Here is a 129,320-nt window from a genome sequence, read left to right as displayed (position 1 = left end):
TTATGTGGTTAGACCAGTAAGCGTGTTTGTGCATTTAGAGGTTTGCATTGTTGCGAAAGTTGTTAAGGATATTTATGTGTTTTTGGGTTTTCAGGCTTTTTAATTGATTTATTTTAATTTCTGGCAGCTTTGCCATAGATGAATTCCTATTTATAGGAATAGGCTGTTTTCGTTTGGGTCGATTCGAGGTCTAACTAGGTTGGCTGGTTATTTGCCCTAATCGATTATTCACTTGAAAAGTGAATAAATATCCAAAGAGGAATTTAATTCCTCACTTCTCACTTTTGAATTAGAAAGTTGGAGAGTAAAACCCAAAATCCTCTTTATGAGGATTTACTGTTTTGTTTGTTGTGGGAGCTACGGGTGTGGGATCGTCGCGAGGTTGAGCTCGTTGGATCCAGCTCGAAGAAACTTTGGATTTTCGCAATTTTTGGCCACTTTTGACGACGTTTTATTTTATGGTTCAGATTCCCATTTTTCCCTTTTGGCTGTGAGGTAGGGCTTTCTTGTTTTATTGTTTCTGCTCCGTTTCTGCTTCTATTTTTGGTAGCTGTTTGTTTGGAGGCTGAGAACTAGTGTTCCCCTCCGTTTCTGTATGTTAGTTCTACCCGGTTGGGCGGGTATGAACATTTCCCTATTTTTCAGGATGAGGGTTAGGGGTTTTGCACCGTTATGCTAGCCGTTTTTGCATACGGTGTCCAATTCCATTTATTTTTGGATTTTTGGAGTTTTTGTGCCCAAAGGTCAAATGGGTTTGAATTTTTAAGTTTTCTTAAATTTTGAGATTTTTATCTCATTTTGCGTGCCACCCTGTTTTCTCAAGTTTTCTTGGCACAATGTGGGTTGTGGACCTTGATGATCTGTTTGGATATCAGTCAAACCACTATTGTGCTTTTATGTTGCATTGGTATGCATGTTGCATTTGTACTCTCGATGTTGTGTTTGGTTGAGTGATTTTATACCTGTTGTTATTGTTTCTTTTAGAGCTTTGCTTTTGTTTCATGAATGCTAGGATTCGTGTAGAATCCATAATCTCGAATTGAGGCCGGTTAAGTGAGTTCATGATGTTTGGTCTTGTTACATCATTAGGATTTGTGTAGAATCCATACTCTCAAATTGAGGCCAGTTGAGTGATTACATGATGTATGATTTTATTGGCTTTGGGATTCATGTAGAATCCGTCCTTCCCATGTTGCTTTTAGTTGGGTTTTTTTCCCCTTGCATTATGTTCTCATCCTGTCCTTATGTTTTGATCTTCGTGATGGTGGTGCACCACACACGAGTACGTGCGTGTACATTTGTCGGGTGACTTGCGAGGCCCGATCTTCCATGGTACTTCTGGAAGTTATGATCATTGGGGTTGGGATGGGAGTATGCATGCCCACGGGCACTTGTTGTAGGATGAGCATGGGTAGGGTAGGGTAGCATATGGAGGGGGCTTTTATCTCGCAGCCTAGTGATCTTCCATGGTACTTCTGGAAGTTATGATCATTGGGGTTGGGATGGGAGTATGCATGCCCACGGGCACTTGTTGTAGAATGAGCATGGGTAGGGTAGGGTAGCATATGGAGGGGGCTTCTATCTCGCAGCCTGGTGACCTTAGTCCCATAGGGTTGGCGGAGGATAGGAAGTTTTAAATAAGTGCTAATCAAAGAAAATGTGTGACTGGTAATAAAACTTAAGATAATAAAATGTGTGTGCGGGGCCCTCTGTTGAGGAGTTGAAACGCACGATCCGAGCTTGGGCTTGTCAATGCCAAGTGACTCTCCATGATGTCAACCCCTACTTAGTAGCCTATTGAGTGTTTGACCAGGACCTGTACTCCTTGCATTGTCTTAGGTTCTTGGTTACATCCATCATAATGTCTAGCGTGAGTGTTAGCCTTGGATGTTGTGCTTTATGTGTGTTTGTGGTTGGATCTTTATCTCCATCAGCACGGCAGGTGTGGACCTACGAGTTCCACGTGGTTGGGAGGCGTAGCTACCTTCACCACTGCTAGGGATCGGTGTACAGAGACAGTCTTTTGTCCTAGTGCAACCGTTGCTGGATGTTTTCACTTGGTACTTCGGTTCTGGAGTATGCTTTCTTGTGATTTATGCTTTCATTTGAATGCTTGGATATCATGTTTAGATTATGTTAGTTTATTTGACACATTCCCATATTATGATGTTTAGCATATGATTAGATGATGTGAATTGTTGTAGTAGCATATTTGTTGCTTATTGTTGTTTAGGATGTGATAGGCGATGTTATCTATTGTAGGATTATCTTATGCTTTTCCTCTAACATGTTAGATTTCTTTATGCTTATATTGTTGCATGTTGTAGTAGTGATGTCCCTATTACAGCAGTACAGATGATCTGGTCAGTGGCTTGGGATGTTACGCGCGGGGGATGACTAGGACCCACGATGGTCTTATGATGCTATTGACGGTTGAGAGGAACCACGTACTTAGTTTGTTTGTTCAGTTCATTGTGATGTTGCTTATGTTCACTGTGATGTTGCTTTTAGTATGTTCTTTTTTGTTGTAGTTTTAGATGGATAGATGTATCTCCTTCTTGTTCTTGGCATCTTGTTGTTTATGCACTCAAGTGTTCACTCCTCGATCTATGTGGATCCGATATCCTTGGTGTGGAGGTTCTAGCTCTGTTTGGCTTAACGTTCTTCCTTTGTAGTCTTCTTGTCTTTTCTTGGGCGACCATGTGTCAGCATGGTGCGATACAATAAAGTGTTGCACGTCCATTTGAACTCTATCATGCACACCCTGAATGTGTCGCACGCCTCTTGGAGTTTTGTCGTGCAATACTGTGAAGTATTGCACTCCCTTAGAAGAAATGTCATACGATACACTTCCAGTATTGCACACCCTTTGGAGAAGTATCGCCCAACCCCTGATTGTGTTGCCCTCCTTCTGGAGAAATGTCGTACGACACTGGTGAAGTATCGCATAGTGCTGATAAAGTGTCGCACGATTTTTATGAAACTTGCGTGGGTGGGCAGCGGGCACTTTTCGGTCGGAGTTGAACTTTTCAGGGATGGTTCGGGGTACCCTCTTAGGTGTTCTTCAATCCCTTAGTGTTGCTTTTTGTTTTCTGTTGTGTGTGTTTCTGTAGTCAGTCTCTTGGGGTTTAAAATATATCGTTTAAGTATAAGTTCTTATACTTAAGATATATTTTTATATATGCGATGAATCTTTTGAGATAGGTTTCAGACCTCTCAGAGACAAGTTAAGGATTCTAAGAAATTTCAGGGGTTTAGAAATCCAGACTTAGCCAATTTTCAAGGCTTCAAGATTTCAGGCTTAGCCAAATTTTAGGTTTCTACATTCTACCCCAACTTGGTGTTTTGTTGATGAGTGGTCGTTCCTTGAGCTTTCATCTGGTTTGTGGTGGTTGTTGGCTTTTGTTCATGTGTGTCAGTTTGGTAGTGGCGTCGGAGATCTGTTGGTTGCCAGGATTGTGGTGAAGTCTTCCGTTGCGATCTTTGTGATCCTTGTATGATGTTGTCATGTGCATTCATACTTATAATTTTTTTTTTCTTGGCTTGTATTGAATCCTTGTTCCAAGGATCTCCAAGTGGGGCATTACATAACAAGGATTTTTGGATGCTAAATTTTTGGATTTACACAAAATTTCAAAAAATTGGGGCTGACAAGTATCAAGGAAACACTCCTGAACAGAATTTAGAATCTAAAGAAAACGATCCAATGTTGGGGATTGAGTCTGAAGAAGAGATAAGAGGCACTGTTATTGCTATTTTGGGGCACCTAAGTACTTTTCTTTGAGAGTATGGGGAGTATCGTAGGGTCACAAGATGATATTGTTGATTGATTGTGGGGTCACTCATGATTTTAAAGACCTTGACAGAGATTTCAATATAGGCCTTCCATAGTAGAGTTGAGGTCACATAATGTAAGGGCTGAAAATAAGTTAGAACAATCACAATTCATTCGCAATATTACCTAATTAAGTACCATGGTGGTTGCAATATTGTTTCCCTTTAGTTGAAATCCTTTTTCAACTTCTTCCATAAAAGATATTCCTTTAAATTGTGCCAGCTTGCAACTATTCATGATTGGTAACAATTGTTCTACTGTCGTATCCCTTGAATAACTACACCCTTTAAATGTTATTGTATTTTAATCAATTAGAGTGTTATTAAACACTTATGTTATACTTATACAATAATAATTACAATTATTTTAATAGTATATTAAAATAAAAAAATTGCTTCCAGGATCGACTTAGTCTATAATAAATAACAATGATAAAACTAAATAATTTTGGGGTCAACGTAGACTACCAATTTCCCAGCAACAAGTATAAACTTTGTTTTGAGCACCATTATGATTTATGCTTTTGTATGTCAAATTTTTTCTGTTGCAAATCAACATTTGCTCAAAGATGGGGACCCCCTTATGGAAAGAGATTGTGTGGTAAGGATGAAACCCTTCACCCACCATTCTAATTTACACTCAATTTCAAACATTTGGGTTGCTTTACTTTTCAATTGTCTTTCAAAGTTCAAACACTGGCCCGATTTTATCGGTAGATTGGGCTACATCTAGGAACAAACATCTAGTGGTGAAACTATTTGAACAAACCCCTTTCTTGGGTGATCTTTGCGTTCTCTACCATTCCTATCATTGCATAGAAGAAGATCAAAGGAGGCTTCAATTGTGAGGTGACATCAACAATCAATAAAGAACGAATTTTCTTCTAGAGTTAGATCTGTAGGGATGGAAGGTTGACCACAACAGTTGGTAGATAGTCATTTACATGGATCAAAAAAAGAGTTTTAATTTTGATTATTGAGTGTCATATTTTTTTCCTAGGCTGATGTTACACTGCCAGCAAGGACTCCTAGAGTAATATGGTCCATCTACATATACATATTCACTATCATTAAGAACACCATTACCAATAAGGAACAAATGAGGACTCAAGAGATTTGTTAACGAACCAAAAAATACTTGTTAGAAACATACGCAATAGTAATTAATGGAATAAAATAGAAAAATCTTTTTAAAAAAATTACAAATATATCAAAATCAAACAAGGGCTCTGTTGGAGCTAGAGTCCCTACCTCTTGATTTGTTAATGAAATGGTAAGTTATTGATTTCAAGTTATTCTTTTTAGTTTAATTCATGCGTCTTGATTTGATATATTTACAATCTAATTTAATATATTTATACTATATAATTTTTTTTTAATAAATATAGTCACATTTTAATTTTTTGAGAAAACTAAAATAAATAAATTATTATAATTAGTTGTATGATTGAACCATTTAAGTATATATTTTATTATTATAAAATTTAAATTAGATTTATTATTTAAAGAGAGATGTGACTTTAAAATTTAGGATAGTTTTTTTTACCTATCTCATTTTTTTAGTCTCAATTTATATTACATATTATCATTTTTACTACTTCAATTACACCTAAACTTTTTTTTGACACTTTGTTTATTTCATTCAAAATCAAAAATATTTTATTGTAATTTCGATTTAAATCAACTTCATGCAAAGAATCAGAGTTTTATTAGTCTAATTTCGCTATCCCACTCCGCCCATCTCTTGGTAAGTGCAATCTACTACACTGTACACTGCAAACATACATATCACATGAAGTAATGCAGATCAAGATCCCAGTGCCGTAGCAAACTAGGGAAATCGCAACAAACAACTATTTAATTAATTCAATCAATTTATTCTAAACACAAATGTTAATTTGAAAATATTTGAAATTTATTGGAGTTTGCCAGGGACTTATTAATTATTACAAATCTACAATAGACATCAATCCATTAAGATTCAGTTTAAGTACTTCCTCTGTTCGATCCTTTGTCAAACTGGTCATTAATTTCATATTTATAGTCTATGCCTGTCCCTTCAAATTAATCTGTCTTAGCATACTTGAGACAGTCTCAAATTAGAGCTTTCTTTTTCTTTTCTCCCTGCAACTTCTAGCATCTATTTGTATCACTGTGAAATTATTTTGTGGAGACTGAGAAAATTGAATGTTCTTTCCACTCTATAGAAGTCCTCTGTTTTTCTTTTCTATTTTCTGTTGGCAGATTCTTCTTCAGTAGGTGTAGATTTTTTTCCTTTTTTAATGGTGGTCTTTTCACCTTGCACATACCCACGCCTTCTTCTCACGCTTTCTTCTTATACTTTCTTCTTTTATTATAGACTTTATCTTGCAAGAACTCAAAGTAATGAACAAAACTTATTTTATCTGAGTGTACCACTTGTGAATAGATAATTGTGTCAACTAAAATAAGCCTATATTATAAACTTCATCACATAATTGTTGAAAAGATATAGTTATATTTATCTATATATCATTATCTTTTTAAAGCAATCGAGAACCCCATCAAGAGTATATTTCAAAGATATATTGATATTTAACAATATATTATTATCCTTTTAAATCAATTGAAAAATGATCCTCAAAATCATAATTTCACCATTATAGTAATAATTAGTAAAAAAGATTTCAAAAATTGTAAACGTCCCCCAACTACTTATTTGTTAACTTTATATTTATTAATATTTAGACTTAATCTTAATTAAAATATATATTTTATTGTACACTTAATCACATAAACACTTTAAAAGTATAGATTCTTAACAATATCTTATTATCTTCTTAACCCTACAGAAATTGTTATGAGTATACGAAATTCACCATATCAACAATATAAGTAGATGGAAATTCAACTGTCGTTTCTTCCATGCGCTGTAAACTCTGTGCTCAATGCACAGGCATCATTCTGAATTCTTATTAATAATATTTAAGATAATATAAATATCTAATAAATTTGTTCATGTAAATATATTATCTTTAAATTGTTTAGTGACTATATTATATATTGGCTTCTAATTAAAACTCAACAGGTACATGCTTTTGATGGCCAATTTTGTTATTTGGCTAGATGGGTTTTAATTACTCTCCTGGTAGTGTAGCTGATTGTTTACAACATATTTTTTATTAGAGACGGTGGAAATGCCATTTTTAAATTTATGCTCTTATTTTTTCTAGTAAACATTAATTGCTCCTTAAAATACACCTGCAATGTTTCCTGCTAGGCACACCTGTTATTACAGAATTTTTGCTTGGTTGGATTGAATATTTAGATAAGCCCACATTATAAATAATCAACATCATTCTTATCACGTATAGATCATGCCAGCTTGTGTGAAGAACTGTGGAATTAAACTAACGGTGCTAGAGACTAGTTCTATTTAATAATAGCAGGAGAATGCAAAAATCTGAAATAGAGAAGTTTTGTGGAAGATAATTTGGTATTAGCATTGTATGCTATTATTGATGCAGCATTGAGGGCTTAAAAGATAAAGAGTTACTATGGAGGTAGAATATTTGAACCTGTGATGACAGCTAAACAGTCCATGTTAAAGTTATTGAAATGGCGAAATCTTTTTTCCTTTGCCGCTTAAGTAAGTAGAATATATCTTGATAAACGTCTTCTTTAAGAAAAAGTAATAGCAAAACTCAGAGAACAAATTTGTAGATTGAAAAAATGAGCAATTGCAAATGATATAATACTTTGAAAATTAATATAAATAATAAATTCAAAAACGAAATAGCTAAATTCAGAATTTAAAAAAACTTGGGAGATAAATATACAGAGACAATTCTCAGAATTGCTTGGCCATGTTAGAGCCTCAACAAATTCCTGATTAGGCTAATTAGTTTCAGGGCAGGTGGAAGATTGATCTATGTAAAATATTGAAACATAATTGTCAATATCTTTGTTCAGATGTAAATTGCAGCCAGTATAAGAAACCATCTTTCACAGGCAGTTTTGATGTGAATTGTAAGATTAAGGGCAAGAAATGTTGCTGACATCAACCCTACATAGCTAATTATTACCCATCTGAATATCTCCAATGGAATGACTGACAAGCACTGCAATCAGTATCACAATATTTATATTAGTACTTCAGAGTTAAATTTGATGGTAAAAAGACATCAAATCAAGCTAGTAAAAACTATTGAAATCAAGGTAGTAAAAACTAGACATCTTTGACTTTACTAGAAGGAACATGGAATACTGACTGAAGCAGGGATAAATACAAAGAGAGAATAGCCATAGAAGCACCAGAGTTGTAGAATGTCTGATAAGGGTTTGAAGCCAGGTGAATGTGCTTATAATACATTGATTGGAGCGCTCTATTTGGAAAATAAGATTGATGAGGCTCTCCGTGTTAGAAGTACAATGCTTGAAAATGGCTTGTCTAGAGATGCCATTACTTATAGCACTTTGATTCATGCTTACTGCAATCAGGGAAATGTACAGAAGCCCTTGGAATTTTATTTGGGACTCTTAGCATAGGGTTTGAAGCCTACTGTTTCTACGTATGCTCCACTGATTAATGGGCTCTGCAAAGAAGGCAAAATGAAGACTGCAATGCGAATGTTTAATAAAATGAAGAAGATGGGTTTGGCTCCTTTTTGTTGCACTCATGATGATATTATTATCGGGCATTGTGGACAAGGTGATATCGTTGAAGCAATGAGTGCATTTAATAGAATGTTGGAAGATGGGTTGAAACCAAGTGAAATGACATCAGATTGAAACCTTAGGACCATAACATTAACAAGTTAACAGAAGGCCTCAGATTATACCAAACTAAAGCAAATGACAATAAGTAGGCTTAAATCCAAGCTTCTAAGTCATTCCAACATCCTTACAGCCGTTGCCATTTAAAGGAGGCATTTTAGGGTATATTCATCTATTTTTTGCAAGCCGAAGCTGAATGCAACCATCTGATAAATGACTCGACAAAACGACTCACACTTTTACTTTCCATGAAATGAAATAATGAAACAAGAATATAACCATCCACTACAAACCACATTTCATGTTGGCAAGGGGAAGATTTATTTTGAAATAGAGTCAGCATCATAATTCAAGCAATTGGACTCTGTAATGTGGTAGGGTTTGAGTGAAAGCAAAAAAAAAAAAAGACTCAATAAAGGGCATGGAGCAGCACATTTACAACAATGGAGGGCTTAAAATAACTAAAAGTCACCAGTGCTTACATAAAGCTGAAAAGCAACTGTTATAGTGACTAATAAGGTATCTATCATAGCATGAATCTTTCGAAGAACCATTATTCTTCTGCTCTTGTGCATTATTTGCTGCTGTTTCCTCGTTTTCTTCGTCATTGCTGTGGCTAGCCTATATATCATCCTCTGCCTTAGATCCTTCCAGATTGCCTTGCAAAAACCTCGAAAACTTTACTCCCCTCTAGAAATAATGCCCGCTGAGCTTTCACACTGATGCGTACAGAGAAAAAATCCAGTAGAAGTGTCTCCGTATGTAACTTAAACTAATAAATAAACATATGAGAAATTGAAAAGATGATGCTAGCAAACCTAAGACAACCTGCAAACCATATCCATGATAGCAACCATCCCCCACCAAAACATGGAAAAGGATTAGGGGAAAAATCATTAAAAAAAAGACCCAAAAACGACCAGGTAGCAGAGAAGTATCACACGCAACAACTTTTAACTCATCACACATGGAAAACGGATTTGACAAACAAAGCATAGCAGCCATGTATAGTTACCTGCAAAACTGCAAAACCAGTAATCGATGGCAGAATACAAAATAAAATGTTACGTACCAACAATCGGTCAAATATACTTGCTTTGCCTAACAAATTGCAACATATTAATCGTTAATGCCAAATTTTCGAGAATTACTTCCACAACAAGATGCATTTAACATTACAGTTTAATTAGGAGATGGTTGTAATATTCCTCCAATCCACGTCAATGTAGAAATATGATGGTACACCTCAACAAAAAAGCATTTAAAATTACATTTTAATTCAATGAACGTGGCCACTTTCATTTAAATCACATTAATTTTAATAGATCCTCAACATTAATATTAATCAATTATTAATGCTATATTTTAGGAAATGGCCAATTTCATAGTTATAAAAATTAAATCATGTCACTTTCAATAAATGGGTAAACAAAAAAATATTAATCAATTTTTCATTTTAAATTCTTTAAAACCACTAGCAAATTTTTTTATAATTAATTTAAAAATAGCATTAAAATATATAAATTCTTATTTTGAGACTAAACATTTCACATTCATTATGTTTTAAGATGTTTCCAAAAAAAATACTAAGATGAAGTAGGCGAAAACTACAGTCTCCTCGGACTAATAATAAATAAATTTGTTATAGTGTTAAACATTCATTCTACGAAGACGAGGTTGATGAGCACGTTGTCAGTTTTCAAGTACTCCATCATAAATTGTAGGGCACTAAGCGATAAGCGAGCCTAGAATATGGCACGTAATGCCCCACATAATGCCTCGAAACAAATGAATTCACATGTACATTTTTAAGCTTTTTCAAAGATTGCTTTCTTACGCATGCAGAAATTTTGGCGTTCTCTTCATAAATACTCGGCAAGCCAAACATTGAGAAGTAATTATTATTCCGGGTTCTGAGCAACTACTTCAATCTATGATGATCTAATGAACGAATAGACATTTCTTCGATTAATCAGATCGCCGTCCCATGTTCAGGAAATTCATATAAATATGTGATTTGGGAAGCCTTTAAAGAAATCGATTGAAACCCACATGATGGATCTGCTTCAAAATATCAAGAAAGAAAAAGAAATACCTGAGACGGATTCCCAGTGGTATGAAGAAAAACCTAAAAACATAAGCGTGTTTAAAGCCTGCCAGAGGTGCACTGCAGGATGCAGATTAAAGTCAGCCAAAGGTTTAAAACACTCACATGTGCCTTCTTTTTGCACCTTCATTAACTCAATCAACAGAAAAGTTCTGGTATGTTTACTCTCTTTTATTATCTACATGCATTTATACAGTTGTGTTAAAAAAACAATCAATCTGTGGCTTTGAAATCTACATTTGTCTGCAAGCTTTCCTGTCTTTGTCTTTTTTGAGGTGATTGATTTTTATTTTGTTAAGCCAAAGTCATGGACAAGCTGTGTCTGAACTCTGAATGGAGCAGTTGCATGCGTATTATTGTGATACAATTTTTTCAGACGAATTTTTAGTATGCATTTTTTTAATTTTAAAAATAAGTACAGCGGTAAGAATTTATGAAATCTTAAGTGGTTGCAAGATATAAGTAGTATAGGTCATTACTGGCTCTAAGAGTTCCTAATTGCAGTCAAATACAAAAGACAAAAAAAGGTTCAATTATAACCCAATTTCTTTGACTGAAATGAAAAATCGAAATTAAACAAAAATATTGCTAACCCAGTTGCTAAAATGGGAGAAATAATTGTTTCATGTTGGAACAAATGCAGTTGATTTATTGACCGTTCCTTGGAAATGGTTCCTCGTTTGAATTAAAAATTTCTGCAATTTGAAGAGAGGAGCTGTTCAATGATGGCCCAACTGTCTCAACTGAAATGGACCAAAAATAAAAAGAATTCAAGAATGACCCAATTAGCTGCGTTTGGAAAAGGAAACTGTTCCATGTTAACGAAAGTTCAGCTGGTTGAGAAGTCTTTAAAGATCATACAGCTATACAAGGGAATAAACAGACGAAAGTATACACTAGTTTATGGTTACAGGTTTTAGCCCAGCTGCCATAAATTGGCATGCACTTTAATTTTTATTCTTTCTCTCCAGATAGATATAGTGCTAAGCCAAGAATTGTCTTATTGGGTATACTGTGAACTCTTATCTTTGTGAGACAGCTTGTTTTAATTTGTTAGACAAACACCATGAATAATCACCGAGTGTTCTTTTATAAAATTCGGATGTGTGGCATGTGATTGGACTGTTATAGATGACTTGAGATACAGGATTGATTCTTACGAAAGGGAACATCTCGATGGATCAGCTGTATTTTAATTTCATTTTAGGAATCTTCTTGTCGGAATGCCTTTTAACTACGGTCACTTCTTCGTTGTGTTTCTTTGCTTTCACATAACCCCATCTGACGGTACGGTGCCTTTCCATGCCATTGTAAATCCTCCTTAGCGTGCTCACTTCCCTATATTTCTTTGTTTACAAATGACTCATTTGGGGTTTTATGGAAATATGACGATTCCCAGTCTCCTGAATTTGGCAATGCTCTGTCTCAGAAGTCGCCTATGAACTCAAATTACCAGATCACAGTGGGCCACTTGTGCAATCTAATGAAGTTATATTAATGTCTAGAAATGACAAAAGTAGGTGACTTGAAAGGTCAATTGTATGTTTATCCAGGATATACATATTCACATCTTGGAATTCAAGTGGATTAACCCAAGTATTTGTCAAACAAGCTAACACCCAAGTATCAGTAAGTATTATTGTCTTGAGTTTTAACAAATTTTGACCTGTTTCACATTGAGCAAGTTGAATGATTTATCATTCAGAGCACTAATTTGCTGAATGAAATAAATATATGTACCTAAGAGACAACAGGACCACTATATCTTGTGCTCTGATCTTAGTAAGAACAGGACCAAAATCTAAAATTTGTATTTTTTTAATTTCTATTTCCCGATCTACTTAATCATAATGTGAAGAAAAGGCTTCTGTTGCATTTACATTTCATGAAATTCAATAAATTTGGATTTATTAAGAAAACCATGAAAGTTATTTCAGGCTTTTGAAGCCTTAAAGTCTTAAATTAATGAAAAATAATAAGAATTCAGGACTCGTGAAAATGGTCAATGATTGGGGTTCTTCAAATCAATTAGTGAGCCTCCCCTACAAAAATGATTTGATTCTAGTGGTTTTACTTTGGTGCTTGGGTGACATCATCATAAGAAAATGCTGCAACTGCCAATTGTTAAGGAATCTATTTTAATCAGGGATACATGGTGATCCTTTTCCACACCTCTGCTCCCCTTCCCCACTGTTATCTTGTGAATAGGAGAGTTTCATAGGCCATCTTCTGGGCATCCCCCATCATCTAGAGAAACTGGAGATGGGCCCCCTCATTTTTCACTTAAAAACAGACAAAAAAATGCATGAGTTGCCTACAAATTGTCCTACTTCCCTTATAAAACCCTTGCCGTTTTATATTGCTACTCACAACTGCAACAATCATTTTTGTAATTGCAAAGAAATTGAAGACGAAGGAAAAAAAAGGAAAGGAGTATGCATAGTTTATAACCAGCTACCCTTGAATATTTACATTGCTTACTAAAATGAAAATGATGCATTGAAAACATGTATTTGGAGCACACCTTGCTTGATGCTAAATATGAATCGTGATAATTTTTTTTTAAATTTCAAGAACGGCACCAAAGGCACCTCAATAAAGTAGGATACAATAGTTTGCTTGATATATAAATTCTTTCCAAGCACTATGCAATTGGGATCATATGCTGATGAAATTTTATTCCCATCGTGATCTCAACTTGGAAATGTGTTAATTTTATGCTCATGAAAAGAGAATCTCAGATTCTCAGCTAGTATTCTTAAGCTTTTTAGTTCTGTGGAATAAAATGTTCAATTTTTCTATTTCTTCTGCTAAAACTAGCGGTCATTGTAATTAATAAGCATACATGATCTTGTGTCCTGAAATATTCTTATTAAACCTACAGAGGCACCTCAAGAAAGTTGGATACAATAGTTTGCTTGATATTTTGATTCTTTCCAAACAAAATACAATAGGGATCATATGCTGATGAACTTTATTCCCATTGTGATCTCAACATTGAAACGTGGGAATCTTATGCTCATGAAAAGTGAATCTCAGATTGTTAGCTAGTGCCCTTAAGCTTTTTTAGACTTTAGTTCTGCATACTAATAAATTGGGGATGCCCTATGTTCAATGGTTTCTATTTCTTCTGCTAAAGCCAGGTGTCATTGTAATTAATACGTATACATGATTCTGTGTCCTGAATTTTTTTTATCAAACCTACCATGTACCTAATTAAAGACATGATACTTCCACGGTCCATATGAATGATTGAAAGAAATTCTGGTTATAGCTATATAAATGTTTTTGAATAAATTCTGGCCTGATATTCTAGATCTTTATGAAATGTAATATTTTAGAAGCATTTAAGCTTTACACTTGAATTTCATCTTCCACACACACACACACACACACTCTCTCTCTCTCTCTCTCTGTTGTCTCCTACTGCATGTCATACCATCCCCAAAACATGTCATACCATCCCCAAAACCCTATGGAAAATAGATTTAAATCCATACCAATGATTTCTATTAAATCAAGGAATCTCATGTAGTGTGATGTCCTATTTATGTATTTCACAAATATCGTGATTTTTTTAATGAATTTTATTCAGTGTAACACGCGGATGTCTCCCCCCCCCACCAAAAAAAAAAATAGCTGTCTCGAAGACGGGTACTCAGCGGGGTGGGGGGATGTCGTTCTGGTATCTCCAATGATGCCACCAGTTTGTTGCAGTTGTGGCAGAGATTGGGGGATGTCTCGGTGTTCCCGGAGGGGATAGGGGGACAGGAATGTATCCTTCGACCCCTCTAGGAGACAGTCGGGCGTCCCCTGTGCAAACAAAAAAATAAAGTTTGTTTAAAAAAACATTTTTTCAATATCCTATTGGTCGTTTATGATGAGATACTCATACTTTTGATATCTATGACTATTAATATTTAATATTTATATAATAGAAGTTAGAACTCTTCCATCTGCTGATTCGAGTATTTTTATATTTTTATATTTATTGTTCAATGTTTAATGTTCCCTTCATGTTCAATGGTCAATGCAATGTTCAAGTATTTAAGTTTTAGTAAATTAGTATTTTACATCATTATGTCTTATATTGTTATACATCTTTTCATAACTAGCATTTTATGTACCACATGTATAGTATATAGTATATACACCCCTCTCCCATCCCCCCCTCCCCTTCCATCCTCAAATTGAGGCTCCTTTGTGTCCCCTGCCTGGAAACCTGTCCCCATGTACTGATGTCCCCCCGCTCCTAGGGTGGTAACTATGATTTTATTATTTTTAGGTAATCATGTGATAAACAATATTCTACCACTTCTAAGAAATCACCTCAAAGCTCAATGGAATCATGCAAGGATGTGCAACTTCAAAACACACACACACACACACACTAGATCGAAGTTAAAATAAGCCTTATAACATTAACTTTAACTACCGTAGTAGATCTGGTCACAAACTTGACTGGAAATGAATGATATGGACTCAAGTACATTAGTAGATCCAGATCACAAATGAATATAGCAATCTTGAACATTGTTCATCTAAAAGTCTGATCATTAATTCTCAACAAATCTGATTATGAAATTTTGGAAATATCAAAGTAACAATAAATGAAGCTAGAAAAGGGACAGTGAAATATTGTGATATGGTGACCCAGCAGGGATTGATGGCTTGAAAATGAATGAGAAACATCTGTAATTAACTCTCCAACAGTCCTCGTGGATCTGATTTGAACACTGAATGATTCCACTTCCCAAAATGATCAAGAAGTCCTCCATGGGACAACATTGGACAGCTGACCTTGCAAGAGGTGCAACAGCTAGAAAGGAGACAAAACATCCTCCAAAAGAAATAATCCAAGTCTTCAAAAATTCCAATACAATCTTGAGTCTGACTATAAAATGTAGCCTCCAAAAATAATGTTGGGTGACCTAAAATATTCTTATTTTTTGATAAAACACTGTAGCAGCAACATTAAATCCTCAAAATTCTCAAATCTTTATCAAATCACTGTAGTGACACTGCAGCAAAAACACATACTCCTTTAAAATGATGAAAACATTCAACAAACCGTGGTAGTGATACTGCGATGAACTAGAAAGTGTCTTCAACTCCTCAATGTATCAGCACAAGTGTGATCCTGATTGGAATCACTCAAAATGGGAAACAAGAGTTATAATCTTTGATCCTAACTCTGGAATCCAAGAGGGTTTTTGTACTTTCAAATCTTGCACAAAATGGAGAGTTTTCATTCTTGGCTGCCCTAGATTGAACAAATTGCTCAAGTTTGAAAACTGGATGCAAAATGATAACATGAATAATTCCTCAATACATATAGGCACCTCCTTGATAAACCTTTAAATGGAATAATATATTAAGTTGCCCTAAAACTTGTCAATTATTATGGTCAACTTAAATAATATTATTAATTATTTTAATAAGAAAAAGGAGTCATAATAGTCCATCCTCCTCAAAATTGCTCGCCTATAAGCAATTGCTAACCTAAACGATGAATCTTGTTGTAATACTCCTAATGTTTAGATCCTTAAACTATCAAATGAAATAATTTCTGCCAAAAATACCAAGAAAGCTCGGATACTCAAATACCAGTGCCAATATTATGAATCAAGCTATAGAATCTAGGATTCTAGATGTTTCTATCATGTGGGACAATTTAGACCACCCAATACAACATCTCGCCCTTTCCATCCCCCTTAGTGATTGCAGGCAATCTTTACAACCTAGGAAACAATCACCACATTTGTGTTGCCCTCTCATTTCTTCTCTTGTGATGGGGAATTTTGGACACTTATTTGAGCTTCATGATCCAACCTGTAAGCTCCTCCAACATCTTCAAAGGGATTTCAATGTAGACCTTCCAAAATAGATTTCAAGTCACATTACGTAAGGGCTGAAAATAAGTTAGGAGTTAGAACAGTTACAATTCACTTTTAATTTTACCCAATTAAGTACTATGGTGGCTTCAATGATGATTCCCATTGGTTTAAACTTAAATCCCCTTAAATGTTCCCTTAAATTGTGACAGCTTGAAGCTGCTCGTGATTGGAAACAATTGTTCCAGTGTTATGACCCTTGTGCCACTACACTGTTATTAAGTGTTATTTTATTTTATTTCATAAGAGTGTTTCAAACGCTACTATAATAATTTAATTATAACAATAGTATAAATTTTTTTTAAAATAATAAAATAAAAGAAAGAAACAAATTAGTTTTAGGGATGACCTAGTTTTAGTTTTAAGTATTAATATTAAATAATGAAGATATCTTTATTTGGGGCTGACTCAGACTCCCAACATCCAATTAACCAGTATGGAAATCTTTGTTTTAAGCACCATATTGATGTATACTTTTGTATGTCAAAATTTTTAGTTGCAAATCAACATCTGCTCAAAGACAGACGAAACCTCTGTGAAGAGAGAGATTGTGTGATGAGGATGAAATCCTTCACCCACCATTACTATTTACATTCAGTTCCAGACTCTAGGACCAATCTAATTTTCAATTGCTGTTCAAATACAGGCCTAATTTTACCTGTATATCAGGCTGTATCTGAGTATAGGCCTGGACACCGACAAACTCCTTTTATAGGCATTATCTGCAATCTCTTCCATTCCTATTATCATCTGGAAGAAGATCAAAGGGAGGCTTCCTCTGCTGGGTGATATCTACAACAGTCATTAAAGAACACGTTTACTTCTAGATTCAGATTTGCAGGGCTGGAAGGAATCACTGCAGATGCCAGATCTTGTCATTTAAAGAGATCAAATATAAGTCTTTCACTTTGATTGTTGAGTGTCATATTTTTACTCTGGGCTGATATCACATTACTAGAAAGAATTAGTAGTGTAATCTGACCCACAAAAATGGGATTATATCGGTGAGTTGTAGGACTTGACAATCCAATTATGAATCTTTAACAGAAACACTTATAAATTGTATTGTTTCCGACAAGGCATTTTAATGGCTGAATGTTATTCTATGTTTGCAAATTGTTAGTCCGTTGAAGCTTATTTAAGTAGCGCTATTATTAATTTATTAATGATATCCTAATAAATCAAAGCAGTCTGCAATGATTTAGACAACCATTAAAGTTGTAAATATTTGTATTGCTCGTGCATTTTGGATCAGTCAATAAATTCTAGGTACATAAGATTGGTATCAGGTGAGTTGTCCTGCCATCATGAGGGTGCTTCGGGTTGATTGAATTGAGTTAAAGGTACCAGCTTTCCATAGAGAGAGAAGAAAATTAAGTTGCTGAATTGGGAGTGGGAGTGGGTATGAAACCCCAGTACAGAAGGATTTCTTTTTGGGAGTTGGGTACATTCATACAAATACATGCACACATACATACATTCATACATGCATGTATGTATGCATGCATGCATGCAGCTAAAAATAAAATTAAGTTTAGAATGTCATATACCAATACATATGCTAAGCAAAACCATTACAAATATCAAATTTTAGAATATACCATTCTAATTTAAATTCAGGTTTCTGTATCAACAAGATCAAGCCAGAATCTCATGATAGATAAATTTAGAGTTCACTAATCAGAAGTATAGGTCTTAAAAATACCTAAAAGATCAAAATAGAATCACCACACATTTCATCATTTAAAAAAACAAATCCCAGATGTGTACCCACAGGAGATTTGTTCCAGAATCCAAATGCAGTACATTTCAGAAAAGTCCTCTGATTCAGCAACATAGGAAGAAATGATACAGGCAGCCTCACAATAGATTGGAGTGAGAATTAGATGAAAATGTAGGAAAAATGGCAGATCGGGATGGGGAATGGAGAGCCTCTTGCAGATACAACAACAAATAGCACAAACGTAGGAACCAATGGCCGAATAACAGGAGAAAACCACACAACTACGACTTCAAATGTTGGAAAACATAAATAATTCCAACAATTTCATCAGATTTGCCCACAATAATGGAGTAGACAGCAGGAACTCAAATTAGGATTGATTTGAAAATCATAAACAGCAGGGTTCCTACACCCACACCCCTCATTCTTGCCCAGGTTTGAGGTGACACAAGAAGGGGAAGAGGTCAATCCAGGAGAAAATGATTTTAATGCTTGTCTGCAAAGAACTTCTAGGTTTCTTGTCAAATATGTTCTCTATTATATCAAAGAAAAGTGACTTTTTAAATTGGGAACAAGTCATGTATCCAACAACTAAGGGAAGACTCTAGCAAAAGGAGAAAATTCATCTGATAAATTTTCTCTTGAATTGAATGTTTCCCTTCTCCGAGTCATTTCATTGACTTGATCAAGCTTCCAGCATTATGAGAATTGGTGAAGTAGTATAAAGTAAATGTTGCAGAATTGCTATTCACCGGCGAGGCCTCAAGCATTGAAACTTCCTTCAAAATAAGTTTACCATCCTGTCTCACATAATTATCGGATTCCACTAACAACAGACCGGTAATCTCAATCTTGGTTCCTCTACTTTTAAACCTCACTTACCTCAATTTTACTAATAGGTTTTTAATCACACCATCTCATCAGCCTAAGTGGATCCACACGTTGAAGAGTAGCAAATTCACTGAATTAATTGAACCATTACCATCTGCACCATCTTGAGAGCCTTTGAGTTGCCCCGTGTGAAAGAAGTACCAATTTTCTCAAAATACATTGATAACATTTATGACATTGGCATTTTTGAAGAGTTCTCAATTTTAGGATCAATAACGAAGAAATCCAGACAAGGCCCCCCCCCATGACAGATTTTGAAAATGATAAAGGTAAAGGTGATGGTGAAATTCAAGATCCACAAAAGAAGAATGCATATCCACTCTTGGCAACCATGTGTTTTTGATCTTCCTACTATATTAAAATCCATTGAGGAATTAACATTAGCTTCTTCTACTTAGTTAAATTGTTGAGTCATCACCATCTCCATCAATCTGTCAAGATGTTTTTGCAAAAGCAATATGTTGATTTCACGTCCTTGCCAAATCATTTTGAGTTCATTCTGAAATCATTTAATTTCATTCCTTGTATAACATCTCTCTGAGCAGTTTATTTCCAACTGTAGCATCTAACAAAAATATTCTTTTTACAATACTTTTGGGACTGTCCTCATACAGTTTAAAAGAATCCCAATTTAGCACAGGCAATGGCAAATGGTAGTGCAGGTTGTGGAATGGCTTTACACAGACTGATTTTGCATTTGTTTTAAATTTTCTAAAGCCTTTTCAACAGATCATTTTCTGTATGTTTCACAACCATTGAATTTCATGATGCAACGTTCAACTGGGATATTCTTTCAAATGGTTCAAGTACCTTGTTTGTGCTTTCATATTTTGCAGCCTTGCCCTTGAAATCTGCATTCCCAATTATAATTTCTGGAGAAAACCTGGTATGTTTATGATTTTATGAATGTCCATAACTTTGTGTGTATCCTTCAATTATTGCAATCCATGTAGCCACATTTAAGGCAGCATGTCTAACAATTCATGCCCTTATTCATGCTTCACATTTTGTATGCATGTTACTGGAGCACTCCAACTATAATAATCGACAAAAGTCTCTCCACCAAAAAGCTTTTAGAAATGTCGATAATCCGTTCTGAAGTTTTCATAATTTGTATAATTGCCTACATGAGCAGAAATGGATTATGAACAATTGCTGCAAAACATGGTTTCACCCTTGCTATTTGCATTTGTTTTAATTTTTGAAAGCCTTTCCAAAAACTCCATTTTCTGAATTTCTTTGTCTTCTGCAATCATTTCATTTTGTTTCTTGTGGTGACATCCCTTGAGGCACTCTTTCAAACAATTTGGGCGATTTATTTATGATTTCACACTCTACATAATTGTTACTTTGAATGCTCCCAAAACAATGAGGACGTTGAGAAAGGTTGCAGAATTCGACATTTTTCCTATCATTTGTACTTGGTTGAAACTTGCTAAGGCCTTTTTAACAAACGTATCCGATGCATATCTCAAATTCACCACTTCCCATGAGATGACATTTCTTTGAGGTATTTTGTTAAACAGTTCGGATGCCAAGTCCGGGCTTCTCTATTCACAAGGTCGCATTTCTCCAAGGCATAGCATCAAAAAGTTCTTGTGCCAAGTCTGCACTCCCATGATTTGAAAGCATGTTAAAAATTTGTGTATTTTGAATAGTTTATAACTTATAAGCCAGTTGTCAGATGGAAAATGTTTGCATTGAGCAAGTTTCTTGTCAAAACCCCAGAAAATCTGAACAATACCGAGCATTGTTGTAGTCACTGGATCAGAAAACTCTCCACCAGGAGAACAGCTCCAACTATTGTTACACTACCTGTGTGGTCTAGACTTCCCAAGCATTTAGCTATAACAGCCCTTTCTTAGAAAGAAGCTGTGATGTCTCCCCTCAGAAATAGAATTTAATAATATATAATTAAATAATAATAATAAGAATTTTATAAATAAAATATTAATATTAAAATAATAATTATAAATATGTAAAAGATAGTGTGATAAGTGACTAATAAAATTTAATCATTGTTATGAGGAGGATCAGTTAGCAAGAGTTGTGTCCCATCTTTTATGAAGGGTTGCAATCCTTTCTTATAGCAATATATAAGAAGATGTTATCCATCATTCAAGTCATCACAGAATAGGAAAGGAAAATAATTATTTATATCTGATATTTAGAATACATATTAACAGTGGCTGCTAAAAGAGGATTCATTAATTAAATGGCTGGCAAGTATCATATGACAGCATAGTGATGTGCTGTAATTTATCTATAAATCAATGATGAATTGCAGAGTATTCTATCTACATCCTATTAGGATCAGAGATCCTTATATATATTCAAGATATATAAATTAAAATTGTGTAGAAAAGTTATATTTCAATCCTATTACTATTTGATTAATAGAAGGGAAGTTTGTGATGTTGCCAAGAGGAGGGGCTTGTATAAATCCAAGCAAATGGATCTTATCCCAGGAGAGGGTAGGGATCAGCTCTCTATAAGCCTTCGTGATACGGACTTGGACCTATAAACTTTGGGGGAATCCATTGTTGGTTTCTAGGCGACTTGGATAACACCTACACCTTACATCCTTGATTTGAAATAGTAATAAGGTTGGATATGAGTGTTAAAGATTGCTTAAATCTAATAAGATAAATAAATAATCCTATCAAGGAATACCCCAATTCAAACCCTAATTGAGAAATTTAGGATAAATTAAGTATAAGTCCCAACTAGGGACATTATAAAAGTGAATTGTGCTCTCGGATATGTTGGATATCAACTATCTGTTCGCATTTCAGCCAAATGTCCTGGCGTTTCATGAAGAGCTTCCACATACCTAGTAGTGGAGTTTGCCATATACTGACATTGTATCCCTTGCTACAAAAGCATTCAGCCAAAGTGATACTTGTATAAATTAAAGCCTCATGAGAAGCCACCAGCATGTTTGAGGTATTTGCAACAAGTGTAGTCCTTTTCATCATAGATTCCTCACGTCCATTAGGTAAGGTCATTGTCAGTTGAGAAAAATCCATTAGGACCTCAACCATCTCATCTCCTCTCTCACCACAACTGCTGATATGCAAACAAAAATAAAAGAACCTGATATTGTAAACAAAAATCATAAATCTATCTAGTATCTAGTATGATGATGATACTGTCATCTACTCCACAAGGTCGTGATCATCCATCTCAAGGTCTTTGACTATCATGCTCTCCAAAAAATCATTAGTCTCCATGTTGGATTTCATGTTATTATCTAAACAAAATTTTAAATATTTCTAATTATTACTGGTCGGGTTGGATTGTGGAATTAAAAAAATAAATTAAAAGTGTTTCTAATGTTTTTTAATTTATTAAAATATTAAAATGATTAAATCATTTAAATTGTCATGGGTTTTAATTTTTGCATTAAAAATTATTAAAATGTGGGCCAAAAATGCATAAAATAATTTAAGATTATATTTTACATTTATTTTTTTATCAGGAGACTTTGGGGAGACTTCACTTTTTGGATTCACAAACTCTAGGAGACTTCATTATGAACTCTCCAACCTTTTTTGAGGTCTTGGGAGACATGTCTCCTAGGGGGAAGACAAGTTTCCCCGTAACACAAATTACTATAGATCCATCAATTCAAGTCTCTTTCTTTAAACCTCTTTGAAAAACAGTAATGTGTGGTTTTAAAGAGAGACTAAGAATGCTCATATTTTCAGCATTCATAACCTTATGGGTTTCATATGCTCAAAAACACTTTGTGAGCAGTCACAACTTAATTAGCTATGAGTGCTCAAATTTTGAGCATCTTAAACTTGGTTTGGTTGTGAATGCTCTTTTTTTTAGCATTTCTAACTTTTTAAGTAAGAAATTTTAGTATTTTGAGTGCTTTATGAGAGAGAGCACAACTTGAGGAGTTTTTAGTTGTTTTTCTTGGAAGAGGGCTCGTTTTGAAGGTAAATTAAGGAATATTAAAATAATTAAAATTATATTTAAAAAATAACTTTAATTATTTATCATAGGTTTAAAATTTGATCCAATACAAACTTGTGAAAAAACCAAAATAAAAACAAAGCGCTCTTAAAAGAGATTGAAAATCATTGGGTCATGATGAATGTACAACTAACAAGGATTTTTGGATGCTGAATTTCTGGATTTACACAAAATTTCAAAAAATTGGGCTGACAAGAATCAGGGCAACACTCCTGAAGAGGATTCAGAATCTGAAGAAAATGATCCTATGGTGGGGATTGAGTCTGAAGAAGAGATAAGAGGCACTGTTACTGCTGTTTTGGGGCACCTAGGTACTTTTCTTTGAGAGTTTGGGGAGTATCGTAGGGTCACAAGATGATATTGTTGATTGATTGAGGGGTCACTCATGGGTCACTCATGATTTTAAAGACCTTGAAAGAGACTTCAATATAGGCCTTCCATAGTAGAGTTCAAGTCACATAATGTAAGGGCTGAAAATAAGTTAGAACAATCACAATTCATTTGCAATATTACCTAATTAAGTACCATGGTGGCTGCAATGTTGTTTCCCTTTAGTTGAAATCCTTTAACTTCTTCCATAAAAGATATTCTGTTAAATTGTGCCAGCTTGCAACTATTCATGATCGGTAACAATTGTTCTACTGTCATATCCCCTGAATAACTACACCCTTTAAATGCTATTGTATTTTAATCAATTAGAGTGTTATTAAACATTTATGTTATAATTATACAATAATAATACCAATTATTTCAATAGTATATTAAAATAGAAAAAATTGCTTCCAGGACCGACTTAGTCTATAATAAATAACAATGATAAAACTAAATAATTTTGGGGTCAACACAGACTACCAATTTCCCAGCAGCAAGTATAAACTTTGTTTTGAGCGCCATTATGATTTATGCTTTTGTATGTCAAAATTTTTTCTGTTGCAAATCAACATTTGCTCAAAGATGGGGACCCCCCTATGGAGAGAGATTGTGTGGTAAGGATGAAACCCTTCACCCACCATTCTTATTTACGCTCAATTTCAAACATTAGGGTTGCTTTAATTTTCAATTGTCTTTCAAAGTTCAAACACTGGCCTGATTTTACCAATAGATCGGGCTACATCTAGGAACAGACATCTAGTGGTGAAACTATTTGAACAAACCCCTTTCTTGGGTGATCTCTGCGTTCTCTACCATTCCTATCATTGCACAGAAGAAGATCAAAGGAGGCTTCAATTGTGGGGTGACATCAACAATCAATAAAGAACAAATTTTTATCTAGAGTCGGATCTGTAGGGATGGAAGGTTGACCACAGCAGCTGGCAGATATTCATTTACATGGATCAAATAAAGAGCTTTCATTTTGATCATTGAGTGTCATATTTTTTTCCTAGGCCGATCTTACACTGCTAGCAAGGACTCCTAGAGTAATATGACCCATCTAAATGGAACTATAGCAGTAAGAAGTAAGAACCAAACAATCCAAACATGAATCTTTACCAACAGCACTTATAAATTCCATTGTTTCCAACAAGGCATTTTATTCTGTAAATTATATTCTATGTTTCCAAATTGTTAATCCATTGAAGTTTATTTGAGTGTTGCTCTTATTAATGATAGTCTAACAGATTTAGTAATTTTCAATGGTCGGGACAAACATCAAAGTCCTAGATATTTGTATTGTTCATGCATTTTGGACTATCATAAACCCCAGGTACATCACATCCAGAAACATGCCAATGATAGAATAGCAGGAAGCTCTATTTTTCCTTACAAAAATGAAAGGTACAAACAGTACAAGGACTAAAAAAACTCTATTAGCAAATATAAATGGTAACACCTTCCTTCTTGTGATTAGAAATCCCTACAATACTAATTATATTGAAGTGGTGCAAAAGTTGAAGATCAAATCTATCAGATTTCCATAATCTATAAGAATGCTAATGTAGTTTCTGGATTTGATTTTGTAAGAATTTTTAACATCAACATTTCGCATCACATTCCGTGATCCATCATTAGGATGCAAGAGAGTAATAGGAGAACAAAGATGATGGATCACAGAGTGTGATCCAAATTGTTGATGTTCAAAATTCTCACACAGCCGAATTGAGAAACCACGGGAGCAAGGTTAAAGATGATTATGACAGCAGCACATGGCTACCCCAAGTGTATTCCCTCCTTCCTTGGGTGGTAGGAGATCATCAATATTGGCCCTCCCCAATCCTTGTGGGTAATTATTTGCAAAATGCCCCGATTTTGATGATACCTCACCATACTTACTGTTGACATTTCATTCTCCTGTTGCAGCCCGTCAGTGAATAGTTTTTGCATGCCGTGGAGTCAATGTTTGTGAAATTTGCTCATTCACTAGAGATTTTTGATGCATTATTCCCTGTGTCTAACCTCTCAGGCAGTCTATTCAAGCACCTAGCAACTTTGCAATTAATCATTCTAGTAACTCTACTGACATGCACCCATTTTCTCTAGATAGAGCAGATCTGATTGCCTGTTTAAAACTTTGTTTAAAATAACTAGCTTCCTTTATGCTTCAATATGTCAGGATAGTATAAGTAGCATGTCCTCCTTTAGCGAGAATGCAAATATCATATCACCTTACCATAAATAACAGGCTAGAGGTGCTACGTGTTTTACTTCATGCAGCCATGGTACAACATATTGTCTACACTCCTAGTGCTTACCTCCCATCCACTCCTACTCATCCTTGTTGTCTACCTAGCCATGCTTATCATCAACTCCAGTAGGCCTACCCTATTTCCAACAAGCATGCTTATTCTCCCACTTTGCTACAGAACAGGGATGACTTAGAAAGCATTAGCATCAAATATATATGATTATATATCCAACAATAGTTTAAGGCTATTGGCAATGGACAGAGGTATGATTTGCCATATGAGGAGGTTTCAATCAAGCCTATCTTCATTAGCAAGAAATGGAGGCACAAAGGCATTGTCATGGAGAGTGCCTTGCAAGATAGATTCTTGCTAAAGAGGAACAAATTAGACTGTTAGAAGCTAGGCAGAAGCAACTCATGCATGACGCTGGATCAGCTCCCCAATTTCCTCATTTGAGAGTACAAAGTTTCAAGGGCCTTTGGCCCTTGCAAGAATCTGTACTTGTGTAGACTTAGTTTGTCATTCCACAAGAACGAATCTCTTACAGATCAATTCCTCAAGAAACAAACTCTCTAGTTTCCTCTACAGAAAAGAGCACTTGATCACCTCTCTTATCCTAACACAATTCCATTCTTCAATTCCAAAGGCGGATCTGTTGTCTGGAGAGCTGATTGTTCTAACGAGTAGAGGAAGGAGGTGCAACCTACTGTGTATGAAATCACATGGGCTCTAAAGAACAAGATGAGACCTACTACTAGAACATATTGAAGAATATTAACTACAATAGTAGAACATTAAGAAAGATGATGGAAAGAAATTGAACCTCTCATTGGATGAGCTCCCTTTTGTTGACCTCAAGGAAGAGGGCATACTCATGCCTATATCAATAGAAGTCTTGGAGCAGTAAGGGGATGTTGAGGAGCTTGGTGATTCTCCTAACCATCTAGAGGACTTCCCTAGTGAAGAAAATAGAATCCCTGCTGAAGAAAGAAGCAAAGAGGAGATTGATGAAGACTTATTCTAGAAGGAGCTAGAATAATTTTGTCAAAACTTGGCATCAAGTGTAACATACGAATTTTTCATAACTAATTTAAAACTCCTAATGAGCTGATTTATAAGTAGCTGATTCCATTGCACATGACAAGGACTTCTACTAACCGAATATAACTAAGATAAAATAACTGTTTCTAATCTAACTGTATTTCATGTTCAGCTGATTTAACGAGAACGAGAAATAAATATATACATTGCTAACAATTTAACCATTTCTAATTGATAACATATTCAGCTGAAAAATAAGTAATGACTAACTTTCTTAACTGAATTTACATCAACTGAAATAAACACTTATTCAATGTAAATGACAATTATTTACTCTTTCTGAAATATAAAACTGCCTAATTATTCCTACTAAAGGATTAAAAAGAAAAAGTGTAAAAGAAACATACAGTAATAACGGAAGGTTCTTTATCTAGTTGTTCAAACTTGGGCATTGATGAGAGGAGAAGTATTCACATAGGCTTAACCTTCCAAGCTTGGACCATACTTATTCTCACACATCCTAACTTATTATAATGGCCCTCCCTACCTCAAGATCAGGCTTGGGATGTTCTTCAGTCGAGCCATCCGAGCTACCAGGTAGTTTGAGTGCCCAATCAGTTATACCTATATAACTGACGTTTGCGGACAAACAAGTGATCTCAAGATTGGCACATATGCTTATAAACTACCTTGGCCAAGGGTTTCAGTCGGGTTCATGGACCTGATCACCACCACTCGACTTGACAACAGATTCCATTACCGGGACACGCATGAGCTATTAATTATTCATTATTTAGATATTCATATTTGATTTCATTATTGACTCTTGTAGGTTAATTCCACCTCTTCACCATTCTATGGCTTTTATGCTGGGTGAATTCTAGGTGCTTGAAAGATTATGATCATCCTGTTATTAGTTACACCTCTTCACCATTCCATGGCTTCTTTGCTGGTGAATTCCTTGGTGTTCGTAAGATTATGAGCATTTTGATATTACTTACACCTCTTCACCAATTATATGGCATCTTGCCGGTGAATTCCTTGGTGTTATAAGTATTCTGATTATGTTTGGAAAATTATGATAGCATGGGCATTGATGTTGATTCACACAATTAGTCTGGTTTTCTACAGCTACCTTTTGAATTCATATATGATGTAAATCACAAGGATACTCGATGAAGATCTTCAATGATCTCTATGCAATGCAAGGAATCAACAACAAGTATTATAATTTGATCTCAGTCTGCAATGCATAGCCAGCTATGGATGGATACTCAAATCAGAATAGGCGTTATGAACTTGAAACATATTTATTTTATTCTCACTCCTATCATTAAATATCGACTGAAATCAGACATTATACTCAGTGAAATCAAATTATGAAATTTAAATACTTCTATGGTATTTCATTCAACTTTGGAATGAGTAGCCGACTATAGTCGGGCTTATACTTGGAAAAAAAAGATGATAAAAATAAGACATGTAACCTGTGATTAAGATGTGGCTCTTTTCCTGGCCAGAACTCCTAACGACTACTAGGTCACTCGCTAAATTGATACTGGTTCTCAGACTTCAGTCGACGGTAGTATCTAGGAAAATAAGGAAATCGAGGTTGAGAAAAATTGGAAAAGATGTTCGGCTGAGAACGTCTAAGCTCGGCTTAATATAAAATGTAAAAGAAAGGAGTGGAAGGAAGTAAGGAGGGAGTGACTGATCCGCCTAAATCGATTCATGGCTTCTTTAAAGGTTAGTCGAGACTCCTTGGCTTCCATCGGTTTCAAGATGACCATTCGAATTCAAACATTAATTCGATTTGAAAGGAAGAGAAATATAGAGGGAAAAGAAATAAGGAGGAGTTGAAGGGTTATAATTTTTATTTTATTATTATAGTATGTTCTTATATACATTCACATAAGTATGTTGATGAGGTGACATCATTAGATTATATTATTATAATTTATTGGTGCCATTTCATTTTTATATTTCTGTGTTCGAATAGTAGTGTTTATTATAATGATAAGATAAAAATTAATAAACAATCTCTAAAGGTACGTATTATATTTTAATTTTGATTATTTTATGTTTTTATTATATTGTATCCTTAATAGCTCATGTGGTCCCATAATGTAACCTGTGGACAAGTCTTTGTATCCTTTCCAAGGAAGTCATAGGTCATACCTGTCGATCCTGATGACTGAACCAAACGAACATCCCATTCCAATGATCCCGTTTAGCAATACTTCCCCTCCCTTCAGTGTTCTCCTGCAATCATCCATGTAAAACATTCTCGCCAAAACATTAATTCCATAGTAATTCAAAACAAAATATATTAATCGTTAATTCCAATCAAAAAATTCCTAATCATCTAATAACAGTTATAGGTTACTGGTCATTTCATCAACGGTTATAAATAACTCATTTCACATGATCATGAAAAGTAATAATTCGTTAAACCAACAGTTATGATCAAATAAAAAATTAGGAGAAAATTTGGGATGTAACATCAAGCCATCATATCATACCCTAGAAGGCCATAATTTGTCACTGCAACAACAGGAGAAGGTTTTCATTTGTTGTGTTGTAAACACACGTCCCTTTGTAAATGGGCCCTCCTCTTTTTTCTTTTCAGTTGTGCCAGTTTTTAGGGTCTTAGTAGTCGACTATCAATTTTGAGCTCCAAAGTTCAAGTTTTGCCTTGATGTGTGGTCTAGCTTTCATGTCGCCAAATTGCAAGCGTAAATAAGTCTCAAGGTTTGAAGTCAAAATGCAAAATTTGTTGAATTCCTAAGTGTTAGGGTGCTTTGATGAGAATTTTTTTTCCTCATGAGCATTAAATTTCTACCTTGCCTTCAATTTTGAGCAAAACAATGAAATTTTGCAAGTTAGTGTGAAAAGTCCTTATGGAGGTTGATTTTCCACACCTAGAAAGAAAGAAAAACAAGAGAGTAAAATATAATCAAAGCTTTTATGGAAATTGAATTTCCATGAACAATCAAGTTACAATTAAAAAGTCTTGACGAAGGTCAATTTGTCACCATTTCAAATGACTAAACAGTAAACACTTAAAGAAAAATTTGGGATATTAGTTGGGGGATTGATTTTCCACTCGAAGGCAAAACCGAAGTCCCGATGGATGTGTATTTTCCACTTTGTCCTAATGGAGGCTGAGTTTGCGCTTCGTGCTAAAAATGCTGAGGATTGAATTTTCCCATATGAGGACCAATTTTCCACCCTCTCTACAATGTGCAAAATTGTATGAGGACCAAATTGTCCTTATCTCTATCAAATCTTTCACCAAGTAAAAGATATGCGAGGGTCGATCAAAAATCATGGAATTCATTTGCTCATATAGGCATCATTGTTACACTTGTAAGGCTAAATGAATTTAAGGACAAATATAAGGAAAAACATGAGGACTCACTTTGTCCCAATGAGCATCAATTTTCCACCATGGCATTGGATGAAGAATCAAAGGGAAGTGAATTTAATGGAGTCCTCATGCTGTTCAATTTTCCCCTCATGTAGTATCAAGTTGCAAAATGAGGGAAGACTGAAATAAATCGCAAGGGGACACAAAATAAAGTTACCTGAAGATGAAACATCATGAAACAAAATACATAGGGTCAGCTTGCTTGGAGATCAGAATTTAAATGTTAATGACATACAAGGTTGGCCATGTAGGCTTAATAGAGGTGTCTCCCTATGAGATGTCAATATATGACATTGGAGGCTATCATTTCAACCACAGCGGAAAATAATTTAATAAGTGCAGAGCAGATCAAGAAAACACCCTTGAATTTGATCCATGAGAGGTGTTTATGAGGAGTAATAAACAGATTGAGGGACGAATAAAGAGACAAATCAGAATTAAGGCATAAAACTCTGCCCTAGAAGGAGTGTGAATTGTAGCAGACTTGGGTGATTTCTTAAAAAAATTTCGAAAATCCAACACCTAACAAGGGTGAAATCTCCACTCGACTCCAAAGAGAAAGTTCCCAAGAAATACCAAATTTCTGGCCAGCATAGGTGAGGTTCTTATAAGGCTTCCCCTGATTACCATCCAGATCTTAAGGGAAATTCCTAACAGCTAGTGCATTTATGGCCTCCTATTGAGAAAATTTCTATTAATCATTGTAAATCGAACTTATCTTGGGAATATAATCCTTACAACTATCTGATTTCCACCCAGATTAAGACCAGAGTAGAGAAGATGAAGTTGTGTTGGAATCGCATTTTGAATGGAGAATATAAACTTGCATATATATTTTCCCAAGCAACATAACCTTTCAAGATATACTGGCTGACCTAGAACAAGATTAGATCCAAGTCTAATTCCAAAAGGGAATTCCAAGTGCAGCTTAAATCCTGAGTTGAAATCATGCTATTAGGAAAGGATTTTTTATCATAATAGTATCCTTATTTTGTTCATATTCATTATCATAAGCTTAACATAGGTATTTTCTCTTGGTTTGCAAGGATCAACGCATGAAGGTGAGTTGGAGTTGACCATGGAAGGTATGCTCAAGCAAGTGCAATTTCAAGGTTAGAATTACAAGTGAAGGAGGTTGTCCAATGTGGAGCTTCTCCATGTGTAAGGGTGAGGTTCAAGGGTGAGGTTCAAAGTCGGGCATTTCATGACTATAATATCAAGGTCAACGTGGAAGCATCATCAAAGCAACTGCAAGTAATTTATCAAGAAAGTAAAAGGGCTGGGATTGAAATGAAAGATGAAGTGCAAGTGCAAAGTCAACAATCCCAAGGCTTGAAGGAGAAATCATTATAACACTAGAGAAACATGACAAGAAGGATATCACAACTTCAATGATGAAAGGGAAGGATTATAAGATGCCTTGTTCAACGCTGTATAGCCAAATTTGTTGGAAACCTTAACCAAGGGTGACGATAGAATTGAAAATATGCACATCTCATGCAATAAGGAAAGTATGGATGCAAGTCAGTACAAGGAAAGATGAAGATTGACAAGTTAAAGTGACGAGGGAGGATTGAGGCCAAGATATTAGGACTAGTACAATTTCTAGAACATTTCAGTGAGAAATTTCTAGTGAAGAGGATAAAAGATGTAGTGAAATGAATTTTACAAGATTAAGTATGCTGAGGTGGTGTTGCAGGAGCAAGTGCTGGGCACAGGAATAAATTTTTGGATTGCATTTGTGACGGTGTTTAAATATTTTGTTATTATTAAATTTTAGGGTTTGCATTGCATTTGGGGTGGTGTTTAATTTTAGGGCTTAATTTAATATTGTGTTATAACTTTAGTAAAGGTTTAAACAAAACCTTTACGGGTCTGGTGGTTGCCAAAACCAGTTCTTAACTGTTTGGCTTTGTTTATAAATTCTCTCCAAAATCTTTTGTGAGGGTATGGATTTATATTTCTTTTCCTAAGAAGAAGGCTAAGAACATTGAGTGGATTGTGAAATTATTTTTGTTGTGCCCTAAATAGATGAAATAAAATATTGTGGTGGTTTCCTGTTATTTAGCTTTATGCTCTATTATTTCCGGCAAGCCTCAATATTTTAATATTGCAAATTGATGCACATCATCTCTATTAGTTTCTTCTAAATAAAATAGTAGTGGTATTTATTCTGTGCGTAGAGGTCATTGTTGCAGGAAACAGACTCACAAAAGGTTTTGAAAGTCAATCTGAATAGATATGCCTCTTGCTTACGTGAACACCATGTAATGTGGCTTGAACGTGGTGGAAAGTGGGTAGGAAGAATGTACAATATTTATTTCATGGCCATTTGCAGGAACAGGCTGAGAGTTGAGGGATCATGCATGTGGTGAGGCAGCATCTCTATGTGCTTGCCATGAATGAATGGATACAAACTGTAAGGTGTTGTTCATATTGAAGTCTTTGCCATTTTTCGTATGACTTTGCTGTAGAATTCTCTAGCTTCTTCCTTCCATCTCATAAGTACGGCTGTTATTATTTTTATTCTTGTTTCCTCATCATCATATTGGTATCAGAGCGAGACAAGATCTTGATGGGAAGTGTATGTCTGCAGAAGAATCACAGGCTAAAGCTGAGGCTCACACCATACCTCCGAAAAGTATGACTCCAGATGACATCAAAAAGATGATGGAGGAACTTCTAGAAGAGAAGTTGAAGGAGTTCAAGGAGTCCAGTAACAAGGATAAGGAGAATGAGGTGGAAGAAGGTACCAGTGGAGATGAAGAAGAAGAACAACACCAGGATCCACCAACAAAATTGGGTGCAGATCAAAAGGCATTCGTTGATGCCTTAAAGTCAATAAAAGGAGATATTACTGATAAGCTACCTACATATGGAGGTAGTCTCAATAGTGAGGAAGTGATTGAATGGATTGAAGCAATTACGAATTACTTCGAGTTGAATGAAGTTCCAAAGAATGATAGGGCAAGGATTGCAAAAGGAAAGTTGAAAGGATCTACTCTCTCATGGTGGAATTATATTCAAGGAGAAAGGATACAAAATAACAAAAATATGATCTCTTCATGGGAAGTGATGAAGGGAAAAATCAAGGCACAACTTTTGCCTGCAGATTATGAGGTGCAATTGTTTAAGAAGTTGCAAAGCTTGAAGTAGCGAGAAATGGATGTGAGTGCCTATACGAAAGAGTTCCATAGACTAACTCTCAGGGCAAAGAAACAAGAGGAAGAACCAGAAAGAGTGGCCAGGTACTTGAATGGCCTAAGGATGAACATACAGGAGGAAATTAGCCTCCTGGCCCCAAATACATTGGGGAAATGTTTTCAACTTGCTCTTAAAGTTGAAGAGAAGCTGAGGAGGAAGAGTGAGCAGCAACAAGGAGGGAGAAGTGGAAGGAATGATTGAGGTAGGGGAAACTTCAACAATAGAGGACAAGGCTAGAGGTCCCAAGGTGAGTCTAACCCTAAGGAGCAAGCGGGTGACTCAAGTAGCAGAGGAGGTTACAGTGGAAGGGGATCTAATGGAGGAAGGTCAGGTGGATCAGGCAGAGGATCTAAGTTCTCAGGAATGAAGTGCTACAGTTGTGGTCAGATGGGGCACCCAAAATATGTGTGTCCACAAAGGGCATCTACTTCTCAAAATGGTGAAAGGAGAGTCACTTATGTGTAGGAAGATAATGTGAGTATGAACTGACCAGAAGTTCAGTTGATGACAAAGGCTCAGGGAGAAAGTCTCATGTTAAGGAGGACACTTCTTAAGGAACCGTTGAAAGAAGATACCACTCAAAGGAGGGCTCTTTTTCGAGTTCAATGCAAGGTGAAAGGTAAGTGGTGCAAAGTAATAATTGATTCAGGTTCCACAGATAACATCATCTTACTTGAAGCTGTAAACAAATTGAAGTTGGAGAGATTTCCACATTCTTGTCCATACAAGGTCAGTTGGTTGAACAAAGGGCAATAGGAAGTTGTGAATGAGCAAGCTTGGGTATAGTTTAGTATAGGGGAATATAAGGATAAAATATTGTGTGATATCTTGCTCATGGATGCTTGCCACCTCTTGCTGGGAAGACCTTGGCAATTCAATAGGAAGGCACGCCATGATGGTGAGAAGAATTCTTATAGTTTCCAAAAGGATAGAGTAACATACAGATTGAATTCGGAAGGAGAAGATAAAGGGGTTGGTCAAGTTGGACCAAGTGTGTTGATGGTGGGTGAGAAAGAGTTCATTAATACTCTTGAAGAAGATGGAATAGGCTTTGCATTGGTATTGAAGCCTAAGGAAGTTAGGAAGAAGGAACATAGAACAACAGGCCCGAAAGAAGTTGAAGAGTTGTTGAACCAGTACAAGGAAATCATTGCTGAGGTAATGCCTGAATCTCTGCCACCAATAAGAGACATAAGTCACCAAATTGATCTTATTCCTGGAGCAGTGCTACCCAACAAGGCAGCATATAAGATGACACCACAACAAAATGAAGAGATTGCCAGGCAAGTACAGGAGTTGCTTGACAAGGGGCTGATAAGGAAAAGTCTTAACCCATGTGCTGTACCCTCAGTTCTTTCTCCAAAGAAGGATAGTAAGTGGAGGCTGTGTACTGATTCTAGGGCCATTAATAGGATAACTATTAGATATAGATTTCCTATTCCTAGAATAGAAGATTTGTTGGATTGTTTGGGGGGAGCTTCATATTTTTCTAAAATAGATCTCAAAAGTGGGTATCATCAGATAAGGATATGAGAGAGGGATGAATGGAAGACAACCTTTAAAACTAATGAAGGTTTATATGAATGGCTGGTTATGCCATTTGGTTTTATCTAATGCTCCTAGTACATTTATGCGACTAATGAATGAAGTTTTGCATGACTTCATTGGGAAGTTTGTTGTTGTCTACCTTGATGACATTTTGGTGTATAGCAAGAATAAAGAAGAGCATCTACAACATTTGAAGATGGTTTTTCAAAGGCTACAGGAACAAAAGTTGAAGATAAACTTGGAGAAGTGTGACTTTTTGAAACAAGAGTTGGTGTATCTTGGATTTGTGATATCCAAGGGAGATCTGAAAATGGATCCATCAAAAGTGGAGGCCATCATTAATTGGCCAACACCAAGGGCTGTTGGAGAGGTTCGAAGTTTCCATGGTTTGGCCACATTCTACAGGAAGTTCATAAGAAACTTCAGCAACATTTGTGCACCAATTTTAGACACCATCAAAGGAGGAGGTAAAATGCAGCAAATAAGAGTTTTGAGGAACTCAAACAAAAGGTAGCCAAGTATCCTGTTCTTGTTTTACCAGATTTTAATAAAGTTTTTACAATAGAATGTGATGCTAGTGGCTTTGCAATAGGGGCTGTTCTTAGTCAAGAAGGCAGGCCCGTTGCATTTTTCAGTGAGAAGCTGAATGAGGCAAAGAAGAAATATTCTTCTTATGATTTGGAATTGTATGCCATGGTCCAGGCATTAAAAAAATGGAGGCACTATTTGCTACCTAAGGAGTTTATTGTATATACTGACAACCATGCTCTTAGTTTCTTGAATGGGCAGGAAAAACTCAACCATAGGCAGATGAAATGGGTTGAGAGTTTACAGGCTTATACCTTTACGATCAAGCATAAGAGAGGACAAGCCAATAAGGTGGCTGATGCACTTAGTAGAAGAGTGTTAACGGTGCAAGAAGTACAAATCCAAAGCATGGGTGTACATTGTAGATGCATTGAAGGGAATGTATGCGGAAGATAGAGATTTCAGCGAAGCATATGAGGTTTGCACTAAATTGGAAGCTAGTTTTCATTCTGATTTTTCTGAATTTATTGTGCAAGATGGAGTGTTGTTTAAGGGCAGCCAGCTATGTATTCCCAAATGCTCTATGCGGGACAATGTTATTAAAGAAAAACATTGTGGAGGTCTTAGTGGTCATTTTGGTCTGAACAAGACATTGGAATTGATACAAAGGTTTTATTATTGGCCAAAGATGCAAACAGACATCAGGAAATTTGTGGAAGGTTGTCTTGTGTGTCAAAGGGCCAAGGGAGTATCAACAAATGCTGGACTTTATCAACCCTTACCCATGCCAAATAGACCTTGGGAGTGTTTGAGTATGGATTTTGTGATGGGATTACCAAGGACAAAGACAGATTATGCTAGCATATATGTGGTTGTTGATAGATTCAGCAAAATGGCTCACTTTATTCCATGTAAAACCACTAATGATGCTAGTTATATTGCAGGGCTATTCTTTAAAGAAATAGTTCGTATTCATGGTTTGCCATTGAGCATTGTATTTGACAGGGACAGCAAGTTTGTAGGTCACTTTTTGAGAACCCTATGGAAGAAGTTGGGCACGAAATTGTCTTTTAGTTCAGCCTATCATCCTCAAACAGATCGGCAAATTGAGGTAGTTAATAGATCCTTGGGAAACCTTTTGAGGTGCTTGACACGAGTACATGGAGGTAGTTGGGATGCTATCATACCTCAAGCGGAGTTTGCATATAATGACTTGGTGAATTGTAGCACAGGCATGAGTCCTTTTGAAGTTGTTTATGGGAGACATCCAAGGGGAGTTTTGGAACTGAGAAATATGGATGGTTTGGAGAAAAGGAGTGGACATGCAGAAGAGTTTGCTGAAGCAATGGTGGAAGTGCATGAGCATGTAAAGCAAATCTTGTAACAAAATAACTTAAAGGTGAAGGCTAAGGCAGATTTGAAGAGAAGGAATGTACAATTCCAAGTTGGCAATTTAGTTATGGTACACTTGAATAAAGATCGATTACCTCGGAGCAATCATATGAAGTTGATGATGAAGAAGATTGGACCATGTGAAATCCTAGAAAAGTATGGAGAAAATGCATTCAAGGTAGCGTTACCTCCAAATGTAGCTATTTCACCTATATTTAATGTCTTAGATCTCACATTGTATAAGGGTTCAAATGAAGCGGTTGGTGAAGAAGCAACAACACTTGAATCTGATGAATGGATTCAGCAATTGCCATCTAAAGAGACACCCTAGATGGAAAGTATCATCAACAATAGGGAAGCAATGAGGACAAGACACAAAATACGCATGGGGTGTTTGGTTGAGTGGAAGGGCCTTCCTGATTCTGAAGCCACTTGGTTACCAAAAACGGAAATTCTATGACAAGGTGGGGATGTACACCATGTAGTGTGGCCTGAACGTGGTGGAAAGTGGGTAGGAGGAATGTACAGTATTTATTTCATGGCCATTTGCAGGAACAGGTTGAGAGTTGAGGGATCATGCATGTGGTGAGGCAGAATCTCTATGTGCTTGCCATGAATGAATGGATGCAAACTGTAAGGTGTTGTTCATATTGAAGTCTTTACCATTTTTCTTATGACTTCGCTGTAGAATTCTCCAGCTTCTTCCTTCCATCTCATAAGTTATTAATTTTATTCTTGTTTCCTCCTCATCAGGTGGCATCCACTAATCTTTAACCTCTTCCTCTTGGCTTGTCTTTAAGTCATTAGCCTTCAACGATTTCCCTTAGGCTTCAAACTTGAGTTTCTTACTTGTATTGTACTTCATTACTGCTATTTGATGGCCATTTAAAGGGTTTTTTCTTTGTTGTGCATCTCCACAACCATTGTCGGATTAAGCTTTTTCCCTTGGAAACCTTGAGGTTTGTGTAAACTGTCTTTCATTAGTTTTTTTTTTCTCCTAATGTTACATCCCAATATTTGGCTCAATTTAAAAATACTCATATAGCTGTTGAGATTTCATGTGGATTTAGTTGACAGGTAAAATTACTTATGATCATATGAAATGGGAAGTTGCTTCATCGTTATATGTTCATATGAAGATGACTTGTTAGTTAATCATTATTATTGTTATCTTGAAATCTTAGAAAGATGAAGTAATATGGTGGTTAGCCATTGTGATAATTTATGAATAATAGTTTGTTATAGTAATTGTAATTATATTGAGAAATATGATATTCTTGTGGAAAATCTCTTTTTTGCAGGAGCACGTTGAAGGGGGGAAAGCATTGCCAGAAAGGAATTGGGCATGGGGGACACCACCATCATTGGGCAAATAGGTACGGGCCATGAACCACTATGGCCGAGGGAAAATGGCTAGACAAGCAAGAGTGTACATTGGACGACCATGAGCTAACTAGTTAAATTTATCACTTAAGAAATCACTAAGCATTAATTGAACTATGAACAAGTTGGTACCTTTATAATTGTGTTATTTGGTTGAAGCCTCCTGGTGTTAAAGCATGTCCTAACATATTGACACCATGATACCTAAATATCTATACATGAACATACATTTATGTATGTATATGTGTAAACCAATTATGATATATAAGAACGTATACATATACTTGATATTTGACATATACATAAGAAATATGAGATTGTGGTTTACGTATGTACATGTATTTGTGTACAAACATATATAGGTATATAGATACCATGAGGTTAATATGAAGACATTATTATTATTTTCCACCTTGACTATGGATTAATATTTTTACTTGAGCGGCTACATTGTTAATTGTTTGCGGCTATCTTGTTAATTGTCTCATCAAGCCTTATGTCCCATGGTGGCCAAATTAAATATTATATGTTTACCACTCAAGCGGATGGCTCTTTGTTTCCTTCGTTACTCTCTCTGCCACCCTTTCTTGTTCTTGCCATAACTGAGCATGGGTACAAGCAAACATATATGTGGTGAGTTCGTTACCCAAGACACTCCTCGATAGCATATTTTTTCCTTACCAAGCATTGAAGCTCTGTGAGTACAACCATTCTTGGTCATGATAGCTCTATGGTGTAAGCTTCCACCTCTGTATAGCTCTGTGGCTGCCTTTAATTGCTGCTTGTTTATAAAATCATGAATGTAGCTGGTGTCATACCACAGTCATTCACTGCCACCACTATTTTCAGTTTACTTTGTGCTAATCTTCGCATAACCAGTGATGGACTCATTCTGTGTATGATTCTTCTTTAAGTGTCATGAGCCAAGAGGCTCTACTACAGGGAGTCCATTGTCTGCAAGTGTAAGGGGCTCGTATTGCGCAACAACCACATTCACTTGGAGGCAGTGACAATAACTAGGTCATTGCATTTTAATATTCTTCAAGTATTAAGCAAAAGAAGCATCTTATTCTTCCCTTGGTGGCTGAGCATAATCGTAAGTGTAACATCCACTTTTTCGAGGTATTAACTAACAACTAACATATCAAAGAAATACAATTATTACTTCATTTTCGTAAGAAGATAGTTATATCAATTATGTTCATGTGAATGAGATTAATGGTTACAATCAATTAAACGGAAATTTCATAACTAATAATTGAAGACACCATCAATGAATTTACTAAGGAAATTAAAATCTACGTACCGTAGAATTCAAAATTGAAATCCGTCTAGGGATACTTTTACAAAACCTAGGTTAGTCCATAAATACCACTTCGGAACAAATGACAATTAACATCAAATACCACTTAGGAACAAATGACAATTAACATCAAATACCACTATATCATTTAGGGCATCAAATACCATTGCATCATTTAGGGTATCAAATACCACTATCAATTAGGGTATCAAATACCATTGCATCATTTAGGGCATCAAATACCACTGTTCCTTCCATTGCTAATTATGGCAATGACATTCAGTTAGAAAATATACTCATATTCATTATTCAAATAAATGAACGATTGAAATAACAATCCATGAGATAAACCTATCTCTTGCATATAGATATATTCCATGTTCAGTAGGAAGATCAATCGATCTAACTGGTTACCAATTACATTGATGAGAAGAGTTGCTTTCATTTAAGGAAATAACTGAAACGATGATATAAATGAATCCATCTTATCTTCCACTTGAATAAACGTCATAAAAGTAAAATACCTATTACCAATAAATGTTTGAATGCTCAACTTATTTTTGTTTGATGCACGTCTTGGCATCTTGTGGAGAGGGGAAACATTGTCAAGGGCTTAACCTCCCAACCTCGGACCATAACTTATCCCCACATAATCTTTAACGAGAAAGGCCCTCCCTACCCGAAAAAAGACATGGAACGACTTAACCAACTATTGAGTACCCTGGTACTTAATTCCACCACTCCACTAGACAACAAGATCTAAACAATGGATTATCATGAGCTGACTCAAATATTTACATGTGATTATTTTTTTCTGATTTATGTTTACTTTATCATGCAGGAGTATTTTCATTCTCACCCTTATCTTGACCATGTTGGTCCTTGTGGATAAATTCCTGGGTGATCCCATAAAGGAATTTGATTATTTTTTATAAGGTACTGATATCTCATTAATGCTCAAATCTGCTCTACGACATTATGAAAGCTTATAATCCTTTCCAATATTAAACATTTGAAGAGGGCTCATGAAGATCGTACACAATGAACAGATTATATAGAGGTAGAAATTAAATGACAATACCACAAGGATATGTAACTCAAGGTATCAATACCAATCTAAATGCATATGAATGCTGCATGTAAAATAAGCACCAACAGAAGCGAAAAGTATTCAGGATAGCCATACATGTCCACAAATGATCGTATAGATAGTAATCTAGCACATGATCAATGACAATAAATATGGAGAAGCAACAGAAATTGAGGCCTGATAAAATCATGAACAAACAAATAAATGGTTATACCATGGAAGCCATAAGAGAAGTCGTTAGGAGTTGAACTGTATTGTGGATCAAGCTCGGCTAAGATATAGGTGTTTGGGTAGTGGTCCAAACATGGCATGAAATGAATATGCCTAGATACTCTCCAATGGGAGAGAAGATTTTTAACTCCATTCAAAGAGAATACAAATTGTTATCACAGGGCTGCGGTCGGGTTTCACACATAACCAAAGCAAGAATCAATTTCAATGGTTCGCAAAAGGGAGCAGGTTGAGGTATATCACCCACGGCAGCAAGAGTCTCAAACTAAATAAGCAATCCATGCTCGGTTAAAAGAAAGAACAAGGTGGTGGCAGTGGAGGAGTTACAATACCAACAAGAAGTCATCGACATAAATAACTTAAAATGGCTATCTCAACTTATAAGGCCCGATGGAAAATAAAAAATAGGATATGAAAGATTGTCACACATGAAATAATATTAGACCACCGCCAAGGTGAAAGAAATAATAATGTCTCAGTATATAGCATCATGGTATCTATAGATACCTATATATGTATGTATGCATATACGTGTACACGTGTAAACCCCAACCATATATTTCTTACGTATACGCCAAATCTCAAGTATGTGCATACGTGCTTATATATATAAAGTTTGTTTACATATGTACACATATACATGTATAGATATGTAGGTATCATGATGTCGACATGATTAGAAGGCTCCAACCAACAACACAATTACAAAGGTACAAACTCGCTCAATTTCCAATTCATGCTCAGTAATCTCTTTTGCTATTAAATGATATGTAATTTAACAAGTTAGCTCATGGTCATCCAACGGCCTAGTCGTTATCCTTAACCCTGGTGGTTTAGGACTTGTACCTATTTGCTTAGTGACGGATGTGCCCCTCCATGCCCAATTCCTTTCTGGCAATGCTTCCCCCCTTCAATGTGCTCTTGCAAGGGAATTCTCCACGATTATATTATATTTCTCAATATAATAACAATTTACCATAACAAATTATTATTCATAAACCACCATAATGGCAAACCACCATCCCAGTTCCGATGATGAATAACCAATTTTCTAAGACTTCAAGATAACAATATAATAGCATCATAACGATTAACTAGCATGTCATCTTCATATGAGTTTATAATGATTAACCATCTTACCATTTTGCATGATTATAACAAATTTCAATTGTCAACTGACTTCATGTGAAACCACAACAGCTATATGAACATTTTAAATTGGGTCAAAAATTGGGATTTAACAATGAGTACCGAAGAGCAAGTTATAAAACATAATATTGATTTTATATCAGAATAATGATTTCATATTAGGACTTAGTTAAAGAAGGATGAATTTAGTACACTATTTGATGAAACATTTGCTGATTTGGATGAAACCTCTCATGATAGTATGCCTCAATTTTCTATATTCTTGAACCCATTGTTCAAAGAAGAAATAATAGAAGATGGGTCTGAGTTCTCTATGTTTTTTAATCCTTTATTTGAGGAAGATTCTATATGTAATCAATTGCATCAACATCATAATGAAGATAGCAGGTCTGATTTTAAAGTTGATGAAACTCATGATATGCATTCAGAAGATGAGATGTATTTCAGTTCGTCCTTTGAGCAGGAAATTAGTAATGAGATGGAATCAGCAAAGCAAAATGAGGATGCATTAAAGGGTAGTTCTGAAAAAATTTCAATTGTTCTATCTAATCAAACTCTTGATGAGAGAGAGGTATTATGTCCTGAATATGTACTGTCTTCGAAATCTTCTTGTGGAGATAAACAGTGTCTTAAATATGTAGATAGGACAGATTGTGTACATGAAGACACTCAAGCAAAAAAGCATCATCTAGCCACTTGTAGGGCTGATCAAATGTAAAAGAATCTTCCATTCAGCAAAGAATGTAGTGTACCTATTGATTTCTCAAAGGCTGAACATAAGAAAGATACCATAGACTTCATTTATGAAGTGGAAGCAATTAGTATTATCTATGAGGATGGCGCACCTACTACAAGTTTGATGTTTGGGCAGCAGACTGAAATGATGAAGGGAAAGCATATCATGATCAGAAGAAAGAAGGTGGTACATGATTAGAATCGAGTGTTTGATAGAGGGAAGAACCTATGTTCACTTTTGGGGGGCCTAGGGCCACCCAAATTTCACCGTGCATCATGTTAAGCATGGATGCTCAGTCTACTCTTCCAGAGATAGTTGGAGTCTCATTATATGCTCACAAGGGGCATACATCCCCAGAAAGAGTCACTGATGGAGCTCAAAATTTGCCTCCATTTTAGTAATGATGTTGGTATGATTCAAGCGTGAACATTGGTGTTGAATAGTGGTGTTGAAGGATAACAATACAGTTGATATGATATCATACAGTAAATGCACATTGGTTTCTGTACAATCCACTCTTCATAGCATTCCCTGTGAGTGTTGTAGTTGTTCTTGACTAAGGTGTGAATTCAGTTTTTAGGCTCCTGTTTTCCATGTATGTACAAGCGCAGACACCTTGGCATGAGAAAATCCTATGGATTGACAACACCCCATCATCATTTGATAACCCAGTTTGCTCTCCCAAATTGGCAATCATTATCAACAAGACACATAATAGTGTATGAGTTGAGTAAAGAGATACGTTGAAATCCAAAGCTATAGACATTTTCTCACTTATCAGAAATTTTGAAACTTAAAGGCTCGATATGACTGGAGGAATCAATGGCAACAGGGAGTCGGGTCCATACAAACAATTATGGGCAAGCATGAATTTTGGAGTCTTATGCCAAATTAAAGGAGTTAGTTTGTGTGCGTATAGTAACAAGGGATGCGAGCATGTTTTATTCACTATGTGACTTCTGCAGGGGTGATAGATATGTGGCAGTGTCTCCTCTGGGCAATACATCTTTATCAAGAAATGCATATATCTTCTATGCGATTTCAGAAATTTTTCTCTTCGACATTCATATCATTTTAGGAGGAATTAAAGTTCGAATGTATATTGAGCAATGGAATTAAAATTCAAATGTATACTGAACAATATGAGATGAATCCGATATAGATGGTGTCGTGAATCCCCATGTTGGCATATAGAGACAAAACTATTATTCACGAGAAGTGCATATTGCCCGACTTACTCACATGATAGAGATTTTTGGCACAGGACTTGGCGATATATACCTTAGCATATCCATTGTCGTATCATCATTTGTAGCAGATGGACCTAACTAATAGTTGACCTTCGAGCACGAGTGAAGACAATTAGATGTTTAACTTGCAGACTGGGACAAATAGTAGCAAGAGATAGTAATGATGACCAAGCCAGCCTAGACATCACGTATTGCTTCATTTCTGAGGAAGCAAATGAGGGCATGGTGCGAGGAGAAAGTTGTGGTATCAAGTGCAAGAGTTATCACAGAGCATAGAGTTCCAATGCTATGACAATCACAAGAAAGAAGTGACTACTACGAATTCCTACGCCATGGCATCCAAAGCCAAAGTGATTAAGTGATGGATTAATCTCTAGCTATAGTTTATCAAGATACCATACATATTTAAAAGGGCTCGGGGTGCAATTATAAAGGGGTCCGATGCATATGACAATATAATGAAGGTTAATAATCTTAGAAATTAAAATTTGGTTATGTGTCGACAATTTCAAAATAAATTTGAGAAGGTGTTATTAAAATGACGAAGGGTATAATTTGCAACTAGTCATGTGTGAAAAGGTGTATCTTTTCAATAAAGAGACACTCATCTAATCATATAAAGACATTTAAATGTAAAAGAGAAATGGAACAACAATTCAGATTCAATATTTGACATTCACATATTCTCAACAAGAAGCATTTTATATTTACTTGTATTGAGGAATAAGGGCTATAATATGACTTTGTAATAAGAATTCTACTATTTTATTTTTATAATAAAATAAAGTCTTTTATTTATTACTAAATGGCACGGAGATTTAAACTGTAGATGAATCGTCCTTTGTAATTATTTTTTGGAATTATGTATACAATTTAAATGTTGGATAAGTGGACATGGTCATTTAGCATTTTAAATTTGATCATCACAGATATTGTGAAATATTAAATTGTTTTCGTATCTGTGTCCAGTTTGTCTCCCTACCAGAGGAGTTCAATCTGGACAAATTTAAGATTGCATAAATATTTGATCTGTCGCATCTTGATTATTTAATTGTTGGCAGTATAAGTACGTAGAACATTATAAAGTTGTATGTGAAAATCTTCATTGAAGTTGACTCTATTGCCCAAATGAGCAGAGGCACTGGACTTTCTATTATTGAAGTCAGAAAATCTATATCTTCCTTCCTACAAGCATCAAATTCATTGTTAACAAACCTTATACAAAATATTCAATTATTTCAAGTACTCAGCATTCAGTTCAGTTTCATTGAGTTCAAGGACCTTGCCAGCCGGAAAACTCCAAAGCTTAAATTTGCTTAGAAAAGCTCTAAACCAAGTGATCAGGTTCGAGGAGAAGGTCTACCCGCCTAGGTGTAGTGGAGCTTGAAGTGCAGGGGAATCAAGTTGATTTTCGTTCGTTGGCCAGAATTGATTGTGGAATCCTATCGGAGAAGTGGCAGGCTCTTGGATTTCCAATCTGCGGTTTTGGGAACCAATAGGGATATTTAAGGGTCCACAGTTGGGAGGTTAAGCCCCTTACAATGCTTGTCCTCTCCACTAGATGCCAAGGCTTGCACTAGATAAAGATATGATCTAGATTCAAATATCTTCTAGTAACGGGTATTTTACTTTATATTTTTAATCTCAAGTTGCAGAAATGTTAGATGATTAATATCATTTAATCAGTTATTCCCTTCAATGCCTAGAGATCAGATATCCTTTTAAATGTTTAGGAAATTAGTGAAATCAGTTGTTTTTTAACAAATTGATCATGAAATGTAACTGCCTGTATGAGATAGGCTTACTTGATGGTTTGTGTAACTGTTCTCCATTCATGTGAATATAAACATAAATGTATCTTTTATTTACTCTTAATTGTCGTAATTGGCAATGGAAAAAGAGATGTTACTGTGATTATGTTTTCCTAGATGGTATTGGATATTATGATATAGTGGTATAAATTTTGTGCCCTAAGCAATATATGTTGACTAACATAGGGTTTTGTAGATGATGCCTTAGGTGGAATTCCGGTTTGGGAATGTAGTGTATTGCAAACTTAAAATTTTCAATTTAGTTTTGTTTGGTTATTCCTTCAATTGTTTTTGATTAAGTAAAACAGGTTTTTTACAGGGGTGCTTGAAACCCACCAGCTAACAACAAAATGTAACGCCCCGCCAAGGGATCCAAAAGAATTAACCTAAAGTTTCACTAAGTTTGCTAAACATTTTTTTTTTTTTAAAGTAAGAATGTATAACATACACATCAAACACATAGTAGCGGAAGCAATAACATGTAATCATCGACCAACATACATTGCAAGATACATTTCTTAAGGATCCCAAGACGTTGAGTCACTTTTAAATTTAATTAATTCTTAAGTCTAACAACTATCACATACATATGAAAGAATAATCAAAAAGTCCCATATCCATAATATACATTTGTTCTGAATGCCTCTTGGCAAATTAATTCGGAATGCTCAATCATCCACTGTACAAGTCACAGGGCATGAAAGGCTTAAAAGAATATACATACGTAAAAATAGAAATGCATCAACCTCCACGAATCCATGTTACAAAGTACAGTAAAATAAATGAAATCATCCACCATACATGATACATCAATACATCCATAATGATAAAACATCCAAGTACAGAATGAAGGTAAATGCCAATCAAGAAAACTCCAGCCACGGTGACCACAGAATGGATCTCAATGGTAAGAGTAAAAGCACTACCACCCGACCGCGTGGAACCTAAATGGTCCACTCCCACCGCGCTGAGGAGATAGTCTCAAGTCCCAAACAAGGTATCAAAACACAAAATACAAGTACTCTCTAAGTCTGAGAAATCCTAAAAGTATACTAACTCAAAGGTCCCAACATAGATAGACATCTAGACCCAGAGGTACCACAAGACACGTAGGAAACCTAATATGCAAGCGGGAAAGTGTCATCGCAAAAGTCACGTAGAAGTTACCCGAGCAATCCCTTAGGAATCTCGGGTCCCTACTGATCCCTGCGGCCATTAGTATCCTCTCGTACTGACGAGGCATACTATGGAATGCAAGGTCGTAACCAACCGTTCTCTCTACCCCATCCTAGTTTGTACTAGCACTCAAGGCATGGGAGAGAACATACAATTATCTTATTAGGTTCATTTTCCCTTATTTAGTGTAAATGTTTTCACTTATTAAAACAACATACAATGGGTTACTCCAGGCAGCCTCTTAGGGCCCCGATCCCCATTGCAAGCCACTTCCCGACACTACACATAGATAACCTACCCTAGGCTCATGAAATCATAAATCAAAGAATCATAATAAAACCACCTCAGTCCTATACAAGCAACTGAAAAGACATCATAAAAGATAAGCCACAAAACTTACATCAGTTCTTCATGAGCAACAGATAAGCACCAAATAATAATCATATGACCACGACAGTTCTCTATCAGCAATTGAAGGCATCAATGATAAATCTCAAAATCCAATGGTTCTCCAATGAGCAACCAGAAAGTATCTCAATAGTAAATTACAATACTGATCGAAGACTCCAAAATGGTCAAGTCAAAACATGACATCATCAAGAACATAACAAACACTTCAGTCCTTTCAAGCGACCGAAAAGCAATCCAAGTATAACTGATCGAGACTCAAAAATGGTTATCAAATATAACTGATCGAGATTCGAAAATGGTTAAGTCAGGTATTTCATAAACATACACCTCAGCTTCACACAAGAAGACTGAAAGCAATAACAACTAGTAAATACAATCATGTCATAGAGCACTCCATCACACTACCATGGTCGGGTTAAGAAAGATCGAGACCAATTCATCATAACATCACATTCACAACCCCGAGCCTCTGGTAACAACCTAAACTGGTCAATACTAGAACAAACCCCAAAACCTCAAAACATAGACAATATAACAAAACAATATAGTTTATATTCTCACTGCTAGATTGATTTGAACATATGTAATCAGGTTAAGTGTAATATTTTTGTTTCTAGTTTAATGTATGTTTTCACGAAAATAAGTTCACAGTTTGACCTACACGTTAACCCATTCGCCTCATAATTAACATATAAATATAACCTATATAGATATTCGAATAAAATTGTACAATTACTTTACTTTTGATTCTAAGTCAATTAATCAATATAATTAGAAGGAAATTATTTATTTAATTATTGAAATGATGACCTATTATTTTAAATAAGAAATTTCAATTTAACTAAAAATCAATCCTATATAAATCTACAGTTCTATTAACAATTTTCATTATTAATTAAATTTAATTAAACTAATTTCAATTAATTTAATCAATAATTACTGTTCTTAATTACTTATTTTAATATCTCCATTAATTACTAATTTATTAATATTTATCCAAAAATTATTAATAAATTAATACTTACACAAAAAAAAACTATATTAAATGCATTAATATTTAATTATTAAATATTAATAAAGATTATTATTAAAACATTATTAAATAAAAAAAAACATATTAAAATATATTAATAAAAGTTTTAAATATTAATAAAACCTTTTTGAATAACATTAATTTAATTTAAAATCGAATATATAAAAAAAAGTTGCGTATTTTTTTTAAGCCCGCCGGCTTATTCATAAAGGCCGCCTGCGGCCTGCCACAGAGGCTTGTGACCGCCGGCAGTACTCTGTACTGCCGCTGCCACAGTACTCTGCGGGTAGGGACGGCAGAGCTGCCAAAAAGGTACGGGGGGGGGGGGGGGGTGTGGGTATTCCCGCCCCCTCCCATTAATAATAAAAAATCTATTCTTATTATTTTTAATTTATACTACTAAAAGTCCAGTGCTAGCAGCAAAGCAACATAAAACAATAGGCCAAACCAGGCCACTAGAACTAAACAAAATAAAAAACAGCCACAAAGAGGAATAGGTAGACAAAAACCACCAAAAGCCAAGGGACAGACAAAAAACCAAGAGCTCCAATTAGGACATCGTATCTTTGATCAGCTCCGTAGTCTTGAGCTCCAACTCTCCCATGGTCTCTGCTACAATAGTCTTCAAATGAATATCATCTGGAGATTCCTCCTTTTCCCGCTTCCTCTTCTCTGATTTCCTTCTTTTGCTCGGGCTCTCATCGTGCAGGAAGTCATCTTTATCTACGACCCTGATTTCCTCTTTGTCCTTTTCTTCCTTTCCCCTATTGCTTTCCTCCAACATCGAGTGCAGCTGAATTATATTATCATTTAATCCTTTGATAATGTTGAGGCTCTGGTTAGCAGAGCTATGGAGAGAGCTCTCCATCCTTTCCACTCTTTTTTCTATCTCAGTAACCCTCGTATCCAACTTGCTTATTTTGGTGGTCTCGTCCCCCCCTTCCTTCCTTTCCTGCCCCTACATCCTGATCTTTATCTCTTCTATTTCATGGAAAATCCATTTAATAGATTGGAAATTGTCCACCATACTGTTGCAGGCGTTGTTTAGGAGGTTCATCCCCATTTCCTTCAATTATTAATATGATATTTCAGTTAAAATGATAGTAACTGTAAATTCCTTTCATATGAATAAGTAAGATAACTGTTGTAACTGCCTTCTCATGAATGTGAAATAGTAACTGTATTACAATGATATGCTAGTTGTTAGCTAAGGCTCGGGAAAGTGGATGTTACACTTGCAAAAATATTACTGTCTCCAAGGGAAAATCGATTCATCTAGGTATTGCAAATATTTCACTTAGTCCACCTTCTACCCTCCCCAAGAGAAATTTGAACTCCATAAGAAATATCCAGAATTATTTCCCTTCATCCAAGAGGGGAAATTCAACCCATGTAGGGATAAATTCCTATTATTTACCCTTCGAAAAAATTTCATCTTCACTTCCTCATAAGAATCTCTCAAACAGGTATGGAGATCCACTAAAACATAATGTTTAGAAGACTTTTATCAAAAGTTGTAGTCGTAGGTTGTCTGCAAAACATACATGCATTGTGGGAATGCAAAGGATACAAAATACATGGACACAGTACAGAACAACTTAACAAGACAGCATCAAATAAAATGCCACGATCACACTGTCTCTTTGCAGCCCATAAAATGGTGACTTAGAAACAAGTTATAACACTCATCAAAGAATATTGATGGAGAATTTTGTCAGCATTAATGGCTGGAAATGCTCTTGAAAACATTGATTCAAAATGTGGAGTTAGAAACTGTGTGGCACGCTATTTGATAGAATGCATCAAATAGATGTGATCCCATTACATGCAATGATCAACATCACAAAGAGGGCACAAAATGAATTTGTTGAAGAGGCTTTAGAAACTTTAAAGATATTATTGCTGGAAACGATCTCAGCAAAGCATGTAAGAATAGACAAACTGTGCTACTATACATTATTGTGAACCATTGAAGCAATAGCAATAAACGTTTATTAATGCCTTAAAGGGAAAGTACATCTCATGGGGTTGTGTAAAGTTCTGCAAATTCTTGAGTCTTGAATCAGACTTATAGTTCAGTTTTGAGTTGCTGAGAATGATCTTTTAAACAATATGTATATTCAGATTTATTGAGGCAGATATCACTAATGTTTACTGCAGGTCCAGTCCTCTATACTCGATCTTGTGTGATTGAGAATATCTCTGCTATGTATTTGTGGGAAGGAGAATGCTTGGAAGATCAGACTGCTGTGTGTATGTGTGTCCTCCAAACTACATTCTTAACCCGTATATGTATCCTTCTAGAGGGTATGTCCCTCAAGGGACATAACCTTTGGCATTTAACAAACAAATTTGTCATTCCCAAGCCGGCGATCTTAGTAGATAGATTAGTTATGACTAACTAAGTTTAACCAAGAGCAAAATAAGGTATTTGTCTATAAATTGCCGACGCCTTTAGAGAAAATATATATTAATTTGAATGCCATTTATTAGGAATATATGAATAGAAGAGCAGGTATGGTCTGTACCATCAAACCTGTAGGTTATCTAGGTTAGATTCTTAACGCTCCCTCTTAACCTGATAATCCTACAAAGAGATATCATATCTAGCAACATCAATATAGATGTTTAAGCAAGAATTAATACTCTATATCTGTCTGTCTCTTCTTAGTATGTGGTATCATAGAACACATGATACAAAGTCATATTACTAAACCTGTGATATGACAAATCACTGCTACTAGTGATAAGACACATGTTGTGACTTATAGAAATTGGTATTTCTATATCACAACGAGATCCTGAGTTTAAGATCTACCAGAATACAGGATAAACCCGGAGAATTCTAAAATTCTTCCTTTATCCAATTTGTGACCCATGAACATAGGAATGTCAGTGTCACAAGATGATCTAAAACTCATCTGGATCTTATAGTAAAATCTATTGTTTAGTACATTATCTAAGAGATCATCATCTCTCATAATGCCTTTTACACAAGTATTCATTATTTCAGAGATCGTCACCTCTTTAAATAATGATTACACATGGTGGAGCCCATAACGTCTATAGCCTGACAAAAAATAAAATTATTTTATTAATAATCAAAAGAGTAAAAATGAATTACAACTCAAACATACCAAGTCTCTTCCTAAAATGTTCTATCTTAAATGTATACTTCTTCAGGGGTTTTATCTTAAAGATAGGAGTGAAGGCTTCTGTTTTGAATGTATACAACAGTACAAGAGGCTTTTACCCAAAGATAGTATTCTAGATTTTGGTCAAAAATCATAGCCCTAGCAGCTTCTATATTTGTCCTATTCTTTCTTTCAGCTACCCTGTTTTGAACGGGGTTATAAGGAATAGTGTACTCCCTCTTGATCCATGATTCTTTACAAAACCTTTTGAACAAGTTTGAGGTATATTCTCCTCCATTATTTGTTCTGAGGGTTTTAATTTTATGTCCTTAAATTTTTTCAATTAATGCTTTGAATTCTTTAAATCTTTGTAGGATTTCTTCTGATTCTTTGCACTTTAAAAAATAAATCCATGTTTTCCTAGAGAAGTCATCTAAACAAGATATAATACCAGAATCCTCCAAGAGAGGGAACAGACATAGGTCCACATAAATTTGAATAAATTAATTCTAGTACATTATTTGTTTTTCTAGTACTATCATGAAAAGGACCTCTAGTACTTTTACCCAGAGCACATCCTTTGCAAATACTAGGGTGATCTTTATTTAATTTTGGTAATCTGATAACCATCTTTTCCATAGTTGATAAGGTTTTAAAGTTTAGATGTCCTAATCTTTTGTGCCATTTTTCGTTTGAATCTTCAGTTTCGTGAACTAGGGCTTGAATGGATCGACTGGATTCTATATTCAATTCATACAAATATCCCTTTCTTTGACCAATTAATTTAGCTTTGTTGATGGAAGAGTTCTTAGCCCAAGTTAATACTTTGCCATCCACGAATGCAACGTTGTGTCCATCATCTTCAAGTGCTGTAATAGAGATTAGGTTTCTTTTAATCCTTGGTACATAGAGTACACCTTTAAGAAGAAGAGTATTTTTTGTTCTTAGTTTCAAAGTGCAGCGTCCAATTCCTTCAATTGAGTGTGCAGAGTTATGACCAATAGTAATGTTGTGAGATTTTCACACCATCGCCCCAAAAATTTGGGGACCCCCTTTTTTTTGATTGCCTTAGCAATTTTTTGGTCCAGAGGTTTCAAATTTGAAGATTTCACGCCTTGGACACCTTCAAGGCCAGTTGGGAGAGGGTTAGATTTATTTTCACCCGGTTTTAACTTGATTTTCCAAAGCCACCAATTTCATCCTTGGGCTTTTGGAAAATATTCAATTTTTTGGTGAAGAGAGATTAATTTTGTGATGATGAAATCAAATTGCAAAATCGATTTTTGGGCTCTAAGGGAAATGATTTATTTGTTTTAAAATACTAAAATTGCTTAGCTAAATCGATTAAAATTAAAATTGCAAAATTTGGCTTTAATTGGATTAAATTGCCTTGAAAACTTTAGTCTTTAATGAAATTAGTAATTTAATATTGAAAAATGGCTTTTGGCTAGCCAAAATACAATTTTAATGACGTATTAATTACTAAATCCTCATTAAATGGAAATATTTAACATCTCCAAGGTATTATTTAATTTTTCTTTGCAATTTAGAACTAACTGGCAATTTTAAAAGGCAATTTTCATTATGGCAAAATTAATTTTGATTAAGTATTTAATTGTGGGCCATAATTTTGCATTAATTATTTGTTTTTCTTTCTCCCAGGGTCCAAGTCGGCCAGCTTGGAGGGAGTAAGAAAGTTGGGCATAAGAGGAGGCCTCTCTCCCATTTCCTTTTCACTTCTCACTTCTCCTTCTCAAGGTGTTGGCGATTTTGCAAGAGCAAATCTGCACTCTTCTTGCTTGGCGAATTTTGTGGGAGCCGAAATTTGTGGAAGATAAAATTCTAATTTTTGCAAGAAGCTGTGATTTTTGCCCCTAGGTTGGGTGATTTTATTTGGAGGTGAATTACATGATAAATTTCTGATTTGCAAGTGGATTTGAAGTTCTTGAGGTATAGTCCTAATTTCGAGAAGTCAATGTACGATTATTGGTTAAGGTGAATTTTAATCATTTAGAGTTGAAAAGGGTTCTTAAGTTGACATCCTTCTTTCGTTCTAGTCTAAGGATTGCTTCCCTTGGTTTTACTTGTTAGAATCTGAAAAGATTAATAACCCAGAAAACTAGTGCAAAAAATAAATTTCTAAACTATGAATGCAAATGATACAAAATCAAAAATAGCAACACAGAGTTAGTCTCGAAGAGAGTAATGCAAATGCTAGAAGCAAAATAGCATTAAGAGGATGCAAAAACAAGAGATGCAAATACAAGCTAGGTAGCATGCTTATACAGGGTAGGAAGAGGGAGGAGGTGACAACACCAACCAATGAGGAGCAACCATCTATCGGACTAAAGATAGCAAAGTATCTTTCCAAGATAGCTAATGGATGTTCACATGTAGGAAGGTGACACCTCACAACCATTCACCTAATAAGACATGCTTTATTAACCTAAGCGAGATTATTAAAAGTGTAGGAAAAACCTAGCAATATAGGAAAAATAAAAAACTACACCAACACCCCCCCATAAGCGAAGCTTAGGTGGATGTAAAAATGGGTCTTGGCAAGTCAAGCCATATGAGGTACCCATGTACATAAGAGTTCCCAAAAGAGAGAGAAAAGACACCCCCCCAAAAAAAGTTAGGACTTCGAGTGAGAGGAACAAGCCCCCCCAAAAGATGAAGCATCCCGCACCCCCAACAAAGCTCGCAAATGAAGGAACTTGCTCTCAATGAAGGGTTTGGTGAAGATATCAGCAACTTGCTCGGAAGTCGGACAATAGCGAAGGTCAATGACATGACCATGGATGAGCTCCCGGATGTAGTGCATGTGGACCTTTATGTGTTTGGTCCGTTGATGATGAACCGGATTCCATGAGATCTGAATGGCACTCTGGTTGTCACAAAATATGATTGATGGCCGTCTAATTTGGATACCAAACTCAGTGAGAAGATGTTGAAGCCAAATGGCCTCAGTGGCGGCATTTACAGCCCCCTGATACTCAGCCTCAGTAGAAGATAGAGCAATAGCAGATTGCTTTTTGCTCGACCAACAAACAGGACCTGACCCAAGTGAGAAGCTATACCCTGAAGCAGACTTGCGATCCTCAGAATCACCTGCCCAATCTGAATTTGTGTAGCCCACCAAATCAAGCTCAATACCTGCTGCATAGTGAATCCCACAACCATGAGAACCTTGAATGTATTGAAGGATCCACTTGGCTGCTTTCCAGTGCAGCTCATGGGGCTCCTGCATGAATCGAGAGACCATGCCTCTAGCATAGGAGATGTCAGGTCTCGTATGAGTCAGATAAATGAGACTCCCAACAAGTTGGCAGTACAAAGTGCCATCAACAAGTGGAGAAGAACATTGAGCCTCAAGTTTGACTCCAGAAAGGAAGGGAGTCAGAGCAAGTTTACAGTCAGCCATATGAAACCTCGAGAGTAAATTTAGAGCATACTTGGACTGTGTGATGGTGATCCCAGAAGGAGATTGAAGGATCTCAATCCCAAGAAAGTAATGCAACAAGCCCAAGTCAGTCATCAAAAAACTGTCCTGAAGGGCCACTTTGATAGCCTTAATGGTGGGTGAAGAACTTCTTGTGATTAGCAAGTCATCAACATACAAAACCAAAAATAGAAGTGAATCACCCTGTTGCAAAATGTAGACATTAGGATCAGAATGGCACCAATAGAAAGGAGGAGTCCATCTTGGCATACCAGGCCCGAGGAGCTTGTTTGAGGCCATATAGAGACCTCCGAAGACGGTACACAAGTGAAGAATCCTGAAGGAAGCCCTGTGGTTGCTCCATGTAGATCTCCTCATGAAGGTCACCATGAAGAAAAGCACTCTTCAAATCCATCTGATGTACTTCCCAACGATTAGCTGCAGCAATGGCAAGAACAATTTGAATGGAATTCATTCGGGCAATTGGCGCAAAAGTCTCAGAGTAGTCAATCCTAGGAACCTGGGAGAATCCTTTGGCAACCAAGTGAGCCTTGTGTTTGTCAATTGACCCATCTGCTGCAAATTTTGTCTGATAGATCCACTTACATCGAACAAGTTTTTTTCCTTTAGGAAGAGGGACAAGACCCCAAGTGTGGTTCCTCATCAAGGAACTATACTCTTCCTGCATAGCTGTATCCCACTCAAGAATACCAGAAGCCTCATGAAAGGACTGTGGATCTGAGGCAGTAGCAATGAAGACATGTGGAGCATCCTAGAATTGTGAACGAGTTTGCCTGGTGTCTGATGGATCCCCAACCGAATCACCTGCAGACTGCAAGGTCTGTCTAGCCCAAAGTGGACAGGAAGATGGAGAATCTGGAGGGGAATCATTAACCTGTGAATGATGAGTAGGAGAGGAAGGAGGTGAGTCATCTGAATCACTTTGTGCATCAGAAGTAGACGTAGAAGAGCATTTAGGTGAATCTGACTCATTAGAAGATCTGTCATGTATTCCAAGTGACTCTAATGTCAAGGTAGAAGGAGTTGGAGAAGTGATAGAAAGTGAGCTTGAAGATCCCTCCTCAAACTGAACACTCCTCTCAATGAATAACTCATGTGTAGTAGGGTGGAGCAACCGATAACCCTTCACACCATTAGGATAACCTACAAATATGCAAGGTTTGCTTTGCGGATCCAAAGCCTTACGTTTCTTTGTAGGAATGTGGGTCCATGTAGGGGAGCCAAAAACTCGAAATTGCTTAATTGATGGTTTTCGACCGCACCAAGCTTCAAAAGGAGTAACTCCCTTCAAGGCTCAGTGAGGAACACGGTTCTGGATATAACAAGCACAGTTAATGGCTTCTGCCCAATACTGTGGTGCAAGAGATCTAGAGTGAATCATACAGTTTGCCATTTCCTTCAAGGATCTATTCTTTCATTCTGCAACACCATTTTGTTGAGGATTGTATGGAACTGAATGCTGTAAATCAATCCCCTCTGAAGTGCAAAATCTTTCAAACCGATGGTTGACATACTCAACACCATTGTCTGTGCGCAAAACCTTGATGGCTTTCCCAGATTGCTTTTCTACAAAATTTTTGAAGTCTTGAAAATGATCAAATACCTCTGACTTCTGTTTGAGAAAGTACACCCATGTATATCAAGAAAGGTCATTAATGAATGTGAGGACATATCGGGCCCTGCTGAAAGAAGGATGTTGAAATGGACCAGCCAAATCACTGTGAACTAACTCTAGTATCTGTGAAGCTCTCCATGCCTTACTTTTGTCAAACTTTTCCTTAGGATGCTTACCAAGAATGCAACCTTGGCAAACACCTCCTGGGAATTGAACCGAAGGCAACCTTGTGACCATGCTTAGCTGGTTGAGCTAATGCAAATAGCGGAAGTTAAGATGGCCAAACCGCTTCATGCCATAATTTACTCACATCATTAGAGTAAGTGAATAAAACAGATGGAGGATCAGGAACAAAGTGAGAAAATAGATAGTCGTGACTGATGATCTGCTCTCCCAACTGCAACTACAGAATCACTATGCAACTCACGTATCTCCACTGAATCAGGAGTGAACTCAACCCGCTTCCCTGAACCTGTGTGAGTGATGTGGTATATTGATAGGAGATTAGTTGATAATGAGGGTACACAAAGAACATCATTGAATGTGCCATCCCCCACATCAACAGACCCTCTCCCACACACCTAAACAGGAGTGTCATCACCCATCAAAATAGAAGGCATAGTAGATGGCTCCAAGGATGCAAGTTCTTTCTTAGATGAAGCCATGTGGTGCGAAGCACCCGAATCAAGAACCCAAGTGGATGGTGAGGAAGCAATTGCAACAAGAGCCTTGCTCTTTCCTTTCCTCTTGTTGTTTTCTTTTGCCTTCTTAGACCCTTCATTAGAACTTTGTTTGATAGACTCAGGAACATTAATATTATTCTTCTTGAGAATGTATGTTAAGTGATCAATTTGTTTCTTCAAACATTTATGTTCATCATGACTGGGTCTTTTACAATAGGCACATTTAACCTTTTCTTTCTTAGGCTTATCGCCCTTAGAGGATGAGGTATCAATAGTTGGTTTTGAAGCAATTGGTATCTGATCCTTCTTTTCCTCACTATTATTTTGTTTCTCATCCTTACTATTGTTGTTACTACTTTGTCCTTTTTGTTCTTTTGTGCCTTGGTTGGCAGCTAAGGCATGTGACTTAGAGGACTTAAGAGTGCCCATCTGGATTAGCTTGTCCTGTTCTCGAGTGAGATTGACAACAAAATCATTTAGAGATGGCATGGTGAATTGAGTACCAAGTGCACCCTTAGTAGCATAGAAGGTAGAGACAAACACAGAATATTTTGAACTTAGCTTAGAGAGAATACTAAGAATCAGTTGTTCATCTTTCTTTTCAATTCCACATTGTTTTAACTGCAGCCTTAGTGATTTTAATTTGGTGAAGAAATTTTGGATTGTGTTGAAATTGCCTGGACTTAAACCAATTAATTCATTTTCCAAAATATGACTCCTCATTGAATCTTGTGTGCCAAATAGTGTTTCTAGCTTTGTCCATATTTCATTTGGTGTATCCAAAGACTCAATGTGAAATAGCAAGTGAGGAGAAATAGACAAACACAATGTTCTATATGCCTCATCACATTTGTTAAACCACTTAGGCTTATCTTCATCTTTATCAGGTTCAATTTCAAGTCCCATAGTTATCCTATTTAATCCAGCTTTCCTTAAGTGAATTGTCATGCGTGATTTCCACTCAAAGTAATTGTATGGAGTTAGGATGGGCATATTTGTTTGATCCATGATGAAGAAATGCTAAAAAGAAGAGAACTCAGCCACGACAATGCCCCCCCCCCCCCCCCCAAAAGAACCCCCCCCCAAAAGAAATATGATTTGACACTTTATTTTAGTGCGTTTACAACTACTACTAGAAAGAAATACTTAGTGGTCTTGATTTCAATGCATTACAAACCCTCATGAAGAGCATATGCTGAAAGTGAAACTTAGGCACAATAATCAAGGAAACAAAAAGCACCACTGTGATCTACTCGAAAAATATGCACTTTCAAAAAAAGAATCGCCTTGATACGAGGTCGTATGAGAAAGTAATGATCCTCCGAAATTTCCAAAATGAGAACTGTGCACAGTTACGGCCAAGAATCTGCAATTTCTGAAAAATTTGTGCATGAAAATAAAAAAACAACTCCACTAGTGGATAGAGCACAACAAAATAGCCAAGGTCATAACAAGAATCATTGAAATCGGAGTTCGTATGAGCAAGAACAAGGCATTTGAAAACTGCATTCAAATCTGCGACTGCCAACGGAGAGGGGTATGGCTGTATCTTTCCGCGCTCGATTCTGCAAAATATGTAGATTGCATGCAAAAACTAAAAGATACGTTGATGGATTTTCGAGGCTGCGAACCAAACCCAGAAAGCATTTTTCTTGTTGATGTATAGAAGATGTAGCTGTAGTGTAAATTAGACGCCTTTAACAATAAAAAATGGCTCCAAAAACCAAGAAACGACCCTAGCAACCAAAAAATGTTATGCAAATGTTGAATTAGCTTTCTATGTCCATCAATGGCATGTTGGAACCTGTAATACTGATTGAAAACTTCAAATATGCATGTTAGTTGTTAGATTTGAGATTGAAACCCCAGAAATTAAAATTGTTTTTGTCAAAACTTTTTTGATTCTCAAGATCATCCAAAGATGCAAGAGAAGAGCATATGTCGTTTTTCAAAAAAACTACAATAAGATTTATTAGCCCCCCCCAATCTCTCAAATAAGGAAACTAAAATCTACTCTTGCACATAGAAAAGCTCTGATACCATGTTAGAATCTGAAAAGATTAATAACCTAGAAAACTTGTGCAAAGAATAAATTTTTAAACTATGAATGCAAATGATACAAAATCAAAATAGCAATACAGAGTTAGTCTCTAAGAGAGTAATGCAAATGCTAGAAGCAAAATAACATTAAGAGGATGCAAAAACAAGAGATGCAAATACAAGCCAGGTAGCATGTTTATATAGGCTAGGAAGAGGGAGGAGGTGGCAACACCAACCAATGAGGAGCAACCATCTAGCGGACTAAAGATAGCAAAGTATCTTCCCAAGATAGCTAATGGATTGCTCACATGTAGGAAGGTGACACCTCACAACCATTCACCTAATAAGACATGCTTTATTAACCTAAGCGAGATTATTAAAAGTGTAGGAAAAACCTAGTAATATAGAAAAAATAAAAAATTACACTAACACTACTTATCTTCTGGTCCACCACTCTACCATCTCGTAATAGGGCGACAAGTATGGAGGATGTTAGTGCAAGTAAGAATGCCAAGCAGACAAACACCAAGAAAGACAAAGAGGATATGATACCCAGAACACCCTTCTTCTCGAAAATGAAGCAAATAACTGACACCAATATCGGTGCAGTGGACATGATACCGATGAAGGACAGACTAAAGGAAGGACAATCCCCCTTGGCAAAGAGGATGTCAATGAGACAGATTTTGGATCGAGGTTGGATGAGTTAGGAAAGGTTGCTATTAAGAAAAGGCATTTGGGCACCCTTTCCTCTCTCAATGCTTTTTTTGGATTTGCGAAGGAATATGAGGACCATGAAAGGATACTACAAGCAGCAAGCGGCGTGGTGAAGTCAACGAAACTCAAGGCAAAGCACACACCTAGTCCTCCTATGGAAGAAGTTAATGAAAGGCTAGTTCATTACCTTAGCTAAGAAAATGAAAGAAAAGGGAAGAGTTATATTAGAAGGTCATTTGATGTAAGCCCAAGTGGCAAATTTCTCTTTCTTTTAGAATAGGACAAGTGTCTATTTCTGATTGGCCACCATTTTGGTGCCTTCTCATTGGTTGCCACTTTTAGACTTTTTTCATTGGTCCATTGACGAGGTGGCAGCTTCTCATTGGCCAATGGGGTGGCAACCCTAATTAGGGTTTTGAGGATCCACTCTGGATCGGTGATCTTGTTTTGATCTTCACCATCCGTTGTATTTTTGGCCCTTATATAAGGCCATTTGCTCTCATTTGTAAAGTGTTGGAAAAATTGTTGCTAAGATAATACCAAAATCGCTCTCTTTTTCATTGTTGTGACTTGCATGGTGATTAAGAACATTGGGTATTATTGCATGTTTTTTACTTCCACAGTTAGATTTCTTTTCAAGTTGTTTAAGGAAATTTCATTTGAAGTTGTTTAAGTGAGGTTAAAGTAGATGGATAGTTGTATGTTAGCATTGGTAAATGTTTGATAGGGATCAATACTAGACCACTAGCATCCTAGCGGCTGGTTGGGAAGCTTTGTGTGGCAAACTAGTTTATTATTCCTTTGAATCATTGCATCTGTGGAGGTGGGGCCGCTCGTTAGCCTTCATTAGATTCAATCCTCGTCCATTTGCTAAACTTCCATTCATAGGAGTAGGAGTAGAATAGTGAGTAGCTGGGTAGTTGAAGCTTAGAGAAGGAAGTTAGAGAAGTAAGTCAAGTATCAAAACACATCCATTCACCTTCCACAACCATCGCTTTCCCATCAACATCATCACTGGCAGACACATCCTTCATCATCACCACTATCAACATTATTTGCCCTCGCACATTTCACAAACTGAACCACCATCACCTTCATCCCACCAAAGTCCAAGTCATCTTCAACAATTTGCGTAAGGTCGTCTACATGATTACCAGTGAATCATATCGATAAAACTGAGCGAGTATCCAATGGTGTAAGGAACATTGGAGCTATTCTCATATCCCATGAGTAATAACTTTTCAAGAGAGGAGTTGCATGTTTGATATCCCATATCAAATATTGAAATCCTCATATGTTATGTAAGTGATACAAAACTCGCATCAACAAGTAACTTCACCGTTAACTTTCTCTGATAAGGAATCTAGAGTTTCTTTGTATCTCGTTATATGTCTGGAGGATCCACTATCAATTACCCATGCCTTATTTGAGATTTCATTTGATAGAGAGGAATACAAAACACGGTTCTTAGGATCATGAGTCTCTTGTTCTCTACTGACATTTGTACAATTTGCTTGTTGTTTGGAATTTTCCGGACAATTAGATCTATAGTGTCCAAATTTTTCACATTTGAAACACTTTATTTTAGATAGATCTTTCTTGGGCTTTCCATTCTTCTGATTTCCTCTTTTCTTCTTGAAGTGCTTTTTCTTGCCTTTATAGGAGTTTGCATTAAGAATGTGAAGTTCTTCATCTTCTACTTTTGGTTTTCCTCCTTTCTTTAGTTTTCTTGACTTTTTTTGAAAACAATCATTCTTAAGTCTGTTAAAATCCGGAAGCTGATCTCTAGCACTTATTCCTTGTGCAAATGTTTCCCATGATTCTGGCAATCCATCTATGGCCATGAGCGTTAGTTTGATGTCATTAATGATGGTTCCTATGCTTGATAATTCATCTCTAATGCCGACAACTCTTAGGAAATAAGAGTTTATCGATTCTCCTTTATTTATTTGGATGTGATTTAGTTGTCTTTTTAGTGCAAGAACCCTAGTTGCATTGTTTACTTCATATGCATTCCGTAATGCATTCATCATATCGTAGGCAGTTTGGTGTTTTGTAAGCATAGGTACGATATCATTTTTAACTCCATCCAAGATGATTTGAATGGCTTTTCTATTTTCATTGGTCCATATGGATTTGTGAGGTTCAACTGGTGGCTGTTTGGATGCTCCATCAACAAATTGTTTAACATTGTTTTTTTTAAGAATCATCAATATTCTGAATTTCTAGGCTTCAAAGTGTTCCTTCCCATCGAATCTGTCCTCAGGTCTGATTGTATATGCCATTGAAAATGCGAGAAAACTACTGAATATATATGAGGTCTGATTACTGAAATTTTGCAGAGCCCTAGATCTGATAACTTGGCTCTGATACCATGTAAAGTTTTGCAAATTCTTGAGTCTTGAATCAGACTTGTAATTTAGTTTCGAGTTGCTGAGAATGATATTTTAAACAATATGTATATTCAGATTTATTGAGGCAGATATCACTAATGTTTATTGCAGGTCCAGTCCTCTGTACTCGATCTTGTATGATTGAGAATATCTTTGCTATGTATTCGTGGGAAGGAGAATGCTTGGAAGATCAGACTGCTATGTGTATGTGTGTCCTTCAAACTACATTCTCAACCCATATATATATATCCTTCTAGAGGGTATGTCCCTCAAGGGACATAACCCTTGGCATTTAACAAACAAATTTGTCATCCCTAAGCTGGCGATCTTAGTAGATAAATTAGTTATGACTAACTAAGTTTAACCAAGAACAAGATAAGGTATTTGTCTATAAATCGCCGGCACCTTTAGAGAAAATATATATTAATTTGAATGCTATTTATTAGGAATATATGAATAGAAGAGCAGGTACGGTCTGTACCATCAGACCTGTAGGTTATCTAGGTTAGATTCTTAACAGGTTGAATGACTACATGAAATTCATATTAAGGCATATTGATAACGTAGTTGATATAACAATCTCCTTTGTCTCAGTGGATGATAGGTACACACTTGATTATAGATGGATGAAAATTGATGATGGAGGCCAAGTGCTTTCTTTTAGTGACAAGCTCATGGGAGTGGACTCAAGGGCAATGGAAGTTGATTCAAGTTTAGTATGCCAAGAAGGTAGAAAACTAGATGAGGGATTTTCTGTGGATATAACATTTTGTGTCCATTAATATATTGTAATAAAAGCTCATGGCATTCATTAAGTGGTTTTTGTATGCTAGTTATTGTGAGACAAGTTTTGCATGACAAATGTCCAACATAGTGGCCCCAAAGATGTTGTCTTATTCATTATAATGCTAGCCGCATTTTCTAAAGCCATGCACGTGCCCTTGTGACAAAATTCTCAATGATGTCAAAGTGTCATGCATATATTGAATGTGATTCAATCCTTTCTCTCATACACTATAATGATTAATCAAAATATTCCAAAGAGGGTGTATTGAAAAGAGGTTACTGGTGAAATGGATGGCTTTTCTAAGAAGCAAGTTCTATACTAAGTATCTAGTTCCACATGGTCCTCATTTTATGTCTTATAAAGAGGGTGTAATTGATGTTTATGATTCATGCATTTGAAGAAGACATAATGCCCAGCCTATCGAAATCAACGACAAAGGTTATAAGCTTCAAATTACTTTTTTGGTAAGAAGTTACTTTAGTCACCTATTGTAACCAAAAGTTAGGAGATGAGCCTTATTTACGCGAAAATGATAAAAATCCTAACCAAATTTGGTTATGGTTTGTAAGACGTAATTATTAGGTAGTGATAGGTGTTTATCAAGAATAACAAGAAATGTATTTGATTCTTATGTCTTGAATATGATTATGGGTTGTTATTATTAATTTCTTGTATGTCAAATTGATAATCTATTTGTGTACTTGTGTGATACATTAGTCTTCAATTCAACTTATACATGTAAATGGTGAACACATTCACACCCTAGTATCTTGGTTAGAAAGTGTTAAGGTTACCTTTTTCCTCGTATATGGAAATACGTTTACTTTCTTTCATCATTTTCCATATCCAACTCATTTTTGTACTTAAACCCCTTCTGTAGTTGTTATTGATCATTGTATCTTACTTGGAACTCGTTTGTCTACCAGTAAGGTCCTTGTTATCCTTTCTTTAGTTTTACATTTCCCTCTTTGTACTTCAAGTTAAAAGTATTAAAAAACCCTAAACAACCCCAGCATACAAGGGAGAGGCCCCTGTCAAATGCAGGGGAAGATTGTGAAATATCATTATTTGATCACAATCTCTCCAACTGTTGGAACAATTGTCATTGCCCTTAGGGCAAACGGTCATTTTTTAAGACAACATTCGCAGTGACAAATCTGTTTATCAACAAATCCAAAGAAAGGGACAGGAGAGGCGACCCATATTTGAAAAATAGATTTTTGCAGTACTGTTACAGAAGAAGTTGAATAAATTGAAGCACTATCCAGCTCAAAAGTCATGAAAGTCCAAAACTGAGAAATAAAAAACATTTTTACCGAAATTCCAAAATATTTTAGTATATTTTTGAATAAAAGTAATGCTAATTCATTTCCTAGAACTGAGAAATCTAACTAGGTTGTTGGTTGGCCTATCTTCAAACTATAAAAACATAGTTACCAAGATTGGAAATCCAGATTCAAGGAGAGGAATAATAATCCGAAGATCTAGAACTTCCCCTCAAAATGGAAAGGCTGGCTCAGAAAAACAAAGTGTGTATGTGAAATTATTATTGGTGTGGTGATCAGACCAAGTCAGGTTTGATGTGGTATTGAAACAGTGTAAGAAATGAAATAATTGAAATATAAGTTCAGTAAAAAGATACACTTATAAAATGTTTGGATTGGATCAGACTTCTGTACATGATAAAATTCTGGATCCCAAAGGATTTGAATTAGATCTTGTTCTATTTGTCAAATGTTGACACAACATAATGGTGCCACAGTCCATGCTTACTTTGAGAACCATAGACAAATATATATTGTGTAAGATACTGCAAACCATACTAGTGTATACATCCCAAAGTCTGTTCTTTCTTAACATGTTTCTAGAGAATCCAGTTTACTGTTTGTTCTCTCCTACGAATCAGCAATAAGTACAAAATTTGCTGTCACTAACATCATGTTTATTTCTGTGGTTAATGGGTGTGACAGATGTGTGGCTCTAAAAGCAACACCTCAAGGCATGTTTCTGAAATGTTAATTTCCTATTCACACAATAAGGCATAATTAAGTTACCGTTACTATAAAATAATTTAGCAAAGGCTAGGTAAGCTGCTGTCCTATGCTTTATAATAAAGGGAGTTCCCTTCTTATTCAACGAGATATATTTGTTTGCCACCTTTATGGGAAAAAACAATATTTTTGTTCTGTCTTACTTGCAATGATAACTTTGTTTGGCTGGAAGGCTCCCTTGGCATTCATTCAATATAAAATAATATTTTTGTGGTCATTTATTGACTACAAAAATGTTCATTGTTTCTAGCTACATCACAGATGCCCTATCTCCCTTGTTTCGTTTTCATTCCAAAAAATCTGCTTGTAGCTTTCAGAGGAAATACAAAGTGATAATGAGAGAAGTCACATTTTAGGCAGATGCATCTAGGGAAGTGAGTGGGCACAATTACGTGTAATCATTGAATTGATTCAGCAGAGATGGTTTCGAAATTGACCTTAGGCTACTATTTGAGCTTTATATGGAAGACTAAACTCTTAAAAATGTAGAATTATTTTCTGTAATTTGTTACCAAAATTTCTGATTCTTTTGTTTCAGAGAATTCCACCTGAGTTTGCAGCACAGTTTAAAGATCAAATCAGGGAGGACCTTATCTTAGAAGGGCCAAGTGGACAGATATGGACTGTAAGCCGAGATCCAGAGATGAATTTGATCGAAGGCTGGGACAAATTTGTTTCTGATCACTCTCTTAGGGATGGAGAGTTTGTGGTATTCAACCTGGTTGATCGATCCCATTTCACTGTCCATATATATGGTGAAGGTGGTAGTGAAAAACATACATTTTTCAGGATTGATGTGAAGCAAATTGGAGTGGAGTATATGTAATGTGAAACAGCACCGGAATATATGAAGCCAGGATTATTTGTAAATGAATTATGGACAGTAAAAACTTTTTCAAGATATCTAAAAACTTAGTAATACTAGTTATGGCTCTTGGACTAACAGATTCTGTGGTTATGATAATATTCGGAATCCATATATTTTTGTTTTGGCTTTACTACGAGGCATGACATTCTTGATGCAATCAAACCTATTTTTGCAATCAGTGTTCAGTACTTATAGGGATTGTGCCTCTGGCATGGAACATGCAGGATATTATCACTGCAGCATATGCTTTTGAGCAATCATTGTTGTAGTTCAAGATCATTTTGATTCTGTGAGTGAATTTTCATGGAGTTGCATCTCATGGAACCAAATTTTCAATATTAAAATGTGCTCACCTTTTTCCATTAGAGTGATTACAATTGTACAACTATTATGTTAAACAAGATCTGTTGTGATTGTACACTCAGTAATTACAATTATATAGTAACTAGTAATGTAATGTCGAGGAATTTGTTTTTTTTTACAGTATTCCATCAACAGTGATTGTATATAGAAGTGGATATAGGGGAATTTATTGACATTTTTTATACCTATCTCGTTTTGAACAGGAAAATAGTTTTCATGATAAGCAAGTGCTGCTTGAACCTGGTTATAGACTAGACAAATTATCTAAATTATATTCATTCTGCACAAAAATGAAGAGCTATGAACTATTTACAGTTGCAGAGATTGCCTATTTATAGATCTGCTTCCACGATGTTCTGCCAGCGATAAATGTGGTATTTTCCCCAATTTTCCTTGGGTTGCCAGTTGTATTTAACTGAATTTGAACTGCAATCCTCTTCGGGAAAACTATTTTATTACATATATATCTCACTATATAGTCCGACCGCAAATAACTGCTTTTGTTGAGCAACAATACTATACTGACTGCAAATATCATAATGTTTATAACTTTAATGAATCCAAACCCTTTGACATTGTTTCTTCTGAACATGTGATAGAATATTATTTCGTTCTATTTCTTCAGCCTTTAGGAAAATAGAACAAGAATCAATTCAATTAATTTGCCTTTCAAATCCAAGAACATCTGTTCCTTTGAATGCAGATACAATATGTGCAGTAGAGAAACATAACGGAATTTTATTTTTTGAATAGATGTTTTCTAAAACGGGAAGTTAGATTGAACGTATGCACATAAAACATATGTAAGATGCTTGACCTTTCTAGGAATTTTTTAATCTTCATTGCATCCGCATACATTAGCACTGATGAAAAATATAGAAAATTCTCCTTGGATGGGTTTTAAAAACATTTTCTAATGCTTGAGAGTGTCAGTCTAGGTTTGAAAAGCAAAATAGAATAGGTAAATTTATTATTCAACAATTAAAGATTATAGTTTTGTGTCGGACTGAAGAATATTTGAACTTCCATTAAGTGGTTTGCAATCGGGCATTTCAAATTTGTTAGAACTTCACCTATACTTTCGCTTTTGTTTATACTTGGGTTTTTGGAAAACTTCAACAATCAGATGGTAATGAAGGTAATCCAAGTCAATAATTTTGGTTGAGTCACTATTCTTTTGTTATGATCCTTCAAGAATGTAGATTTCACATTTATTTGATTAACTTTCCATCCATTTTGTGCTGAGAGAGCCAACCATCCTAAATCAAAGACGACTTCACTATAGGCAGAAATATATACCCTCTTTTTTATCATGTCATTTTGCAACAAGCCTTGCTTTGTGTTTCTTGTGTGAGCCACTAACGTGTACTTGTTTCGAAAGACCAACTCGCAACCAATAGTTTTATAACTTCACGTGTGATCAACCAACTTCTAATCGTCAATTTTCAAAAGAACATCATACTTTCACATAGGCTTATTCCTATAATGTCCTCTTTTCAAATAAGTCCATATAGAAAAATCTATGTTCATTCCCTATTTTTTATTAGGGAATTCTGGTCGATTTCAATCCCATGCTCTCATCTCTCAAATTATATAGGGGTTCTGTGTTTCTATGTGAACTTTTGTTGGGGTTTTATATGTGTGACCATACTAGCTTACCTTCACATAAACCTTACTCCGTTCCTTCTCCTTATCGAAGTCAGACTTTCTTTACCATCATATCTTGACACCAATCATCAATCTCTACTCATAGGTATGAGTTATGCAATATTTATGATCCCTGGCTTTCTTTTCTCTTGTATTTTTAACCTAACCTACCTCTTTGCATATCTTGACTTTCACTGATGGCTTGTCTTGTCTTTTCTGCTCTTTAAAGGGTTGTTACCCCACAAAACAACAAACCTTGGTAATATTTCTTGATGTTAATTGAATTGTATTTGCAACTTCTTATGTGGTCAATCTTCACATTTCATTTTTTAATGGTGGTTGAAGCTGACCTATAGATCCCCATGATTTATAAACTTTTGTTTTGGGTAGGAACCTATTTTAACTATGAATCTTTTGTCTATATTTGTTTTAACCCGTAGTGATGGAGTCATTCAACTGTTTACATCCAAAACTCTAGTAAACATCGCTCAGAGCACATTTTGTGCAATGTGCCAAATTATAGACAAACCCCTTTAGTTTCTGTCACATCTTGATTAATTAAGCTAGTCTAATCACTAGAATATTGTACTCATTGTATGAATGAAAACAAGTAGGTATGCAGTTTGATTATTTTGATTAATTAAGCTAGTCTAATCACTAGAATATTGTACTCATTGTATGAATGAAAACAAGTAGGTATGCAGTTTGATTATTTTAAGTATTGTTGAAATCTTTTTATGGTGGCAACTAACTATGAAAGTGTGACAAGAATCATAGACAAGTTGGAGAGAGTGTCATTGGAGAAAAAGGGTCTAGTTGATTGAGGTAATATGTCACGATGGAATTGATATACACTCTGACTCATGCAGTTAGGTTGCATGTTGAGCGGCGAAAGAATTGTCTTCAAAGAAACCCAAATGAAGATAAGAGTTTGGTGCTCTACACAGACAAGAAAAGAAGATAAATGCTCTCACGAGTATTGTAAGACTTACTATGGAGTAATGTGAAAAGTACCCAAAAAAAAGATCCATTTTGAGCACCAACTTTCTTATGTATCGTTGGACCTGTAGGTAATACAACCGACTTGGGACATATTGTTCAGTTAATGAAAAAGTAGCTGATTGAGACAATCAAATTTGATAAACCTTAACATTGTGAGGAATATGAAAGATCTGAGATTAATGTCAGATTGTAGTGAGTGAGTGTGTATGTATGTAACTAGTTATGAGATATCCTTCTTGAGGCATCTATTGTACTGATAGAATTTATGAAAATAGGTGTCTCGAGAAGGATACCTATCTATCGGCACACACACGCACACGCACACGTGAACACACACACACACACACACACACACACACACACACACACCCACACCAATTGCGATGAAGAATGAAAGTTATTATTATTTAATTTGTTTTGATCTACAATAGTAAATTGTAATTATTAGATATTAAATATTTCATGAAATAATATATATTTTACATGTGTATCTCAAAATATGTTTAATGCAATAGATTCCATTTGAGAAGAAAAGAAAAATTGTATATATGATAGGTAATACGATCAAAATATATGTTTTTAATTCAAGTAATTAGAATTAAATTAAGGGTTGAAATTAGAGTTTTGATTTGCATTAGCATTAGTAGAAGTTTTTTTTTTGGTTAGATTATAATTTAAAATAGAATGAAGGTTGAAGTGGAAGTCAAGATTTATATATATAAAATATATATAGAGAAGCTAAGAATTTTCAAGGCTTTAATTTTTATAATATAAAGTTTGTTGGTCAATTATAACATTATAGTCTCTCTCTCTCTCTCTCACACACACACACACACACACACACACACACACACACACACACACACACCTCTCTCCTCCTAATTTTCCTCTTTAACTTTCTCCCCTCAACACTCAAACCATATCTTTCCCCTAATTACCCTCTCTTTGTATTCCCCACCTTAATTATGCTCTTGCACTCGCTCCCCTAGATGTAAACTCACCATCTATTCCCCTTATTTATCCTCTATATCTACCTCATTTGTCTAACCCTCTCCCAGACATCTCTCATGTCCCTCATAATTATTCTCTCTTTCTCTCTCCAATTACTCTATTTGTCCTCTTTATCTACCTCATCTGTTGTCTCTTTCCACCTCATCTCTTTCTATATTCCCTTTCTCCTATCTCCCACCCCTCTCACCATCTCGTTCCCTAATTGTAAACTCTCTCTCTCTCTCTCTCTCTCTCTCTCTCTCTGTGAACCTCATCGTTCTAGCCTTATCTCCCCTTGTTCCACTCTCTCACATATGCCCCCTTCCTCATTTATCTTTATCTCTCATACTCTCTCTCTCTCTCTCTCTCTCTCTCTCTCTCTCTCTCTCTTTTCACCATATCTTACCCATTATTTAACCCCTCCCTCTCTCTCTCTCTCACACACACACACACACACACACACATTACCAACTCTGTACATTGGATGCCCTAATTATTCTCTTCCTCTCTACATCAACTCTCTCAGCCTCCTTATTGACTCTTTGTACCTCACCTCTTTTCATATTCTCCCTTTCACTTATCTCCCACCCCCTCTCACCATCTCCTCCCCTAATTATAATTTATCTCTACATAATCATCTCTCTCTCTCTCTCTCTCTCTCTTCCTTGTTTTATCTTTGCCACCTCATCTCTCCATATCTTCTCCCTTTCTCCTATTTCCCACCCCCCCTCACCATCTTCTCCCCTAATTACCATTTATCTCTACATTATGTCTCTCACACTCTCTCTCTCTCTCTCTCTCTCTCTCTCTCTCTCTCTCTCTTAGCTCTCTTTATATAGCTCAATCTATTTCTATTACGACCTCTGTGTGTGTGTGTGTGTGTGTGTACCTCATGTCTCTCACCCTCCCCCTTGTCTCACTCTCTATTTACAATGTCCCCTCCTCTTAGTAGTGCCTATTATATTTGTCTCATGTATATTTATCTCTCACCTGATCTCTCTATGTCTTTTGCATGTGTCACCCTCATCCCCTTGTCTCATTTTCTTTGACATCTCCCCTCCTATAATTACTCCCCACCCCCACTCTCTCTCTCTCTCTCTCTCTCTCTCTCTCTCTCTCTCTCTCCCTCTCTCCCCTCATAACCATCTCCATTCATGCGCCAAGATATATATACATATACACAATTTTGAATTTTATAAATTGTTAATTGAAATTTGTATAGTTCTCTTCAAATACTTACTAAGTATACTACTAGGTTATTTATTAGTGTCCTTTTTGGCTTAAAAGCATTAAATATACCAATTCAAATAATTGAAGTCACATAAGATATTCAAATCGATTAGGACAATTCACATGTCAACACTCATGTTTTAAGTTCTTAAAATAACTTAGCCTACAAATTTATATTATAAACTTTTCTAAATACATAGAATTTTGTTCTCAATAATATTCAGCTTCATTTAAATGATTAAGAAATGCTTTTTATTTGCAATATGCTAGCTTAAAAAATTTAGTAATCTACATCTATAAATCAAACAAATGATATTTTCTTATTATATTTTTCCAAGAAAAATAATTACAAATGATGATAAAGTAATCTTCATTTTGTGTTCAATTAGTCAACACAGGAATACTTTGAAGATTATACAAAATACTCTTTAAGGGTTTTGGTCTCCACTTTTTGTAGAAATGTGTTAAGTGTTTAAATTTGTGCTCTTCCTCAAATTAGAGTATGGAGTGATCAATATTTTTTCATTGGATATGTTTAGCTATTCTTTGAATCACGATTGTGAGATCCATGGTCTTTGCTTCAACAATGTAAAAGGAAAGGAAAGAACATAACAGTTCCAACAATTTTACAAATATTTTTAAATAACTAGCTCAACATTCTTGGATTCTCATCCATTCAGCAGGTATTTTACAAACTTTTCTAATAACCAACCCAACATTCTAGGATCCTCTATTTACCCATCACATATGCCTGCGGAGGATTCATAATTGGCATACAAAACATTTAAAATGTGTAAATTGTCCAGTCCATTTGTCAATGACCACTATTATAAATTTAATCTTTTCCTTCATGGGCCACATTGTCCATTTTATATTCCTGGCTTAACAACTCACCAATCTGCCAATTCGCCATAAAAATTTCAAATGAACATTGATTCTTTTTAAAATGTCAAATAGTTTACATTGATGGATGGTATCATTGTAGAAAGCCTCTCAACTAAATAAGTAGTGGAAAAAACTTCATGCATAATTTGGAGTTTTATATCTATCATCTACTCTGGTAGGTATAATATTATCTAAAGCATTATGTATGTTCGGAATTGAACTAAGATATTGCATCGCATGCCAATAATTTGAAAATTAAAAACAATTCACATAACAAAAAAGATATCTCTCAGGTCAAGTATACTGTGTAGATTATCATAAGTAATGTCATTATTAGTAGGAACAACAAATTTCCACCCAAAGCTCTGCAAGAGGAATCTGCACCTTAAACCTTGAAAATACTAGAATAAATATAATAAAATAAGTAAAAAAGAAAACTTATAATATGTTTCTTTTTCTTAATGTATTACTTATTGGGATTTTTTTGTTTTTGGCTTTAAATGTTTTTAGTTTCTTTGGTGTGGGGTTTTTTTCTATACAGTTGTCCTTATAAATGTAATTTCTGCTTATAAATGTAATTTCTCTTTGTGAATAATGTAGAACACCATTTTGGTATTCAGTTGTTTGATTATATATATTTTTGGTCTTCTATTATCTAATTATATTTGTAGGCCTAATAATGGTATCAAAGGCATTATAGGCCTAGCTGTATTCTATTGTTTTCATCAATGATAGCTAAAATACATGTTAATACAATAGAAAAAGATTAAGCAAGATGTGCCTTCTCTTACAAATTTTGTAACCAATGTATATTGATGAGAAAAGAACACCTCTTTGTATTTTGTTACAAGATTAGTTAGGAATCAAATGTATTAAGAAGAGCTTAAGCAAGATGTACCTTCTACCATTTCAACAAAGCAGGTATGTCGAACAAAAAATTTGAAGAAAGACACATCACAAAGTCAAAATGGTTTGTATAAACAAAAGTAAATGCCTATTGAGTCGAAATGTGGTACTTGAACCAACTCATTAAGACTTGATACTTCAACCAAACCAAAAACTAAATTGGGGAAAATATAGGCTTCGTAACAATGGTTCTATTGGCTCTTATGTTTCAACATATTTTGAACGCATAAAATGTGTATTAGGAGGATATCGAAGGAAACCAAGTGCGGAATAAAGCTTCCAAATGCTAAATCTAACATGAAAGATGATGTTGAAATTTCTAGCAAGCCTTTAACCTTTTGCAAACTAGATAAACACATACAAAATTAAGCAAATAAACTCACAGCATCAGATATACGTGGGAAAATTCCTTTGAAAAAAAAACCCACGCTCCAAAAGCTAGAATCAGTTGTATTATCAACAATAACAACAAAAAAAACAAAAAAAATTACAAGACAATCATTGAGCCAATGCTCATCAAAAGAAATTATAGCAACAAAGAATTCTAGAGAATATCTGGCACATAAATGCTCCTTAAAAGATATCCAACCTAACCACATCAAATGTACTAAGTAGTGACATATTTATAGAGCTCAACACAAGTGGTAAGAGCCCATGGTTTCCAAAACCATCTCTAATACCAAAGAGGTATGTGGTGTCAATGTACTAAACCAATTACACGATGCATATAGAAACTTCCAATGCAACACAACATAACTCAACCATAACAGTCTCCATTCCATATATTAACACCTACCTCGTGCTATTTATCAACTATTAACTCCACCATAAATATAAATTATCAAACATGAACTCTCCATGACTCTTCTACTGAACTAGTAGTTCCCATAATTATTACATTGATTCAACATAACAATTTATGACACTATCTCCTTAACATCACGACTTCCAAAGTGGGTTAAAATACATAAATACATATAATAACATGTTTGGACTCAAAGGTTGAGACACTTTATCCTAATGTTCTCATGCTTTTCGAAGACTTGTTAAGAGTCAAACACTATGCCATCTATTGATAAGTAGGAGATAATTTGCTACTTATAGCAATATCACAATTTGACTTCCTATGGAAATTATCTCCTACTTATCAATTGATGAGCTTAAGGGGTTTTCTATTGAATGGTTCATAAAGCACAACACTTGGTGAAGGTTTTGCAAATGGTGTTGCAAGCTTTGGGTTTAACCATGGAGGAAACTTTGTAGTTAAGCGCGCTCAGGTTGGAGTAGTACTAGGATGGGTGACCTCTTGAGAAGTCTCGGTGCTTCACCCCTATGAGCATCACCTAGATCCAATGAGTGCTAAGTGTTATATTTATTTTCATGAGAGATGGATTCATGTTGAATCACTACTCATAAAAAATGGGTCAATGAGTTTGACTCAAAAATCACACAGTTAAATCCTGATAGCAATATCACACTATGCCATCTACTTAAGGTCCCAAGGCCTATAGAACCAACACACCATTTCGACTTTTGTGCTCACTGGCTTAGCCAATGCATTTGCAACATTTTTGAAAGTTTCAATTTTCCCTAAATTCACCTTCCCATCATCCATTATATCACAAACAAAATGTTTATGTACATCAATATGATTTGTTCTAGTATGGAAATTAGCATTCTTTGCTAAACAAGTAGCACTATGGTTGTTACAAAAGAATCTATCCTACATCAAAACCAATATCACAACACAATCTCTTAAGCCAAATGATCTCTTTAGAAGCACATGAGTAGTTTTTATGCACCCTTCTTCCATAGTGGACAAAGAAACTACACACCATCGCTTACTCATCCAACCAATTGCACCACCAAACATCATGAAAAATATATCCACTAATGGGTCTTCTTCTGTCAATGTCACCTACCTAATTTGAATCCACATATCCATGAATGTGAATTGAATGTTGATATCCAATAGGATTACCATGAAAATAGAAGGAATACTTAGATGTACTGCTTAGAATACCTGAACATTCTCTTTACTGCATCCCAATGCACCCTTCTAGGATTAGCCATATATCAACTAGGTACTCCCACTGCTTGGGTAATGTCTAGCCTTGAATAGATCATATCATACATCAAGCTAGTAACAACACTCGAATAAGTTACTCTAGACATTTCTTCCATGTCAATAGGAGATTTCAAAAAACCCCCCTTAGAAATCTTCATTGCCTATAACATTGGAACGACCACCTACCTACAAGTTGTCATACTAAATTTCTCCAACATAGAGTTAACGTACTTCCTTTGGCTCATCCAAAGATTTTTATTAGCTCTATCTCTAATAATCCCAATCCCAAGAATATATCTAGTTGTGCCTAGATCTTTCATTCTAGACTATGTTACTAACTAGGACTTCAAATATGAAATCATTCTTTACCATTCCCAATAAACATCTCATCCACATATAAGACTATGATGAGAATGTGACCATTTTAAAGATTTTTAGTATACACAATTGTCAGATTTGGATTTTAGAAATCCCAAGGACAACACATTCTAGGGGATTGTCTCAAACCACACAAGATTTCTTCAACTTAAAAACAAGGTTTTTTAACCTTTCTCAATGAAATGCTCTAGTCATGACATATAAATTTCCTCGACCAAATCATCATGAAGGAATGTTGTTTTCACATCCATTTTCTCAACTTCAAAATCATAAGTTGTTGCAACTGATAACAACCTTCATTATAGGAAAGAATATTTCACTATAATCAATTCCTCTATTTGTGAATACCCCTTCATGATCAACCATGCCTTATACTTCTCAACATTGACATGATCCAATTTCTTCTTGAGTGCTCATTTACGTCTAACAAGTTTTCATCCTTTAGGCAAAGGTACTAGATCCCATGTAGCGTTCTTCTTCAATGCTTCCATATCTTCATTCATGGCTTCAATCCAAGAATTTGTATCATTCATACCCATATCCTCTCTAACAGTCCTAGGCTCATGAATGTTAGCATTCAAAGAAATTATACAACCTAAATCCAACATAGAATATCCAAACCTTTCAGCTGAATAACCATATCTATCAGGTGATTTCCTATTACTAGTAGACCTCCTCAAAGTTTGAGGCTGAGGTTCTTGCTCTTCAAAATTTTTAGAACTTCTTGAGCTCTCCTCATTATTAGGTCCATCAGGAGGTCATAGTTCTTCTCCCTCAGGGGTACAAGGAATATGAACCACTTCATTTTTCTATTTCTCTTCCTTCTCTGGTTGCAAATCAATTGTAGAAGGTTTGACCTCACAAAATATCACACTTCTACTATGGAGCACCTTCTTTGCATTTGGATCCCAAAGCTTGTAACCTTTCACATTGACACCATAGCCAATAAATATATACTTAACCACCCTATTCTCCAATTTTTATCTTTTCTCACTTGAGTGTTGAAGAAGGAGATTGTTTAGAATAGATTGATACAAGTATGATAAATATGTTTCAATCATTGTTTTGTCACTGATGTCAAACCTGCTATTTGCTGGTAGGACAACTACTTATATGATTTAAGTACCATCACTTATTTGATTGATGAAGAGGATTTGATCAAAAGATGTAACAATAGCACCTAGAGGAGAGGTTGAGTTATTTTATGTAAAGGAGTACAAGAATAAGTTAAGATAGTGATATCATAGTACAATGATAATCTACTTAAGGTTGCAAAAGTTGTTCACACTAAGCAAGTTCAAAAGAGCAAGTTAAACAAATCTTGTCTATAAAGCTTGATGGAGTGGATAGTAGGTGTCGAGCAAAGTCAGTGAAAGCTAAGCAGAAAATCAGTTAGAGCTGAGTAAAAATCTATTCTAATGCATACCGAGCAAAACAGTGGATGCAGAGTAAAGTTTAGTTGATGATATGCAAGTAAAATTTAGTTTGTGTTGAGTGACTTTACAAAGGATGCCAAGAAACACAGTATGTGCCAAGCATTAGAAGCAAGTTGATGCCGAGTGGCTGATTTATTTGAAAGATCGCGAATTCAATGGATCTGAGATGACAAGTTTGTTTTCTTGGATTATGTGAACTAGGTGGAAGATAAGATTGATGAGCTTATGACACAGAATTCATGGTAAACTATTTTAAGGTGAATTCAAAGAGGATTGCAGGAGAAGTTTCTAGAAGTGATATGGAATGAGGGGTAGATTCATTAAATCCTACCTAATCTGTCCTAACCCTAAATTGGATGATGGAGAATACATGAAAAAAGATCTTAATTTCCTATTTATAGTGATGGTTGATTAGAAGCAAGGGTTGTCATGTGCGAGAACTTAAGGAAGACAAGGAGTCAAGGGTTTTGCTTCATCAAGTGACCTAAGAGAAGAAGTCTACATTGGCATGTTAAGAAAGAAGGCTTAAGGGTATGAATGCTTCAAGGGTGAACAAGCTATCGAAGCTAAAATGTGTGAAAGCCAAGCAAAATGGAGGATTGAAATAAAGATTTGTAATTTGCGAATGGAGTTGTAAGTTTTTATCAGATCAAGCCTTACTATTACTTTCTAACAATTGTATCAGTTTAGGGTAAATCCTTTGGATTAAGGTTGACCTAGTAGTCATTTGTAAATCCTTTAACTGGGTGACATTCCAAGTGAATGGTCTAAAGTCCTCTAACAAGGCTCACTCCTAACAAGGTGATTGAAATCCTTTAACATGGTCACATTTAATAGTGTGTATTGTAACCTTTAATAGGGTTGGCCTTTCACAAGGCATCACTTCAAAAGAGTGAAAAGAGTAGCATGCTACTGGAGGGTTTTCCCAAATTGGGTTCCACATAAATCATTGTGTCAAGTGTATTGCTGAATCTATTATATTTCAGGTTTACATTTTTGCAAATTGATTTGACAGTAATCTACAAGTTTTTAAGTGATTGCATAATCTTATGGATACATACATGATGATAAATATTTTATGGATTCACCAAGCTATGAAAAGTTTTATTTATACATTTGAAACTTGGATAACTGATTCACCCCCCCCACCCCACTTCGTTATTGTAAAGAATTCCAACAATTGGTATTAGAGCTATCTGCTTAAGAGGACTAGTTTTGAAGGTATTAGAAGCAAAAAGATCAAGATGCCAAAAAGAGATGTACCGAGCTTAAGAGAGATAACTTTCCTGTATGGGAAAGTTTGATGAAGCTACACCTTGGAGGACTTGGAGATCATGCACAATCTACCATTCCTACTAAGCATGTTGATCCTGCTGGAGCCCTAACTATCGAGGATATGAAAAAGAAGAAAGAACATAACCAGAAAATGCTGGAGATTGCCTCTACCCTAAGCTATGCCAAATTTGATGATATCAAAAGTCTTGACAGTGCAAAGAAAATGTGGGATGCCTTAACCATCTATGGAGGAGACACTAATGTTCTCAGAGCTAAAGCTGAAAGTCTCAGAGGTAAGTTTGATGATATGAGAAATAAGAAGGTGAAAATATTTCTCAATATGCCTCAAGGATAAAAGATGTTAATGCAATAAGAGGAGCTACTGGCACAATAGATGATGATATTGTACTAAGAAAAGTTTTAAGAACATTGCTGCCTATATATGCTATTAGAGCTTTTGCAATTCAAGAACTAAGATGTATACTAGGGAATAATCTATCACTTGAAGGTTTGGTAGGTAGGCTCAATGCTTTTGAGCTAACTTTGATAATTTCAAGCCTGAAAATGTTGAATCTACTTTCAAAGCTAAGCTATCATTCAAGGAACCTAATGAGAAGAAGAGGAAGAAAAAGATAAATTATGCCTCCATGGTACATATGAGGAGGATGTAGATCATGTTGTAATTACAAATGGGAAACATATACTTCTGGGGGCGAGGGGGCAGGGGTGAATAAGAAGTTCAAACTTCAACACTTAAAACCCTTTTACCATTCATTAGATGCATGTAATAAAGTGAAATGAAATATAAAGACAATGCATCACATAAACATACAGACATTTGACACCTAATATGATTACCCAGAAACCTTCCAAATGAGAAGGTAAAATTGGGGTGGGGATGACATCCACAATTCTTCACTATTGCAACAATAAAGTGTCACCTGTTAAGGTTACAAAATGTTGACCATGAAACATGACCTGCCTTGTGAAAGACCGACCCTGTTAAAGGCTTACAAGAGACTATTAAGTCCAACCCTGTTAAAGGATTTTAACACCCTATTAGAAGTGTGCCTAATTAAAGGACTTATAGAACATTCACTTGGAATGTCACCCTATTAAAGGATTTTGCAATGACTGTTAAGTCAACCTTAGTCCAAAGGATTTCACTCTGCTGATATAGTTGTTAGAAAGTAACAGTAGAATGCTTAATTTGATGACTTACAACTTTAACTTGCTGATTTTAGATCACCATTCTATCCTTCTTAATCCTTTCTGATCTGATTTGTCAATGCTGTATCTTCGATCCTTTGTTCTGCAAACTGATTCTACAATTCTTTCACTCTACTAAGTCACCTTAAATGATCTCTGATAAATTCACCCCTTTTCTTCCTTCTTCTTTTCACTCGCATTCCTCATCTTATTATGGAGCTTCATCTTCCTTATTAAGACTTTGATGGCTTAGGGTTAGGTATGAATCTGCAGTTGAGATTCATCCTTTTTGTCGTTTAACCTTTCCATTTTTTTTCTTGGTTGCATGTTGATTTCATAGGGAACCCAAATAGATTTGTCCTTATCTTTAAAACTTCAAGATCTATCCATAAGTTGTCATAAAAATGGTTTAATAGTTGTTTGTGTCATCACAAACAACTAGGTCTAATCTGTGTTACTCAACACTTGATAATATTGATGCTCAACACATACTATAATTCTATTTCTAGTTCGACACCTGAATTGTTTGGCATCAACCACTTACTTGACACTTGAATCACTCGACATGGTCTATCTGCTTGGCACTTGAGTGACTTGAAACATGAGTGACTCGACACTCATTGCAACTCTATATCTATACATATTATATTTGGCATTTATTACTAGCTTGACATGAACTTAGTAAATATCTTAAGTGTGTTGACACTCAATTGTGAAAACCAGTCTGAGATCAACAATCTCCCCCTTTGACATGAGTGTCAAAAACACTTAGTTGTACATAACAAATCTAATCTCCTCGAGTATAATACATCCACAACTTGGCATATATACAAAGCTTCAAAATTTTTTCAGAATTTTGTAGTAGACTATATACCTCAAAAATTTTGTAATTCCCCTTGAGTTAATGTGCCTGTTCTGTATCAAAAATCTATTCTTCATGAATTTGTCTTTTGGTTATGCTCTTTGTCTTCAAAAATACTAATTCTCTTGATCTGATAGGCTCTGTTTCTACTCTTTTGTTGTTTTCTCCCCCTTTGGTTTATCTCCCCTTCTTTTTCTATCTTTATTATCTTTATTCTCCCCCTACGCTTAATATCCCCCCTTGCATATTTGTTTATCTCCCCCTTTTTGACACTTATGTCAAAGGGTCTATACACTAATTGTGTATTTGTCCAAAAAGTTCTTGTGGACTTCCATTATAATCTTCAGAGCAACATCCTAGTTGTCTAATGCAACATCTAATGATTTTATTTGGATGGCCTCTACTACAAGGTGAACTAGTCCATCTAATGTTGAAAGATTTGGATCTTTCTTCATCAAGGTCTTTGCATATCTGATTTCCTTGTGGAGTATCTCCATGAGGGGTAAGGGAGGCTTGGATGTTAGTCAACTTGGCTCTTATATTAGCCTCTTCTATTATTAACACATTTAGTTGACTTTGTGTATGAAGCAATGAATGAAAATGCTTCTCACTTTGAGCTAGATTCTTAGGTAATTGCATATTTGATACTTTTAAGTTTCTCTCTAGACTTAGAATCCTATGGGTGGTTTCCATTGTGAAGAGTGTGGGATCACATAATTTGGTGTACAATGAGAATATGTTCTCAAGCACCTTCTTCACTTTCTCAATTTTATCAGCTAATTCAACTTGTGAGAGTGCTATATCACTAGATATCTTCTCATTGACTTTCCCTTGAAATTTTCTTTCAGACCATTCCATAGGTTTGACATTGGTTTCCTGGTCTTCGTTACTCACCTATTCCACAATATCTAATAATTTCTCCAATATTGGCTTTGATTCATCAAGTGTTTGCAAGCTAAAAGCATCTAAAAAGATGTCTTTAATATCTTGTAATGCCTGCCTCTATTTATACTCTTTTCTGAGTATTTCTTGGTTTTTCTTCCTTTCCCAAGCTGCTTGCATTATGCCTATTTTCTCTAGTGTCATAGTTGCATAATCGTATTTAGGTATCACTATTTCCTCGTCTAGAATTGCATCACCATAGTGAGCTACCTTAGCAACCTTGGATGAACTGGAGTCTAGTGCTGAAATCTATAGTGGTATTGCATCAATGCTCAGCCTCTGAAGGAATTTTTTAAGAGAGCTAGACGTTGGTAAATTTGCCAATGTTTGTATGGATTCTTGTTCCCTCTTCTTTGGTATGTCCTTTTCTTCAGTTCTTCCTTGATCAATTATTATTATCTAACTTGCTCCTTATGTTTGTGTATCAGGTATAGATACATTTGTCTATTATGCTTGTGCTTTTGTAGCCTTCTCTTGAGTAGTCTGAGTTTGTTGTTTAACCATCTCAACTTTGACAGTTGTGTCAACCTTTGTAGATGTGTCTTTTGATGTTTGTACTAGTGGTTACACACGGGTAGATGAAGGGATGGAAAAAGGTGGTTCTTGTGGATTCACCTTGTCCTTTGTTATATCAGCTACTTCCTTCTAGAGTTCTTCTACACTCACCAATACTCGATGTTCACATAACTTTTCTTGGAGTGTAGAATGATCCAGTATCCTCTTCAAGTCATCTATAGTTAATGGATTGATGTTCTATGGTGAAGCATAAAAAACATCCTTAACAATAATTGTCTCTATTGACTTGACTATGTCATGTGGGGGGCTGACACTTGACACTTGTGTGTCCTGCACACTCTGTTCCTTTTGCTACTCCTCAGCTGTTGCCTTGTCCTTATCTTGTCTTTCAGGTTCTTCCCCAATAGTATTGTCTGTCCTGTCATCTTCTTGTATATTATCATCATCTTTGTCATCATCCTTGCTATCTTGCTTGTCCTCACTCTTATCATCCCATTTTTCTTCAGAGGGATCAACCTCTCTTGGCTTTATAGTGGTTAACCCATAGATTAATTTCCATATTTGGGTTGATTCCTTAACCACATCATCTATATTTATTTGTAGAATGCTAAAGGCTCTATATTTAGGTGTAAACCTAGCTACATATTTCTTTACTGCCTTAGCAATCTGTCCTTTTGTTAGCTCTAGCATTACTTGTGCTAATGTCGACTCTCTAATTTTTTTCTCAATATTTAAGCAATAATGCCACTTTTTCTCAACAATATCATATAGACTTTTCAATATAGTGTTGGTAAACTTAAGTGGAGTATTCTTAAATTTGGACATCATAATATACAATGCCTCTTCCACTAGATTCTTTTCATCTGTACTCAATTGATCAAAATCTAAATTCTTCAAACTTGATAGATCTGCATTATTCTTGACATTATCACACAAGTTTTCAAGATCAGAAAGTGGGGCATGACTTAACACCCTAAACTGACTTGTATCTTCAGACTCTATCTTTTCATCATTTGTTTCAAGTTGAGCAATATATTTCCTTCTTTGTTTCTTTTTCTCTTGTCCTCCTTGTTCTACCTACCTTGTTTTCTCCTTAGCCTTTTGTGTGGTTTCTCTTGTGCTTTCTCTGGTGGTAGGAGCTATAGGCTTTGCTGGGCTAAGCTTAATAGTTTTCTTTGCCTTTGGTTTAGCCTCAGGCTTAGCCATAGCCTTTCTCTTCTTTGGTGCTGATTGGGCTGGTGCCTCTTTGATTTCTTCTTCCTCGACACCTTATTCCTCTTAATCCTCATCCATGCCTTGGGTTAAAGCTAAAGGTTCTGGTGATTGTACCTCTTGTTCCTCTTCATTCTTCATTCTCTTCTTCATCTTCTTCTTCCGCATTTCTTGCTTCTTCACCAAATTTGGCCTTCAATTTTCTTACCATTTTGTCCTTCTTTTTCAATGTAGAGGCTATTTTTAGTTTCATTTCAACCTTTGACTTTACAACATCAAAATTTCCAAATATCTTGGTTGATTTGTCAATTTCTTCAGCAAGGATTGTAGTGATGGAAGCTAAGGCTTCATCCATATTGATTTCATATCCTAGAGGTCTTAGCCATCTAACCCTAGGTATTGCTGCCTAGATATAAGTGCAATTAATATCTACAAGGAAACATATGTCATTATAGTTTTGTTCTACTAAGGAAACTGGTATCCTCAATCTATGGTTCATAGACTTTTTAAAGTCTTCAAAATAGCTTGTCATAATTGACTCAAAGTTCTCTCCCATTTTCTCAATATACTCATTGATTTGAACAGTCACAGATCTATTTGTCTTCCATCCAATTTTTCCAAAAGATGAGAATTCATTTAGTACATACAAAAATATGCATACAAGAATTGATCCAAACTTACATTGTGCGCTTTTTGTTTTTTTGATGGCACCTAGGTTTTCATTTATCTGTTACAATTGAAGTTCTGCAAGATCATAAGTGTGGTTTTTCTTGATACTTTTGTAACCAACATCCACTGTTATGTAGGGCACATTGTTTAACATGATTGATTGGTAGAACTTGTGGGAAATAGCTTTGACAACAAAATCAAGCAAAGGATATGTAATTGTGTCAATGGTCATACCACACTTGTTCCACTTTGCACTTGTATTTTTCTCATTGACCACTTTTGAGTCTTTTCTTAATGACCTCTTTTGAGTCACTTCTCAATGTCTTGTGCTGATCTAGGGTTGGATAACTAGTAACCCTATGGACAATCCTTTTTGAAATCTTGATCGGTCCACCCTCTAACCACAAAAATCCATCATGAATTCTACTTAGAACTATTTTAAACCATTTAGTCTTGAAAACTATGGGAAAATCTAGGGCATGGGTCAAACCCTTTCTTTCCACAATCTTGAATTCTTCCTTTAGGACTCCATTTTCACACAATTTTTCATATGTTTGTCTTATTTCCATGTCACCTATGACTCCTACTTTTCAGTTGAAACATTTCATCATGTCTTGAACCATTATTACTTTAGGTGGGGTCATGGATAATACTCTTGTTGGGTCTTGTTTATAGGAAACTTCATGAATAACTTTGAAATTTGGTTGTTTAACTTCATTGCTAACTAATTGAACATCAAATGCTTATGTCTCCTTGGTATTCTTTGAGCTAGATGCCATTTTATCGAACTAGGATTTATCAAATTTGAAACTGTGCAACTCGGCTTATGAAGAATAGCTTTAAGATTCGATGAACTATTGCTTAATTATTGCTAAAATCCTTGCAAATTCTTAGAATTGATTTGTGAATTGCTTCTTCACTCTACTCGTTCTCACTATGAATTCACAATGACAAAAAAATAGGAGAAAATTGACCTTATACCCTTTAGAACTTAGCAATTATTCCTTGGTCGTGTACAACTATAAAACTTGGCATCAACATAATTACTATTTCATTCAGCATATTTAGTGACTTCCTTTACTTGATAGATACTACAGACTTAGCTCCAACAGACTTTGACTAGCAGCTCATCACATTTACTAATATTTACTCGGCATCTATTGAGGACTTTTTATGCTTGTCAACAACATGAAACATGAACATTTTAACCTTGAATTTTCCTTGAATTATTGCATCTTAATTCATGCTAACGGAATCATTTTAGTGCTAATTTATTTTGGAACTGATGTATAATGCAACACTTTAAGTATCAATCCCACATACCTCTTATTTTCTTAGTTTGATGAAGTGTGACCACTTGACCCATTGGGTGAAGTGATCCCTTCTCCATTTGATGTACTGCCAACATCTTTCTTCTTCCATGTCTTGTTCATCTCATTCCTAATGTGCTCAATGTCTGCCTTGCCTTTACCTTTATCAAATTCATAACTTGGTGCCTAGGACCTAGTTGGACAATGCTTACTAATGTGACTAGTCTTGTGACAACTAAAACATGTGATTTGACTCAACCATCTCTTGTAGTTACCATTGAAGTGTGTTCTAATGCAATTCTTAGGGATATGTCCATATTCCTGACAATAGTGACAACTATAACTTGTCTTATAATCCCATTTATAGGAGTTTTCATAGTTTCTTAGCTTTGTTGGCTTGCTTGATGACCATGTGGACTTGGATATGCATTCAAAGGCTCCATGTCCATACTTTTGAAAATTGTGGTAGTGTCTTTCAAATTTTGGTGCATGCATGGTTTTGGTTTTGCATTCATGTGCCTGATGACCTTGTTTGTTGCACTTGTGAGAATAAGTCATGTTCTTTGGCTTAGCATTCTGACTAGCATTCTTGCTCTTGCAAATATTAGCTGTATTTCCTTTCTTACCACAATAATGAAAAGTGGGTTTGGAGTTCTTACCTTTGTCATTCCTTTCTTCAACAATCTTGGATTATTCTACTTCTTAAGTGCTTGTGTAGCCTAGCCTTGATGTATCATTGCTGGTTCTAGGAGATTTTAGTAGTTTCTCAAAATACTTATGGCTACATTTGGCTTGTTGAAGCTCTCAACAATCTCTCTTTCTCTTCTTAGATCATTTTGTAATTGTTCATTCTACAACTTCAGTGTGGTAATTTCAATGTCTTTGACATTAAACTCATGATGAGCATTCATCATCTAATTGAGGGTATCCAATTGCATATTGGAGATTCTAGCAAGCTCAGTTGACTTCTCTTCTAGTTTGTTTTCCAGGATTCTCTTGTCTTCTTCAATCATGGCCTTGTCTTCTATGGCTTTTTTTTTTTTTCTGTTACCTCACATAGCATCATGGCTTGGGATTCTTGCTCTATCTTGAGATTTTTGATCTCCTCAGCTTGTACTCTATTCGATTCTTTTCCATTAGATCTACAATTGCTGCACTGAATTCATTTGAGTCTCCATTTGTAAATAACTTGGTGGTGTCAATTTATTTCTATTGTATGTCATTCTCTACAATGGCTATCTCTTTCCTTCTTTTTAAGGATTTTTTTAACTCCTCTTTGGCTTTGTCCAATGGATGCAAGATGAGTTGTATCTCAATTCCTTGGTTCTCAATAACCTTTTCTAGTTTGTAGATTTCCATTTCAAGATCTTTTCTCTAAGCTGTAAAGCTTCTCTTTTTGAGAACTTAGCTCTGATACCAATTGTTGGAATTAAAAATGGGAAACATATACTTCTAAGAGAGGAGGGGGGGGGGGGGGGAGTGAATCAGAAGTTTAAACTTCAATACTTAAAACCCTTTTATCATTCATTAGATGCATGTAATAAACTAAAATGAAATATAAAACAAATGCATCAAATAAACACACACATTTGACACTTGATATGATTACCCAAAAACCCTCCAAATAAGAAGGTAAAACTAGGGTGGGGATGACACCCACAATTCTTCACTACTGCAACAATAAAGCATCACCTATTAAGGTTACAAAATGTTGACCATGAAACATGATTTGCCCTGTGAAAGGCCCACCCTGTTAAAGGCTTACAAGAGACTGTTAAGTCTCACCCTATTAAAGGATTTTAACACCCTATTAGAAGTGTGCTTGATTAAAGGACTTTTAGAACATTCACTTGGAATGTCACCCTATTAAAGGATTTTGCAATGACTGATATGTCAACCTTAGTCCAAAGGTTTCACTCTGATAATACAGTTGTTAGAAAGTAACAATAGAATGCTTGATTTGATGACTTACAATTTTAACTTGTTGATTTTAGATCACCATTCTATCCTTCTTAATAATTTCTAATCTGATTTGTCAATGCTATGTCTTTGATCCTCTATTGAACAAACTGATTCTATAATTCTTTCACTCTGCTAAGTCACCTTGAATGATCTCTAATCAATTCACCCCTTTTCTTCCTTCTGCTTTTCACTCGCATTCCTCATCTTATTATGGAGCTTTTTCTTCCTTATAAATAATTTGGTGGCTTAGGGTTAGGTATGAATCTGTAGCTAATATTCATCCTTTTTCTATTTAACCTTTCCAATTTTCTGATTGGTTGCATGTTGATTTCATAGGGAATCCAAATAGATTCATCTTTATCTTTAAAAATTTGAGATCTATCCATAAGTTGTCATAAAAATGGTTTACATAGTTATTTGTGCCATCACAAACAACTAGGTCTAATATGTGTTACTCAATACTTGATAATACTGATGCTCGACACACACTATAATTCTGTTTTTGGTTTGGCACCTGAATTGCTTAGCATAAACTACTTACTCGACACTTGAATCACTTGGCATGGTCTATCTGCTTGGCACTTGAATGACTCAACACATGAGTGACTTGACACTCATTGCAACTTGACATCTATACATATTATACTCGACATGTATTACTAGCTCAACATGAACTTAGTAAATATGTTAACTGTGTTGACACTCAATTGTCAAAACCAATCTAAAATCAATAGATCAACTTGAAGCACTAATGGAAAGAAGATTCCATAGAGGTAAAGACAAGTTTAAAGGTAAATTACCTATCATTTGTTTCAATTGCAATAAGGTTGGTCATATTGCTCCTAGATATCTAGAGGAGAAGAACTATAGAGGTGGTGACAAATAAAAAAGTAGAAGAGATGAAGACAACAAGGATTACAAAGAAAAAGTAAGAAGTCTTTCTATATTGCTGAAGAGGAAAAAAAAGATGAATATGATGAACATGATGATGAAGTGGTGTATGTTGCAATGAAGGAAGAATCTGATGAAGATGAGTCAACTGCACTTATGTCCTATGTGAACAAGAATGACAAATGAATCATCGACAGTGGGTGTTCACATCACATGACTGGAGATAAAATTAAGTTCATTACCTTGAATTGTTGTGATGGAAATAGTGTAAGATTTGGCAATGATGCACCATGTTTGATAAAAGGAAAAGATTCTATCAAACCTACATAAAAGATTTTGTGTGATAATGCTTACTATGTTGAAGGACTTAACTATAATATATTAAGTGTGTCACAACTAAATAATTTAGGATGTAAGGTTGAGTTTGAAAATAAGATTGTTAAGATATATGCCACTAATGGAAAATTGATTGGAATAGGTGATCAAACTAGGAGTAATCTATTCTATCTTGATATAGAGGATGCTACTTGTTTAATTGTAAATTTTGATGATGTGTGGCTATGGCACAAAAGGTTATGTCATGTTAATTTTGATAACTTGGTTATTATCAGTAACATGAGAAAAGTTAGAGGTTTGCCTAAGTTGAAGAAGCCTGATAATATAATGTGCAAATAATGTGAGTTAGGCAAAATGACAAAGTCAAGTTTTCAAAGTAAAACTCATACCTCTAAAGGGATACTAGAGATTATTCATACTGACTTGTGTGGACCAATTGAAGTGCAAAGCTATAAAGGAGATAAGTACATTATGCTGCTTGTTAATGATTATTCTAGAATGATGATTATACTTTTGAAACATAAATCTGATGCTTTCCAAATTTTTAAGTGGTACTTAGCGAGAGTTGAGAAGGAAACAAGTAAAAGTCTAAAATGCTTGAGATTTGATAGAGGAGGATAATTTACATCAAATAAGTTTGAGATGTTTTGTAATGATAGAGGAATCAAAAGGAAGACATATGCTCCTAGAACCCCTCCATAAAATGGAATTGCTGAAAGGAGGAAATTTTTTGTAATGGACTGTGCTAGGACACTCATGATGGAGAACAAATTTATTTTGAAATAATGGAGAGAAGTTGTAAGCACAACTGTCTATACCTTGAATCATTTACAAGTTAAGAAAGGTGCTCATTCAACACCTTTTGAACTATGGTATGGATACTCACCCACTGTAAAATATTTCAAGGTATTTGGAAGAAAATGCTATATTCCTAAAGAATTTAGGAATGGTAAAATAGATGCAAAAAGTGAAGAAGGTATATTCCTAAGATATTCCACAAAGAAGTAAAGATTATAAATGTTTAAATGCTAACACAAACAAAGTTGTGGAAAGTACAAATGTAAAATTTGATGATTATTAAAAAGTATATGAGGCTGAACCTATGAAAGGACCAAAATAATACAAATCATTTGTATGCTTTTATGAAGGTATGCCTACTAAAAAAGATGCTACAAATCAACAAGAAGTTTCAGTAACTGCTGAGTCACATACTATGAATGTTGAGTTGCATTTAGGAATCGAGCTACATTCAGATGTTGAGTTACAGAATGAAGTTGAAGCACATTCTGATTTTAAAATCAATGTACATGAGAGAGATGCTGAACTACCTGATAGAGATGAACATAGTGACTTTGAAGTAAATAGGCCAAATGAAGAAACCAAAACTAAACCAAGATTGACTAAATATGTCAAGAGACATCATCTTGTTGCACAAATTATTAGAGTTAAAGATGCTAGACCAATGAAAAGAAACATATTAAGAAATGATACATGTTTTCTAAGCATGAAAGAACCTAAATTAGTGAGAGATGCCTTAGAAGGTGTAGACTGGAGTAAAGACATGGAAGAAGAGATTAAACAAATTGAGAAAAATAAGACATAGACTCTAGTTCCTAGACCATAAGACAAAAATGTGATTGGCACCAAGTGGGTATTCAAAAATAAGCGAGATGAAAATGGTGAAGTCGTAATGAACAAGGAAATATTTGTCCACAAAGGATATGCACAAGAAGAAGGAATTGACTATGGAGAAACATTTTCTCCTATTGCTAGATTGGAAGGAGTAAGAACTCTACTTTCTTATTCTGCATACAAAGGTTTCAAATTTTATCAAATGGATGTTAAATCTACATTTTTAAATGGTATATTAGAAAACGAGAACATTCTAAGCTTGTATGAAAAACTTACTAAAAATTGTAAGTTCTCATAAATAGTAACCACCCTGTCTACTACTCCTTATTAAAATAGAAAAGAATGAAAAATAAAATATTTTTTGGGTGATACAAGATTGCCTTTCACTTAGGATGCTTCTACATCAAACACCTAGGGTAATTTGAGAAGTGACCCCATCACGTCTTAGGTGTTCCTAGGATGACGGTTGACCTCCTCCTTTGCTAGCTATGATGAATCTTGAACTAGTCTCCCTTTCTATTTTACCATATATTTCTCATAAGTTTTGTTTCTAGTACTTTTTCCAATACAACTATCTAATATCTCCTCAATCTCCTTGGTAGTTGAACTAGCTGCTGGAATGCTCCACTGCACTTCTACAACTTCATCTCCATCACCTCCTTCATAATACTCTATCAAATCTAAAATATTAAATATTGGTGAAATATTCAATTCAATAGGAAACTCCACTTCATATGCATTTCTAGAATCATACCTCATCACTATCTTGCACGGTCCAAACTTCTTCATCTTCAGCTTATTATATGTACCAACTAGAAAATGCTCCTTTCTCAAATGAATCATGACTTCATCTCAAATCTAAAATTATTTATATCTCCTTTTTACATCTACCTTAGCCTTATACTATGTATTCATCTTTATGATGTGCTTCCTCACCTCCTCATGGATGTTCTTCAAATGTTCAACAAAATCTTCTGCTTCAACACTACTTATCTCTCCCTTATCCAACTTCCTCAATTTAGAAATATTTCTAGGACTACTCCCATAAACAATTTGGAATGGTGATTTACCAGTACTCCTATTGACATAATTATTATATGAAAATTTTGCCTGTGGTAAAACCATATCCCATCCTTTTGGTTTATCTCCAACCAAGCATCTCAGCAAGTTTCCCAAACTATGATTCACAACTTCTATCTGTCCATCAGTCTATGGATGATGTGATGAAGTAAACTTCAAATATGTCTTCAACTTCTTCCATAATGTACACCATAAATACCCAAAAAATTTTCTATCTCGATCTAAAACTATACTCTTTGGCAGACCATGTAATCTCACCACTTCTCTAAAAAACAACTCTGCTACATGAACATCATCACTAGTCTTCTTGCAAGGAATAAAATGTGCCATCTTTGAAAACATATCAACATCCAAAAAAATAGAATCATGCTCGTGTTGTGTCCCTAGTAATCCAAGAACAAAATCCATATTGATATCCTTCCATGGCTTCTCTAGTATAGGTAATGGCTGATACAATCTTGTATTCTGCTTCATTGCTTTCACCATTTGACATACTTTGCAACTTCGTAAAAACTTCATTACATCTTGTTGAAACTGTGTCCAATAGTAATTTCCAGTAACCAAAGCGATGGTTTTATCTCTGCCAAAATGTCCAACCAATCCTCCACTATGCTTCTCCTTGATGAGATTCTCTCTCATTGAACTTCTGGGAATGCACAACTGGCTTCCTTTGAACAACATATTATCTTGGATCATGAAATCCAACCACTTTGTCCTATGAAGTGTAACAGGTTCTATACAAGCCTTCCATGCTTCACCAAATTTAGGATCATCTGGATACAATGTACTAAGATCGTTGAACCCAACCACCTCTATTTGCATTTCTATCAAAAAAAGTTGTCTTCTACTAAGAGCATCTACAACTTTGTTAGACTTCCCACTTCTGTGTTTCAAAAAAAATGTATAACTTTGCAAAAACTCAACCCACTTTAAATGCCTTTGGTTCAATTTTGCTTGACTATTCAAATATTGCAAAGCTTGATGATCAGTATACAAAAAAAACTCCTTGGGAAGAAGATAGTGTCTCCACTTCTTCAATGCTTAAACTATAGCATAAAATTCTTGATAATAAACATAATATTTTCTTTTTGCATCATTCAACTTCTCATTGAAATAAGCAACTAGTCTACCTTCTTGGCTCAACACAACTCCTATTGTAGTACCAGTAGCATCACAGTCTACTTGAAATACCTTGTTAAAATTAAGAAGTGCTAAAACAGGTTGCTCAGAAACTTTCTGTTTGAACAGAATGAAACTCTTATCTACTCCTATAATCCACTTAAACTCTTTCCTATCTCCTCTCATTGTTTCAGTCAAGGATCCACAAATACTACTAAAATTTCTTATGATTTTTTTGTAAAATGTAGCTAGTCTATGAAAAGATCTTACCTCTGTCCCACTACTTGGAGTAGGCCATTCAAGGATAGCCTTCACTTTCACTGGGTCCATTTTTAGATCTTCTTCTGAGACTACAAATCCCAAGTACACCAACTCCTTTACAAAACTGTACTTCTTCAGGTTTATCAACAACTTTTCTTCCCTCAACTTTTCAAAAACCTTGCAAATATGAATCAAATGCTCCTCCAATGTCTTACTAAAGATCAATATATCATCTAGGTAAACAATGAAAAACTTACCTATAAACTCCTTCAGTACCTCATTCATGAGCCCCATGAAAGTGCTCAGTACATTGGTTAGCCCAAAAGACATTACTAACCACTCATACAGTCATTCCCTTGTCTTGAAAGTAGTCTTCCACTCATCATCTTCTTTGATATGAATCTAATGATACCCACTCTTCAGATCTATCTTTATGAAATACTGAGCTCTGCTCAAATAGTCCATAATATCATCCATCCTTGAAAAATAAAATCTATACTTGATGGTGATCTTGTTGATAGCATGAGAATCTATACACATCCTCCATTCTCCATTCTTCTTTGGTGCTAAAACTATTGGTATAGCACATGGACTCAGACTCTCTCAAATCAACCCCTTCTGCAACAACTCATGAACTTGCCTGTTCAATTATTCACTTTCTGCTGGTGTCATTCTATGTGCTACCTTGTTTTGCAAACTAGCTCCTAGAACCAAATCCATTTGGTGATTGATCTTCCTCACTAGGGGCAATCCATCAGGTACATTATTTGATACAATATTTGAAAACTCTTCCAACATATTTGTAACTTTTGTAGGTACCTCCTCCACTTCTTCTTTACTATCTTTAGGAATGATAGAAAAACACATATGCTCATGTTTCATACCTTTAAGAAACTCTTTTCTATCAACAAAACATATTTTGGTAGCAGTAAATACCTTTTCTTCTTTATCCTTCAATGACTTCAACTTATGTTTCACTCCATTATTAGTTAGAGTGTAGGTATTTGCTTGCCCATCATGTACAACATGCCTCTCAAACTGCCACAACCTACCCAACAACGTATGACATATGTCCATAGGTATGATATCACATAGTACCTCATCTTGGTAGCTCCCACTCTTCAACTTCACTGAACACTGCTCATTGACCATAACCTTGTGGTCATCTTGCAGCCAAACAATATGGTATGAATGTGGGTGTTTCTATCTCTTTAGCTTCAATTTGGTGACCATCGTTTCTGACACCAGATTGTTAGTACTTCCACCATCAATGATCAAATCACAACACTTATCTTCACATCTACAACTTGTGTAAAACAAACTCCCTCTTTGATTAGGTTCATTCTCACCACTCAGCAGGACTCTTCTATTAACTAGGACTTCTCCTCTTTCGACATCTTTAGAATGTGAGGATCTGGCATCTTCATCAACATGTGCCATTCTTGCCTAAACTTCTATTCTTTGATCTATCCTTCCTTGGCATTGGGTACATTCAAATGCTCTATGCCCTTCTTCTCTATAGTGAAAACATTTTCCATGGAAGCCTCCTCTTCCAGATCCTTGTCCTTTGCCTCTTCCTCTCTGATCTCTATCATTTTGATCATGGAAATAATTGGAATTGTTTCCCCTTTGGTTCTAGTTGCTACTTCCAACCTCATCTTTGTTCTTCTAATCATCATTATGGCCTCCATAAGATCGTCCACCATGACCTCTTCCACTATTCTTATTGTCAAACTTCTTACTCAGTTTCTCCTCAACTCTTAGGGAAAACTGGTATGCCTCCTCAATACTACTCATTTGAATTAGACTTAGCTCATCTTGAATCCTTGGCCTTAACCCATTAAGATAATAGATGACTTTCTCCTTATTAGCTTCTGCATGGCTGGTTCTAATGAGAACTCGGTAGAACTCTTTGGTATACTCTTGAATAGATTTTCCCACTTGCTTCATTCCTTGCATCTTCTTTAATAGATCAAGCTCATAATCCATAAGAATGAATTGTTGCTTCATTTTAGCTATCATCTGATCCCACCTAGTCATTTTTTCCTTTCCCTTTCTATTTCACTCCAATTGAAGCTCTTGTCACCAGATCTTTGCATGTCCCTCCAGTTTTTCCTTTGCAAACTTGATCCTATCTGGATTCTTAGTATCTTCATACTCGAAGTACTCCTCTAGTTCATTGATCCAAACAATTAGCTCTTCTGGGTTAAGATTTCTTGAAAATGTGAGAACCTCAAACTTAGGTCTTTTTCCAATCTTGGAGATGGCCCTAAAAAGCCTCTCTTCCTCTAGATTTAGAACTACCTCTGCTTCAACATTTTCTTCTACTTTGTCCTCATCCTTGCTTTCATCTCTTACAAGAAGATTTATTCCTCTTTGCATTTTTTCTTCCAATGCTTGCATTTTCCTTTGGAGGGCTTAGAAACCCTGAGGTGTAACACTTACAACTCTTTCACCATGCTCTCTTTGTGGAAGTATTTTTGTGCTTCTTTTGAAACCCTAGTGCAAACTGCCTCACAATTGGCAATTTGTCTACATGCTCAGCCTAAACCATACTCCTGGTGTAAACTATCTCAGAATTGGCAATTTGTCCACACACTCAAGAAATCTTGCTTTGATACCACTTGATGCAGGGGACTCCCATTAATATTGTAAACTCATAATAGAAACAAAAAAAAAAAAGCAAATGTGAGAACAAAGTATGGACTTCTTATTATCACTACAAATATGGAATTACAAAATTCTCAATTACAATATGCTAACCCAAATGGGCACCTTCATTACAACAACCTGCAAGACAATGCTATGAACTATCACCCGGAGCTGTCCTAGACAATGTTCTAGCCTTTCTTAAATAGGTAGTTTTATGTCGCCCAGGAAGGTTCTACATGCTCAAACTTAATAACTAGGGCTGACAGACTCTAACAATACACATAGAGTTGGCCAAATATATCTTTGACAAATTATTTTAGAAATTTCAATAGCCCAACTTCCAAAGGCCATAACTCATGAACCATTGCTTTGATTGGCTATTATAACCACTTTTTGGAAACACAAGCTCCTGATCTATATGCTTGGAACAACACTAGCACCCTTCCTATAGAAAATGAGAACATTCTAAGCTTGTATGACAAACTTACTAAAAAAGTAAGTTTCCATAAATAGTAACCACCCTATCTACTAGTCCTTATTAAAATAGTAAAGATTGAAAAATAAAATATTTTTTGGGTGATGCAAGATTTTCCTTTCACCTAGGATGCTCTTGCATCAATTTTGCTATCTGAATTTTTTGTTGATGATATCATATTTGGAGGTCAAGATGATTTATGTAAGGTTTTTGCAAATGAAATGAAGCAAGAATTTGAGATGTCTATGTTTGGAGAGATCAAATTCTTTGTGGGTTTGCAAGTACATCAGATGAAATATGGTATATACATCACTTAGTCAAAGTATGTCAAGGAAATATTGAATTTTTTTGGATTGGAGGATTCCAAACCAGTGAGTACACCTATGGTGTCAAAACATAAATGGTCAAAGAATGATGATTCAACTGAGGTGAATCAAACATTATATAGGTCTATTATTGGAAAATTATAATATGTAGTACATAGAAGACCTAATATTGCATTATCTATAGGGATAGTTGCAAGATTCTCTACTAATCCTAGGGATAATCATTTGATGGCTATGAAGAGAATAATGAGATATCTGAAAGGAATAGAGGAATATGGTCTATTCTATAAGAAAAATAAGAAATTTGAATTAAGAGCCTATATTGATGCTGATTGGGATGGAAACATTGATGATAGAAAGAGCACTAGTGGAGAAGCATTTTTCTTAGGAAAGAGGTTGTTACATGGACTTGCAAGAAATTAAACTACACTTGATAATCTATTGCTAAAGTTGAATATGTTGCTACTACTATAAATTGTACAAAAATTGTATGGATCAAACAACTACTCAAAGGTATGAAGGAAGAGATCACATAACCAATGACACTTTATTATGATAATACAAGTGCTATAAATATATCAAAAAATCTTATGATGCACACAAAGACTAAGCACATTGCAATCAAGTATTATTACTTGAGAGAATTAGTTCAAGATAAAGAGGTGAAGATGGAATATGTTAACAAAAAAGAGAAAATTGCTGATATCTTCACAAAAGCATTACCTAAGGATACTCGTGAGTATCTAAGAGGTAAACTAGGGGTGTTACCTCTATCAAAGGCTGTCTAACTAACAAAAATAGTGCCTTACATCAAACAAGCTAATGTTCATATGTTACAAATTGATGCAATGGATCTTACTTTAGGAGCTACCTAATGTAATCAAAGAGCTGGAACTACAAATCAATCAAAAGCAAGGTGACAAAGAAGCAACTGAAGAAATTCATATCTGCATGTTAAGATGATAAGTCTTTGGCATTGGTTTCAAAGAGGGAGATAGTTACTGATAAAGGGAAATGTAAGAAAGAGGGAGATAGTTATTGATTAGGAGAAATGTAAGAGATTAGAGATTAAACAAAGAGGAGAAATCCTAACATCTACCTAGTAAGAGGGAGATATAAAGAAGTAACTTAGAGGGAGTCATAAGGATGACACAATAGAGTTTTGTAACCTATTGAGAAGATGAAAGTTGTTGATAGTGGAAGATATTTCAATACAAGGAATTTTGTTTTTGGTATTTTGTTGGTCTTACTATTTTAACCTAATAAGTTTGGTTGATCAGTTTGGTTTGCCATCAATGCCAAAGAGGGAGATTGTTGAGAATAGATTGATACAAGTATGATAAATATGTTTCAATCATTGTTTTGTCATTGATGTCAAACCTGCTATTTTCTAGTAAGACAACTACTTATATGATTTAAGTACTATCACTTATTTGATTGATGAAAAGGATTTGATCAAAATATGTAACAATAGCACCTAAAGGAAAGGTTGAGTTATGTTATGTGAAGGAGTACAAGGATTAATGAAGGCAATGATATTATAGTGCATTTATAGTCTACTTAAGATTGCAAAAGTTGGTTACACTAAGAAAGTTTAGAAGAGAAAGTTAAACAAAGTTTGTTTGCAAAGCTTGATTGAGTGGATAGCAAGTGCCAAGCAAAGTTAGTGCAAGTTGAGTAGAAAATTAGTTGGAGTTGAGTAGAAGTCTATTCTAGTGTATATCAAGAAAAACAATGGATGCTGAGTAAATTTTAGTTGATGTTGAGCACCAGTAAACTTAGTTCATGCTGAGTGATTTCATAGAGGATGCTGAGCAATAGAGTATGTGCCGAGCATTAAAAGCAAGTTGATGTCAAGTGGTTGCATTATTTGAAAGATCATGAATTCGATGGATCTAAGGCAACAAGCTTGTTTTCTTGGATTATGTGAACCAGGTGGAAGATAAGATTGATGAGTAGGTGGCACAAAATTTATGGTAAACCATTTTGAGGCAAAACCAAAGAGGATTGAAGGAGAAGTTTCTAGAAGTGATATGGAATGAGGGGTAGATTCATTGAATCCTACCTAATCTGTCCTAACCCTAAATTGGATGATGGAGAATAAATGAAAAAAGATCTTAATTTCCTATTTATAGGGATGAGTGGTCAGAAGCAAGGGTTTTTTGGTCATAATTGTTCAATTATGTGTTGACTTTGATGTCACACAAATGTCATATAAGTAATCAAATAGTTCCTACCGAACTCAAAAAGTCAACATAGCAAAGGACAGTGGCTACCGAGCTCAGAAGGTCGGCAAGGCAATAGACAGTGTCTACTGAGCCCAAAAGGTTAGTAAAGATAGCTTGTAGTGCCTACTGAGTAGACAGCTAGTTACCAAGCCTTCAAGGTAATCAAAGAAATTTAGCTCTTACTGAGCTCACTCGGTAATCGAAGAAAACATGACAAAAGCAATTCTTACCAAGATCACTCAGTAATCGAAGAAAATATGATAGAAATTAAGTTCTTACCGAGTTCACTCAGCCATTAAAGGTAATTTGGTAAAAGCAGTTCTTACTGAGTAAACTTGGCAAGCAAAGGATTTCAAGATATTGTAATGTTAATCGAGTCAAGAAGGTTAACTCTGGAAATTCCTGAAAGCAGTATTTACCGAGCAGGGTTGGCCAGCATATGACATTTATTTGTTTAAGAATAATATCTATAGCCGACTGATGAATGGTTTATTGGTAAATGAAACATGTAAATAGGCGAACTTGACAATTTGAATGGTATAAGTAAGAAGTCAAGTTGCAAATTTTAAATTGTATGAATAGGAGAAATAAGAAGTTAATGTGATATGAAGACTGATTATTGTGGAAGCAGATTCGAAGGATGATTAGAGATTATTAAGAGGCAGCAGAGCCATATTTGATCAAGGAGGATCTAATGATGCTGAAAAGAGACCTGTATCCAGCAAATTCAGTTGCATCTTGTTCAGGTCAATTCATTGTTGCTTTCTAACCATTGTAGCAGTGATTTCAAATCTCTTAACAGAGTTGATTTAACAACCATTTTGTAAATCCTCTAACAAGGTGACAGTTTAGTTGAATTGTTCTAAAGACCTCTAGCAAGGCCACTCCTAATAGGGTGATTAAATCCTCTAACAGGGTCACACCTAACAGTGTGTATTGTAACCTTTAACAGGGTTGGCTCCTAATAGGGCTCACTTTAGAAGAGTGAAAAATTAGTGACTAGTTAATTGGTGGTTTTTCCCATATTGGGTTTCCACGTTAAATTTGGTGTCTCTTGTGTTTACTTTATTTTCAGTTACATGCATGTAATAGTTTTACCAAGTTACAAAATTTGTTTGCCGAGTAAAAGCAGTAACTAGATCTTTAAGACTGAAAGAATTGATTAATATCAATTCTACACAACCCAAGAAGAACCTGTTAGCCAATAACTTGTCACAAGAGAAGAATAATGGAGATAGAAGAAAAGATGCTCTCAAATGTGAAAAATGCATAAGAGATAATGAAAAAAGTACAAGGCTCAACCTTAAAAAGGTGAGATAGAAACCCTAAACTAAAAAACTAGGTTGTACATTATTAATTAATAATTAATTAATAATGCACCTAAATGAAGCTTAAGTAACTAGAGTAATAGAAACTTATATAATTAAATCAATATGATTTAATTAATAAGTATAAATGAAAAAAAATCTAATACCCCCCCTTAAGCTGAAAGCAAGGAGTAAGCTCTGATACCATGAAAGAATTGATTAATATCAATTCTACACAACCCAAGAAGAACCTGTTAGCCAATAACCTGTCACAAGAGAAGAATAATGGAGACAGAAGAAAAGATGCTCTCAAATGTGAAAAATGCATAAGAGATAATGAAAAAAGTACAAGGCTCAACCTTAAAAAGGTTAGATAGAAACCCTAAACTAAAAAACTAGGTTGTACATTATTAATTAATAATTAATTAATAATGCACCTTAATGAAGCTTAAGTAACTAAAGTAATAGAAACTTATATAATCAAATCAATATGATTTAACTAATAAGTATAAATGAAAAAATACTCTACTAAAGACATCTAAGGGAATTGTGAATTAATTTTGTTAGTAGCTAATTCACCTCCCCTCTTAGTTACTCTATCTTTAAATTTCAAATGGGTTTTCATGTGTGACAATCTAAGGAAGACAAAGAGTCAAGGGTTTTGCTTCATAAAGTGACCTAAGAGAAGAAGTTTGCATTGGCATGTTAAGAAAGAAGGCTTAAGGGTATGAATGCTTGAAGGGTGAACAAGCTATCAGAGCTGAAATGTGTGAAAGCTAAGCAAAATGGATGACTGAAACAAAAAACTATAATTTGCGAATGGATTTGTAAGTTTTTATTAGATCAAGCCTTACTATTACTCTCTAATAATTGTATCAATCTAGGGTAAATCCTTTGGATTAAGTTTGACCTAATAGTCATTTGTAAATCCTTTGTAACCTTTAACATGGGTTGGCTTTTCAAAGGGCATCACTTCAGAAGAGTGAACAAGAGTAGCATGTTACTAGTGCTTTTTCTCAAATTGGGTTTCCAGCTAAATCATTGTGTTAAGTGTGTTGTTGAATATGTTATGTTTTATGTTTACATTTTTGCAAATTGATTTGATAGTAATCTACAAGTTTTGAAGTGATTGCATAATCTTATGGATGCATGCATGATAATAAATATTTTATGGGTTCACCAAGCTGTGAAAAGTTTTATTTATACATCTGGACCTTGGATAACTGATTCACCCCCCCTCTCAATTATTCTAAATAATTCCAACATCGAGATGAGCATATACCTCACAACCAAAGAATCTAAGATGTCTCAATGAGGGATCCTTTTCAGATCACACATCCATGGGTGTATTCTCAACAAGTGTTGAAGCAAGAGATCAGTTAATTAAATAACATGTAGTGGCTACAACATTAGCCCAATTTTTTTGTTCAAGTCCATCACCACTCAACATACTCCTAGCCCTCCCCATTAGTGTTATGTTCATTCTTTCTGCAACTTCATTTTTTTGTGATGTGTATGGAGCTTTCGTATGTCTCTCAATTCCATGATCGTTACATAACCTTTTAAATTTTGTTGATCAAAAACCACTTCCATTGTCAATTCTCAAACACTTGTTTCCTACAAGTCTAATTTTCAACCAAGGATATAAATTCCTTAAATCGACTAAAAACTTCAGATTTAATTTTTACGAAATACATGAATGTCCTATTATAATAATATATGAATGAGATAAAGTATATAGATCTAGATATTTAAGGAACATTAACTAGACCAAACGCATCTGGATGAATATAATCCAAAATGCTAGAAGACTTATGAGAAGTAGAATAAAAAGAAACACAATGTTGTTTACCATAAAAAAAATCTTTACAAAAGTTGAATTCTAGATTACAATCATTAAGGCCTTCAACAAGACTTTTATTGTTTAGGACTCTAAGACCCTTCTCACTAATGTGACCAAGTCTTTGGTTTCATAACATTATTTCTCATCACTAAGCTTCATCTTCAAAGTATTTGCACCCTTAGGTACTAAGAAAGAACAACCATCATATGTAGAAACAATAGTCTTCCTCTTCACTTAATCTAATGGGGATGATTAATAGTTTAAAGCCCTTTTCTCAGACTTCATAGATGACCTATTACACTGAACCATGCAAGCATCCATCCTATACAAGGTATCAATTTTAACACCTTTAGAAAGCACTATAGAGCCTCTTTTCATATTTCATATATTATAAATAGGGAATACCTGTTGGAATATTCAAATAGGAAGAATGCTTCTGAGAGGGGGGGTGAATTAGAAGTATTGTACGTAGACCATTAAAACTTTTTAACTAAAAATAGATTGCATGCATATAAACATATCAAACAACCATGAAAAAAAAACATGTACCACCACATAACACTTGAGATTTTGGTAACCCAGAAACCCTCCAGAAATAAGAAGGTAAAACTAGGGTGGGGATGATACCCACAAAATTACTATAGCAATAATGTTTGACCACTTCTAATGGTCTGCCCTGTTAAAGGCCTGCCCTGTTAAAGGCTTTACACTGTGTCAATAGTGACCTAGTTAAAGGATTTACAAACACTTTACATGAAGTGTTACCCTATTAAAGGATTTAATCACCTATTTAAAGGATCTACAAAATAGCTGTTAAGCTAACCTATCAACATAGGATTTCCTTTCTAATATAATGGCTAGAGAGTATTAGACATAATAAACCTGATAGCTTACAATCCTTTGATTTTTGAATACAGACACTTGTTCTGCTTACTCTGATCTTGATCCTTTGAGATCTAATTATCATTTGTATCCCTTGCTTTTTTCTTGATCAACTGAATATTTCACTACTGCTCTGTTCCTCTAAGTCTTTTTACTCTTCACTCTGAACTCTAGTATATCTTCTTCATACACTCCTTCATCCACACTCTTATTCAATGAGATTTCATCTTCCTTATAAAGATATTCAAAGACTTAGGGTTAGATATGGATCTACGATCAATATTGAATCTCTGTTTCCTACTTATTCCTTGCACTTTTCTTATTGGTTGTATGCCTTCTCCATTTTTCTTATTGGCTGCATGTAGATTACATAAGAAATATAAAATATTTGATCTTATCATTTTTAATCTTTTGAGATTCGTCATATGTTGGCCATAAAAATAGTTTACTTCTGAATTAGTGAAGTTACAAACTCATATGTGCATTATGTGTTACTCGGCACTTACTAATTCCTGATGCTTGACACATATGATAAACTGGCTTACTCAGCTCTTGTTGCATTTCTATTTTTCTTGGCATCGTCTATGACTCAGCACTTAAATATTACTCAACTCTTGTATCATACTCAGCACTTGAAGGTTGCTCGGCACTTGATCTTTACTCGGCACTTGATCTTCGCTCGGCACTTGAAGGCTTTTCGACACTAGAAGATCACTTGACACCTGTTGGATTTCCTAACTCGGCATACATAGTGTGCTCAACTTTAATGTAGAAAGTGGTTAAGTGTGTTGGCACTCAAATGTCAAAACCATTCTAAGACTGACAATCTCCCCCTTTGACATGAGTGATAAAAACACTTAACTAAGCATTATTTATCTAACCTTATGAGTATATTCACTAATCTACTTGGTATATATAGAGGTTAAAGAAAACTTGATCAAAATTTTGTAAGTTGTAATATATATACCTCAAAATTATTGTAACTCCCCCTGAGTTGATTGTGCCATTATCTATGCTATCTTGGTAACCAAAATTTTGTGCTGTATATCATGCTCCCCTTTTATCTTGTCTCCCCTTGGTAACTTGTCTCCTCCATTCTTCTATAATATCTCCCCCTTTTTGACACTTATGTCAAAGGGTCCTAAATGGTAATACCATGCTTGGCCAAAAATGTCTTATTTACCTCAAAGAGTATTTTGAGAGCTACATCCCAGTTATTCAAGGCAATATCCAATGAATTTTGTTGGATTGCAAGCTCTACTGCTAGATCAACAAGTCCTTCATGTGTAGAAATATTTGGATCCTTCTTCAGGACTATTTTTGCATACATTTTCTCCTTGTGTAATACTTCCAAGTGAGGAGTGATAGAGGCTTGTATTTACATTAGCTTTTCTTTAATAGTGGCCTCTTCTGCTGATAATACAGCTAATTCCCTCTGAGTGTGAAGTGTTTGAGCAAATTTCTTTTCAGTCTGTGTAGGATCTGAGGGTATTTGCATGCTAGAGAGCTTTAATTTACTCTCAAGGTTCAAAATTTTTAGATTTATTTCTTGTGTGAATCTGGAAAAATCACACAATTTTCTATAAAGGGAAAAGATGTTCCCTAATACAATCTTTACATTATCCAATTTCTTAGCTAGGTCAACCTGTCCCAAATTTATATTATTAGCTATCTTCTAGTTGACTTTGCCTACAAACTTCTTTTCTAACCATTCCATTAGTTTTACATTAGTATCATGGTCTTCATTATTCACTAGGTCAACTATATCAGATAGTTGCTCAAGAATTGGCCTATTTGCATCTGGAGGTTGTAGGCTGAAGGAATCCATGAATATATCTTTGATCTCATTCATTTCCTGCTTGTATTTGTAGTCTTTCCTCATTGCCTCATGCCTCCTTTTCTTATCCAATGCACTCTATATTTCATTCACCTGTTCATCATTTAGGGTGCTTGAATCATAATAGGGTATTTTAATTTCTTCATCAAGCTCAGGAATGCCATAATGAATGGTCCTAGCTACCCTGGTAGAACTTGAGCTTGGTGTATGTAAGGTCATCATTTCAGTGCTCACCTTCTGAATAGGTTTGGTAGGAGTTCCTATTTTTGGTAATTCAACCAAAGTTTTTACTATAGACTCCTCTTTATCTTGTGTTTCTTCTTTGTCCTTTTCTTGTATCACTACTGCTGGAGGTGTTCTTGCTATCTGTACTATGACTTCCTCTGTTGTTGCACTCAGCTCATGATGAGCTTGAATGGTTATTCTGGGTGGTGATGAATGTGGTAGAAATTTCAGCCTAGTAGTTTGAATGATTTGAGGTGGTTCTTGTGGTGACACCTTGGTTTCTTTGAGTTTGTCTACTGTCTTTTGGAGATTATCCACATTGACCAATATGGGACTTGTACACGATTGTGCTTGTAGAGTTGTTTGGTCAAGGATTCTTTTGAGATTCTCTATAGTTAATGGATTGATGTTTTGAATAGAAGTGTCAAGAACATCAATGATCTTTATGGTTTCTGTAGGTGTGGTAGTATAGTGAGGAGGAATGGGAGGTGGCAATTGTGTGTCTTGCTCACTCTGGTCTTGTTGCTGCTCCTGCTCAGTTGTTTGTTTCATCTTGTTTTGGTGTCTGCTCCTCTGTTTCTTTCTCCTCTTTCTTTTTCCCCTCTTCTTCAACCTTTTTCTCTTCTTCTATCTTCTCTTCTTTTCCTCGTTTCCTTAGGTTTAGTAGCAGCTTCTTCTTTGTACTCTTCTTCAAGGACATCTTCAGTCTTCTTGTATAAATTCTTCCACGCTCTTGTAGTTCTTTGTACAACTTCTTCAATTTTGTTTTGTAAAATGGAGAATGCCCTATATTTAGGTGTAAACCTTTTATTATGCTGTTTGATTGCTTGAGTTACCTATTCATTTGTCAAATCAGGCAGTATGTCTGCTAGGGTTGATTCCCTCATCTCTTTTTCCATCATTAGACAGAAATGCCATTTGTCTTCTACAATTTTAGACAATTGTCCATCTAGTTTAAGAGATGTATACTTGAACTATGCCATTAATGCATAGACTGATTCTTCAATGCTAGTTTGTTCCTCTTTACTAAACTTATTGAAATCAATCTCTTTTATTTCACTTAAGTCTCCATTCCTAATCTTCTCACATAATATATCAACTAAAGACTTAGGAGGATGACTTACCTTTTTAGTTTGATCTTCTTCATTAGTATCAAGTTGAGCCACATATCTTTTCCTTTTCCTTGGATCTTCCCGTGCCTTCTTGACTGGCTTCTTTTTATTTGTGGCTTCCTCTTTGGCCTTTTGTGTAGAAGCCCTTGTTGTAGCTCTTGTTGTTGTCTTTTTGGATGTTTGCACGACAAATCTCTTTGGTGAAGGCTGAGAAGCAGGAGGTGTCTTTTCCTTCCTTTTGAGGACTTTGTCTTTGATGGGTGCTTCCTTGGTTTCTTCTTCCTTGGCACTTTCATCTTTGTCTTCATCATCTTCTTCTTCTCCTTCACTAATCTTCTCTGCCTCACCTCCTGCACTTGTTTCTTTAACACCAAATTTATTCTTTATCTTCCTCACCAGTTTTTCTTTCTTCTTTACTACTGAGGCTGTCTTGAGTTTTGTAACAATTCTTGATTTGACAATGTCAAATGTTCCAAATACCTTTGCAGATTCGTCTATTTCTTCGACAAGTAATGCTATGATGGCTGTAGAAGCTTGGTCAACATCAAGCTCATATCCTAATGGTCTAAGCCATCTTGTTCTTGGAAGGACTACTTGAATGTAAGTATAATCAATGTCAATTAGAAAACATATGTTATTTACATGCTTTTCCACCAGTGAAATTGGTATCCTCATTCTTTTCTTCATTGCCTTTTTGAAATCATCAAAATAGATAGTCATTTGATCATCAAAGCTATCTCCCATTTGTGCAATGAAATCATTTATTTGATCAACAATAGTTTTATTCTGACTCCAATTGACTTTACCAAATGAAGGGAATTCCTTCATCGCATAAAAGAACATACAAACCAACACTGAACCAAATTTACACTGTGCTTCCTTGGACTTTCTAATAGCTCCAAGATTTTCATTGATCTATTACAACATGAGCTCTACAAGATCATAGGTGTGGTCTTTCTTTACAAGCTTATATGCCACATCCACTACTATGCAAGGTACACTATTCAACCTGCTAGATTGATAAAACTTATGTGATATGATCCTTACAACAAATTTTAGAAGGGGATCAGTTATGGTGTCTATGGTCATGCCTTTATTGTTCCACTTTGCACCTGTATTCTTTTCAATTGTTTCCTTCTTTTCACTTCTCAATGTCTTGGGTCGATCTAGGGTTGAAAATCTTGTAACCCTATGAACCATTTTCTTGGTGATCTTGACTGGTCCTTGTTCTAACCGGAATGCTCCATCATGGATTCTGCTAAGTATTATATGTATCCACTCAATTTTGAATATGACTAGAAAAACTAGGGCTTTGGTTAAACCCTTCTTCTCTATGATAGAAAACTCATCTTTCAAGATACCATTATCACAGAGTTTGTCAAAGGCATTAGAGATTTTCAAGTCTCCTATGGCTCCTATTTTATAGTTATAACACTTTCGCACATCCTAAACCATAACAAATTTTTCAGGGATGGTGGATAGGGCACCAACGAGATCACTTTTATATGCAACTTTTGGTATAGGTCTAAACTCAGGTTGCTTAACCTCGTTGTTGAAAAGTTGAATCTCATGGCTTATTTTCCCTTGGGTCATTTTTGAACTGGACGCCATTTATAATATGAACTAGGGTTTAATGATTAAAGCAAACTTCTCAAATTGTAAAACTCGACACCTGAAGGAAATACCTAGATAAATGCTTAGATCACTTGGGTAGATGCTGAATTACTGCAAAACACTAATTAAAAGCTTGAAAATTGCTCAGTCGTGCTCTTGGTAATAGCTCTTCATTTGAATGGCTTAAAAATGAATTTATTTTCACCTTTAAGCGACACAAAAACCTTGCATTTAATGCATTTTTGTACTACAACTGTCACTCAGCTTCCAAAGTTTTTTCAACTCGGCATCCACTTAGCAGTTATACTTACTCAACATCTACTTACTTTGTTAATAACTCAGCCTCCTCTTGACTACTTAACTCAGCATCTAAAGCAGTTTCACTCAGCATCCAAAGATAGCTCAGCATCATCATTCAAGTTTAGTCTTAGCATCTTATCTCATCTAGATTTATACTTTGCAATGCTTCTTCATGGTTTAGGGCTAATGTATGATACTTTCTCATATCTATCAGCCCCGTAGGCTCATCTTGTGATTAATTGGATGAGAAATGATCACTTGACCTTGTGGGTGAAGTGACCCTTTCATTGGATGAACTTGATTCATTCTTTTTTTGCCATGTTTTCTTCATGTCTGTTCTGATGTGTTCCATGCCAATCTTTTCTTTGCCCTTATTTACTTCATTCTTGGGTGTCTTTGACCTTGTAGGATAGTTTATGCTGATATGACCAGTTTTCAGGCAACTAAAACATGTGGTTTGGTTCAACCATCTTTTATAGTTCCCCTTGAAATGTGTTCTTATGTAGTTCTGGGGTATATGTCCACATTCCTGACAATAATGAAAGTTATGCTTGGTGTTATAGTCCCAATTGTAATGGTGTTCATAGTTGTGGCTTCTTACATGCTAGTTTGGTGTCCACATAGGCTTTGATCTGCATTCAAATTCTCTATGTCCATACTTCTCACAATTGTGATAGTGTCCATCAAATCTTGTGTCCTTGTGACTTTGGACCTACAATCTTGTGTCATATGTCCTTGCATGTTGCACTTGTGATAGTAACTCTTGCTTTTGGGTGTGTTTGACTGATTGATTCTTCTACTCTTGCAAACATTAGCAGTATGACCCTTTTTATTACAATAATGACAAGTGGGTTTAGAATCCTTACCTTTGTCACTTCTTTGCTCACTACTCTTTGATGATTCTCCAACTTTAGTGCTGTTGTATCCAAGTCCTGATGTATCATGGGTTGCTCTTGGGAATTTCATCAACTGTTCAAAGTACTTGATGGCTTCACTTGACTTGTTGAGATTCTTTGCTATCTCTTTTTCTTTATTTAGTTCATTCTACTATTGTTCATTCTGCATCTTTAAAGTAGAGATCTCAATATCTTTCATATTGAGTTCATGATGAAGGTTCATCATTTGAACAAGTGTATCCATCTGCATGTTTGAGATCCTTGTCAATTCAGTACATTTTTCTTCAAGTTTGTTTGCAAGATTTTTTTTGTCATCTTCCATCATGACTCTATCCTCAACTGCTCTTTTCTTTTGTTCAGTGATTTCACATAACATTATGGCCTGTGATTCATATTCCATCTTAAGAGATCTTATATCTTCTACTTGAACTTTGTTTTTCTCCATCAATTCTACTATTACTGCATCAAATTCTTTAGTGTCTCCATTGGAAAACACTTGTGTGGTATCAATCTCCTTATAGTTTATATCATTTTCAGCTATGGCTATCTCTTTCCTTCTTTTCAAGGATTTTCTTAATTCCACTCCAGCTTCTTCTACTTTGTGTAGAGCGAGATGCACATCTATCACCTGGTTCTCAATAATCTTTCCAAGTTAAAAAAATTCCATCTTTAGATCTTTTCCTCCAAGCTGTTAGGCTTCTTTTTGTGAGGAGATAGCTCTGATACCAATTGTTGGAATATTCAAATAGGAAGAATGCTTCTAAGAGGGGGGGGGGGGGGGGGGTGAATCAGAAGTATTGTATTTAGACCATTAAATTTTTTTAACTGAAAATAGATTGCATGCATATAAACATATCAAACAACCATGAAAAAAAAATATGTACTACCACATAACACTTGAGATTTTGGTAACCCAAAAACCCTCTAAAAATAAGAAGGTAAAACTGGGGTGGGGATGATACCAACAAAATTACTGCAGCAATAATGTTTGACCACTTCTGATGGTCTGCCCTGTTAAAGGATTTACACTATGTCAATAGTGACCTGGTTAAAGGATTTACAAACACTTTACATTAAGTGTTACCCTGTTAAAGGATTTAATCACCTATTTAAAGGATCTAAAAAATAGCTATTAAGCTAACCTATCAACATAGGATTTGCTTTCTAATACAATGGATAGAGAGTATTAGACATAATAAACTTGATAGCTTACAATCCTTTGATTGCTGAATATAGGCACTTGTTCTGCTTACTCTGATCTTGATCCTCTGAGATTTGATTATTGTTTGTATCCCTTGCTTTGTTCTTGATCAACTGAATATTTCACTACTGCTTTGTTCCTCTAAGTCTTTTTACTCTTCACTCTAAACTCTAGTATATCTTCTTCATACACTCCTTCATCCACACTCTTATTCAGTGAGATTTCATCTTTCTTATAAATATATTCGAATACTTAGGGTTAGATATGGATCTACGATCAATATTGAATCTTTGTTTCTTGCTTATTCCTTGCACTTTTCTTATTGGTTGCATGCCTTCTCCATTTTTATTATTGGTTGCATGTAGATTGCATAGGAAATATAAAAGATTCGATCTTATCATTTTTAATCTTTTGAGATTCGTCATATGTCGGCCATAAAAATATTTTACATTTGAATTAGTGAAGTTACAAACTCATGTGCATTCTATGTTACTCGACACTTACTGATTCCTGATGCTCGACACATATGATAAACTGGCTTACTCGGCTCTTGTTGCATTTCTATTTTGCTCAGCATCATTTGTGACTTGGTACTTAAATATGACTTGACTCCTATATCATGCTTGGCACCTAAAAGTTGCTTGGCACTTGATCTTTACTTGGCACCTGATCTTCACTCGACACTTGAAGGCTGTTCAGCACTAGAAGATCACTCAACACCTATTGTATTTCCTGACTCGGCATACATAGTGTGCTTGGCTTTAATGTAGAAAGTGGTTAAGTGTGTTGGAACTCAAATGTCAAAACCAGTCTGAGACTAACAATACCAAGGGTGGGAGGTGGGGGGGGAGGGGGGGGGGGGGGGGTTTGTGAATCAATATTCCAAAAATTTCTAACTACAGATATCTTTAGCAATATTTAAACATGTATAGATGATCAAACTGAAAAGTAAATATAACCATAACAAAATGCAATAGACAACACCATTATTTGTTAACTATAGAAACCCTAGCCAAGGGAAAACCCCAGTGGGGATGGTACTAACAAAATGATTTATTAGTCAAAAATATCTTATGAAAGATATTGACCCTGTTAAGAATTTATTACATCCGTATAATGTATCTATCCTTGTTATAGGAATGAGCCTTGTTAGAAGCCTCAACCCTATTAGGAGTTATTAAAATACAAAAGTAGTAAGCTTAGCTCATATACAATTATACAATCATTATACAATTTTTATAGATACAAAAACCTTTTTTGACCATGTTGATATCTCCAATATCTAATTTTTCCTTTGTAGCTTTATTCACAAAACTAATCAAACATTCATACCACAAGCATGCTTTTAGCACCCAAGTTTAAAACTTTTAGAAATTGGGTGTCATGGATAAGTCCATTCATTTTCTCATGTTTTACGATGATTTTTGTGATTAGATTGAAAGAGGGAGATTGTTTATTTCAATCATTATTTTGTCACTGATGTCAAACCTACTATTTGCTAGTAAGACAACTGGTTATATGATTCAAGTACTATCACTTATTTGATTGATGAAGAGGATTTGATCAAAAGATGTAATAGTAGCACCTAGTGGAAAAGTTGAGTTATGCTGATGTAAAGAAGTAAAAGAATCAATTAAGATAGTGATAACATGATGTATTGATAATCTACTTAAGGTTACAAAGGCTGGTTACACTGAGAAATTTTAAAAGAACAAGTTACATAAAGCTTGTCTACCAAGCTTGACTTAGTGGATAGAAAGTGCTGAGAAAAGTCAATGCAAGCCAAGCAAAAAATCGATTGGAGCCAAGTAAATACTTATTCTAGTGTATGCTGAGTAGAACAATAGATGCTAAGAAAAGTTTAATTGATGCCAAGCACCATTAAACTTTAGTTTGTGTCAAGTAATCTTTTAGAAGATGTTGAGCAACATAGTGTGTGTCGAGCATCAAAAGCTTGATAATGCCGAGTTGCTACATTATTTAAAATATCATGAATTTGATGGATCTGAGCTGACAAGTATCTTTTCTTGGATTGTGTAAACCAGGTGGAAGATAAAATTGATGAGCTAGAGGCACAAAATTTAAAGTAAACCATTTTTAGATGAATTCAAAGAGGATTATAGGAGAAGTTTCTAGAAGAGATATGGAATGTGGGATAGATTCATTCTATCCTACCTAATCCATTAAAATCCTAAATTTGACAATGGAGAATGAGTGGCAAAAAATCTTAATTTCCTAATTATAGGAATGGATAATCATGAAGCAAGGTTGTCATGTGCGAGAACCTAAGGAAGACAAGGAGACTAGGGTTTTGGTTCATCAAGTGACCTAAGAGAAGAGTCTAGAATGACATGTTAAGAAAGAAGGTTTAAGGATATGAATGCTTGAAGGGTGAACAAGCTATCAGAGTTGTAATGTATGAAGGACATGTAGAATGGAGGACTAAATAGTGATCAATAATCTGCAAGTGAAGTTGTAAGTTACTATCAAATCAAAGCCTTACTGTTACTCTCTAATAATTATATTAGTCTAGGGTAAATCCTTTAGATTAAGGTTGACCTAACAATCATTTGTAAATTCTTTAACTGGGTGACATTCCAAGTGAATGGTCTAAAGTCCTCTAATAAGGCTCACTCCTAATAGGGTGATTGAAATCCTTTAACATGGTTACATTTAACAGTGTGTATTGTAACCTTTAATAGAGCATCACTTCAGAAGAGTGAAAAAGAGTAGCATGTTACTAGTGGTTTTTCCCAAATTGGGTTTTTGCAAAAATCATTATGTCAAGTGTATTGATGAATCTGTTATGTTTCATGTTTACATTTATGCAAGTTGATTTGATAGTAACCTACAATTTTTTAAGTGTTTGCATAATCTTATAGATGCATGCATGATGAATAATATTTTATGGGTTTACTAAGCTGTGAAAAGTTTTAGTTATACATTTAGAGGACTAGTTAATTTAACATATTCCAACAATTGGTATCATAGCCATCTACTTAAGAGGACTAGTTTGAAGGTACTAGAAACACAAAGATCAAGATGTCAAAAAGAGAAGTACCCAATCTCAATAGAGATAACTTTCTTGCATGGAAAAATTTAATGAAGCTACACCTTGGAGGACTTGGAGATCATGCACAATTTACCATTACCACTGAGCATGTTAATCTTGCTAGTGCCCCAACTGCTGAGAATATGTGAAAGAAGAAACAACATAACTAGACAATGCTGGAGATTGCCTCTGCCCTAAGCTATACTAAATTTGATGATATCAAAGGTCTTAATAGTGCAAAGAAAATGTAGGATTCCCTAACCACTATCTATGGAGGAGATGCAAATGTTCTAAGAGCCAAAGCTAAAAGTCTTAGAGGTAAGTTTGATAATATGAGAATGGAAGAAGGTGAAAATATTGCTCAATATGTTGCAAGGATAAAAGAAGTTGTTAATGCAATAAGAGGAGCCACTGGAAAATTAGATGATGATACTATGTTAAGAATTTTTTAAAGAACACTACTGCCTATATATGCTATTAGAGTTTCTGCAATTCAAGAACTAAGATGTATACCAATGAATGATCTATCACTTGAAGGTCTAGTAGGTAGAATCACTACTTTTGAGTTATCTAACTTTGATAATTACAAACCTGAAAGTATTGAATCTTGTTTTAAAGCTAAGGTATCATTAAAGGAACCTAAAGAGAAGAAAATGAAGAAAATAAGAATTATGTGTCCAATGAAAATTATACAGATGAGGAGGATGTAGAACAACTTGAAGCACTACTGGAAAGGAGATTCCACAAAGTTAAAGGCAAGTTCAAAGGTAAATAACCTATCATTTTTTTCAATTGCAATGAGGTTGGTCATATTTGTAAGGAAACTCAGGTGCGGAAATAGCTTCCTACACTAATCTCATAAGGAAAGTATGATGCAAATCCTATTAAAATCTTCTACACTTACAGATTCAATATCATGTAAACAACAATATTGCAGCCAACCATGCATACAGAAAATAGATAGAGAAAGGAACACATAACACAAGGATTTTTTGGTGGGGAAAAACCTTTCGGTAAAACAACCCCACCCCTTCAAAACTTGCACAATGTATTATCTTCAACACGAGGTTACAATACACTTGAAATGCAAGTTCAACATCAACAACAGAAGACTCCAGTAGCTACTCGCAGTACCAATAATACACCTTTTTCACATCTCTTCGCAACCCTAAAAATGCTTATAACATGCGCTTCACTTTAGGGCTACTCCCAAAAAGTAAACCATATTAGGGTTTTACCATTCTCTGAGAAAATAGGAACCCCACTATTGGGGTAGAGTATACAATTCTCAAATATCTTAGTTGCCATATGTCTTCACCTATCATTGAATCTTCCTAACATAGCTCTTACGTGTCATAGGAATCCGTCATAACCGTTTTAGTCATGATCTCTTTACACATAATTCAAGATGTCAACACATCAACATTATTTGCAAGAAATACATTTTACAAAACAAATAATAAGAATAGGAATCATACAAGGTTGAGACACCTTATTCCTAACAATATTGCTACTAGATGTCCTGATAAGAAGAATTATAGAGGAGGTGACAAATACAAGAGCAGAAGAGATGAAGATAGCAAGGACTACAAAGACAAAGGCAAAAATTCATGCTATATTGCTGAAGAGGAAACAAGAGATGAATATGATGAACATGATGATGAAGTGGTGTATGTTGCAATGAAAGATGAATCTAATGAAGATGAGGCAATTTCACTTGTGACTTGTGTGAACAAGAATGATAGATGAATCATTAACAGTGGATGTTCACATCACATTATTGAAGACAAAAGTAAGTTCATTAACCTAAATTGTTATGATCGAAATAGTGTAAGATTTGGTAATGATGCACCATGTTTGATAAAAGGGAAAGGTTCTATCAAAATCATAGATAAGATTTTATGTGACAATGCTTACTATGTTGAAGGACTTAACTATAATATTTTGAGTGTGTCACACCTGAATAATTCAGGATGTAAGGTTGAGTTTGAAAAAAAGATTGCTAAGATATATGACACTAATGGGAAATTTATTGGAAAGGGTGATTAAACTAGGAGTAATCTATTCTATCTTGATATAGAGGATGCTACTTGTCTTGTTAGAAAATTTGATGATGGATGGCTATGGCACAAAATATTATGTCATGTCAATTTTGGTAACCTAGTCAATATAAGTAACATTAGAAAAGTTAGAGGTTTTCCTAAGTTAGTGAAGCCTAATAATATAATGTGCAAACAATGTGAGTTAGGAAAAATGACAAAGTCAAGTTTTAAGAGTAAAGCTTATACCTCTAATGCAATACAAGAGATTTTTCATACTGACTTGTGTGATCCAATTGATGTGAAAAGCTACAAAGGAGATAAGTACATTATGCTATTTGTTGATGATTATTCTAGGATGATGAAGTTATGTTTCTGAAACAAAAATATGATGCTTTCTAAATATTTAAGTGGTACTTAGCAAGGGTTGAGAACAAAATAGGTAAAAGTCTAAAGTGTTTGAGATCTAAAAGAGGAGGAGAATTACATCAAATGAGTTTGAGATGTTCTGTAATGATACAGGAATCAAAAGACAAACATCTAACCTTAGAACACCTCCACAAAATGGAATTACTGAAAGAAGGAACATATCTATAATGGATTGTGCTAGAAAACTCATGATGGAGAAGAATGTTTCTTTGAAATACTAGAGAGAAGCTATAAGTACAACTGTCTATACTTTGAACTGTGTACAAGTCAAGAAAGGTACTCATACAACACATTTTGAACTATGGTATGGATACTCACCCAATGTGAAATATTTGAAGGTATTTGGAAGTAAGTGTTACATTCTTAAAGACTTCAGGAATGATAAACTTGATGAAAAAAGTGATGAAGGTATATTCTTAGGATATTCCACAAGAAGTAAAGATTATAAGTGTTTAAATACTAACACTAACAAATTTTTGAAAAGTGCAAATGTGAATTTTGATGAATATACATAAGTACATGAGGTTGAACCATTGAAAAAATTAGAAGAATACAAATCATTTGTATACTTTTATGAAGGTATGCCTATTGAAGAACTTGCTGCAAATCAAGCTACAAATCAACAACAAGTTTCAGTGACTACCGAGTCACATTCCATGAATGTCGAGTTACATTCATGAACCAAACTACATTCAAATGCTGAGTTATAGAATGAAGTTGAAGCACATTCTGGTTTTAAGATTAGTGTACATGAAAGAGATGTTGAACTACTTGACAGAAATATACATAGTGACTTTGAAGGTAAGAGACAAATTGAAGAAACTAGAGCTAAACTAAGATTGTCCAAATATGTGAAGAGACATCATCCTACTACTCAAATCATTATAGATAAGATGATAGACCAATGACAAGAAAAAAATTGAAAAATGATTCATTTTAAATCAGTAAGATATGCATTAGAAGATGTGGATTGGAGTAAACCCATGGAAGAAGAGATTGAAAAAATTGAGAAAAACAAAACATGGACACTAGTTCCTAGACTAGAAGACAAAAATGTGATTGGCACTAAGTGGGTATTTAGAAAAAAGTTAGATGAAAATGGTGAAGTCACAAGGAACAAAGCAAGATTAGTTTGCAAGTGATATGCACAAGAGGAAGGAATTGACTATGGAGAGACATTTGCTCTTGTTTCTAGGTTGGAAGGAGTAAGAACATTACTTGCTTATTCTACATACAAAGGTTTCAAATTTTATCAAATGGATGTTAAATCTGCATTTCTAAATGGCATATTAGAGGAAAAGAAGTTTAAATAGAGAAGTCAAAAGAATTTGTTGATGTTAACAATAAGAACATGGTATGTAGATTACACAAAGCTCTATATGGTTTGAAACAAGCACCAAGATCATGGTATGAGAGATTTTATAACTATCTTGTGAAGATTGAATTTGAAAGGACTGATGATAAAAACAATCTATACATGAAGAAAAAGAAAGGCAAAGGTATTTTGTTATCTAAAATTTTTGTTGATGATATCATATTTGTAGGTCAAGATGCTTTATGTAAGGATTTTGCAAATCAGATGAAGCAAGAATTGAGAGATCAATTTTTTTGTGGGTTTGCAAGTATATTAGATGAAATATGATATATACGTCATGTAGTCAAATTATGTCAAAGAAATATTGATTTTTTTTTGGATTAGAGGATTCCAAACTAGTAATTAGACCTATGGTGACAGGACACAAGTTATCAAAGAATGATGATTCATTTGAGGTGAATCAAACAATGTACATGTCTATGATTGACAAACCACAATATGTAGTACATAGAAAACTTGACATTGCATTATCTGTAGGGATAGTTGCAAGATTCTCTATTAATTCCCATGGAGAATCATTTGATGGTTGTAAAGAGAATTATGGGATATCTAAAAGGAATAGAAGAGTATGGTCTATACTATAAGAAGAATGGGAAATTTGAATTAAGAGCCTACATCGATGTTGATTAGGCTAGAAATATTGATGACAGAAAGAGCACCAATGGAGGAGCATTTTTCTTAGGCAAGAGGTTGGTTACATGGACTAGGAATAAAGAAAACTACACCTCACAATCTACTGCTTGTAGACATCAAAAATCGTCCTAAATGACTATATTAATCTAATTAATACTAGTCACATTCCTCTACTTATTTAATTAAATTATTTTAATTAAATAGGTTCATTTTTGTCTAAGTATTTAAATTTAATTTAAATACTCCTAGCTCTAATGTGTTAATTTAAATTAACACATGATTCTCCACATATTCCTTTTTTAAATAAATTTTATTTATTTAAAATCCTCCATATTCCCATTAATTCTTCTAGACCTTGATTAAATTAAATTTCATTTCATGTAATCTTTATCTAAACTGCCCAGAAGTATGTGCATTCATATGAGTTGTCATCACATGGGTCCATATATCTTTTAAGCACATGTTGTCTACACCATAGGAACCTTCTACACACACATGCCACCTCATCAGTCTTATCCATCTATCTAGAATGTGAGATAAGGTGCTTAGTTGTCAATCCTTATCCTTATCTCCTGTGCTTATCCTTATCTCCTAGTGGTTTCTAAGGACATTCTAGATGCTTCCTCCATCTACTTTAAATAGACGTCTTGTCTCAAGCTTTCCCTGGAGAGAGAGAGGGGGGTGAGGAGTCATTAGAAGTCATTATCATCCATTAGGTACCATTAGAATCTTTTATCATTGCATCATCATTCTATCATTTTTGATTTCTCATATCATCTAGTCTAGGTACATATTCCATCACTCACACTTGCATTCACACATCCAAGAGATTCATCCATTGTTGTGTTTCTAAGAGCATACCAAACATACTCTCCATCTAAGATACACCAATAAGGCTTCTTATGGACGCCTTTGTTGAGTTCTAGAGGTGGAATGGTCTTTGTTTCTCATTTGCTTATTCATTTGTTCATAGTTTGAGGTTTGCATAATCTTGGTTACAATTTTATGCAATACACTGCTAAAGCTGGATATGTTGGTGCTACTGTGAATTGTACAAACATTGTATGGATCAAACAACAACTCAAAGGTATGAAGAAAGAGATCACATAACCAGTGATACTTTATTGTGATAATACAAGTGCTATCAATATGTCAAAGATTTTTGTAATGCACACAAATACTAAGAACATTGCAATCAAGTATCATTACTTGAGAGAATTAGTTCAAGATAAAGAGGTGAAGATGGAATATGTTAACACTAAAGAGAAAATTATTGATATCTTCACAAAAGCATTACCTAAGAATGCTCATGAGTATATAAGAGGTAAACTAGTGGTGATACACCTATAAAAGGCTATCTAAGTAACAAGAAGACAGCCCTGCATCAAACGAGTTGATGTTTATATGTTACACATTGATGTAGAGGATCTTACTTTAGGATCTACATAAAGTAATCAAAGAGCTAAAACTTCAAATCAGTCACAAGCAAGGTGACAGAGGGAGAAAACTAAAGAAACTAAAAAAGCTTATATCGACATGTTAAGATGACAAGTTTTTTGCATAAGTATTTGGCATTGTTGTCAAAGAGGGAGATAATTACTGATCAAGCCAATATAATTGTTAAGAAATTGACTGATCAAGAGAGAAATATCAAGAGATAATTTTCAAAGAGAGGAGAGGTTTACTAATCTTAGAGGGAGAGAATTGTTGAAGGAGACAATTGTTGATGAGGAAAACAAAGAGAGAGAAATCCTAACATCTAGCTAGTAAGAGGGAGATACAAGAAGAAACTCAGAGGGAATTATAAGGAAGAGTTTTGTAACCTATTCAGAATATGGAAGTTGTTGATAGAGGTAGAGATTTCAATACAAGGAATTGTTTTCTTTTAGGTATTTTGTTGGTCTTACTTTTTTAACCTGGTTAGTTTAGTTGAACAAGGTGTTTGCCATTTGGTTGATCAATTTGGTTTGCCACCAAATGACAAAGAGGGAGATTATTGTGATTAGATTGAAAGAGGGAGATTGTTGAAGGAGATTGTTTGTTTCAATCATTGTTTTGTCACTGATGTCAAACCTACTATTTGTTGGTAAGGAAAATGCTTATATAATTCAAGTACTATCACTTATTTTATTGATGAAGAGGATTTGATTAGAAGATGTAACAATAGCACCTAGAGGAAAGGTTGAGTAATGCTAAGGTAAATAAGTACACGAATCAATTAAGATAGTGATAACATGATGTATTGATAATCTACTTAACATTACAATGGCTGGTTACACTGAGAAAGTTTAGAAGAATAAGTTACTCAAGGTTTTACTACCAAGCTTGACCAAGTGGATAGTAGGTCCCAAGAAAAGTCAGTGCAAGCCAACTAGAAAATTAGTTGGAGCCAACTAAGTACTTATTCTAGTGTATGCTGAGCAAAATAGTGGATGTCGAGTAAAGTTTAGTTGATGCCAAGCACCAGTAAACTTTAGTTTGAGTCAAGTATTTTTTAGAGGATGTCGAGCAATGCAGTGTGTGTTGAGTATCAAAAGCTTGATAATTCTAAACTATTTCATAATATAAAAGGTTGTGAATTTGATGGATTTGAGTTGACAAGTTTATTTTCTTGGATTATGTGAACAAGGTGGAAGATAAGATTGATGAGCTGGAGGCACAAAATTCAAGGTAAACCATTTTTAGGAAAATTCAAAGAGGATTCTAGGAGAAGTTTCTAGAAGAGATATGGAATGTGGGATGGATTCATACTATCCTACCTAATCCATCCAAACCCTAAATTGGATGATGGAGAATGAGTGACAAAAGATCTTAATTTCCTATTTATAAGAATGGCTGGTCATGAAGCAAGGTTGTCATGTGTGAGAACCTAAGGAAGAAAAGGAGAGAAGGGTTTTGCTTCATCACGTGACCTAAGAGAAGAGTCTACAATGACATGTTAAGAAAGAAGGTTTAAGGATATGAATACTTACAGTTGAACAAACTATCAAAGATGCAATGTATGAAGGCCAAGTAGAATGGAGTACTGAATAATGATCTGTAATCTGCAAGTGAAGTTGTAAGTTGTTATTAGATCAAAGCCTTATTGTTACTCTCTAATAATTGTATTAGTCTAGGGTAAATCGTTTGGATTAAGGTTGACCTAATAGTCATTTGTAAATCCTTTAATCGGGTGACATTCCAAGTGAATGGTCTAAAGTCCTCTAACAAGGTTCACTCCTAATAGGTTGATTGAAATCCTTTAATAGGATTACATTTAATCATGTGTATTGTAACCTTTAATAGGGTTGGCCTTTCACAGGGCATCACTTTAGAAGAGTGAAAAATAGTAGCATGTTATTGGTGGTTTTTCTCAAATTGGGTTTCCACGTAAATTATTTTGTTAAGTGTGTTGATGAATCTGTTATGTTTCATGTTTACATTTCTGCAAGTCAATTTGACAGTAACCTATAAGTTTTTAAGTGCTTGCATAATCTTATGGATGCATGCATGATGAATAATATTTTATGGGTTCACTAAGCTGTGAAATTTTTTAGTTATACATTTGGACCTTGGATAAGTGAATTACCCTTCCTCTCAGTTATTCTAAAGTATTCCAATGGATTTTTGCTAATGATATTCTTGTCCAAGTTCTTCTTTGTGAGGAGACATCACTGGAATGAACTAATTAAACTTGAGCCTCACAATTCAAAGTTCAAAGTTCAAAGATCAGAGGTTTTGAATGCAAAAGTTGTGGTTTGAGTACAAGGTGTAGATTCACCAATTTAGTACCAAAGTTTGTAGTTCAACATGTAGGTATAAGAGGTTCAATTTCAAGATTCAAGCTCAAAGTTTCCTTGATGTATATTTTAGTTTTTAGATTCAATGTCCTTCAATTCAAATTTTAAAGGTTTTGAGTTCAAAAAGATGGTCCCATTTCAAAAGCCCAAGTTTAGTGACTCTGAATAATTAAGTAAGTTTAGCAGTTTGACAAATAGTGCAAGGGCTTCTACACCCTAACATAAAAGGAAGATGTTGGATAAATTAAAAGATTCCTTAGGATTAAGTGAGCATGGAAAAAGAGTATTGACTCAATGTGGTATAATTTCATTGTGTATCATCAGAGATAGGCATCATCGTAATTTGGTAACCTGTTGATACCATAATCATTGTCATAGATTCATGGAAATTTATAGTTATTCTTTAAAGCAAGTGAACACGATTTTTAGATCTTGTTCATTTATGAAAACACTATCATAAATAATCTTTAAAAGATTTAGATGATATTTTGTAATGATCATCGAATCTGACTCTAAATTGAAAATATTTAGCATAAGGCACCAAAAATGAAGTGATGAATAAGTTGAAAAATTTTCAACTCATTCAAGGTACTCCTCATTATGGTAAGGAATTTTGGATATGTGATGTGGTCTAATCACTTTAAAGAGAGCTGATAATTGGCACCACCAATGATGCAGATGCACCATGTATGCTTAGAAGTGAGATGTTCTTGGAACCCAAAGTGGGTATCAAGTGTAATTTTCCTTTGAAAAAGTGTGTACAATTAGGGCCTCTACATGAATTGCCTACCTCCTTAATGAAAAAGGTGAAAATAATCCACTAAGACCCGAGCTCAATTAGCAACCCCATGGATGTGAAGTAACATTGACTCTATTGGTGCAAATGGTGGCAATCGACAATGACAATGACCTTGGATAGATGATGGTTGGAGTGGTCTTCAATATTGGATCACAAATGAACCCAATACACAATTGAAAGAGATAGTATTCACTAGATGACATTCAACTTCAGAGGTAAGGCTCTTCATTAATCACAAAGATCAATCATAAAGTGTTTGACAAAATGTCCTATGTACAATAGCTTTGTTGAGAAATTTGGTAGCATACATGGGAGGACATCGGAAGTCTTGAGGAGCCTAATATATTGTTTTAAATTTACACATTTCATGATTATGTTAGAAATCAATAACCCCAAATCAAATGGGAAGCTTGATCTCAAACTTTCAAGATGCCCCTTGAGAAATTCATTCATATCCAATTGAAATTCCTGTAGAATATACCTGCCATATGTGAAATGAATTTTTGTATGGTGAGACCATGTTCAATGTGGATGTGTAAATTATAGGCTAGGGAATGTTGAAAGATTATGTGAATGAGTAAAAAAGATCAATTTGATATAATGACAAAGGTAGACATGGTAATGTGCTCTGAACTATGGAAGTTCACCAATCAAATGTAATACCTCCCCTTTGATTTCATGATTAAGGGAGCTCTATAGTTAGAGAAATAGGAATTGGATTTCAGCCACGGGAGAAATCATATGTAGACTTTTAATTCTTTGTAACCCACATATATCAATAAAATATGTTCCATTTGAGGAATGACGAACTAGAAATCATTGCAAGCAAGGGATTACGATAATGACCTCCATAAGAAAGTTGAATTTCAAATGGACTCCAAAACTCAATCATTATATTTGAGAACCCTCAATTCACAAGTGATTCCATCATTGGTCCTTATTTTAGAATGCAATATGTTGGAGGTGAAAGTCAAATATTTCCAAGAAATGAATGGCATGAAGTAGACCCCAGAGCTTGTTCAAAGGTGAATTGAATTTTGGGTCCCTCTATCAATCGATATCTAGCCAAAGGCCAAAAGGAGATAAGTTGAATAATTTTCCCTAGAAATAATGACTGGTTAATAATGGAGATGGTTTTGAATAACACAGTGATGCAGGAACATCCTGGGTTGCCTTGTTATCCTACTCATTTTTGTTCATTCTTCAAGTTGGTGCCTAGAAAATCCTTCATGTACCTAGAAAGTGCTTCATCTGCCTTGTTGTTCCTTCATGTGCCTAGTAGTCCTTCATGTGCCTAGCAGTTCCTTCATGTTCCTAGCAGTTTAATTCCTTCATGCGCCTAGCAGTTCAGTTCCTTCATGCGCCTAGCAATTCATTCATGTGCTGAGTTATCTAGTGTATGCCAAGTGACTCTTCATGTGCCAAGTTATCCAGTGTATTCCGAGTGACTCTTAATGTGCCAAGTTATCTAGTGTATGCTGAGTGACTCTTCATGTGCTTAGTTATCCAGTTTATGTTGAGTGTTAGTATTTGGATGTGATTTTTGTGAGCCGACTTGTGGGATTTATTTTGAGCATGAAATTTATGTTAGGATCTTTTCTTGGGATGTGTTGAGACCATTGTTGGGTCAGCCCTCCTCTTATGCAATGTTCTAGAATAATCTATAAGCCATTTTGGCAAGTATATATAGAGTGTTTAGGTTTAGAGTTAGGCAAGTTTTAAGAAGAGATTGGAGAGCAGAACTGAAAGTGGAAATTTGTAGTTGGATCTTTGAATGTGAATGTATTTTTAATTAGTTGTAACCCAAAAGGCCTTACAACTGGGCATGTATGTTGAATATTTGAAGAATAAATAAAAGTATTTCATTCTTCTTCCTCCTTTAGTTTCTATTCCTTATGTTTTCTTATGTTGTGTTAACTCTTGCAGGGTGGTTTGGATAGTTGGGTGAGCCTTTGGACCTAGTTATTCACACCCTTTGCCTGTGTTAGTTGGTATCAAAGCTTGAGGTTCATCCTTGTGGATATTGGATCATGTAGAACCCTAATTTGGATTTGGTTGTGGGGTGGAAGATCTATGGATTTGGCCTATAACTTGCAGAGGGTTACGATCTTGCAGGAACTAATTTGTAAAGATGGTTCATGGTTGAAGAAATGTCGATGATGCTATATTGGATTAGTTGAGACAAATTGTAGCTAGATTAGATGCTGTGGAGACAACCAAGAGGAGAGGAACACATCTTCATGATGTAAGTAATGATGAAGCAAAAACACCAAACCATAATCTAGAACCTGAAGAAGATCAAGATGGGAAAAGATTGTTGCGAGTGTTGTCTAGGGAAAATTCAAATCCTGCTATAGAAGTTGTTCCTTATGATGGAAAATTGGATACCAATGCTATGTTGGATTGAATCTTTGATATGGAGAAGCTCTTTGAGTATGAAAACACTCCTGATAATAGAAAGGTAAAGATTGCAGTCACTAGGTTGAAAGGTCATGCATCACTATGGTGGGAGCATTTGCAAACTGATAGACAAAGGAGAGGAAAGGAGAAGATTAGAACTTGTCCAAAGATGGTGAAAAAGGTAAAGAACAAATTCCTTCCTACTAATTACCATGTTAGCTTGTTGAGAAAGATGCAAAATTTGAAACAAAAGGACATGACCATGAAAGAATATAGTGAGGAATTCTATAGATTGGACATTAGATCTGGACATGTGGATGATGATGTTGAGAAAATTGTAAGGTACATCAATGGATTGAGATCTAGAATTCAAGATGAAATAAGTTTTGTGAAGTTGGAAAGTGTAGAAGAAGCATATCAATATGCCTTGAAAGCTATAGAGATATTGACAAAGAAGCATGGACAAAGACAAAGAGGTAGAGGTGGTAGATTCTAGAGAGGCAGAGGTAAATTTAATGGGGAAAATGGAAAATCTAACGGCTCTATGCAGGATAAAGGTAAATCTGAATGGAAGAATGATGAAAAAGGTAAGACTAAATGGAAAAGTGGTAATTCTTACCAAGGAGGCACTAATTCTTACCAAGGAAGAGGTAATTCCTATATTAGAGGTGGATTTCATGGTAATTGTTTCAGATGTGGTAAAGAGGGACATAGATCTTTTAAATGTAGATCCTCTAAAAGTAGGCAAGGTAACAAAAATGTTGTAATTTAAGAAGATGATGAGGGTTCACCAAGTGGACCTGAGGCTGGAGAAAATCTAATGGTGAGAAGAACCTTATGTACTAAGAGAAGTGATGAGGAACCTATTTTAAGGAGAAGTCTTTTCAATACAAGATGTAAGATGACTAAAAAATGCTGCAAAGTGATCATTGATAGTGGAAGTTCTAGAAATATGGCATCAAAAGAGATGGTTACCAAATTGTAGTTGTAGAAGCTAAAACATCCCAAACCCTATCATGTTTCATGGACCAAAGATGAGCATAAGATATTGGTAAGTGAGTAATGCCTTGTGAAGTTCAAAATTGGACATTAATTTGATGAATTTTTGTGTGATATTATGCCTATGGATTGTTGTCATATTTTCTTAGGTAGACCTTGGCAATATGATAGATATGCTATACATGATGGAAGATTGAATCAATATACTCTTTGGGTAAATGGGAAGAAACAAACATTGTTGCCTTTGATTGAACATCCAGATGAGGTTAATTGTACTACTGTAAAAATTTGCATGGTTAATGGGAAACAATTTGGAAAGGAAATAGAAAAGAATCAAGTTTTTTTTGTCATAGTTACTAGAGGACCAAGTGTTGGTAGTAATGGCCGAGCAACAGAAGCTAGTAATGATTGAGTGATAGTAGATAGTGATAGCTGAGTACCAGTAGAAATTGTAGAATTTTTGAATGAGTATAAAGAAATTATTGATGATGATATTCCTGATGGTTTACCTCCTGTAAAAAGTATAAGTCATTTTATGGACCTAATCCCTAGAGCTAGTTTTCCAAACAAAGCACCATATAGATTGACACCTACAGAGAATGAAGAACTTAACAGACAAGTGCGTGAGTTGTTGTAGAAAGGTTTGATCAGAGAAAGCTTGAGTCCATGTGTTTTACCTACTATATTAGCACCTAATAAGAATAGAAAATAGAAAATGTGAACTGATTCTAGAGCTATTAACAAAATCATAGTGAAATATAGGTTTCTGCCAAGGATGGATGACATAATAGATTTTTTGAGTGGAGCAAAGTATTTTACCAAGATTGATTTGAAGAGTGGCTATCATTAGATTAAAATTAGAGAAGGTGATGAATGGAAGACTGATTTCAAGAAAAAATATGGTTTGTATGAATGGTTGGTTATGGATTTTGGTTTGACTAATGCACCTAGTAATTTCATGAGGTTGATAAATGAAGTTCTAAAAAGATTTTTGGGTAAGTTTGTGATTTTTTATTTGGATGGTATTTTGATATTTAGTAAGACTAAGGAAGAAAATATTGAGCATATTAGACGAGTATTGTAGAGGTTGAAAGAGGAAAAGTTGCTGATTAATCTAAAAAAGTGTTCTTTTATATAGGAGGAGATTGTGTATTTGGGATTTGTGATTTCAGCTGATGGATTGAAGATGGATCCTGAGAAGGTTAAAGAAATTTTGGAATGGCCTACACCTAAGAATGTGGGTGAGGTAATTAAGATCATTTCATGGTTTGGCTAGTTTTTATAGAAAGTTTATAAAGAATTTTAGTGTTGTTTGTAATGCTATGACTGAGACAATGAAGGGAGATAAAAAGGAATTCAAGTGGACACATGGCACTGATAAAAGTTTTGAGACTTTGAAACAAAAGGTTGTTGAATTACCTATATTGACTTTGCCTAATTTCAACAAAGTATTTCAAGTTGAATGTCATGCAAGTGGTAATGCAATAGGAACTATATTAAGTCAAGAAGGTAAACCCATTTCTTTCTTCAGTGAAAATATGAATGATGCTAAGAGGAAATATTCTATGTATGATCAAGAATTTTATGCCATTGTTCAAGCATTAAGGAAGTGGAGACATTATTTGATTCCTAAGGAGTTTGTGTTGTATACTAATCATAAAGCTTTACAATACTTGGGAAGTCAACATAAATTGAATCAGAGACATATGAGGTGGGTTGAGTACTTGTGGAGTCTTACATTTTTCATTAAGCGTAAGAGTGGCATTACTAACAAAGTTGCTAATGCATTAAGTAGGAGATGTTCTTTGCTGACAGAAATGAAGGTTGAAGTTCTTGGTTTTGATGAAATGAAAGAGTTGTATGATGCCGATCCTGATTTTTTTGAGGCATGGAGAGAGTGTAGAGCACCAAATTTGATAGATCACATAAATAAGTATGATGAATATTTCATTCAAGAAGGTATGTTGTTCAAAGGTATTCAGTTGTGTATTTCTAAAAGTTCTATGAGGTTGAATTTGATTAAGGAAAAACATAGTGATAGATTAGCTGGGCATTTTGGAATCGATAATACATTGAGTTTGTTGAAATAAAAATGTATTATTGGCCACAAATGTATAAGGATGTTCAAAAATTTGTAAAGAGTTGTGGAGTTTGTCAAGTTGCAAAAGGGGTGAGTCAAAATATTGGTTTGTATACATCTATTACTGTTCCTAAGAAACCTTGGACTGACATCAATATGGATTTTGTTCCTAGATTACTTAAGACAATGAAGGGGCATGATTCCATATTTGTTGTAGTGGAAAAATTTTCTAAGATGGCTTAGTTCATACCATGTAAGAAGACATCAGATGTTGAGCATGTTGCTAAACTTTTCATTAAAGAGATTGTGAGATTGCATGGATTACCAAGAAGTATTATTTCTAATAGAGATAGTAAGTTTGTTGGCTACTTTTGGAAGACTTTGTGGAAGAAGATGGGTATTGAATTGAAGTTTAGTTCTGCATTTCATCCACAAAAAAATGGTCAGACAGAGGTCGTGAATAGAAGCTTGGGTAATTTACTGAGATGTTCAGTTGCGAATAAGCCAAGTAATCGAGAGATGGTATTGGCACAAGCTAAATTTTCATATAATAATTTTGTGAATAGGAGTATAGGGAAGACACCTTTTGATATTGTTACTTGAATGCATCCTAGAGGTATATCAAATTTGAGAGATGTTGCTAGTGAAGAAAAGAGAAGAACTGCACGAGAAGAATTTGCTGATTTTATGGAGTCTTTGAACAAGGAAGTGAAGTTGAGGTTGGAACCAAGTAATTAGAAGTACAAGGAGAATGCTGATTAGTCTAGAAGACACCATGATTTTCAAGTTGGTGATGAGATGATGGTTCATTTGAAGAAAGGAAGGTTCCTAGTTGGAACATATAGTAAGCTGAAGATGAAGAAATTTAGACCTTGAAAGATCTTGAAGAAGTTTGACAGTGGTAATGCTTATGAAGTTGAGTTACCTGATGACATGGATACATCTCCTATATTCAATATTGCTGATTTGTATAAGTATCATGAGTCAGAGGATGAAGTTGTTGTATCAGATGATTATCCTAAGAAGTAGATTGAAGAAGTTGAACACATATTGGATTAGAGAGTTGGCAAGAGTACAAGAGGAAAATATTACTATGAATATTTGGTGAAGTGGAAGAATAGACCTATTGAAGATGCTTCATAGATTTCTCAATTTGAGTTAGATTTAGCTCAGGTTGGGACATCTCAATGATTCAAGAGAATCATTTCTTTCAACCCCAGTTGTCTGATGCAGGAGCCTCCTGGGTTGCCTTGTTATCCTACTCATTTTTTTTTCATTCTACATGTTGGTGCCTAGAAAATCCTTCATGTGCCTAGCAAGTCCTTCATGTGCCTAGTAGTTCTTTCATGTACCTAGCAGTCCTTCATGTGCCTAGTAGTTCCTTCACTTGTCTAGAAATTCTTCATGTGCCTAGCAATCCTTCATGTGCCTAGTTATTCCTTCATGTGCCTAGTAGTTCAGTTCCATCATGTGCCTAATAGTTCAATTCCTTCATGTGCCTAACAGTTCCTTCATGTGCCTAGCAGTTCCTTCATGTGCCAAGTTACTATAGCAATTCCTTCATGTGTCAAGTTATTGTAGCAATTCCTTCGTGTGTCAAGTTACCTAGTGTATGCTGAGTGACTCTTTATGTGTTGAGTTATCCAATGTATGCCAAGTGACTCTTCATGTGCCAAGTTATCCAATGTATGCTGAGTGTTAGTATTTGGACATGATTTCTGTGAGCCAACTTGTGGGATTTATTTTGAGTGCGACATTTATGTTAAGATCTTTTCTTGGGATGTGTACAAACTAATGTTGGGTCAACCCTCGTCTTATGTAATGTTCTAGAATAATATATAAGCCATTTTGGCAAGTATATATAAAGTGTTTAGGCTTAGAGTCAGGCAAGTTTTAAGAAGAGATTGGAGAGAAAAAATGAAAGTGCAAATTTGTAGTTGGATCTTTGAATGTGAATGTATTTATAATTGGCTGTAACCTAGAAGGCCTTATAGCTAGACATGTATGTTGAATATGTGAAGAATCAATAAAAGTATTTCATTCTTCTTCCTCCTTTGGTTGCTATTCCTTGTGTTTGCTTCCATTGTGTTAACTCTTGCAGGGTGGTTTGGATAGCTGGGTGAGCCTTTGGACCTAGTTATTCACACCATTTTCCTACATCACATAGTTCCCTTGATCATAATTTTACCAATCCATCCAAATTCCCTATATGTTGGTGGTATCTCCATCACTTTGCAAAATCATTCTAAGTCAGAACAAAAAACCATCATCACATGAGGTGAATAGGGAAATGTAGATTGAGTAGAGAAGTTGAAAAACTTGGATTATATGTTGGTAGTATCTTGAGGATAGATATCTTTGAGAAAGAGATATTAAT

The 129,320-nt window shown here is 35.1% G+C and overlaps 1 protein-coding gene across 1 annotated transcript; it reads left to right on the top strand.

The window, feature by feature from the left end:
- The first annotated feature begins 10,249 nt into the window (after positions 1-10,249).
- On the top strand, positions 10,250-66,641 carry LOC149555013 (B3 domain-containing protein At3g06220-like). The gene is made up of 2 exons (XM_089829044.1): positions 10,250-10,851; positions 65,950-66,641. Exons 1-2 carry the CDS (start codon positions 10,642-10,644, stop codon positions 66,235-66,237), a joined length of 498 nt encoding a protein of 165 aa, XP_089685170.1. The 5' UTR covers positions 10,250-10,641; the 3' UTR covers positions 66,238-66,641.
- The last annotated feature ends 62,679 nt before the right edge of the window (positions 66,642-129,320 follow it).

The sequence above is a fragment of the Cupressus sempervirens genome, chromosome 5, assembly GCF_028749045.1.
Source record: "Cupressus sempervirens isolate cs-2001-9-10 chromosome 5, ASM2874904v1, whole genome shotgun sequence".
Lineage (NCBI taxonomy): Eukaryota > Viridiplantae > Streptophyta > Pinopsida > Cupressales > Cupressaceae > Cupressus > Cupressus sempervirens.
The sequence above is the reverse complement of the archived record's forward strand: the minus strand, read 5'-3'. Positions and strand labels throughout refer to the sequence as shown.

Coding starts and splice junctions, on each gene's coding strand:
- LOC149555013 (XM_089829044.1), top strand. CDS start 10,642: ATGATGGATCTGCTTCAAAATATCAAGAAAGAAAAAGAAATACCTGAG. Junction 10,852..65,949: donor CAATCAACAGAAAAGTTCTG/GTATGTTTACTC, acceptor CTTTTGTTTCAG/AGAATTCCACCTGAGTTTGC.